The 144179-nt window shown below is 43.3% G+C and overlaps 2 protein-coding genes across 4 annotated transcripts; both read left to right on the top strand.

The window, feature by feature from the left end:
* Positions 1-17082: 17082 nt before the first annotated feature.
* Rnf228 (ring finger protein 228) lies at positions 17083-18123 on the top strand. Its single transcript, XM_085841322.1, has one exon. The coding sequence runs from the start codon at positions 17083-17085 to the stop codon at positions 18121-18123; it is 1041 nt and encodes a 346-aa protein (XP_085697448.1).
* Positions 18124-25482: 7359 nt separating this feature from the next.
* Positions 25483-132658, top strand: Pax3 (paired box 3). 3 transcript variants are annotated; one of them, XM_085841286.1, is made up of 9 exons: positions 25483-25590; positions 39731-39966; positions 41304-41433; positions 42616-42750; positions 102349-102554; positions 112140-112305; positions 113098-113312; positions 131558-131804; positions 132303-132658. In XM_085841286.1, the coding sequence occupies exons 2-9, from the start codon at positions 39829-39831 to the stop codon at positions 132335-132337; spliced, it is 1272 nt and encodes a 423-aa protein (XP_085697412.1). In that variant the 5' UTR covers positions 25483-25590; positions 39731-39828; the 3' UTR covers positions 132338-132658. The 3 variants fall into 3 exon arrangements, with proteins under 3 accessions (XP_085697412.1, XP_021012434.1, XP_021012427.1); XM_021156775.3 differs by lacking the exon at positions 25483-25590 and adding an exon at positions 38462-38546 and having other exon boundaries at positions 41307-41433; XM_021156768.2 differs by lacking the exon at positions 25483-25590 and adding an exon at positions 38462-38546.
* Positions 132659-144179: the final 11521 nt, after the last annotated feature.

Raw genomic sequence — 144179 nt, 5'->3', positions numbered from 1 at the left:
AGACTCAAGTTTACCACACAAGATTCCAGGCCTACAGAACCGGGATTTCTGAACTTCCAGCCAAGAAATGTATATTTTTTAAAAGTTAACATAGATTTACTTAATCCCCAGCCAGATTTGAGAGTCACTGATCCACAAAATGCCAAGTAATTGTTTTATTAGATTTAATAAATTAGCCAGCTGGAACAGACCTGCGCATGCCGCCCACGTGTTGGCACTGTGTTTCCTTAAGTTCAAAATGTAAGTGTGGCCCTTCAGAAAGCAGAACTATATCTAGAGGAAGAAGTCTGAATCTGAACTAAAAGTGGATTTATCCTGAAAGCAATGGCGCTTAAAGGCCCCTTGCTTGAACCTGTACTTGTCTCTGTGGCTATGTATCCTTTGGTTAGAGCAGCAAGATACTGTAACTGCAAATCCTGGAAGGCACTCTCTATTTTCCTGTGAATTGCTCTCTGGCTATATTACCCGTGTGTTGAGTGGCACGGGAACCATGACGTCAACAGTATTTTTGGACCATGACTAAGAAGAGTGATGAGAATGCCTAGAGCTCTGGTTTGGTGGGATAATCATGTGGTTCAGAGGCAATTCGTAGCAGGGTCACTGCTAGCTGCCCTGATATAAAATAGCTTCCAGTTACAATCCAAACACCGTGTGTGCTTGCACACCCAAACTTTGAGAAATGCAAGTGCCAGATTCAACCTTACTTCATATTCTGCCACAGCATCCGGGACAACAAAGAAAAACTGGCCAGCGAGCGCCATGAATGCAGATAGAGTGTTTAAGATCACATCCTGCAATGGGGCTGGAGAGTTGGTTCTGTGGTTAAGAACGCTTGCTGCCCTGTTTTGAGGATTGGAGTTTGGATCCGAGTGTGCAGAACCCCTGTAATTGCAGCTCCAGGGAATCCCATGTTCTCTTCTGGCCTCAGTGGGTACCTGCACTCACACTCACAAGGATAAACACATAGAATAATGGCTGGAGAGATGGCTCAGTAGCGAAGAGAACTTACTTTCAATCCTAGTACTCGGGAGGCAGGGGTAGGTGGGTGTCTGTGGATTCAAGAGCACCTTGTCATGCATAGAGTTCCAGGATAGCTAAGACTATGCAGTGAGACTTTGTCTAATGATAGGCAAAGCAATGACACTAATAAATCCAGTAACATGGAAGGGGGAAAGTTCATAAGGCGTCAACCCTACCCAGAGAACTACAGGTAACTAAGGGATACTGAGACTGGGAGAACAGGTCTTTCTCAGGGAATAACCTCCCAGTCTGCTATCCAACACTTAGTGCTCAGCCCTGAGAACATACATGTACAGGTGATATTACACAGTGTGAGCTGCTTATATTCATGTATTTAGGAATCTACATGTGTGTGTGTGTGTGTGTGTGTGTGTATTGTGTATGTAAAACAATTAAAGAAGAGGAGGTCATGAATTTGAAAGCATAGGGGTACATGGGAGGGGTTGGAGGGAGAAAAAGGAAGGGAAGAAATGATGTAATTATATTATAATTTCTAAAACTCAAAAAGTAGTATTAAAAAAAAAGAGCAAAAACAATAAAATAAAACAAGATGACTCCCTGAAAATTAGCCAAACCCTGAGTGGCCTTGAGATCTGCTAGCTCATCTGTAAAAGACTATTGAGAGCCGTTTCCATAAACATGGTAATGCAACCAGATCATCAGTGAGAGGTGGGTCCGGAAGGAAGCCTTTTGCAGTAGGACTCTAAGAAGCATCTAGGATGCACTAAACCAGAGAGAGCAGTGCTCGCTCCTTCTGGTCTTGGTGTATAAAGAATGACAGAAGAATCATTGTCTTATGGCTGTGTCATCAAATAGTTGGCAGACTCGTAGTTATAATTGTAGAGGATAAGATAACTGGACAGTAAACAGGTTTTTGTTGTTGTTGTTAGTTTGTTTTTCTAGAATTTTAAGGACCTTTTTAAAATTTGCCAGTTTCCAACATTTTCTTGTGGTGGTGATTTATTTTATGATTCTAAGTGAACATTTAGTATTTCTTCTTACTAATTTAAACTATTTTTCTGAAAAAGGGCCTCCAGAATTGTATAAGCTTCAGGGCCATGAGCTCTGGGTTGGCTGAAGTCAGTACCTCACCCCCGCACTCTGATAATAGATATGAAAGACCCTAATGGGTTTGCCCTTTACAGCTGCCTCAGTCTCCTGAAAACCAAATCTGCTTATTATTAAGTCTGCAAATGCACCGTTGATGGATTGTAATGACTCTAAAGGAATCTGTGTGGCCAGAAAGATAAATAATACATTGTTTAAAGGGTTTTGAACTCTTATAATGTTTTGGAAGATGCCATTTGTTAGAAATAAAAGAAATTAGGAGGAAGGCTACATCATGGTCAAAGAGGAAAATGCATAAACAGCTAATTGTGATTAAGCATGCTGGAGGAAAGGGGATTTATTTCTGACTTCTGTCCTAGGGAAATGTTACAAAGTCATCCTCATGTATACAGGCAACTGAGGAGATCCCACGTCACAGAGCCCGGCTGGCATGTTCTCTGTCAGAACCTTTGACTTCTTTCTTACAAGGTCATGGTAACCTTTGAGATAACGCATCATTTTCCAGAGAAGATGCAAAGAGCTTAGAAAAGGAATCATCCAGTCTCTCTTGCTGCCAGTCCATCGTGGTCTCTATGCCTGCCGAATCTCCCTTCCAGCATATCACAGATCCAAAAGGGACCAAAAGGGACAATCTGCTCCCCTCAGATCTGCCTCACTTTGAGTCATCTTGGAACTTTACCATCTAGTCTCTAAACGCTATTTATTTACAATGTTAATACTCTTGGTGTCTTTAGTCATAAGGTTTACTAAAAATAATTGTCGCTGTCTGTAAACGTTTGGTATACACTGGTTTATACAACATTGAACTAATTTTTTACATCTGTGCCACATTGCTTCTCAGAGCCTTTAATAATCAGTCTTTAAGTGCAGGCTATGGACTGGGGTTTGGAATGTTTCCCAGATTGTTAAATCAAAACCCCCTTGTTTTGAGGAATTAATTTTTTGAGGGACTGTAACATTGGGAAATGCTGCTTTGGACCACAGTAACATGAAGTAAGTGGATATAAATGTTTTCTATAACATAAAAAGCAAGCAAGTGGCGTGATATTACGATAGTAACTGCTGTTGTTATTAGCAAGAGCGTGATCGTAAAGCAACTGTTGTCTCATCTTTTCTACTGGGTCCACTGAAGCTATCTGTGTAAATTTCCACTATAATAATTTTATTTTACAACAAAATTGATGAAAAAACATTCTGCAGACTTCTGCTGTAAGCTCTTGTCTGCTGCCTTTGGGAGATTCCATTACATTTTTTTTTTGTGTGAGACTCCACTGCATTTATTAAAAGGTATATACTGTCAAAGCAATCACCATCAAAACCCTAAGGATCTAAATATATTTCTCACAGAAACAGAAAATCTCATCATGAAATCCCAAGAGTCAACAGATAGCCTAAGCAATTTGGGGAAAATACAGATGGAGAGGACTAGTATTCAGGAACTAGTTCTGAATCCAAAAACATATCCCAGAACTAAAGAGATCAAAAGGGTGTGATACTGGGGATAGAGGCATAGCTCAGTGGGAGAATGTGTCTCATGTTAAAAGCTCTCAGTTCAGTCCCCCAAAGGTGGTATTGTTATAAATTAACACAGATTAATAAACCAAGACAGTGCTATGCAGTATCTAAAATTAAACTCCCACATATATATGTAAACAAGTCACCTTTGACAAGGACACCAAGACCCTTAAAGGACAAATGCAATTTCTTCAACAGATACTGTTTGGGAAAAAGTAGACACCCATGTGTAACAGAGTGAAGCGGAAGGGCCGGAGAGATGACTCTGGGGTTTAGGAGCACTGCTTGCTCTGGCAGAAGGACCTGCGTTCAGGTCCCAGTACCTACATAGTCGTTTGCAACCATCCATAACTGCAGTTCCAGGGAATCGAATGCTCTCTGTGACCTCTGAGGGCACTAGACATGCACATGGTACAGAGACATCCATGCATGCAAAATAGTCAGACGCAGAAAATAAAATAAACACAGCTAAAATGTTTTAAAGAGTGGGGCTGTCCTCATACATGTCATTGATCTTGGCAATGATTTCTGAGATATGGCAGTAAAACCAGTGACAAAGTGAATTTAAATTTTATGTGACTCATAGGGAATCAAAGGAAGACAAGCTGTCCATAGCTTTAAATAGTCTGAATTTGAAATTTGCTTTCCTGTTGTGTTTTGCAGCTGGTGATCATATGCACACATGAAGGACTTGCGTGGCTATAATAACCTGTGGAGGCTTTTGCTACTTCGATCTTTGGAAAATAGCTTGACTCTCCCACAGTCCATGAAGACCTGCAGAATCTCTCTGTTTAGTCAAAGGCATGGCTCAGCATCTGTGCGCACAGCCTGGAAACCCCTTTAACTTTTACTCACCGCAGACTCTCAGTCTATCCCTAGTGTCAAGTTGGGAACTTCACTGTCCTTAGTGGTTCTTAGAAGTCAGGCAACTATCACATCTTATTTATTTATATTTCATTTTTTCAATTTTATTTTATATGTATGATTTTTTGTATGCATGTATATATGTATGTGCATCACATGCACTCCTGGTCACTATGGAAGTCAGAAAATGTCATTGAGTCTCCTGGAACTGGAGTTACAGATGATTGTGCACCATCATGTAGAGACTGGGAGCCAAATCCAGATCCTCTACAAGATCAGCAAATGCTCTTAAGCACTGAAGAATCTCTTCAGGACCTATTTATCTCCATGACTTTGTTTGTTTGCTTGTTTCATTTTTTTCCAGAAAGGGTTTCTCTGTGTATCCCTGGCTGTCCTGGAACTCACTCTATAGACCAGGCTTAACTCAAACTCAGAGATCCATCTGCCTCTGCTTCCTCAGTGCTGGGACTAATGGGGTGCACCAACAGGCCCAACCCTGTTTATCTATATTTGAAATAAGGTTTGATATGTAGCCCAGGCTGGCTTTGAATTTCAATCTTCCTGTCTCAACTTCCTCAGAGCTGAGATTGCAGGCAGGCTACAATGTCCGGTTCTTAGATAGCCTATGCCACCATGCCAGGGTCTTAGAAAGCCTATGCCACCATACCCAGATGGTCCTTAGATTTGGAGACACATCACCACATTAGAAACATCAGAACAAATAGAAGCAAGAAAACCAACAGGATCACATCCAAGAGTCTGCCTTTCTTTTAACTAAAAGTTTGTGCCTCGCTTAAATTGTTCAAAGAAAAGCTTCATCTTAGTCAAAATCACAAAGTAACCTTGTAATTTTAGCATCTCTGCCTAGTCATTTTCTAGAGAGGTTCTGAAAACAGTGGAGATTTGAAGAAAAGATCCCAGGATGCAGAAAGAACATCCCAAGAAAGGTACAGCCCTCATCCAACTGAGCTTGCCTTTGTCACACAAAGCATCCTAGTTCCTGCTGGAGGAAGAGGTGCTACCCAATTAGGCCAGGAGCTCATTAGTGTTTAAACCCTTACGTCTTGAATGACTCATAGACAATTTGGTAGGACAATTGTCATCCATCAATGACAATTGATGAAATGGACAACTCCTGCATGTTTGGCCTCTCTACATTTTTGGAAAGATCTGGGTAGTAAAAAGCTTCGCAGACCACTCTGAGAAAAAGAAACGGATATTTAAAGCCACTGCACACTGAGCTCCGGTCTTCCCCTTCTTTTGTACAGCATTGATAGTCTCCTGTTTCCTCTTCACTTTCCTTGAGGCCCTCATTCCTGGATGGAGGGCAGTGACCATCTGAGCATTCAAGGCAGAGCTCTGACTCAGGCTGGGCAGTGCCTGGGAGAGAAAGGGCAAGAAGGAAGGAATCCTCGGACTTTCTGAAAGCCCAGAACTTCCTCCATGTTTTCATGGGGACAGATGGGCCCCATGAGTCAACTGTTTCCTGATTTCTTAAAGGAGGCAGAGAAGTAAATAAGCAAAGTCAGGGAAGCTAGCAGACCGTGGTGGCGCATGCGCATATTCCAAGCACTCAGGAGGCAGAGGAAAGTGAATCCCTGTGAGTTTGAGGCCAGCCTGAACTACATAGTGATACCCTGGTCTTAAAACCAACACAAACAAAAACACAAGAAAGTTAGTTCAGCATTATTCTCTCCCATTCTTCTAAAATTCTTAGTGAGGGTTTTATAAATGAAAGCATTACCAGTGCTATTTTTGTAAGAATGATGCCAATTCTGAGTCTTGTTTGAGGGTGGATGGATAAACGTTTTCAAAAATTATTTTAAAAAAGCCCAGAATAATGAACACCTACCTGCTTTCCTGTCACCCCAACTGTATCATTTTCCTGCACTATGACAGCTGGATTTCTTTTATCCCCTCTCTACTTTTAAATATATTGCTCTCAACTTCTGTTATTGTATCTGGAAGGAAATTCAAGATTTGCCACAGTTCTTTTCCTGAAATACTTCAGCACTTATAGAAGATAAGGCTTTTTTTTCCTCCTTAATCATATTTTTATTGCTAGAACAACAAAGCTGGGACCATTCAAACCAACTGCCATTCTTTTACATTGTACAATGAGATTTGAGGTTTTAACTTATCTGTCAGGGTTCTTCACTCAGATCCTTCCTTCATGCGGCCAGCTTCTCCTGCCCTCCCCAAAGCACAAAGTGGCTTTCACTGTTTTCCCTTCTTAGAGCTGTCAGAACAGAGTAATGTAAGGGAATGTGATGTTCACTATGTGTGCACGTGTGTATAGACTGAGCAAACCAACTTAGTTTGGTTTATTGTGCTTGTACATTGCATATTTTCTAATAATCTTATTCCCTAGGGTTCCTTCCATGGTCCCAACATGAATGAACCACATATCAAACAGACAGTAAGAAATAAAATACAGGTGTGATATTTTACGTTCAGTCTTTTTTTTTTTTTTAAATCAACTCCCCATTTCTCTTCATGTAGCAAAAATACAAACTTAATCCTGCTGACAGCTCAGTCATTTCTCTTTCAGCTTAGGTATGACCTTCTTGAGGCAACTGCATGGTCAGCTCGGGACATGTCTTTCTCCTTCCCTTTCCCTCTGGATGGCATCTGGGATTCAGGGATGCACCGATGGAGATAACGCTCCTTCTGGCCTCAGCTCAGCTGATCCTCATCCCACTTGTCTCATGCAGTCCTGATGCAGCTCTCCATGGCTTCTGGCTCTTGGGTCCATCTGTTTCCTCTCTCACCTCTGACACTTCTGCTTTTCATTTGGGTGCTCAAGATGGTTGATACGGCCTGCTAGCATGCTTCATAAAACCAGGAGCCTGGACCCTCAGTCATGGACTGTGCTGTGTCTCACTCCTTTTACCCAGACCTTCCTGGCCTCTGTGGGCTCTCTTTGTTCTTAGAATTTCTGAAATGCAGCATCTCTGAAGAGGATGCAATCTTCCCAGGGTACACTCAGTGAGCTTGCAGCCTCCTGCTGGACCTGGAGTCTAACAATATGTTACTATTAAACCTACCTCTGCCCTGGTTTTCACACTGAGTTCAACCAAGAAAGCTCATGCACAATGGCTCTGGACCTTGTTTCATGCTCTTTTCCTTTAGAACATTGGTTCTCAACCTTCCTAATGCTGCAACCCTTTTATAATAGTTCCTCATGTTGTGGTGACCCCCAGCTATAAAATTATTTTCATTGCTATTTCATAACCATAATTTTGCTAGTTATGAATCATAATGCAATTTTTTTGGAGATAAAGGGTTGCCAAAGGGGTCATGATCCATGGGTCAAGAACCATTGCTTTAGAAGCTGTTAAGAGGCAAGAGATGGATGCTTCTCTCAAACCTCCAGGAGGAAGGCAGCCACAGAGGTCAGCTTCAATCACCCTCTGGTCCTGGGTGAAGGATTGAGTCCTTTGTGTTCTGTGTGCATCCCCTGCACAGAAAATGGGACTGTATAGGGATTACCAAACACTGTTCCAAAGAGTGCTAGTTTAGAGGGTAGAAAACCCCTTTCTTATGTAGACCAGAGTTTTTGTTAGTTTTGTTTTGTTGAGGCAGCGTCTTTCTATGAAGCTCTGGCTGTCCTGGAACCTATGTAGAACAGACTGGCCGTGAATTCGGAGATCCTCCTGTCTCTGCCTCCTTAGTGCTTGGATAAAAGGGCGTGCCAGCATGCCCGATTTAGAGCAGCCTTAAACACAAGAGTCTCTGGTGCTTCTTACCCAGTTTTTCATCTGTTTCTGAATGGTTCCATTTAACTTATGTATGATATTTAATGACTCTTGGTGACTGCCACCTGACACAGACACCAGCCACAGAACCAAACAATCTGTTGGTGGTACAAGCTCCAGGCTCTAAGCACCTCATAGATTTGTGTAAAAAAATGACAAGATACAGGGTTACCAGTCACTGGCACTCTTCTTTTAGGGGATGCCTTTTAATAATTACCCTGACCAATAATTGAAAGTGTGAAAATACAACTTCCTATCATCTCTGGGCAGCACAGTAAACATTTTTAAAGTTTTCTTTACCAAACATTGCTTAAAACCCCAGCCTCATAAACTGGAGGTCACATTCCCACATTGAATGTTGGAGTTGGAAAAAAAGCCAGTGCTGAAAGGGTTCAGGACAGGCAGAAAGAAATATTCAGATCAAGTATGATGAAGTGGAAGTAACTCATGCTACATCAGTGGCTTAGGCTCAGAACATACAACATGAGCATTTTGAATTGCACATGCTGCCCACACAATGCAACACAATAAACAGGGCCTGAAACACCTCAACGGATGCATGGCCATCCGATATTGTGAGTTTTGTCTCTACTGTGCATACCAGGTTATCTGCTTATGAGACACATGATGATTTAATTATGGAAAAGAAAGGCTTAATATTTTCCTACCACCATTCCTTAGCATGTAAGCATTGAATTAATGTATTGATGTTAGTGAGAGGGGAGAGTTGGGAGTCAACACAGGCCAATCTGATGGAGACAATTATTCAAATGAGCATCCCTTTTCCCAGGTGACTCTAGGTTGTGTCAACTTGACAGCAAAAGTAACGGATAAGGCTTGTAACATCAGGACCAGGTGTTTTTAGCTTGTTGAGAGAGCATCCCACTTTGTAGCCATTTCAAACTCATGAAAATCCTGGCTTGGTTTCCTGGGAGCTGAATTTACAGATGTGGGCCACTACACCCAGAGCAGTGGTCCCTTTAAAATCTAAAGGAGATTCTGAACTTCACAAACAGAGCCTTCCATGTTTCTATTTCATACTAATTTAGACTGAGGAAAAGTATAAAAATGGCTTATTAATCCCCACATTCCTGTTCCAACACCTGTGTGACTCTCCTAGATCACTCTGTTCAGCTGATGGCCCCTTTGCTGTGTCTAAAGCAAGGAGAGAGCACGCCACCTCAGGACCTTTGCATGAGCTCTTCATTGCGATCAGGACCTTCCTCTCTCAGAGTCACATGGATCTGTCCCTTGCTTTCTTAAGGACTCACACACCTTATTAGATGGGATTTCCTGACCACCTAAGATGAATAAATCAACTCCTTAAAACAGACAATTTTGTCACACCTTCCCGTACTTTAAAAAAAATAATCTTTGACAATTCATATATATATACCATGGAAGAATGTTTCTTACCAGCTCACTCACTAGCTTGTTCAGCTAGCTTTCTAAAAAAAATCCGGACTCACTTGCCTATTGTCTTAAATAGGGTTCTTATTGCTGGGGGGAAACACCGTGGCCAAAAAGTAAGTTGGGGATAAAAGGATTTATTTGGCTTATATTTTCATATTACTGTTCATTATTAAAGGACTTCAGTACAGGAGCTCAAACAGGAGACAGATGTATTAGCTAGAGACAGGAGCCAATACAGATGACATGGAGATGTGCTGCTTACTGGCTTGCTTCCTATGGCTTGTTCAGCTTTCTTATAGAACTCAGGATCACCAGCCCAAGGGTGGCACCACCACAATGGACTGGGCCCTCCTCCATTGATCACTGAGAAAATGCCCTACAGCTGGATCTCATGGACGCATTTCCTCAACTAAGGCTACTTCCTCTCTGATGGTGCTAGCTTATGTCAAGTTGACACATAAAACCAGCCAGTATAATATATGTATATGTGTGTATATGTATGTATATATAATATATTTAATACACACATACACACATATATGTATGCATATATGTAATATATACATATATGCTTATATAGATATATATTATCTTGACCATATCCATTCCAAACTCTACTCTCCCACTCCCCCAGACACCTCTGTCCTTCCCTCTCTCACTTTCAAGCTTGATCCAGGCCCCCATCCATTGAGTGTGATTAGCGATGCCCATTGGAATATTGACTGGTCTTACTGTCTTGATCCTGTGCAGGTAACCATAGCTTCAGTTAGCTCCTGTGCTCAATGGCCAAGTCATGTTCGGAGGGCAGCATTTCCAGCACTGCTCCCTGTCCTCTGGCTCTTGCTTTCTTTCTGCCCTTTCTTCTGTGATGTTTCCTGAGTGGAGCAGACAGGGCTGTTGATGCAGATGCCCCATTTAAGGCTGAGCACTTAGCAGTCTCTTATTCTCAGTCCTTGGACCAGCTATGAATCTCGGCATAACTGCACCCACTGCAGAGAGAGGCTTCTCTGGCCAAATCTGAGGACAACCCACTGAACTCTTCTAGACAGCACTTCCACTCCCAGCTGCACCCACAGCCCCATTTGTTCATTATCTGTCCATTATATGTGCTAGAAGCTCTAACAGGACAAACTCGGAGTCATTGTGGTTCGCTGTATTCATGTATGCCCAACCCTAGCATACTGTCTGGCAGACCACAGACACTATAAATAGTATTTTTATGAATAAAACTAATTAGACTGAAGGAAAGTACGTCTGTTATTATAATAACCATGTAAAAACCCACACCTGTGAAAATAAATTTCACAGTGGCAATGGCATGCTGAGTGAGGGACATGGGGGATTTACATTTTTCTTTCTGACGACTCTGAATTCTGCTCATTGGTAGAGAAACTTACACGTACGTGTGAAGACCCAGGCTTATCCCTCAGTACTGCAAAAGGAAGATGGTATTCTTTCCTGAACATCTTTAAGGTAGTTGTCTAACTTCTATACATATTTGGAAAATAATATTTTTCCATCTTATAGCAAGCCATGTGATGTCCAAATGTAATACATTCTAAAGGAAATCTGTTGGAAAGTTTTCAGGTTTGCCTGCTGGGTTTTCTTTGAAGTGGTAGTACAAACATAACTGAGAAGCTGTTTCCATATGATATACACACTCCCTCTCCCTCTCTCATGTGTATGGGTGAGATGCTCTCTCTCTCTCTCTCTCTCTCTCTCTCTCTCTCTCTCTCTCATGTGTATGGGTGATTTGCCTCCATGTACGTCTGTGCACCATGTGCTTTCTTGGTACCTATGGAAGCAGGAAGTCAGCACATCAGATCCCCTGGAACTGGACTTATAGATGGTTGCTGGCTGCCTGATGTGGAGGCTGGGAACCAAACCTAGGTCCTCTGCAAGAACAACAAATGCTCTTAACCAATAAGCTATCTCCCCAGCTTCTGTCTGACATTCTTAAGAGGTTCATTGGCTTGTGCTTGTACAAATATTTCATATTCTAAAAAATAAACTTTATGGAACACTGCCTTATACCCCTCCTATGTCTAGATAAACGTCTCCCCAACAGCCCGTGTGTCAGAACCCTTTTAGAAAGTAGTCTCTTGTGAGGCTATGCTGGGGCCTAGCAAACACAGAAGTGGATGCTCACAGTCAGCTATTGGATGGATCACAGGGCCCCCAATGGAGGAGCTAGAGAAAGTACTCAAGGAGCTAAAGGGATCTGCAACCCTATAGGTGGAACAACAATATGAACTAACCAGTACCCCCAGAGCTCGTGTCTCTAGCTGCATATGTATCAGAAGATGGCCTAGTCGGCCATCAGTGGAAAGAGAGGCCCATTGGTCTTGCAAACTTTATATGCCCCAGTACAGGGGAACACCAGGGCCAAAAAGTGGGAGTGGGTGGGTAGGGGAGTGGGGGGGAGGGTATGGGGGACTTTTGGGATAGGACTGGAAATGTAAATGAAGAAAATACCTAATTTAAAAAGGGGGGGTGGAAAAGAAGGTGCTGTGACCTTTAGGACGTGGGATCTAGTAGTCCAGTTAAGTCATGGGAGCAGGTTTGTGAGGATGAACACTGGGCTTCAGCCCAGCCTCTTCCCTTTTGCTTCCTGAGTACGGTGAGGTGAAGAGTTCGTGAGTCACAATATATTGCTCAACACAGGTTCAAAAGCAACGGGGCCAAATGACTCAAACTTTCCTACACTGAAACCAAGACAAACCTTTCTCCTCTATAATTTGATTATCTCAGGAGTTTTGTTACAGTCATGCAAAGCTAACAAACACAATTCCAGAAATATATATGATGAAAATTAAATTTATATTTTAGAATAGTTTTAGATTTACAGAAACTTGCAAAGATTCCCAGTGTTCTCAAAATCACCACATCTAGTTTCCTGTGTTATTCATACCTTGCTTAATATTACATTAATATTCTCCATTGGTTATAGCAAAGGACCCAGTGTTGATACATTTATGCTCACTAAAGTTGACACTTTGTTCAAATTTCCTTAGTTTGTCCCCAGTGCTCTTTCTCCATCTCGTGTCTCCTCTAAGATATGCACAGCACAGTTGGCTATCCAGTTTCCTCGGTCTCTTCCATTGAATTCTTGGTTCCTAGAGGCCAGGCGTTCTCACCAGTTCCAACGTCTTCTGAAACAGGACCTCGGTAAATGTTGAATTTAATCGACCCAGTTTCTATTTTAAAATGTCAACTATTTGATGGAATGATTTAATACTTGCTTCTGAGTAGCGTTATCTGCCTGGACATCTATCCCTCCAAGATGAGCAGTGAGATTTCACTTGGCCCTGGGGTTTAATGAAGGGCTTCATTTATTACAGTTGGCAGATCTGTGGTACAAACCTAACTCTATAGGAAAACCCTGTCCTGCAGCTCCAATGCCTACCACCTGTGTCTCAGCTTTGATTGTCGGAAGAACTGGGTGAAAGTCGCCCTATTGCTTTTGACTGTTCCACCGTGGGCTACACCCCAAGGCCTCTCTCACAGGCATCTGTGGGGATCCCCAGGTGAGCCACAGGAACCCCCAACATAAACCATAATGAATGCTACCAGTGAGTTCTAACAGTGGCTGGGGCCTATTGTTTTACATCACATATACAACATACCCAAATTCTTACAGTGCGCAAGACTATGCAGTAAATAAGTTTGTCCCAATTTTAGTTTTGAAAACCAAAGCACAGAAACGGTAGCCTGCAAATATGCAAAGGGTGAGGAATAGACCTAGAATCTGGATTCAGAACCGCCAAAGCACGTGCTCTATGAATGTACATCCCCTAAGTCGTTGGTTCTCAACCTTCCTGACGCTGCGGCCCTTTAGTTCAGTTCCTTATATACTGTTGTGGTGACCCCGACTATAAAATTAGTTCCTTGCTACTTCATAACCGTAATTCTGCTACTGTTAGGTACCCAAATGTAAATATCTGATATGCAAGGTATCTGATATGTGACACCCCCAAAGGGATTTTGACCCACAGGTTGAGAACAGCTTCCCTAAATACTTTGTCAAGACAGAGGCTTGTGAAACCAGAATATTCATTATGGGGTCAAGGAAGAGACCATGGACAAGAGATTTTTGAGACCATGGTTGTTTCCCATCTACTTGGTTCCTCAAAAATTAAATAATCCAGCAAATAATAGTATTTGATATGTTCAAGATATGAACAGGATTCTGGTAAACCCAATTCAAAAGCTGGCATGCATATTGAGCTATTTGGTGATGACTTAAGATCCAGTTCAGCAGTTTTTTTCCCAGGAAAATTCCAGGTCCCAGCATGACCATACTTTTATGTTTACTCTTGCAGACAATATGGCTGGCACTGGGCTTCATAGTTCCTTAGGTGAGGTGCCTGTGGTCTACCAAACACTTTCTGGATGTTACAGACCTTCCTCATTGACCCAAGGAAGTCCTTACACAACACCTTTATGAGTCCTAAGGATGAACATCTCTTCTGAAGATATAAAATAATTGGGATGCTGTGTTCCCATCAAAATGGTATCAAAAGGGGGGCGGTAGTTTGTGCCTGGGATTCTAATACTTGGGAGGCTGAAACAGGATGATTGCTGTGTTTGGCACTAGTGAGTTCCAGGCCAGCCTGAGTTATAGTTTGGGATACCTGCCCAAAACAAAACAAACCCCCAAAGCCTATCCAAACATAGTAAATTCTGTCATTGTTAACCAAAGTCCTGTAATTGTTCACAGAAAGTATGGGTCAGTCTTATACCAGTGTCTTTCAAAGATTGTTCCATACTTTGGAACCTAAGTCATCATGAGCTACACAGGAAACATGGTCACAGTCAGATAAATGCCTTGGCAATGCCGTTTGCTTACATTGGATAAGAGCTGGAAGATCTGGTTCAGAGCTCAAGCAAAGCAAATCTGTGGTCTTTGTATAGGTCCCAAGGTCTACAGCCAGGGATGCTTTTTTCCTGGTGGTGGAGGGGAATAGTGGTGGTCACAGCTGGAATGCTTCACTATTGACTTCAAATGAGTAATGGCCAAAGACACCACTTCACATTGCTCATCATTGCAATAAAAACTTATCCAGCTCAAAATGTCAGCAGCGCTGGTGTGAGAAAGCCTGGTACAAGGTGAAAATCACGACAGGCTATAGCTGCAAATCTTATGTGCTTTGCCCAAACACATCCTATGTCCCCAACACACAGGTCTTCGGGGCTCTTACGCAAAGGATTGTGCACCTTTGGCATGATGCTGGCTGGGTGAAAAGGGCTGTACAGATGCACATTAGCCCTCTTGCTTCTGTGCACCTCCCTGAGACACTCTTTGAAGGTCTGACCAGCGTTGTAAGCATAGCACACACCTACTCAGAGCTTAAAGATCCCAGTTTGAAACTGTGTGAGACACACATGCTAAAAGTAGACACATGAGGAGCAGAAAGATTTTTAAAGCTCCAGTTAGTTTTGAGTCAGTCTGCAACCTTTCAAAGCCAGGGGATAATCTTTTTGTCCCCTGGTCCTGACCTCTCATTACTGTCCCCATCACAGATATCTAAAAGCAATATTGCCCCCAAATAATAATTAGAAAACTGGAAACTAGAAAGTTAACATTTTAAAACAAATTTAACTCAAGACCTTACATTTAAGACATAGTACATTCACTATTCACATAGAGTAAAAATATACTTATTTTCAAATGCCCCAGAAATGTCATAGTTGTTTAGAATCCCCCCAGAAACTTATTTTCTTTTGTTTTATGTTTGGAGACATTCTCAAACTTCAGATGTAACTGATGATGCTTTGAATCTCTAATCTCCTGCCTCCACCTCCCAAATGCTTGAATTACAGGCTTCTGCCACTGTGCCTGATCTCCCAACTGCTGGGGATGCCATTGGGGTTGTGTGCCAGCACTCTCCCAAATGACCAATCAAGCTGTATCCCCCAGCCTTTTCATCTGGCTCCTGTTGACTCTTCCAGGGTTTCTTTCTGTCCTCTCCCTTTACTGTGCTTCCCAGTCATCAGGATTTGATTTTTTTGTTTCAGCTATTTCCCACGGAAACTTGTGATCTTCAGAGACAGGGTAGAAGGTGTAGTGTTCCTAAGGTCAGGAAGAAGGAAGAGGGAAGAGAAGAGAAAAAAATTTTACAAAGCCATCTTTCTCCCCCTTCTTTATCGACTGGGGAGATGAGTGGCCATTTTCCTCCTCACAGGGCAGAGGAGGGGGCACCTGGAGAGACTGGGAAAGGAGAAGTTAAGAATATCTAAATATCACCAAGGCAGACTGTACCCAAAGCCTTCTGTACCTTACTATACTGAGCTACATCTTGTTGACTTGTCCCTGTGGACTTCTATTCCCTAAACCTTGGCGTTTTCATTAGGCGGAGAGTTTTGTGCTCTCTGCATCCTGATGATTAAAGTTAAAGTGGGCATGTGAAGGAGGAGGTGGGCGAGGCTAACAGCTGGGTTGAAACTGGGCTTTTCTTTCAGTGTGTGAATTTCCTTGCCAACTACTTTCTCTCCCTCTCTCTGTAACCGCCTGGTACTAGAAACAGCTGCATCTACAGTGGTCATCGCCAGGAAAACAGCTGGACTCTGCTCCCAATCTGTCTTCTCTCCTTAAACTCAGGAAGCAACATTTCCAAGGAAGAAAGGGGAATTATCCAGTTCCCAAATTTCCTCCAAAGAAGGGGGGGGGGGATGCCCTTCTCTGCTTCCACTCTGAGATGAGCCCTGCACCGCCGCCTGGGCCCTGCTAATAAAAGTGCAAAGCGTAAATGGCTTGGGGATTATTGGCTTTCGCCCTTGGACTGAGACATGAGATCACGATTTTCAGTCGGGGAAGGAACCGCCTCTGCCAGGCTGCCGAGGCTGCCGCTTCCCCTCCCTGCGCGGGTCCTGCATTACATCACGGTGAGCACTTGCTGGTAGGGGGGAGAGGAGACTTCTCCTGGGACCTAGCCCCAGACAAGGAAGGAGAAATCAGATAAAAAGGAGGGGTGGGAGGAGTGATGTTGAGGAAGTGGAAAAAGGAAAAAGCAGGTCCCAGTCCACACCATCTTTAGAGGCTGTGTGTACAGGCAAAACGGAGCAGCCTAAAGCAGCCGCACCCCCTAATACGTTCCTGCAACACTTCCAAGCCCACCTGAACCCCAATTTTTAAGTCCAACATAAACTGATACAAAAAGCTGTCAGGATACCTAGGTAGAGAGGATTAAGGGTGCCTCAGTCAGGCCCCCTGGACTTGGAAGGACTAAGAGCATCCGCACTGGGGTGGGGTGGGGTGGGGTGGGGTGGGGTGGGTGGACCAGAGGGCCGGGCGGGGGCGCAGCAGCCAGCGGTTACCTCCCCTGCCAGGCGACAGCAGTCAGAGGGGGGAGGCAGAAGCGCCTCCTCCCCGCCCTGAGCCCGGGCGGCAGCTTAGGGGGAGGTCGGTGCCTCACCTAGCCCCCGATGAGGGGCGTATCATGCCATGGCAGCGCCTGCAAACGATAGCGGCGGCAGCACCCAGAGCAGGAGCAGCAGTCCCGGGAGCCGAGACGGAGTTGGGGGTACTGCGGCTGGAGCTCGCGACGACGGGGACACGGGAGTCCGGGACGCTGCGGCGAGCGTCTCCACCCTCCCTCCGCTCGAGGACTACGAGTGCAAAATCTGCTATAACTACTTCGACGCGGACCGGCGCGCCCCCAAGCTGCTGGCATGCCTGCACACCTTCTGCCAGGAGTGCTTGAGCCAGCTGCAGCTCCGCGCTGCCGCCGCCTCCAGCGCGGTCCCTGAGCGCGCGCCGCGCCCGCCACCCTGGCACGGCCCGCCCGGCGCCATCGCGTGCCCGGTGTGCCGCCACCGCACGCCGCTGCCGGACAGCCGCGTGCACGGCCTGCCCAACAACACCAAGCTCGCTGAGGCCTTCCCGCTGGCTCTGCGCGCCGCACAAGATCCGCTGCCCCAGGACCGCCTTCCGCCGCTGGCCTCCCGCCGTCCCGCGCCCACCGCCGCCCCGCCGCCAGTCCCCGCCCCGCAGCCGGCGCAGCCGGCGCCACCACCCGCTGAGGACGCCGCCCCGGGATCTCGGGGCCGCCCTGGTCTCCGCGCCCCGGGCGCCTATGAGAGCTGTCAGAACTGCAAGCGGGCGGCGCTCACGGCCGGCTGCGTGTGCGTGGTCTTCTCATTCCTCTCCATGGTGGTGCTGCTGTTCACCGGTCTCATCTTCGTTAACCACTACGGCGGTGGCGGCGGCGGCAGCGGCGGCGGCGGGGGTGGGGGATCCCCGAGCAGCGATTCGTCCCCCGGCCCCGCCCCAGCTACCGGATCGCCCTCGCCCTCGCCCGTGGGACCCATCTGCTTGTCCGTGGCTAGCATCTTAGCGCTCTTCTCCGTGGTGGTCACCTGGATCATCTGCTGGCTCAAGTACCGGCCCGAGGGGGCGGCCTCGGGCTCCGCTGGAAGCGGCGGCAGTGGCTCGAGGGCGCGGGCAGCCGCAGCTCTGGGCAGCGCCCGGAGGAGCGATACGTAGGGGAAAGTCACACCCGGCTCCTGGTGCATCGCCTACCCTCAGCGTCCCCATAGGACCCAGTTTTGGACTCAGTGAGCTGAGGTTTCTCCCCACTTCGTCTGTGACCGCGGACCACTGAATCACTGCGGAGCCTCAGTTTCCCATCTCTTGGTCTTTCTGTTCCCTATTTCCTTTACCTTCGGTGAGAGGGAAACAGAAGAGAAAAGGATTCTGGTGTGGGGGGGATCCCGTTTACCCAAACCTCTGCTTTATGCGTCACTCCCACGCTGGCCAAAGTGTGTGACTGTCCCTGACCCATAGCCTGAGGATGTGCAGAAAGCGGATTCCTGGAGCCTAGGACGTGGGCGCTCATTTAGGAGTACCGCGCGCGCGCTTGTCCGCAACAGTTGTGAATGGACTTGAGTCCTCTAAAGGAAAAATGAATAAGATGTAAACTCAAATCTCAGAGATCCCGGGAGGACAGAGACTGATGAACAGTCCGTATCCACGCGCCTAGAGTTGAGCGTCAGGCTAGACCTTGCCCCAGCCGGCGTCTGCGCGGAGCTGGGCAGGTGCTCAGCGCGCGTGCGCGTCCAGGGCCGTCTCAGGTCTCCCTCCGGCGCGCATTCGCTGGTGATCCGCTGCTTTCCGCCTGGTGGCTGGAGCCAAGCCCAGAAGTCCCATCTCCTGGAGGCTTGCGGTTGATTTATTCACAGTGTTACTGCCAGGCAATCATTTTCATCTTCTGTAACCGGACTCGACTCAGGGAGCTTAAAGAGCCTGACCTCCCTTCTCTCAAAACTGACTGACTGTTGCCCCCACCTGGAAGACACTGAAAGCTATTTATTCAGAGTATAAACTATAAGCTTCCCCCTTTCCCGTGACACTCCCCCCCCCAATTTCACTAAAAAATAATTTATTTTTGAATATATGAATCTGGAAGTTTTGCACATTAAGGTCTCCAGAAGTTGTTTTGAGCGGTGTCATTTCTCTCTTACCTCTGACCCAAACACATTGCAAAACAGTAAGCAGAAAATCAAGGTGTGTTAGTAATTCAAGATTTTATACTGTGAAACAATAACTTTCAACTACATGAAAACACATATAATAACGCCCAAAGATAAACGGAAAGTGTTGCTGCCTCTGGTTATCAAGATAATGTACATTTAGAATATTTTGAGTTTAACTTTCTGTTGCCACGGAATCACTGGAATATCCACACTAAATGGGGAAAAAAATACATGTTGACCTGATTTTGAGACTAAAGGAATGATTTGTGAGTGTGTACAGCACATGGTAGGATTGCCTTTTTAAAAGAAAAAAAAAACATGGATCTAAAATGTATTTTGTGTGAAAACAAATGCCTCATTCCACCTTTTGGAAATTGGGAAAAGATGGTTTTCATGCTCTGAAAAGAAAAGTCACTGATGCCCCTGGGGGTGTGCTGTTCTTCCTCGTGTATTATGAAGCCTGCATGATGCCTCTGTGTTAACTGATCTCCAGTGAAGCATTTATATGTATCACATGAGTGGGGTAATTTATTGGTTATCAAAAGTAGCATGGCTGCGATTTAGGAACCACAATATGGTGTGTTATATGTCTATGCTGTCTTAATAAAAACAGGAAGTGTTTATAGAAAATAAGATACCCTGGATTTTGGTACATTTTTATCTCCTGATGAAGCTCTTTGCAGAGTCTTCCTATTCCTTGGGAACATGTTTCCATCCAAGTCCTGACTGCAGATTTTGATTGAGAATCTGAGAGAAAAATCACTCACAAATGTGAGTGTAGCTGGTTATGATGGGCATTTTTTGTATTTCTGAGCTTTTTTTAAAAAGACATTTTCTTTTCTTTTCTTTTTTCTTTTTTTATCTGTAGGGGTGAGTGTATGTATGTGCAGTGTGTGTTTTCCTGGTGCCTGTGGAGGCCAGAAGGAGGCCTTGGATCCCCTGGAACTGGAGTTATAGACCAAGTGTGAGAAAGCATGGGGGCCATGATGGTTTACTGGGACTCTAAACCCTGGTCCTCCAATGCGTTTAACCATCGAGACACATATCTAGCTTCTGAGCTTTAATAAGACCCCCTGATCTCTCCTGAACTCCACCCCAACTGTTGTAATATTCTGGAGAGAGAAGAGTTTAGTCCCCTTTAACAGGCACAAAACCGAGACTCTGATGTCACACTGCTGTTGGTTTCTGTGACTCTAGTCTTGTCCCAAATAAGAGTCATATTTCGGAGGTGAGTTGTGACTTAAGTACTCCAAACATCTCGTGCTGCTTTCATATTTACTCTTATGTTTTATTCACCCTTTTCTTACCTCCTGTGTAGACATTCTGTCTACAATCCCTGTGATCAAAATGCATCCACACACGTACGTGTGTGTGTGTGTGTGTGTGTGTGTGTGTGTATGTACATACATGACACATGCACACTGGTAACAGACCTTGGCTTTGTGGGTGTGGCCATTTGTACACAAACATGTGTTTGTCATTTCATTCCCCTCAACTGGCAGCCTACATGTCTGCCTAGAGTTACTTGGAGACCAGCTGGTTTCTTACTTATAGTTCACTTATGATCCACAGAAGCGAACCAGCGATGTGGGCTGAACGGTTTCTCATACAGGAGAAGTGCATCTTGGGAGTTGCCTACTTCACAATAAGAGCCACATTTTGCTCCCCCACCCCCCACCCCCCACCCCCCACCCCCGCATTGCACATGTAAATTTAGAATTGCTGAAAATCAAATAAATGCCATTTGTAGCTCAGCCCAAAGAGAGATTTTTTTTTTTCCACCTTGGCTGACCTTGCTTTGGTTGCTAATTTTTAACTTTCTTACCAGAAACAGAGGGTTTGTAAAATGAGATGATAAAAACAAAAAACAAGCCAGGCCATGGTGGCACATGCCTTTAATTCCAGCACTTGTGAGACAGAGGCAGGCAGATTTCTGAGTTCGAGGCCAGCCTAGTCTACAAAGTGAGTTCCAGGACAGTCGGGGCTACAGAGAAACCCTGTCTTGAACCCCACCCCCAAAAAAACCAAAACCAACCAAACAAAAAAACAAAAACAAAAACAAAACCCAAAAATACATTTGTCTGTTCCTCCTGCATTGAGGTGTGTGAGCCCTCTTCTTCCATTTTGCAGATTTGATTAAACCATTCACTCAGAATCCTTTGTTACTTTTATACTCATACATATCTTTTATCGACCCTTTCCTTACCTTCACTACAGAGATTGTAATTAGTATAGCAAGAATTCATCTCCACTGTGCAAACCAATATGTATGCCTTTTGTGTTGTTTATTTTGTTGTTGTGTTTTTTGAGATAGGGTTTCTTTGTCTAGAAGCCCTGGCTGTCCTAGACCTTGCCTCTAACTCACAGAAATCCACCTGCCTCTGCTTCCTGAGTGCTGGAATCAAAGGTGTGTGCCATCATGCCTGTATTAGATCTTAAACATCTACACTACTAACAGAACTTAGCTTCCACTTATGGAAAAGCCTTGCATAACAACACCTTAGACAAAGCAGGGGTTTGGAAATATCTTCATTGTCTAGAGGGCTTCTGGGATGGCAGGAAGTACCTTGCCATGGCAATTCTCTCCTCAGCATCTTAGAGGAGACTGAGTCAGTCTTGGATTGGGTACAGCTCCATCGGCAGAGTAGGAAGGTCCAGTAAAACTAAATCTAGTCTGTCTTGCACAGCCTTTTGGAAACTTGAAGACCTCCTGACTCCAGAGTTCAAGGGCTGCAGGTTAGTCTAAATTTCAAGTGAAAGTGTGCTTGGCCCCTGAATGCTGCCTCCTATGAAAACACATGATCTCCTGCGGCCAGATGATAGGTACTGAAAGACCTTGGGATATCATCTGACCTCTTTGGACCTCAGGCTCTTCAACAGTAAAATTTGAGGAGAAGTTAAACAGTCACCCACCCCTGCCTCAAGAGGTTGGCAGGAGGGTTTGTACTCAGAGAAGCACCAGCTAAAATGCCCTGGATATGAAAGATTAAAGTACCTGTGTTGTTGCTTTCATTAAAGATTCTACTCTCACTCTTACAGAGAGTTCTGCTCTGTCTACTACCTGTTCCCAGATACTGGACCACTATCCATCCTTCCTGGTGTTTAAAATTGTCCACAGAAGTCTTGTTTATTTGTGGTGTGTGGGGGAGGGTACCATTATTTGTACCTGATTGTGCCATATGTAAAGTCAAGGACAGGAACCTTGTTTTTCTGGTCCTCCCACAAAGCACTGGCGAGTTCTCAGTACAAAGTAAGTGCCTACGTACACAGTTAAGTTGGCAGAAGGAAAACTCTGGAATAAATGTTAAACTTCCAGACTCACTCTGCCAGTCAGAACTCCTGGGGTCTGAGGGCTATGGAGTGGGTGGGGAGATGTTTCTTTTCCTGGATCGTAGGGATATTTTTTTTAAGATTTATTTATTTATTATTATATGTAAGTACACTGTAGCTGTCTTCAGACACTCCAGAAGAGGGAGTCAGATCTCATTAAGGATGGTTGTGAGCCATCATGTGGTTGCTGGGATTTGAACTCCAGACCTTCGGAAGAGCAGTCGGGTGAGCCATCCGACTCACCAGCCATCTCACCAGCCCCAGGATATTTTTTTAAGAGTGAAAAAACTAAGGGCTAGGACTAGCACAGTTGGTGCAAGGAAGGCATATCTCTGATGCTCAGTATGCCTAAAACTCATCATGGTGGTAGATGGTACACTGGAATGCCAGCTCTAGGGAGGTTGAGGCAGGAGGATCCAGAGTTCAAGTCATCCCCCACTCTATGTGTAGCCTGAGCTACTCGAGACCCTGGGAAAGACAAAGCAAATGCATGAGAAATGTATTTATTTACAAAAAGCACTTTGAGTCCCCGAGTAAAAAAAACTGGAACCCTTCGGGGAAAGTCACACTGCATATTCGTCCAGTTTTTGTTTCTAAGAATCTCTGCACTGTGGCATTTAGGATATGCTGGCGAGTGTGTTTGTACTGGGCTTCCAGTAATCAGCTCTGTTACATTTCCCATTACTCCTTGTTTTATTAACCCATCAAGCCTGGTCACTAACCTGCTAATTTTATGGATATCAGCAGCTCCACCATCTGATTAATTCTGCAACCTAACTGGCATTCTCTCTCTCTCTCTCTCTCTCTCTCTCTCTCTCTCTCTCTCTCTCTCTCTCTCTCTCTCTCCCTCCCTCCCTCCCTCCCTCCCTCCCTCCCTCCCTCCCTCCCTCCCTCCTTCCCTCTCAACTTAATTCCTAGTTGTTAATATCTGCTGTATTTTACATTTCTGCTTTCACACAAAGATGAGTAAATTCAAATCGTGGGCATGCATTCTCGTTGAGTATATACCTCTCTCTCTCTTCCTTTGAAGTCGTGTTTCATTGTGGATGTTAAGAGTGTGGCTTAAAAGACTAGCTATTATTTGAGCAGTCACTGTCTCAAAGATGAGTGTTAAAAACAGCTGCAGTCGACCTGAGTTTGAAGTTCCGTGGCTGAATCAAGTGCAGGGGAGATTTTCTCTGTCTTTCGCTAGGTCTCTTGATTGTCTGTGTACGGTAAGCTTTATAAGCTTAGCCCATCACGATTTCCTTCCATCAATTTTGATTCTGAGGTCTCTGTTCTCTTAAACAGATCTAAATTGTGCCAAAGAGAAGCGATTTTGTTTCTGTGATAAATTTGCAACCATTTCTGATCATAAGACATTTGGGGAAGTGAGTGTTTATAATCCAATCACCAAGAATATTCCTAGGAGCCTCGGAAGAATGAGCGCATTTCCTTTACAAAAACAGTTGTCTTTGCATGTAAAATTGGATTATCTTTGGTTTAGAAATGCCAATTTCCAGGGGGTCCAGTGGGGGGGAGGGGCTGGAATGAGAAGGGGTGGAGAAGTCTTCCTAACCTATAAAATTTCAAAACAGGTCCCCGCATAAACATGAAAAAGTGTCTAATCTTTGCGGAAAGACACGTATTTCTACAGCTATTTCAGAAAATACTGGCGATGTGGTCCCCTCTGTCCTCCAATAGTCTTCATCACATATAAATGAATATTTCTATTGTGTGTTCGTTGACAGAACAATTTTTCAGTTGAACGGTTTTGGGGAGGAATTATAACTCCTAGTGAGAATTAGAAACTTTTTTGTCTGAGGGGAAAAACTCGGAGGAGCAACTTCGTCAAGGAAAATGATTTGTCTTCAGAGGCCTATTTCTTACTAAATACACAGAGCAAATTTATCTTGATGGGAGCCTTTGCGCAGCTACCGCACGCAGGTCCAGAGATACCTGGCCGGCCGGGACAAGTCTGCAGAAGCTCTGGCCCTCAGAGGCCTCAGTTGATTGGCCAGGGCGGGGAGGAGGCGGCGCGGTGGCTTTTCTAAAGGCGCCCCAGGTGATTTTCTAAGCTGCTAAAATTGGGAGCCCTATATTTCACACCTTAATGAAACGCCACTGTCTCCCTAATCTCACTTTAATGAACTCGACCCTGCCTGTTTTTTGTTTTTTTTGTTTGTTTGGTTGGTTGGTTGGTTTTTTTTTTTTTTTTTTTTTTTTTTTTTTTTTTTTTTTTTTGATTTTTAGAAATTCCTTGAAGGAGCGGACAGTCCTTGGATTTCGGAAGTGGGTATTCTTAACTTTGGAACTAAAGGAGAACTCTTTATTTTTAACTACTGCCTTAGCTCCCCAACAAGCGCGCCCGCGCGCGTGTCCTGTGCTGTGATTATTGTGACCTAGGTGCACTGCTTTCTAAATTGAGACTTTTCTGTGAACTTTTCCACCCCTGCTAAAGTTTCTGTGATCTCAGCTACTCATGAAACCGAGGCAGAAGTTGGCGACTAGCCTGAACAACATAGTGAGATCTAATCTATAAACAAACAAACAAAGATTCCCGAATAACCAGGAGTCTTGTGGCTAAGTGAGCAGACTATCTCTAAGGACAGTGGCCAGCGGCAGCTCCTAGCTCCTCTCGTGCTGGGGAGAGATGCGAATATTGGCTCCAGTTTTGTGTCAGAGCTAGCTCACGTCTTGAAAAAAAATACTGGGAGAGCTACCAGGTTTCCTTATAAAGTTCCTCATGCCTATTAATTTCATACCCTTGGAACCAGGTGTAAATAGATTTGCCCAGACAGAGACTCACCTTCAGTCCTGTGAAGCCGGGCTAGTTAGCCTTGATTTTTTTTTTTTTTTTCCCCACCTAGAGCTTGAATGTAGTTATCTGAGGTCCTCTGTGCTTTTGGGAGAACAGGTAGAGGCCCTCTCCGGGATCCACAGGGTGCTTTTGCTACTACTGGAAAACCTGGGGCAACCGTTGCCAGGAGAGTGCCCGCCGGGGTGGGGTTGGGTGCTTCCCCTTAGAGACAGCGGGGGTGGGGGAGGGAGAATCCGTCATCCTGGGGAAGAGTCGTCTCTATCACTCCACCCGCCTTTTAATCAGGAAGAATCCATGACGAACTAGGAGCACAGCCTCGCATCTGCCATGTCCTTACTCCTAGGCCAGGTAAATATGCGCTTGAGATCCTGAAAGAGGGGACCAGGACAACTCCAAGGCTCAAAGGCATTGTCCAGGCTGGTTTTCTTATACTACTGTTGAGATTACAGTAGTAATCTCACCGGCCTACACACCAGGGTTTTTTTGTTTGTTTGTTTGTTTGTTTGTTTTTTTACAGTACTGAAGGTCGAAACTAAGCCTTCACACCTGCCAAGTAATTAAGCCACCGACCAGGCCCTACTGTCCCTGTCACCTAGACCACTGTTTACTTAGGCGGTTGGTTTTGCCTCTCCCTGCCTCCACTGTTGTAACCCAGGCCTCCTGCCTGCTAAACAAGACCCCTCCCACAGACACACAAACACACACACACACACACACACACACACACACACACACCCCGGACACCCTTTGAGTAAACGTGGGTTTCAGCCTCAGGTGTCTTTGGTGATATTTCCCGACTTCAGGGTCTTTAGGGTATTTTTACTACAAATGGTCAGATCGATTTTTTTTTTGTTTGCTTGTTTTTTGTTTTTGTTTTTTGAGACAGGGTTTCTCTGTATAGCTCTGGCTGTCCTGGAACTCACTCTGTAGACCAGGCTGGCCTTGAACTCAGAAATCTGCCTGCCTCTGCCTCCCAAATGCTGGGATTAAAGGCATGCCCACCACTGCCCAGCTCAGATCGAATTTTTAACAGCCCTGAGTTCACACCAGTCCCTCCTACAGCTTGCTAGAAAGTTCACAGCTATTAGAAATAGCAGGAATACTTAAAGCAGGAGCGCGGTGGCAGGGAGTTGCTCTTAGGGTTCTCCTGCTTGGCAGGAAAGCAGGCTTGTGGAATCGCTGCCACCTGTGGCTGGGAAACCAGCAGCCCCTGGTGAATGCCTGCCACCTGATAACTAATCTTGAAAGAAACGACTTGTGGTGCACGTTGGTGAGTTCAGCTGGTAAGAAGGCAGGAGGATGGATGCAGGTTGGAGGCTAGGCTTGCCTACAAGTACACAAGATGGAGAGAGTGTTCTTACCGAGGTTTCATATTTGTCACCAGGGCAGTGGAGTATAAGGGTGTTTGTAAATCCCTCTTCCATGCTCAAAGGCGCCTGAGGACCATGGTCCTCTAAGCCCCTCAGTCCTAATGTGGCACTTTACAGGACAGAGATGTTGACGAAGTTGGAGAGGTGGCTGTTGAAAGGCAATAGGAACTCAGCGCCAATGTGGACCTAAGGATGCCCCAAAGGCGCCGCCTTCTAACCCCAGTGCCCTTTGCTGCGGGGTGGGGGTGGGGGCAGAAGACGCCTTTGAAGGATTTATGAAAATTGATTTGTGCCTAATGTGTGTCTTGCTTGCATACTATTTTTCTTGCTAGAATTCGAAGCCTCGTTGTTGTCTCAAGTTGGTCTTGGGTAAAACTGAGTCCCTGAGAAAAGTAGAAAAGCTTGTTTAAAATAAAGAAAAAGGTTTTAGTGACTTTACACTAGGAGATGTATCTTCAAAGGTCACCAAGGTGGGGCAAATTTCTGATTTTTTTTTCAATCGAGATTTCCTGAACCATCAAAGGCAACTTTGACTGAGAGCAATGTCCTACAGTTGGTATCCTAGTAGTAGAAAGGTTGAGGCAGGAGGATGGTGGATTCTAGGCTAGGTTGAACAACAAAGTGAGTCCCTATCTCCAAAAACCAAACAACCAACCAAACAACCAACCAAACAAACAACCAAACAAACAAATAAATGTTTTGAAAATTATTTACAGCCATGCCAAGGCAAAAACAAGGACACTGAAGAATTTCATCTTAGCTCTTATGGACTTGATTTGGTTGAAAATTGGGGATTTCTGGATGCAGAGATCAGCGAGTAGAGTATCCATGTTCTGAGTTCAAACTAGCACCAGAGCTTCCTAGCTGTGTTTCTTTGGAAAGGTTAATTAGCTTCTCTGTGCTTGAGCTATAAGTGAATTGAGAACACTGCTGGTATAAAGGATGCACTCACTGACCATATTACAATTATAATTTGAGTAATGTCAGTACATATGGGTTTCCCCAACTCTACTGAGATGAGATGGTTAATTTGCTAGATGAGAGGACCTAAGCAGCTGGACCAGGGAATTCCAGGCTGTCTGAGCTCTTAGGCTGCCAATGCCAGGACTCGGGACATGTTCTTTGAGTCTTAAAAAATAAGTCGGGGGTTGGTGAGATGGCTCAGCGGTTAAGAGCATCGACTGCTCTTCCAAAGGTCCTGAGTTCAAATCCCAGCAACCACATGGTGGCTCACAAACATCCGTAACAAAAATCTGATGCCCTCTTCTGGAGTGTCTGAAGACAGCTACAGTGTACACACATATAATAAATAAATAAATAAAAATATTTTTAAAAACATAAGTCAGAGGCTGAAACTGGGTAACAGAGAAGGTCAAAGAGGTGGCTTGTCAGGTTGTGGTATTGGAAAGAGGGTGGAGACCCTTCTGGAGTCCCCACTCTGACACTTCCATAATGTCCACTCTGTTGTTTTATTTCTTATGACTCTTGACTTTTGTTGTTAGTGTTGTTGAGACAGGGTTCCACATAGCCCAGGTTAGCCTCAAACTCAATATAAAGCCTAGTTTAACCTTGAGCTCTTGATCCTACTGGCTCTGCCTCCCCAGTGTATATCCCACCAGGCTAGGGCTCCAGAACTTCTCCAAGAAGAGATGTTGTTCATATGTCCTTCACATGCTATTCACATACACTCATTATTCCCAAGAGACTGTATTTCATGATTTAACATGGCAACATCCAACTTCTATCTTTTGTTGTTGTTGTTGGAGACAGGGTTTCACAGTGTAGCCCATGTAATCCTGGAACTCTCTTGTGTAGGCCAAACTGTCCTGGAATTCAGAGATCTGCCTGCCTCTTCCTCCTGAGTGGTGGGATTAAAGGCATGCAGCACCTTGCCCTCACTGTCTGGCTCTGTCCCCCCCCCCCCCACACACACACACCTTTTTTAAACAAAGGAACTTCTCAATCTTGAGAGTGAAGCAACTTGAATTATCAAGCTAATGCTAAGTGAAAGATTTATGGGCACAGTAATGTGGTTGTCATATTTTCTTTCTAGATGGTTCTTTCATTTTAGGGTACTTGTTATCCCCAGCTGTGCATCCCTTGAGTGTGCAGGAGTGGCTCCAGGAATCACTTCCTATCTCCAGATACTCATGAGTTCTTCCAGACACAAAGAGTCAGTCATTCTGCACTGCTGAGTGTGAGCCCATTGGGCTCTCCTTGTTCAGTTAGGAATAAGGTTTTTGTGTGTGTGTGTGTGTGTGTGTGTGTGTGTGTGTGTGTGTGTGTGTATGTGTGTGTAACTTTGAGCCTAGGAAGATTCTGACTTCCCCCTTCTCACACTCTGCTCCTGAAAGCCTCTGGATCTGGCTCCTGTCTTCCTGGGTCCCCTAATGAAACCTCACAGTTGGCTCTACTCTTCTGAAGTTTGGATCTTTAAGCTCTAGCCCCTAATGTGATTTTGTTGGGTATCACAGGTGATAAATGTCACAACCAGGTGACATTTCTGTGCCTATTAAGACATCTCCATCTCTAGGGATATCACAACGATTCCCTTTCCACGTGGGACAGCTTCAGTTTTCTGTTCTTCCTGCAGATAGTGTGACATTTGCTTTATCAATAGTTTGAGACAGAGAATGCCTCTCTTTAGGTGAGCCTTTCAGCCTCTACTCCCTCCTTGTTGGCTCCAAACTCCCGAGTTTCTCTTCTTAAGATGCTATAATTCCAAAGCTGTTCTGCTCAATGTGCTGTGTTCTTCCATCCACAGTTCTTCTCTGCTTATCTCAGAAACCCAGAAGCCAGGAAACCGAGGGCTGGTTTATAAGGATGTCCATCTCCTCCAGTTTGTTCCTGCAGTTTAAGGAATGAGAGGAACAGGTCCAGGGGAGCGAGGGCCTGAACACTGTTTTAATTTCTGTCAGAGGAAGACTCCATTTACAGACAGTATTGGTCATGATGAGAGATGAAGATAGAAGATACCCATATTTTGTGACTGTTCAGGAGGTTACCTGTTTTTTGTTTGTTTTTTTGGGGGGGGGTTGTTTTTGTTTGTTTGGTTTTTCGAGACAGAGTTCTCTGTGTAGCCCTGGCTGTCCTGGAACTCACTTTGTAGACCAGGCTGGCCTCAAACTCAGAAATCCCCCTGCCTCTGCCTCCTGAGTGCTGGGATTAAAGGTATGTGCCACCACCACCCGGCCAGGAGGTTACCTGTTAACAAACAGGACCCATCCTTAAGAACCTTCTAGGAAGGTAAAGGAAGGCACAGTAGCCTAACTATGATCTGATCAGTGACATTCATGGTGGTGGAAGGGATTCCTGGTGTGACCAAACCGAGGGGGGTGGTGATGGCTCTGGTGACTGCTCCCACCCTGCCCTGGCCTTCTTCTTTCCCAGCCTTTTCAGCCAGTGGCTGCTCAAAGCAGGCCACAGGGTATGTTTCTTCACCAGACATAGGTACCCCAGACTGTGGGCCAGGATGGAGCAACTCCTCGAATCCCCTTTAAAGAGAGGCTAGACATCTCTACCATCAGGTCAAAAAAAAAAAAAAAAAAGTGCACAAAGAATGGCCAGCTAAGCAATCCTGGGATAGACTGGGAGCTGAACTTCCAAAGCTGGGCTCCATATAGTGTTTATAACTGGGTTGCAAAGCCGGAACTGTCAACTAGGAACAGATGAAGTGTCCCTTAGGATACAGGAAGAAAGATTCTCAGGTCACAATCACCCACTGTGCCTTTGGAGGTCATTATTGTGGGTTTGGGTCCTGATACACACTCCCTTTAATTCTTATGGAAGTGAGGAAATTTCAGTCTCTACAGTTTAAACTCAAGACACCAGGAGGGCATGACTTGCCAGGGTGGTGTTGGACAGATGGAGTTCAAATGGGGGTGACCTCAAGTGTTTTAGAGGTCAATTCTAGGGAAGTTGGGAAGAAAGATCACACCAGAGCATCACTTGCAGGGCATCTGTCCATAAGCACCCAAAGTCTCTGCCTTCTCAAGAACTGAGCACCATAGGGCTGCAGAGACTGAAATGACCCCCACCCTACCCTTACCCCTGCAGCATCTTCAGCCAGCTTTTCACTGGCTACCTGGAGACAGAGACCTTTCTGTCTGCTAAGAACCGGAGTGCCTTGGTCTCAGTACAGGCACTTGGCCCACCACACTGTATCCCTAGGGGACCAGAAATCGTTGAATGCTTGAACATCTTCTAAAATCCCACTACCTCACTATTTAGGGCAGATCTTACAGGTGTCATGGGGAGATAGAAGGGACTGGGCATTCACTTTCTCTTCCTACCAGGAGAGTTTGGGGATAATCTGAATCTTCCAGGATCTAGCTCTGCCAGAATTCTGGCCTTGGAAGAATCGACCTTTATCAGTTTTTGTTTGTTTGTTTTTCCCCACAATAGAAACTGGGAGACAGCCGGGAGTTGCAGGAGTGAAGAGAGGACAGGGATGGAGGGTATGGGCCATGAACGTTCCCGAACTAGTTGTGCGTGCAAACAAGCGCACAGCCAAGTAAGGCATGTTCTTGAGTAGAGGAGGCTTTTTCCGAGCGGGGTGAGGTGGGGTTGAGGTGGGGGAGCCTTGGGGCAAAGAGGACCTGGGTGTGTAGGAAAGGCCTTCAAGCTCGGTCGCTGGAGCTGCGTCTCTTTGGCGGAGATGGCTCAGAAAGCAGTGGTGATTGGTCGCCTCCTCCAAACTTGCTCTGGGAAAGGATCTGGCGTGAGCGGTACTTTCGCTTTGGGCGTGATTGATGCGAGTCGCGCTCTGAGGGCTGAGTAATTAATAAAGATTACACTCGTTTTGTCGGAACGTCTCTCTTAATTAATGGAGAAGGGGGGAGCCGAGGGTGATTTATTTGCATTGGGAATATTCTCTAGGCAGTACGAGCTCGGGTGGTGGAGGAGGCCAATAACACTCAAGACTAATTGGCAATCAGTGGGTGGAAGAGCTCTCATAGGGATCGGTGTACCTTCATTCTTTCGCCCCGCTATCTAGGAGGTCCCACTCTCCGGAGCTCGCCTCTCCTCCAGGCTCTTTGCTCTAGATGGGGCCCCCCCCCTTTCTTCGGAAGACTTAGCTTGGCTGGGGGAGGGGGCATTCGCCAGCTCCATGCAAACCACACTGAGCCTTTAGAGCTGTCCCTCACCCATCCAGGGGGCACAACATGGATCCCCACTACCACCCTGGAACACCCACTCCCGGCTTTCCCCAGGTCTTTAGTAGGTGTTCCTGGGGCCAGGACCGAAGTGTACAAGCACTGGCTCCCTGTTTCTAAGGCTAAGGTTTACACAGAAACCCATTCACTGCATGTTAGCCTGTCTGTGTTTCTAGGTACGACGGTGTAGTAAGTTCAGCTAAAATACCACCCTCGGTCATTACAGTCCATTTCCACCAGCCAGGAGAAAACAGTGTCCTCTCCCTCCAATCCCCCAAAGCCCGGCTGCAAAAAATCCACTCTCGATCTAACGTCGACTGCCCCACTCCCTCTACAGTGGGATAAGCCCATACTTCAAGCTCAGCAAAAGAGGGGGGGGGTGACAGCGTGGCCCGGAGAAGCAGGGTAGAGCCAGGAAGCAGCTTCAAAGGTTTCGGTAACGACTCTTCGGCCTTTATTTATGTCCCTATTAATACAGTATCCATCATATGCAGATATCGATCTTTATCCTTTAAACTGATACGCTGAGAATCAATTAGCCATGCAGATTACATTTCCTACGTATCCCAATGTTAATCTTTCAGACTCAGAGCCGGTGATATATATTTTTGCAGCCAGATAGTATTAGATTTCGTTTGGAAAAGAAAAGAGGAAAGAAGAAAGGCTCTCTGAAGCGTATTCCTCGTGGGGCTACTTGTCTTGACTTTTGGCTCTCTTCTGGGAGTTGGAATTCTGCTCGCGGAGCGTTTCCTCCCCCCCCCCCCCGCCGCCCCCCCCCCCCCCCCCAGGAGAAGAGGCAAGCCTTCGACAGTGACTTTAGTGAGTTGCCACCACGGGGACCTAGGACAGCTATCTGCAAGATGACTCTCTGGGAAGGCCTTGCCTGCGGCATCTGCACCGCAGTTGCACGCGCTAAATTCTGGCGCCTCTCTGGCTGCTTCTTCGTTCCATTGTCCAAGATGGTCAGTTTTCATCTGTTCAGAGTTACCCTCGTGGTTCTTCTGGCCCCAAGCTTATGATTCAAATAATTCTGCTCTCACTCTCTCCTAGAGAAAAATAAATTATATATATTTTAAGGGGAGTGGTCATTTTCCTAGGACGGTGACGGGAGGGGAGCGGGAATGGTGGTCGTGAGGCTGTGGAGGAAAAAGCTAGGGACGGAGAAATGGTTTAGAGTCTAGGAAGAAACTTAAGACTTAAGTCCAGTGATTCTACCACAGCCGGGTGATTCTTGTTCGATTTTTCTCAGTCCGTGCGTTTCCCTACTCCCATCGCTCCATCTTTTCTTTCCTCCACTCTTTCTTCCTTTTTCTAGGTATCCAGCCCGCCTTTATTTTCTTCCCTCCCCTCCTTTATACTATTCTATCCACCCTCCCCGCTTAAAAAAAGCCTTGGGATCCTGAAAACAGCAGTCCTTCCCCGCCCAGAGAGTCGCCTAAATCTAGAGGCCTCCGGAGCAGTCTCCAGCTGTGAGTCTCTTCTAGGCAGGTGTACAGGGCAGCTTCCGGTCACCTCCTGTTAGCTCCGGCCCTGCTCCCCGCAGCTCTTTGGCCAGATCGAGCCCAGCTTGGAGGCTGAGAACCCTGCCTCCTCCACCTGTTGTGTGTGAAACCTTGGCTCAGTGGTCTGCGGCATCTCCCGCTTCAGTCTTGCTTAAATTTTCAAACCCGAGAGACCCGGGAGCTGGGCACACCCTCGGCCCGCGGCCTCCAGCTGCCTTGACTCCCCGGTGACAAGCGGCCAGGTTTGGCGGGGACATCCTGCGCTTGAACTTTGTCTTTTCAGTTTCCTCCCTTTGATCAATTCATCATCATCACTCCAGTTGAAATCACCTGGCTCACAATCTCCTGAGAGTTGAAAGGATTGGAGGCAGAGGGGTGGTGTCACCCCAGTGCCCTGAAGCCGGCGGGCACCGAAATGAGTCAGAGACAGGTCTGTACTCATCTCAGCAATAGGCCTAGCCCGCCACCTCACTGGGTGCCTTTTTACTCCACCACCCTGCCAGCCTCTGCAGGGTGATGTACAGTCGGTCACCCTGGGACGGGAATTCCTGAGAGGGTCATTTGCCTACCTTTTTGTTCCAATCAACAGTCCTCCTTAGAAAAATTTGTAAACCTCGCTTCTCCGACTCACTCCTCCTGGTTCTGCTCTTGGCCGTTGTCAGCCCCTCCGCCTGCCTCCGCACAAAGGCGGTGCAGCCTGCTGCGGGTACCAGTCAGACCTCAGGCTAAGGAAAACCCTTTCCCCTTACTCACCCCCCGCCCCCGCCCCCAACTACATATACACCAGAGCCAGACCTACAGGTAGAGAGCAGTCACCAAACTGACTCTTTTAGAGATCAAATCCTCCTCCTCCTTACTCTCACCAACATATACAGAGAATATTAAATTATTCTTATTATTAATTTGCAAGACGCCCCGGATGTGGTAGATCGCCATCCGTGTTTACAATAAGTTTTGCAAATGAACTTCTGCAAATCTAGAAAGATTTAGTTTCTGATTTACTCCGTTGATTTTTTTCAAATTTAAGATTTTCTTCTCTTCCTCGCCTCTTTTTCTTTCCTTTCCCCTTTTCCTTTACTCTTTCTTTCCCACAAACCATATGTTCTTTATATGCGAACCCTCTCACAGTTCCCCAAGGCCCCCTCGCTACAGGGGCACGGCAGGGACAAATCCGCTGTGGCTGGCCCACACATTTCAATGCGGCGCCCAGATCCGCATTTCGCTCCTAAACCCGAGCTCACTCTGCTAGATTTTTTTTTTTTTTTAAATGGGGGAGAAGCGCGGCGCCAAGGCTTTTGAGAAATAACTGCGGAGGTGTGGTGCCAAATGACCATGGTTGGTGTGGTGGTAGTATTGCTATTCCATCGGTTTAACCCACACATTCACCAGCAGGTAACCATGCATCTGTTCAGGAAGCTCACGACGTGAAATCTGGAGTTTAATTTACTCCTCAGGAGTGATCAGCAGCCTTTTTGTAAGAGTGAGGGTTTCTCCGCAGCTGTTCCACTGTTTCCTGCCGCCCGGCGGCGCAGTCAAGCAACCTCTACCCCAGCCCACTCCATTGCGTGCGCCCATTCCTGTCTCAGCGATTCTCCCAACAGACCCAGAAAGGACGCAGTAGCTTTGGCAACCAGCTTACTTTCAACGTTATCTCTCAACACTATTGTATAGACTACAATTCCCGGTTCAATCCTCCTGAAAGAAAGGTGATCTCTGAGCGGCCTAGATAACTTCATGCTCGGAATCGATCCCCAAGTAAGATGAAAACATCAAGAACCATGTTGCCATGTCAGGGCAGAAGCCACCCACCTGGGAACTAAGAATTAAGTATAGTCTTCAGGCTTGGATTGTCAGTCTAGTCTTTGTTACTTGAAACACTTCTAAAGTGTGTGTGTGTGTGTGTGTGTGTGTGTGTGTTTGTGTGTCAGAAAGAGAGTGGGGGAATACAGGAGTCAACCACAATGACCCCTTCTTCATCCCTACTTGTTGCAGGGGTTAAATCATACGACTTTTTGGCCCTCAAGACTCAAAATTCATTTTTTTTAATATGTAGGTGACAGGGATGGATACAAGAATTCTTCACAAGACTGTTGCAGGGACTTCCCTGGACACATGTGTGGTCTGCTCTGAGCCTGAACACTGCTGACCAAACCTGGGTTCACCCTCCCACACCTACTGCCTGCGCTCATTTGTCCAATTAGTGGCTGTACTATGGTTAGATTCAGCACCTGGACTTGGACTTGGTAGCCCAGTGGGGCAAGTGGTATGAATGGAGACTCCTACTTTAGGCAGTTGGCATAGGGTGGTTTCAGCTTCAGACATATGGAAGGGGGTTGGGGGTAGGAGGAAGGCCCGGTTTTGTTTGGCAGGTTGGGTGCTCCTGTGGCTCGGAGAACCTCAGCAAGTATCACTGCCTTGGCTGTCACCATGAAATTTTAGAAATGGCTCAGCCAGCCGTTGTGGCTGTGTCCACTCAGTGCCCGCAGAAGCCCTGGGATCTTGTATGTGGAGGTGAGTTGTCTTTTATCCTTTGGTTGAACTGGAGACTGCTAGGTAAGGGGAGAAGGAAAACTCAGTCACAGTTCTTGCCCTCGACCCATCCTGGCTGCCTCTGAGTAGACATTTTTCCTAGCAGGTGGTAAGTAGTCTATGAATGCGCTTCTCAGCTGGCATCCATGAGCTGTTCAACAGGCAGTACTGCGGAGGAAGTGTCCTAGAGAAGTTTCTGAACCCGGAAAGGTATCTGCAGCAGCCCATTATAAACAAGTTACCCTTGTCCAGTAAGAGCCGCCTTCTGAAGAGCTGGGGTCATGCCACTGAAGTCTTGGGCAAAAAAAAAAAAAAAAAAAAAAAAAAAAAAAAAAAAAAAAAAAGAGATGACTCATCTCCCCAGGGTTCTAACCCTCAGGAGGGGACCCTTTTCACTGAGTGTGCAGCCTGAATTTAACCACTTGAAATACACCTCTGGTCCCTAGTCCTCTAACTGATTAAAGCTGACCAGACAAAGTGCTAAACCTGGCTCTGCTCAACTTCAAGAGGGCAAAAATCTTGGAAAAGCCTGGTTCCTCATATGGCAAGGGTGTATGGTGCTTTCGAAAACAAGTACCCAGACTTTGAAGGACTCCAGACCAGGGGTAGGGGGAAAGGAAGTGAGAAAGTTTCCCGCCTTGACAAATTGAATTATTTTATATAAAACTTGGTTAAGCAGCTCTGCGGGCCAACAGCTTCTGGGCTCTCTCTCCGCTGTGAACTCTAAGGCTCCTCCCCAAATGTGGGTGGGTGGGGGTGGGGTGTCCAGACATTTTCTGGAGTCTCCAGAGGCCTGTCTCGCCTGCTCCCAGGGTCAATAAGCCCTTTTGACTTCAGGGGGAGCAAAGAGCTACCCAGCTTTCTCCACTGGGAGTGAACTCTTAAAGGGCCAGCTCAGGGGCTTTGAACAACTACATGCACGTCCCCCTCCCTTGAGTTTGCCTTAATTAGGGGGTGGGCAAGTAGGATTGGGGGCCTGAGTTCACATCAAAACTGTCAGAGGAGAAGGGGGGGTGAAGGACATGGAGAGAGGGGTGGAGGATTCAGGGGCAGGAAAAATTCAAATATCATAAAAAGAAAAGGGAACTTGAAGCCCAGAAGTCATTGTTTCCTTTATTTCAAAGGGAAAAAACCTGCCTGATTCTCATCCTTTTGATTGATTAAGGCCCTGAATACCTCTCGGCCCCAGAGTGACAGTCCCTGAATAGACTTGAGGGAATAAAGAGCAGTGCAGAACGTGGGGCTGGCACGGGAGGGGGGTGTAAAGGAGGAGCGTTCGCTGGCACTTACCAAGTTATAAATAAAAGGCTAGGCACAATGGTACCTTCTCTAAGGACAGACAGTCTTTACAACACTCCTGGCGTCATATCCTGCTGGGGACACTTCAGCTCCTAGCCAAGACTTTGCTTCTTTTATTTTTCCAGCAGTTTAGTCTGAATGCCATAATAAATTCCTGAGAACAAACGCTGCACCCGGACAAAACCTCAACATATAGATGCAAGTGCATCGGGGATCAATGTGTACGTGGAGATTTAAAGTCCCCGCTTCTCAGAAGGGTTTTTAAACCAAGAAAAGGATCTGGCTTCCCCATTTCAGCTTGCAACTTGGAGCCCAGGGGAGGCCTAACCTCCCCAGTCTCTGTCATGGCTATGCCACCTGTCTTTCATTCCCAGCCTAAGGAAGACAAAAGGACCTTCTGGGCACATCTTGGACTCTTCCTGAGAGATGCCTTTCTGGGAGGCTCACATAGGGAGCTCGGGCCCAGAGGCAGACCAGAGAAAGGAAAAGGAAACACATCCGGAATTCTCTGTGCCCCTTTCCAAATTTGCTCCACTTCCATCTCCGTATTAGTAATCCCGAAGCGAAATCCACAGGTGAAAAGCAGGGGCAGACAGAGGAAATAAGGGGCGGATATAGCAGGTTTTCCAGGGAAAGGCAGAAAGAGATTAGGACAGAGTAATAGAAAACCAAGAAGATCAGACTGAATCTCATGTAGAGGGACAGAGACACCACGAGCCCTTTTCCATCCTCACTGGCTCTTGCCACCCAAGCTGCCTCTCCTAGTTTCAACCTGTCCACCCTTCTCTCTCGGGAAAGGGACACAGAGCTAGTCCCCCTCTGGGTCGGCGGAGGCCTGGGCACCGTCAGGGATGGGAAGAGAAAGTAGCCTCTGTCGCCCAATCAGCGCGTGTCTTCGCCACCCGGGACGGTCTCCTCCTCGGCCAATCGCAGCTCAGGGCTCCTGATCAAGCTTTGGGTGAAAGAACTAATAAATGCTCCCTAGTCCGGATCCCTGCACTCGGTGTCACGACGGGAGGAGACTTGGGACGTGTTCCTGCCTCGTCACCACCCTCCCTCACCGGATCTTCGTGGTGTAGTGAGCACCTTTGCCAGTAGCCCCAGCTGAGGGGCCGATCTGCTAGACTCGCACCAAACTTGTCCGCCCTGGGCTTGGGATCCTGCACTCAAGGGACTCCTCTGGAGCTTGTGGACTTGGATCTATTAGCGCCCCCCTCCCCGCGCCCCGCCTCCCTCTCCTGCCTTTTTTGGGGGAGGAGCTCTCCGAGATCCGGAGAGTTCCCGAGGGTCACCCGCCGCACTGAGCTCGCTTTTTCGTCTCGCCTTCACCTGGATATAATTTGCGAGCGAAGCTGCCCCCAGGATGACCACGCTGGCCGGCGCTGTGCCCAGGATGATGCGGCCCGGCCCGGGGCAGAATTACCCACGCAGCGGCTTCCCGCTGGAAGGTATGTTAGGGCCTCAGCTCATCCGGATCCCCGGGCCTGGGATTGGCTGCCGCACCCCAATCCTGGTCTCCAGGGCCTCCACTCGTGCCTTACTGGGAGCCTCTTCCCTTGGTACTTCTCAACCCAAGAAGCAAAAGTGGGGAGGGGGTTCTCGTGGAGAGCGGGAGAAGCCCCATTTCACGTTCTGGCTGCAAACGGAGCGCTAAGCTCACTACAAGCTCTCGGAGCTTGCCTGGCCTGCTCCTGCGGGCTCCACTTTGCCCTGTTGTTTCGGAGTTGCTGCGGTGAGAAAGGTGAACAAGCTTCGCAGCGCCGGAAGCAAGTTCTCTTTCTGTTCACCTAAAGGTGCTACGAAATTGTGCGGGCTGCGTTCACCTTTGAATAACTACTATTAGTTCGGCAAGAATTTTCCTGCTGTGAAAAATGCTGGTGGCCCTTCCTAGTTGAAAAGTTTTAGCATTGATTAGCAAATTCCATTCAACTCAAGTGGCATCTCGAAGTTTCTAAAATGTTTGGCAATGCCTTTCCGTTTGCTTGAAGGTGCTGGGAAATTTCGGGGAGGTAGAAATTACTGCAAACCTGAACCCGGCCAAATAATTTGGGAAGTAAAAGCAGGAGGCTGGAGTTCTAGAGGATCCCTTCGACCTCGATCCAGAGTAAAACGTGACGTGCAAGGGCGGTCATTTCGGTGGTGGTGTCCACAACTAGGCTCGCTGCTAGTTTTATTTCTTAAGTGTAACAGGTGATACTTGCTGTCACCTGTGTCACCTGAGCCTCCCCAACTCTTGCTTACTATACCCTTATCGGGAAACACTAAAGCCTTCTCAGGACTTTGAGGCAGTTATCGCAAGACATTTTAGACATCAGTCCTAGGTCTCCCTCCAATTTGCAGCACAGCCCCCTCCTCCGCTCCCCCCCCCCAAAAGAGAAAATACAGTTTCTCTACAGCCAGTTACCTTGTTCCGATCGCTCAATTTCCAAAAGATTATATAACCTTGCATTGGGTAATTATTTAAATAAATAGAACCTTAAGGGTCCGGGACTGGGAGCCCAAAGCTTGGTGGTTTGTGTTTAACTGTCACAGGCAAATTGGCCAGAAGGCTGCAGGATTAGGTTCTTTTTGCTGCTTTCTATTCTTCCTAAATGACTTTCTCGGGCTCTCTCTTTACGCCGTCTCTTCCCAGTGTCCACCCCCCTTGGCCAGGGCCGAGTCAACCAGCTCGGAGGAGTATTTATCAACGGCAGGCCTCTGCCCAACCACATCCGCCACAAGATAGTGGAGATGGCCCACCATGGCATTCGGCCTTGCGTCATTTCTCGCCAGCTTCGCGTGTCCCACGGTTGCGTCTCTAAGATCCTGTGCAGGTACCAGGAGACAGGCTCCATCCGACCTGGTGCCATTGGCGGCAGCAAACCCAAGGTGAGCCCGGGGCCTGGTTTCGTGGACTTAGGGCCTGTGATCCAGCGGGTGCAGAGTGGGCGCGTTCTAAAGAGAGCAAGGGACTTTCAAAGGGCGCTCGTTTTCAAATCTAGGAAGGAGTGTGTGTGTGTGTGTGTGTGTGTGTGTGTGTGTGTGTAGAACTCAGTTGTTATGGTTGTTGTTGGTCCTTCTACACTGAAAAAGGCTGGCACTTTTTAGCAAAGGAAGATTAACTTTAGTTTTTAATGCCTGGGAGCATTAGAACCCCCATCAAGTTATTTCCCCGATTTCCGACTTCCCACAGAGTCTTCGCACTCACTGCACTGACTTCCTAGAATGAAGTTAAACACCTCGGTTTAATTCTTGGATAGTTTCTTTCCCAGCTTTGAATCTCCCTCCCTTGCAAATTGTTCTCAAGAAGTCAAAAGTCAGGGCTGTTAAGATGTGTGTGTGTGTGTGTGTGTGTGTGTGTTTTAATAATAAGCCTCTTGACTCCATTAAACAAATCAATTTAGTGAGATCCTCCATTTATTTTAGTTTTCTTTGAAAAAGCAAGAAAGTTCTGCTGGCTAGGGAGTGTGAAGAGATCATACAGGGTCTGCCTTCTCTTTGGATTATGCAGAGAGGCCGGTATAATTTTTTTTTCTAGTTGTGGCGGGGGCAGGTGTGTGTGTGTGTGTGTGTGTGTAAAATCAAATGGGCTATATGGCATACTGAAGACTCCCAAACACAGTCCCTCTCCCTCCCTATTTTCTCTCCTAATCTGAGAATCTTAGGACACAGTTTTTATTTAAGTGGGTGGAAGAGTCATCCTTTCAAATTATCCATGTTTGTCTAATTGAAAACAGCAGCAACGACAATAACAACACAAGAACCTGGATACACGTCCTTTTAAATCTCACCCAAATCTGCCCTTAGCTTAGATCTGATCTCCATGGAACTTATCTAATTTATTTATTTATTTATTTATTTATTTATTTATTTATTGCTGCTCTTTCAAACATTCTCCTTTTAGTTTCGTTTTTGTGCAGATTCCGAGAGGGTTTTCTAGGTACCAGAAAGTACAATCCTCCCTCACCTCCAAGCTGTTAGATTTTTTTTCCCCTTAATTTAATTTGGTTCCCGAGCCTCTCTGGGCAGGTGGAGGGTCTCCAGGCTGCACCGAGTGGGATAATTTCCTGTCATCTCCTTTCTAAACGGAATTAAAGTCCTTTGGCTAAGCAGAGGGACATTCTCAGAAAATACAAGAAAGAGCATCAGAAAAGTCACGAGGTTGAGGCACCGTGTCTGACCCAGGATATTGGGTACCAATGCACTATCCTCCTATTCTCTTAAAGCAGGTGACAACGCCTGACGTGGAGAAGAAAATTGAGGAATACAAAAGAGAGAACCCGGGCATGTTTAGCTGGGAAATCAGAGACAAATTACTCAAGGACGCTGTCTGTGATCGGAACACTGTGCCCTCAGGTATTGGGTCCATTAACTTCTCCCGGAGGCGCGACCGTCAGGCTCATACTCCAAAGGGTCGTGCCAGCCATAAAATCACCCCAATTATCCATCTTGGCTATTGGGAGGCTGACCTGAAATATTTACAAGCCAGACATTCTTAGTGTTTTATGGAGCAGTGGGTGAACTGCTGGTCCCCAGGGTGGCGGGTGGCGTCTTGGGAGATGACCTCTGAGGTCCCCCCACACCCCCCAAGACAGATTTCTGCTAAGAAGGCTGGAAGGAAATGCGGGGCGCAGACCAAATGATTATTAATATTGATGTTCCCTTCTAAAGAGAAACAAATGTTTTGGTAACTTTCACTGAAGGGAGATCCAAGCGGTACCAGTGGAGAGTTGGCTGAGGAGCTAAAAGGGTGAAAAATTCGGGCCGGGCATGATTTTCCCAAGAGTTCCTGGGTCCGACCAGCACCGTGGCAGCTTGGGAGAGGTCCAGGGGAAGGGAGGACCAGCGCTGGGCCTGCGCGCGGGAAGAGTTTGTTTTTAATTAAAAGGAAACTCCCTTTTTTCCCCCTCTGTAAGAACGATATATTTCAGAGCATGGATTTGTTTACCAGACTGGAATCTGGAAAAAATAAATCGGGAGAATGCATTTTTCTTTTGATTTTTACAATAGGGAGTGATTCTGCAGTTGAAACTTAAACCCTTTCTATCCTCAAAACAAGTTGATTTGCAGGCGACAGGCCCTCTGTGGTTCTTCTTCCCAGACCTTTGCGGGGGACCAGTGTCTTCAGGTGGGGAGGGGGGACGGTGAAGGGTGAAGCTGGCGGAAGAAGTCTCTTTAGAGTGTTCAGAGACAAGTAGCCAACGGATCGAGAGCGAGCGGGACAGGAGAAACCTTCCTCGGTTGTTCTGAATTGGAGGTGCGAGATCTTCAGGTTTCATCTCCAGTCTAAGTAATTAAAACCCCACGAAAGTGTGAGGGTTTTAAAGTACGATGGAGACAGAGAAAAGCAATTTAAGACCGAGAGAAGGCAGAAGCCCGGGATGCTGCTCACAGATGCAGAACATAGCACTGAGCCCTGCTCAAGGGTAGGGAGAGGGATGAGTACCTTAGCTGGGCCTTTGAGGTGTCTTTTGGGATCTTTCCCCCTCCTCCCATGCTTCTCAATCGTGTGCGCTCCCTTCCTCCTCTTTTCTCCAGTGAGTTCTATCAGCCGCATCCTGAGGAGTAAATTTGGAAAAGGAGAAGAGGAGGAGGCGGATCTAGAAAGGAAGGAAGCAGAAGAAAGCGAAAAAAAGGCTAAACACAGCATCGATGGCATCCTGAGTGAGCGAGGTAAGGGGGCCCAGTGGGAATGAGCGCGCTGAGATTTGTGGTCTGCGCAACCGCAGACCAGCAGTGGCTCATCTCAGAGCTCACCTCCGGCTTCGGTTACAGCCATCGCTATCGGGAAGGACATTCAAGTGAAAGGCCAGAGAGGTACTTGGCGTTAAAAAAATCTTCTCTATTCTAATTTTTATTTTAATTTCCTGGCGAGCAAATCCAGCGTTTCCTATATGATCGGCTGAGTGCTGTACCTCTGAGCCACATCCCAACAATGCTAAGTCCAATTTATTGTGAGTTTTATTCTCCACCATTTTTAGTTCCTTAGAGTTGGGAAGTCTGAAATGAGTTGCAGGTGGACACTTTCAAGATGGAAACTAAAATTCTCTGAAAAATTACATGGGCCGAGAATGTGGGGGTAACTAATTAAGTCTGAGAACTTGAAGTAGCTTTTACACTCTGGGAAAACTGCATGTGGGAGGGAATTAATGAGAATATGGTTCTTTGGGGCAGTGGGAGCATAAAGATGCCTTATCCCTGATGATTATAAATATGTGTGTGCATGTGTGTATATAAGCTGGCCACTTTTCATTTGTTTTCAAGAGGGATGAGGTTTAACCTGTATGTGTCTGGCAATCTCCTGTACCCAAGTGGTGGGTTATATCTTTAAAGGATCTGTGTACTTGAGCCCCTAGTGAAGTTAGACCCTTTGTCCCCCAGGGGTACAGACCACCCAGTCCTTGTTGGCTGTGACCTGTCAGCACCAAGAGAAAAAAATCTCCCTTTAGGGGATCAAGAATTATATAGGCTGTTTCCCTATTATATGTTTGGAGTCATCTCCGAACATAAAAATTTGTAAAAAGAAAGAACCCTTTTTTCCACCAGGGACTTTCTGAAATGGAAGAGGAGGAAGATAAGTGTCTTCATAGATCTAGTACCACAGACTGGATGTTTCTATTCCTCTACCTTGGGACAATTCTGGCCTTCCAGGAAAGCTGCTTTCCAACCAATACAAATATGCTGCTTCTTCACTATCTAGAGTTGGATGTTATTGACCAAATGCCGGAGCTTTTGATAGAGGGAAGCCCAGATGCTCTGGGACACACATATGATCAAGAAAAGGCACCCCAAATGAAAGGCGGTTAAGCAGAGAAATAGCACACGCTGTCGCTCCTCTGTCCTTACTGCAGCGGGTGGGGATGTGGGAGCTAGCACACGCTGTCGCTTACTGCGGGGGGGGGGGGGGGGGGGGGGAGCTTCTGTGAACTCGTTGTGAGCCAGGAGAACGTTCCTGGTCACCTTTGTTTTTATTCCAGCCCTAGCTGCAGTTTAGAGGTGCTAGGATAATAGAAGGCAGGGGCCGAGGACCCAGACTTCTAGGCCGGATGGGCTCCCAACGCAGAGGCTAGAAGGGCCTTTAGTTATGGGAGAGGCCTTGCTGGGATCCATGGCTTAGCTACTTGTTGCTAGAAGTGGCAGGCAGGCAGACCAGCCGCTTGCCCACAGCGGCAACAACCGAGGCCCAGGAGACAAAACGTCCCAAATGAGCTGGTCAAACATTTGTACAACTTTTCCAGCGTTTACAAAGAAGGCCTTCTCTACACAATCTACACTTGGAGATGAACTTGGGAGACAAAGCCTGGAGAGTCCATTGAAACTCACACTTTAGCTTGGCCCAGACAAAGCTGCAGCTCAGAGCAGCGTGATGGGAACAAAGGAAGGCAACCTTTTTATAATTCAAGGAGAAAAGAAGAGAAAACAGCTCCACAAAGGGCCCAGAATAGACATTATGGGCTTGCAATGAGGGATGAATTATTCAATGAGCCCCAGTAGCTGCCGAGCCAGGAAGTTTTATGGACTCTCCAGCGTGGAAAAAGTGGCCATTTCACCTACAAAATGTTTCTAGTCTTTTGGGTCGTCTAGCTAGGCCGGTTGCCATTCAAGGGCAATTGCTACCATTTTTAAAATCAGAGTGTTTCCCTCAGTGGGGGCTGTGTCCTTGAAAACACACACACACACACACACACACACACACCCTCAGAAGCTGAAGTCTAATTTAATTTGGGGTTGTCAAGGAAGACGCAGCCTGGGTCCCTTTAGTGCCTCCAGCTTCCTTTCCGGATGAACCCTAGAGGGCAAGAGGGGCCCAGAGAAAGGAAAAGAGTAAGATGCAGTTTGAAGTCTAGAAACCTCAAATATCCCCCTCCCTCTGTTGTTTGGGCATCAAAAGTCTCTCGCGGTCTCACTTGTAAAATAGAATGGATGTTGAGAAAAGGGCTCTCTGATTCCTGGCAAAGGGGAGGGAAAAGCTGGTGGAGGAGGGACTTTCGTGTGTCCCCACCACTGCTGTGTGCTTTTGCCAGATGGGCCTGGTACCTGCTGCTGAGACTGGCTATCCTGGACACAAATTTGGCCTGGGGTCTGCTTGGCAGACGCTTGGATGCAGGGAGAAAAGCACCCAGAAAGAGGTCAGAGGCGCCCTCTTCTTTTCACGATCTTGTCCCTTTTTCTAAACGGTCCCCTCTGTCTTTCCCAATTTTCCTTTCCTCTTGTCCAATCCAAGAACTGCGCAGCCGCACAGGCAGCGTGTGCATCCTGCCGGGCGCTCAAAAGCGACCCAAAGCTCTATGCACCCCTGCCGACCTTCTTGCTTTAGCACCCTGGTGAGAAAAGGAGTGCGCGTCCGGGGACCTTCCACCCCTGCCCCTGGAGCAGAAGCGCGGACGTAGCAGGCGCAGCCAGACCAGGGAAGTCCGAGCTTAGGCACCCCAGGCTGTGGCAACTCAATGGGCGCCTCTGTTCCTCCCCCGGCGCGGCAGAGCGGGCCTGCGGGCGCCGCCACAATAGCTCGGGCCCCCGCTGCTGCGCCCTGCGCCAAAGCGCCGCGACGCCCCTCCCCGCGCTCCGGCCGGCCCGCAGCTTAGCTCGCCCGGCTGCAGCCGACTCAATTGCCTCCTTTATGTCCCTCTCACTTTCATCTAGACACAGCCCGCCTCCCCCTTCTTCTCCTCTCTCTCTCTCTCTCTCTCTCTCTCTCTCTCTCTCTCTCTCTCTCTCTCTCTCTCTCTCTCTCTCTCTCTCTCTCCTTTTTTTTTCTACCCTCCCTAGCCCGAGGCTCACATTAGTGAAATTTCTGCAACCTCCCCCATTTTTTTTCTTATTTTAAAGAAAGCCTTTAACACAAAAGCGGTGACTAATCGATAGAAACTGCTCCTTCATCATCCTTTCCTTCTCCTCCTCCTCCCCTCCTTCTTTCCCCCTTCCCTCCGCCTCTTCCTCCTCTTCCTCCTCTTCCCAACCCCCTCCCTCTCTCTCAGCAGGGTGACGCTTTTCCTGTTTGTGAGTTTTGGGCAACATTTTTGCTTTGTGCGGTAATGGAATTACCGGACAGACGGGGACTGTAGATGGACACGCGACGGCAAGACTCTCGCTTAAATATTTAGATGCAACGTTACAATTACGGACTTGTTGGCTTGGCTTTGAAGTGGCCGTGCGGGAGCGCAAGGGGAAAGAGGCCAGATTGCCAAATTGATGTTTTGATTGGGACTGGAGACACACTTTCACAGGACTCTTCCCTCTTTACGGGGGGGGGGGGGGGGGCGCAAAAAAGCGTGGGAGGTTTGTAACGATTGTGAGAGTGAAGCAGAGAATTCGGACACAGGATCACTGGGAGCCGATATTCCCCCTCAAATTTCTTCAATTTGTGGGGGAAAAGGAGGTTCTTTTTTTTTTTAATTTTCAAAAAATGAAAGTGTTAAAAAATTCTTCTCGAGACCGTTTTGTGTGTAAACTCATGCTCTTTTCTAAAATCACTAACAAATGGCATCAGATTTTAAAATGTATATTTATTAAAATCAAAAAAGAAAAAAAAGGTAGTTTCGTAGACTATTTCATTTCCAGTACTGTAAGCACGCTCGAATGAAGGGAGTCCTGTGAAAAGCAAAGCCATTTTGCTTCCTCCAAGTTGGTAGGGAAGGGAGTTGTTGGTGTCAGGTTGGTGTGGTCTGGAAGCACAGGGTGAACTTTCCCACAGATTAAAATAATGGGACATAGCATCACAGATATTTGAACCCAGATCTTTTATTGCTAGTCACTTCCTGACCATTCTTCAAGTTCATTTACCTGGACCTGGAGTCTGCTATCAGCATCATATCTGGACTTGAAGCTAATTTTAAAATTTTGAAGCCTTTGCTCTCAAAGAAAGCCTCCCTCTCCCCCCAGTTAAAAAAAAAGTCTTGGTGATGACAGTTCTTGAATTGGGTCACCATACTGCAATAACATACTAGTCTAAACAATGGGAAGGTGCGTGTGTGTGTGTGTGTGTGTGTGTGTGTGTGTGTGTGTGTATAGGGGGGAGTCTGCCCTTAGCATTTTTATTTTAATTTCTTGGACTGGGGTGACTGCTGTATGCTTACTTTTTAGCCTTATTGAAAACATGCAGATTTTCTAATTAATGCTTGAAATCATATGTTTATTTTGGGGGTTTGATGTGATTGTTGATAGCACCGGAACAGGAGGTAGGGGCTTCCAGTGTGTAATAATTACTGAAGGGTCATTTAAGAGTCCCCAGGGCTAAGTCATAAAACCCACCCGGGCAGTGAGGCGGAACCAGAAAGCGTGCCTTGGTTCAGGCAAGTGGAATATACAGAAATCAATCAAGTGAACAGGAGCATTGCACCAAACCCTAGCGGCTCCAACATCCACGAATGTTCTGAGGACAAAACAAACCAAAACAGAACCTTCTTAATCATGAGATTAGATGTTCAAAATATATACTAATGCATGGCCAGAAAAATGAAAAGCCCAGTGACAAGTTTGGCCTGGCCTGGGACCCAGAAAGTTTCAGTTCAGTGGGACCCTATGACAGGTAACTTATTTATGCACTCCAGTAAATGAAGAGTGAGGGACTATTAAGGACAAGAGCGTACTGTACCGTGTAACTCTCCAGCCACTAAAGGGCAATTAAGCAGTCAGCTTCGTGTCTTATCTCACTGGCTGCTCTAGGGTAGTTTTACAACTAGGAATTAAAATCTGAAAGGGGCGTTTTCTGCAGCTCTGGCCAAATATTGATTAAGTAGCTGTTTGTTAATACCACTGTCATCCATTAAAAGGCAGGCAGCTCAGCCCCCTCAGTAGCCACCTTCTTTTGTCAAGGCTTCTTACCACACAGATCAAAGCAGGATCATTTCAATTTATCTGTTCTGGAAAATCCTCCTTCTCCTCTGAAATCTCTAAGGAGGAACTGACCACGCTCTCCTTGAAGAAATGGGAACCGAAACCAGTTCCGTGTTGTCTTAGAGAGAAGGCTCAAAGGGTGGTTTTTCAATTATCCTGTGGCGATTTTGTGTTCAGAACTGAGTCTGAGACTGAGACCTGAGACGGTAATTTAAAAAAAAAATTTTTTTTTAAAGAAGCTGATTCTCCTTTAGGGAGGGGGAAGGGGAGCTACTGTCTTGTGGCAAATTCTCTAAATATGAATTTGTTGATGTCATTGCCATCCAGGAAGGAATGGTGTGTAGAAAAGATACCAGATTTTTTTAATGTAAAATTAGATGGAGAGTAAATTGTACAGAGGATTGTGAGGTGTAGTGGCTACATCCTTCTGTGTGCGACAGCTCCATAATTTTGTGTTTACAGATGGTGAGACAATTCTCTTGTATATTTTAAAATCCCTGTAATATGGGAGCAGATATGTATTTGTGTATTCAACGTCTGTCATTGGTGTTTATTGATCACTAAGAATTAAGCAATTAAGAATTGGACTTTATAAAGGCATATTTATCCTGCAAGCTATTATGCTTGAGCCAGCAGAGTTTGAGGTAACAGCACAGAACTTAGTGCATTCCCACATGTTGACTGCTGGGAAAAAAACACCTGAATTCCATCATGACTTCTGTAATTGTTGATTTTTAGGTCAACTATTAGGTTTTTGTTTGTTCAAGAATTTAATATGTTTGCATTGGTTTTTCCTTTTTTATGATGGCAAAAAAAATCTTTCAAGGGCTCCTTTGGAAATATACCATTTCTGTGCTTAATTTGCAAATTCCAACAAATTACTCTGAGGTTCTACAATTTATGCCAGAGTCAGGCTTTGGATATTTCCCTCTATGTCAAGTATGTGCCACCATATGACACTCTATGAACTCCTTTGCAGTGAGCATTTTGCTTCTAAATAATGGTTTTATAAGGGTTTACACTTTTTATTATTTACCTTTTCATTCTTAAACAAGGTGCGTCTTGGCATGTAAATACTGCATATATTTATATTATAAATGCTTTAAAATTATTTTATGTCAGAATCACCTATGTTAACTCACAATTAATTTATTCATTAACGATCCACCTATGTTTAAATACTCACTAGCATAACTAATCAATCATTTCAATGTGGCATAGCTGCCTGGAACTGATAGAGCAGTAAATCAGAGTCAACTAGAATATGTGATGGGTTGCCTTTCTTGGGTCGGGTACAGCATTATTGTCTTTTATGTGTACATGTCTTTTATATACATACAGAGTTAAGCAACTTTCTCCTCTTGAATGTTAGACTGTGTGCTCAAACATTGCCAGGGAGACTGTAGATCCCAGATCTCCAGTTGGGCCTGATCTTAGTGCCAAGACATGACTACAGATTGAATAACAGATTGGCTCCATCATGGAAGCTATGACTTTGCTGAGGTTCTTTCTTCCATTTTGTCTCATTTAAAATCCTGCAGCAAAATTTAAAACACCATAAACTTCGTTATGTGTCATGTGCAGAGAGAGAAAGTGAAAGAGAACTTTGACCTTGTTATTCCATCTGCAGATGAACATCAACATGGGGCTGCCCCATGTCCTCCTGCAGTGGCTCTCAACCTTCTTAATGGTGCGGCCCTTCAATGTAGTTCGTCATGTATGGTGACCCCCCAACCATAAGATTATTATTTTTTTAAAGATTTATTTATTGTATCTGAGTATACTGTCGCTGTTTCAGACACACTAGAAGAGGGCATTGGATCTAATTACAGATGGTTATAAGCCACCAAGTGGTTTCTGGGAATTGAACTCAGGACCTCTGGAAGAGCAGTCAGTGCTCTTAACTGCTGAGCCATCTCTCCAGCCGCCATAAGATTATTTTTGTTGTTACTTCATAACTGTATATTTGCTACTGTTACGAATCGTGATGTAAATATCCGATATGTAGGACATCTGATATATAACCCCTGTGAAAGGGCTGGTTGATGCCACTAAAGGAGTCGTGACCCCCCAGGTTGAGAACAACTGTCTTGCTAGGAAAGCTAGCACTCCCCCCACCCCTCCCATTCCACCCCTGTTTACTGCAGTCTTCAGTAAATCAGCCATTCTCCTCTTTTTCTACCACCATTGCAGTGGGCAGTTTTTGCTGTCAATAGAATATTACCCCTCTAGTAAGCCCCCCTCCAGCGGTGTCTGCTGGGATTAAAAACTGAAACAGTGAGACATTTCCAGTTGCCATTATGACATTAGCAGTCATCACCCACTGTCTAGTTGGCTGAGATACATTACAGTGCTTCTCAACCTTCCTAACCTTGAGACCCTTTAACACAGTTTCTTCCCCTGTGGTGACACTCCCCCACCCCCACCCCCAACCATCATTGCTACTTTATAACTGTAAAGTTGTTACTGTTGTGAATTGTAATGAAATTATCTGAGTTTTCTGATCTTGGGAGGCAACCTCTGTGAGAGTCCTTTGACCCTGAGAGGGTCTTGACCCACAGGTTGAGAACCACTACCTTAGAAAGTTTCCCTTGATCACTTCCCTGCTTTTTGGCTAAGATCAAGTGTAGAAAGTTGCCCTTGTCAAAAGGGAGACTTGAAAATGTAGCTGAGGATAATCACACAGGTTTTATAAATTCTTACCTTGGTTTTCTGGCTTTCCTTTTTTCCTGATAAAAAGGAACAGATATTTCTGCTGTATAAATGACCACTTCTCTTAAAAAAAAAAAAAGAAAGAAATTGTATTTCAATAAGGAGCACCTGGGTAAAATTTAAAACTTGATTTGATACACTTTTCTCCCAAAAGGGAAATGGTTGAGAAGACAAATTAGTTTACATGGCAAATAGCAAAAAGTTTACAGCATTTAAAATTCCGCTGCAGGACTTTTAGTAAAGCAAAAGAGAAGAACACACATTCCCCATTGGGCCAAGGCAAGTCACTCTAAGTCACCTGACATTTTATGTTCTTGTACTGCAGAGACGAATGATCTTTCCCATGGAGGCTAGACTTCCTGTCAGAAACCAACCAATAAAACAAAACAAAACCAAAACAAAACCCCCAACCTACTGTATGTCTGTGTCCTTAGACCCATTCAGTAATTCCCTGGGTAAATTTTCTTATGGGCTTCTAGCTGTTCAGTTTTATTGCATCTATAATCACATATTAATACCAGAATTCGAGGGGCCGATTCTGCTTGTTCTGGATCCAACTCAACAGTTTCCATTCAGAAATAGTTGATGAAAATGCTTTGCAATGAGCAAGGGAGTCTCTTCAGCACTGACCAACAAGGCTGAGGAAGTGGGTTACAGCTCTATTCTTAGCATGTAATGATTCATAAGATCACAGTAAAAATTCAAAAAGTAAATTTATAGAAACTTAAATGTAGCTCTTAAAAATAAAACTACTAAGTATGGCTCTAGAAATAACCGTAGCACTAAATGCCCTTGGTCTTAAACCATTGGATGGATATCACAAGTCAAATAGGATACAGTAGCTAAGAGAGTTAATTACTTTGTAGTTTGGATTATAGCATGGAATTGGTTCCATTTATTTTTGTGTTTATTTATTATAGTCAATGCAGATTTGGTCACTTGTTTGTATTTTAGAAGAAAGCCAGCACTTTCATTTTGTGATTTTTTTTAAAAGATTAACATAGATATATTAAAAAGCCAGCAGTCATATATCCCCTCTTATTTCTTAGCATGAAGTTCTAGAATAAATCTGGAGTTTGTTTATTTAATTTCTCTGGTGCTATGAATTGAACCCAGGGATCAACAGTTCCAGGATGCATTTTATTACTCCCCCCTCCCCTCAAGTCTCAACCGCGTGTCCTAAAGTTTAATATTCAAATGTATCATTATCATTAAAAAAAAATAGTGTCTGAAGGGTGTGTTTGTTTCTCTCAATTATCATAGCTGAGTTTAATTTGAACTAAAGAAAATTAATTGGTGTAGTTTATATTATTGTAAAGAAAATGGTAGCCTTCATTTTTCTGAAGCCTACACTGGACCGTCTCCTGGTTGAAAGTCACTGGTGCATGAAGTGTTTTTTGTCCTGTTTGATTTAGTATTTTTCTATATGTTTTTTGTGCTCTAAAAGAACACATTGCCCAGAGTAAAAGTGGCTGGCCGGGGTTTGCCTTACCAATGAGTCTCTGGAATTGAGACCAAGCAGTTCAGACTATGCAGGTGTGACTTCCTCAGCTTCATTTTTGGTACTCGTGAGATGAAGTGGGTCATGCCAGTTTCCAAAGGTCAAGTCAGAAGACGGTTGTGTGCAAATCACACCTATCCTAGCAAAGCTCTAAGTCCTGGTGTGGTAGAGGACACAAAACTCTAAACATGCTGAGAGAAAGTGACCAGCCCACAGACTAGCAGATGGGCTCTGCCCAAGGGCAGATAAAAGCTTCATTCAAGGCTTAGCAACAAAGAAGAACACACACACACACACTTACTCCACACACCACTCTTTCTCCACACCAGCAACTTGAGTTCACAGGTAGCTATTTAGAAGGAAAGCTTCATTGATTTCAGAGCTCTGAAAACTGACAACATTCTAAATATTTCGCTGAGTGTCAACGGATATTTAACTCCTTTCTCGTGCCAGGCTATTGCTTTTCTCTCTTTTGCTTATTTGTTTGTTTATTTTGCCTGCTCAAAGACAGGCAAACTGCTTTGGGAAAGTTGATCTCAACGTAGTAGTTTTTGCTCCTGAAATTTGGAAAGCTGATTAATTGGAGGTTTTCCCCACTGTTTCCCATTATTGCCCCTTCCAGCCTACCCATTCTTAAATGTTCTCGGAAGTTCTGCACGTGAGATTACCTGGTGCATCCTCAGTTCTTTGTGTGTAATCCCTCTTAAAACTGGAGTTTAGACTTGAGGAAGTTTTCTAAAACAGCCATCTTAAGGTGGAGGCTAAATTACAACGGCCTTTAAATTTCATTTCCTTCTATCAATCCCCACACGCACCCAAAAGTGGTGGTGATGCTGTGTGTGTGTGTGTGTGTGTGTGTCTGTCTGTCTGTCTGTCTGTCTGTCTGTCTTCCATTGCTGGTATGCATTGTGTATGAAACGAAAGTAGCTTAGTCATGAGGCTGGGGGACCCAGAGCTCCTGCCCCTGTCTCTGGCTGGAGCCTCCTGACAGTGCAGGCCCTGGCTGCATGGACGGTTGTTTTCTTATGTCTCCCCCACCCCCCATGCACTGCTCTGAACTGTCTCAGAAATAGGTCAAGCTGGGGCACGGCCGGTTTACGCAGCTGTTGCGGCTTAGGCAGCACAGCAGGCAGTCACTGCTCCTTGGCTGGCCCGGGCCCCAGTAAACTGATAAAAACTTATTGGAGAGCATGCACCTTTTTTCTGCATGCCCTCTATCCCCCCTGAAGGCTTTCAGATGGGAGGATACTTCTCGGTCTGTGAGCCAGTTCTCAGCTCCGTGGACAGGCTTCCTCTCTTGAGATCATCTCCCAACAAGCCAACACTCAGATGCCACAGGCTTCCAGTCAATTTATCGTTTCAAACCACCATGTTTATTTTGGGGGTAGATAAAACTCTTGTTTGTACAAAATTCAAAAGCTATACAAAAACTCAGGGTAACATTTTTTTCCTCCGCCTACTAGATATCAATCAATACCTTGTTTTTCTGGAACCTATGAGCAAACATTTCATTAACTCCTACCTCCATCTGTCTCTCATGGGTGTATACATTTTTTAAAACCTTTTACAGAAATGGCAATTTTCTGTGTCAACGGAACTCTACCTCTTTTAAAAACAAACAAACAAACAAACAAACAAAAATCTATGTTACGTCTCAGCAATTACTCTTCTCAAGGGCTTTCTCAGCCCTGTTTGTATAGCTGCATAGTATTCCATTATATTGGCAGAGATTGATTTATTTTATAGTCAGACTGTTTCCAATGTGACAGCGCCAGTTGGCACAGATGTGAGTTTATTTATAAAATAAGGGGACGGTGTTTGTGATTTTTGAGAGCTTTGCTGGAACTTAGGTTATGCATGGAGAACAGATGGTGGGGAAGCTGACCATTTGAAAGGTGGGAGAGTGTTTGCCCTGTGGGAGGGACCCTGTGCTAGGCAGGCAAGACATTTTCCCTCAGTCGCAGTCTGTGGGTGGAAGGTTTGAAATTACTACTAAATTACTACTAAATTACTACTAAATGACTGCTTGTTCCACCAGCAGTGAATGCCTTCTAGAAACATCTCCAATATTCCTAAGCAATCTTTTTCTTCTACTTATTGGGTCCTTTTAAAATTCTTTTTTGTTTACAACTTATTTCATTTCACTTCTATTTAAAATAGGTATTAAGCTTTTTTTTTCTTTTGTACTAGAGTCATTATGGGCAGTTTATAAAATTTAGAAGCAAGTTATTCTAACCATTAAACTATAAAAGAGAAATTGTCTTCCAAGTATCTTCAAGCTGGCTTTGAACTATAGTATTCTGATACGTTGCTGTATCTACCTTTGAGAAGTGCTGACTTGGGGTTTTTGCATTTGGTAATGGCTGACTTTTAATGTTGCACATTTTAAGGGAGTATGTATTCGTTCCCTTCTTACACACAAAATACTTTTTATATTTTACCACATACCTTACCTCCCTCAAATCATTTTGGCCTATTTCCCTTTAAATCTGATGCTTGGGAACTCAGTTGCTCAGACTTCCCTAAATTTGGAGTTAGTCTGAGTCAAGCCAGAAAGAGCTGTGCTCCAACTATCAGGAAAGACAAGCCATCCCCCAACACCCAGAGATGGGGAGGCAGGTGATAGCAGTAGATATTATGAACCAACTCTCTCTAGCCACTCCTCCTTAGGAACAGACCATCTAGCAGCAGGACAAATATAAAGGGTCAGGGAAATAAAAGTCTCCTAAAATTAAAGTCTTAACTGGCTAAATAAAAAACCAGAAAAGAAAACCAAGACTTCTCTTGATTACTCCTGTGGCCATCCCAAGATGCTCGGCATGTCATGTTAGCATGAGGCAGAAAGGCACACTCTCTGCAGGCTGAGAGAGACACCACTAGCTTCTCGATCCCCTCTGCCTTGCCTGTGAGATCTGAAGTGGTCAGTTAGGCAGTGTAAACCGACTTGGTGTTAAGGACAGCTGCAGAGATCCGGGAAGAGTCAGAAGTGGCCTTTTACCTCTTCCAGCCAGCACCCGTGTGTGCTGCGTGATTTGAATTGAGTCAGGCCCATCTTTTGTGGCTGCATCTCATTGCTACCTGTAAGAGTATCCGGCCCCCTATGTAGGAGGGAAGATGCACGGGTGGCTAATCCCTACAGGAAGATCCTTACATGTGGTTGCAATGTTGCATTTAGACCATATAGAATGAACTGTCTCAGGGCCACCATGTGCAGAGTGATGAAACTTCGGATATATGTCCCAGCCTTGAAATGCTTTTATTTGTAGGTAAAGAGAGATGATAAACCGAGTCAGTTCCTAGGGGATTAGCTTCATCGCCCTGAGCAGATGTCTTTCGGGAGAGTCAATTATTATTTTTTAAAGGTTCTATTATTATTTTATGTACATGAATGTTTTGCCTGTGTGCATGTATGTGCACAGCATTTGTGCCTGATGCCTACAGAAAAGGGATCCCGGAGATCTGGGACTGGAGTTGGGTAGAGTTGTGAGCCAACGTGTGGGTGTGGGGAACCAAAGCCATGCTCTTTGCAAGAACAAGTATGTTTAATCTCTGAGCTGTCTCTCAAACCCTAGGAGAGACTCTCTCTCTCTCTCTCTCTCTCTCTCTCTCTCTCTCTCTCTCTCTCTGTGTGTGTGTGTGTGTGTATTTGTGTGTGGGTGTGGGTGTGTGGTACCTGTTGCATATATGTAAGTGTTTAGTAAATGCTGTGTGGAAGCCAGAGCAGGCAGGGCATGCGCGTGTCTTCTCTTATGGTTTATCTTTTTCCTTGAGACAGGTTTTCCCATGTAACCAGATATCATTTAGGCTTGCCAAAAAGCTCTTGGGGTTTACCTGTTTCTAACCCCCAGGGCTGGGGTTGTAGGCATGCACAGCCATTCTTGCATGCATATATATATATCCTGGGGATTCAAACTCAGGTCTCATGTTTACAAAGCGAGAACTCTTACCCACTTGAGCCATCTCCTCATGCCTATTCTCAGAAATTCTTAAGAATAAGAAGGGATTCATGAGTCCATTTCAGAGAGGGTGAGCTTCCATTTTCCATTTTATAATTCCCAAGTAGGTGAGCGCTGAGGGTCTGGAATGCTTAGGGCCTTCTGACATCCTATCAGACTGTTTCTAAAAGGCCTGGGAATCCATTCTAAGAAGGAGAACAGATAAAGTGGCAGGATCCTCACAATGCTAGGGGTAGACTGGTAATCTTCCAAAGCAAAAATAAGACTTGGGAGCTCATCAGGGTGGATGCCTTCCAGGTGGGGACCGCCTGCTGTTATGCAGTCACATCCATGGCATGTGTCTGCATGCAACACACATTCATGACAAAGCAGTAGAAGGTCAATGTCTATAGTTTCTTAATGGAAGCCAATGTCTGTTTGTGGTCACTGGTCCTGCCAAGCTCTGAATACTTGCTGAGTGCTTGTCTGGGAGAAGAGGGCAAAGGGATGACTTGGGATAAAATGTCAGGCCAGAAATCCCAAAGAACAAGACTCCAGTGTGCTTAGGTGGGAGGGATGCCCTGGTATTGGGAAAGCTGTTTTTAGATGGGAGCATGGCTCTAGTGGAAGGTCAGAGTGGCAACTCCAGCCCTCACCCATCTGGGGATCAGTTTTGAGGCTTCTTTCAGCTTGTTCAATGAGTGGTGGCTTCTACATGTTTTCCTCTTGTCTGTGCTATGCCTTTTGGGCTTCCATGAAGACAATGCCTGTGGACACTTGGGATGTAGGAACTGTCATAAGTGGCCAGTAGAGTAAGGGGATGTAGTTCTTGCATGGGTCAGAAGCCAGGCTTAATTTGTATTGGAGAGCCAGCATTTACCTTGGTCATATAGACGAGAAATCATTTCATTGTTAGAAATACTACGCAGAACTGAATTTTGTTCGTGTCTTTGTTGGCTAACTTTCATCCTTTTATTCAATGACTATAATTTAGTGTCATTGTTTTAATGACTCCCCCCCCCCACCACAAATGAATCCTTTCTACTTTTTAAAAGGAAAAAGCCACATTAAAACCGTGAGGAGAGACAATGCCTATCTTTCATACTGACATTTCTGTACATGGGAAATACTTTTGGAAGAACGTTAGGAAGTATAAAATGAACTGTCACTCAGATAGTTCTTTATAGGACATCATGGCCCCTAAACAAGCTCAGCTTTTCCACAGGTATGCTTGAGAATCTCCCGGTCCTCTAACCTCCTCTCCTAAGATATTTCAAAATGCTTCCCTTCATCCCTTGGCATGTGGGTAGGGGGAGAGGTCAGTTTCTGGACTGGTCCCTTCTCTTTTATCTTGTCTTGCTTCCACCTGCCTCTTCCCATGATACCCTACCACACACACACATCATTTCCATTCAGCTTGCCCTTGTTCATATGGAAACTCAACAGCTTCATCTGTCAGAGGCGTCATCACTTTGCAAAGGGATCTTGGTACTGGCCAATTTAATATAGAGGAAAGGTGAGATTAGAGGCATCCACGGAGGTAAGCCTCTGGAGGAGGAAAGGACTAGGTTTCCAGTGCCCCTCCTCCCAGCACATCCTGTCTCAATATGTGCACTGCACAATATGTGCAGACAGGATCAGATTAGCCAAGAGCGCTCTCCTTGCTGTTAGGGAGGACCCAGAAGGTAGTGTTTCACTGAGTTGACCAAGAAGTGCTGGAGTTAAGCTGACCCCAAAGAATTCTCCACTCTGATGCTCCCATATCTTCTGTGTCAGGGAAGGACCTTGGCTTTGGTGTTTTGGTCTTCTGGTCTTCTTGGCAATTATTGAGCCAGGGACAAGCATGGCAGGCCTTTCAGGTTCAGAGCCATAGATCAGGAATGCATAGCGTGGGGCTCATCTTGTCTCCCATCCGAAAGCTTTTCCTATGTGGTCAAACTGATCTGAGCTCTCTCAATTTCAATGGTTCCGGGACACTTGTCAGAGGTCTGAGGACATGCCTCTGTCCTCCTTCAGAGGACCTGAGAAAGACGTGAGGGATATTCTTTCTGGATGCAGCAGCCTAGAGAGGTCATATTCCCAGAGCTGCTAGAATCCAGAGTCCAGATGCTGGGTCATGTGATGCTAGGGATTGTTGAACATGGGGCTTCATGTGTGCTAAATAGGCATTCCTATCAACTGAGCCACATGCTTGGGTTCCAGAAACACACCACTGTAGAGGACACAAGCCACGAAGCTCTGGATTAAGAGCAGGGGTTTATTTTCTCTGTTCTTAGTTTATGTACTATTCAATTTATCATAGGCTCCTATTGGATCTTAGCTTCGGGAGTTAGAGTCTGTTGATATTCTGTGAATATTGAGTCTGTGGATTTAAGACTCTAACAAAAGACCACCTCTGTTAGGAGGGACACTTGTCAGAAGTGGGTTTTCTTCCTACTGTTTGTTTTTGAGACATAGTTTTATGTAGCTTAGGTTAGCCTCCAGTTTGCTGTGTAGCCAAAAATGACCATAAGCACTCCATTCTCCTGCCTGTATCTCCAGAGTGCTGGGAATACAGGGGTGTCCCACCTGATTTATGGTTGCTGAGGATTCACGCATGCCAGGCAGGCGTTCTACTAATCGAGCCCCATCCTCAGCCTCCAGAGGTAGATTCTCCGCAGAGCTAATGTGCTCACGGAGCTAGCTACACCTGGGCAAACCCTTTTGTGGCTCTGACAGGGATCCCAGCAATGCCTTAACTTCCCTGGATCTTTGCAAATGATGTGAGAACTAAGATGTGATGGGTTTCCTTTTCAAGATGGGTGCATCTAAGTCTCAACTGCTGCAGCATCTGCTGTCCTCTGTCTTCAGCAGAGGTGGGGTGAGGTAGCAAGCACCTGTATGGGGTATGGGAACACAGTCCAGTCATGTGTGAGAATAGATTCATCTCAGGACTGATGCTCTGGTCCTCTCCATGCGTGGACTGTTGAGCTTCCAGCATGGCTCTTTCTAATATGTGCCTTGTATTGTTAACTCAGGGAGCTTAACTGTGAGTCAGGCAGTTTATCTATATGTCTTTCCTTGGCGCCCACAGAAACCCCCACAGAGATACCTGAGACTGACACCTTACACACAGATGAGGAGTCCTCACTCACTAGAGAACAGGCAGGCAGAATCCTAATTTGTCAGGGCCTTAGTTCCCTTAGTGGTCAAGGAGGCACGAAACCCTGTGCAGATCCTCTGCAAGTATTTGCAGTTTCAGCAAATATTTCTATGGCTAGATTGCTGTGACTCTCTGGTCCTTCTTCTCTTATTCGTTGGAACATACAAATACAAGGCAAAGTGAAAGCTGAAGCCTTCAACTCCGGCAGGCAGTGGTGGCTGTGGTGATGTCGCACCACCACCAATCCTGGTAGTCCTAGGCAGCTGCTTTAGTGGGGTATCCTGGTGTTCAGGACCAGGGCGAACAGGCCATAACTCAATGTCCCAGTCAAGTGGCTATCCTGCCTTGTCTTGTCTTTGGGTGGGGCCAGGAAGGCTTTAGGAACCCGAGGGTGGCAGGTAGGTTCAGAAACTGAGAAGGCACAGGCACAGCTCTCTCTGTGTGTTCCTACATGTGATCAGATCTCTGCCTTGTCCACACAAGGGATGCATGCTTCCTTGTTCTTGCTCACAAAACTTGTCTTATAGAAGAGGCTGGGCAAGCATGAGGCCTTGTTTTGAGGCTGTTAAAATTCTGTATCTATACAGAAATGGTGTTGCCTTCTGAAGTATGACGTGATTTCTTTCTGTTTCCAGGGATACAAAGATTCTGGTTGACCAAGTCAGTATTTGAAATGATTTTGAAAGAGAGGGAGGGAGGGAGCGAGGGAGGGAGGGAGGGAGGGAGGGAGGGGGTGGGGAGGAGAGTATTAGACAAGAGTGCCTGCCCTTCACTTACCCTGACTGATTCTACACCACTTTATCTTAAGTCTATGTTAGGTGAGTGAACTAAACTGTTGTCAGAAACAGAACTGGGAAAAGAAACAGTTTCATTTTTCTCTATTTTTCTTTTCTTATTGTGCCTTGAGTCAAGACACAAAGATACATCCAAAAAAATCTTTTGTAAATGTTATTTGTGACAATGAATGTCTTCTATGCAAAACAATTTGGGAAAAAATTGTAAAGAAGAAATCACTTAAAATCTAAAACTTTTCTTTTTTCTTTCTTTCTTTCTTCTTTTTTTTTTTTTTTTTGAGACTTGCTGTGAGCATTATAGAAACTTTGAAAGAATGTAAGACCTTTTCTTTTTGGACTGAAAACAACACAAGGCACAATGTCATGGTCTATCAAGAGGAGATTTTATTAAGTTTTTTCCCCCCTCTACCTTTTTATCGTTTTGTTTTTATGGAAATTTATTTCAACAGTCGACACTTAACATATGGACTTTTAAGCTGTATATTTTGAAAATGGACAGGAATTCATTCATGTATTTCAATCCTTCACTGCAGAGACTGAATGATAAAAACTAACACACGGTGCATTCTGAAATTTTAATATTTACACATATAACTTTTTAATGTATCAAATATCTCTGGTTCAAATTTTATTGTATATTTCATCTTAAGTAGGTTTGTGGAAACACATGTAAGCAAATGTTGCTGTATTTACTAATCTTTTGAAATCAAGGCTGAACGCTATAAAATGAGACTATTAGGAGAAAATATACCCCTTGTTCAACCAGAATAATAACCACTACCGTTTACCATATGAAAGAGTTTATTTCTATTTTTCTTACTGATTATCCAGTACTGAGATCAAATATATTGCAATTTTGAGCTCTGAATTGCAAATTAAAATTTTTTTATTTGATAAGAGTGAAAGGCAGAGCTCGACCTTTAGATTAAAGAGGAAATCTGATCTCAGCCACTTCTAGCCAATGCTTGACTCTTTTCTTTCTTTTTTTTTTTTTAAGTAACTCCATACAAATCAAAACAATCAAATGTATTGAACTCCCCCTCTTTTGAACTATAAGCAAGCCTCTGCTTCACACTGATACAGGGACTAGCTTCCAACAGGTTGTTGGAAGTCACATTTGTGAGAGTTAGGGCATAAATTTGCTTAATATAGTTTGAACAGCAAGATAACCGTATAACTTTTAAAACGGCAGCATTCATAACGCTGTGCCAAGTCTGGGGTGGCGCACGGTACTTGATCTGAGTATTTGATTTCCTTGAGTTATTTTTCTCTCGCTCATGTTTTCTTAGGGAAGGGCTAGTTGAGGTCCGAAGGAGAGTTGTTATTCTGTTTAACTATATAAAAACATTAAAACATTTTAGGGAATGCAAAAATACATGTGTTTCAAGTTAAAATATTGAGACATCTTGGATATTTTAATAACATTTCCACTCTAAAGTAGCAAAAGCAGGTCTTTTCTTTCTTTTCATTTTCTTCTTCTTCCCCTTTCCTTTAGACAGGAATTATATTCTGATTAAAGTCATCTGAGCACTTGAGGAGAGCACTTAACTGGACTACTATTTTCTTTGCTGTTAAAGGACTTCTTTCTTTCTTTCTTTCTTTCTTTCTTTCTTTCTTTCTTTCTTTCTTTCTTTCTTCCTTTCTTCCTTCCTTCCTTCCTTCCTTTCTTTCTTTTTTACTTAATAAGGAAGATGTACTATGAAAGATAATTTTGCAATCAATTATAAATACAAATATAAGTTTTTATCAACTAAAGTGAGAAAATCCTAAAGGGAGACTGACATGCTCTGGAATATATATATATATATATATATATATATATATATATATATATATTCACCAAGGACATTCAGATTAAGTGTAAAGATTTTGTTCAACAATTCATCTTGAGTATTAGAAACCTAGAGGAAATGGACTTGTAGAGTAGAACCAAGATAGCCAACACTTAATTCTAAATGTTCTCCAAACATCAAGGGTTCTGTATATTTTATCTCATGAGCCTTTTTGTGAAATAGATTTCTCACATCAGATTTTAAAGGCCCTCTCCACAGGAACCAAATAAACACCAGACTCTGAATTCACTTGAGGGGCAGTGAATTCTGGCAGTCTGGATTGGCTTATGTTAGAACGATGGGCACTGCTTAGCCTGGGAAGTAAATCGAGGAGCGACTTTTAAAACATCCTGGCATCTGCTTTGTTTTGTTGAAGTTGCATTTTTTTTTCTGCTGTAGTCCCAAGAAATACTAAACTATCTAAAAGGGACAATATGTTTCTTAAGAGACCCCCCAAGAGACAAACAAACAAGGAAAGAAAAAGACGCCATAACAGAAGCGTTGGGACCATCCAGCAGTAGTCTTTGCTAGGCTTTGCATCCTTGTAACTACAACGGAATATTCCTTTAGGAGACTTAAAAGCAAGGATGGATCAGGGGCTGAAGTTTGGCATTCCTTCATTTCTTCCCCCTCATTCTTTTGTTTACTTGACACCCAGCTTTGCAGACACCTCTGATGTGACCAGTGGACACTTTCGGGGAGGGAAGTGTTTCTCTAACCAGCAGCCAAAGTTTTAATTAAATAGTGTCCATCTTGCCTACCTCAATCCAGCAGCTGAAGAAATAGCTGTTGGCATTAAGGTCCCGGTGAACTTACTTTCTCTGGTGTTAATGGGGCAAGGGACGTTCCTGGCAATTAAAGAAGACAGAAAAAGATAAGCTCTACTCCCTGCCCCCAGCACGCCAATGTCATGTGGTCATTATTATTGTTTGAAATAAAAAGGGGAATCATAGCGTAACAGTTGTGTGCCATTCGCCTCGTGTGAGAGGACGTGCAGGTTGGAAAACTTATTTTGTTTATTAATTCTGCTTCCACGTCCCACCAGGCTGGCTTGAGAGAAAGGAAAGAGAGCTGTAGCTTTAAGCACACCCTGATTTGTTCTTATTACATAACAAAGGTCCATTTCTTTATCATGTTATCATTCCGTTAATAAAAATTAGCTACAATAACAGCATCAACTTTAAAACCCCTCCAAGTCCAGGGGATTTTCTTTCACAATGAACATGAATACTGTTCAGAAATACAAACAGTCAGAGGATAACTTTAGGTCTGAAAGAGAAACCTGGCGAGGGTAATTGAATAAGCCTGGGTCCCCTGACCATGTCATGGTGAAGGCAGTCAACATGTCATAATTAGGTTTATTGAGGGCCATTCCAACAATCTGCTTCTATTCTTCCTTCCTTATTGTCCACAGCTAGGCAAATAGCCAAGGGACAAAGGAATCAAGTGCTGACAAAACATGAAAGAGGAAAAAGATTTAGCTGCTTTTATCAAAGAAACTGAGAAGGACTTTGTGTAAATAAAATAAGTGGCTGGCCATCCTGCATTTAGGCAATGCCGTTTTCATTAGAATTAATTCTTGACATATTGGAATAGTTCCAAGGAAGGATTTCTACTTCTGACAAGTTTAATTTGTAAATTAAAAACAGTTGGTTAAACATGAGCCTCCATCAACAAAAGTTAACCAAAGCCATACACGGTAGAGGCCTGAGCAGGTGAAAGACAGAATGGCTTTGAAAACAAAGTCTTCCCCAAAATTATGCAAATTTTTACTATTTCATAACAAATGTTGTCCATTGAAGCCTACAGCAGGATGCCTGCTCCCGGAGCTTCGGAGAGACTTGCAGTTTTCTGCCCCTTTAAGCGTCTTTCGTTGACATAACACTTAATCCCGGCTGGGACAACCCATCTAGTGCTTGGATGAAGTGATGGTAAGGTTTGAGGAGGAAGCCTTACATTTAAAAAGGAGCAAGGCAGTACAATATCTGTGAGTGTTCAAATTCCAGGGTAATTCTGTTGTTGTTTGCAATGGAATTGGGGAGATTGTTCAGAGTGTGTCTCGGAATCCTAACTAGAACGAACCCTGGGCAGTCAGCATGCAGGAGATCTCAACCAACTATCTCATCAGAACCCAGGTCAGTGTTGTCTGCTAGGGTGCACACACACAAGGTGAGTGGCTTTTGGACTAAGACCCAGGAATGTGGAGAGAGCAAAGTCTGTATTCTGAGAGGTCCAGCGGGTGTCTGGACAAGGCTTACATTGAAGTCTCAGAAAGTCTTTAACTCCTGCAGCTGCTTGTGAAGTCAGAACTGTTCCTGCTGCATGATTGCAGCTTGCAGGCTGAGCCTCGGGGAGAAGTCATTTCCCATGGAGCTTCAGAAGCGCACTTTCAAGTTGGAGGAGATGCAATCTTCACCAGGAATGACTCATCCTCTGGAAGAATAAAGTTTGCTTAGATATCAAATGCCCTTCAATTCTATTGATGGCCATGTCAGAAATAAATGGATTATTCGGGTAGCTTCCCTGAGTGGGCCATTCAGATTTACAAACTTTAAATAGTATTATTTCATCTGACATCAAACCATATTGGCCCGTTCTTCTGCACTTCAAATTAAAGTGAAACTTTTCTCAACTCAAAGAGTCGAAATGACATTAGATACCGGCTGTGGCACTTTTAAGAAATACAGAGCCTAGGGTTGAGGGATGTAGCTCAGTTGGTAAAGTGCCTGCCTAGCCCGTGTGCATGGATTTGGTTTCCAGAACTGAACAAATCAGCTTGGTGGTACATGGCTGATATCCTAGCACTTGGGAGGTGAATGCAGGACGACCATGAGTTCAAGGTCATCCTTACCTACGTTATGAATTTGAAGTCAGCCTGGGCTACATGAGACCCCATCTTAAAAAAAATAAAAATATAAGAACAAGCAAGCACTTAGACAGACAGATGTATGTTCTAATCAGTAGAGCCCAGAATCACCATCATCAATGGCTATTTCATGTATCCATGACTATAGTGTTCTGGGCTTGCATTAAATATGTGGTCCAGATACCTTTTTGTGTGTCTCATTAAGTTGGATTTGCAGTGTTTTTGAATTTGTGCCACTTGTGGATTTTGGTAGAGAAACCACAGAATAGCAGTTTGCCAGCATTTACTTCTGCGTTAGCTGGAACTCTGACTGTAATAGCTGGGCTTAAGACTGGTCTCTAACCTACTTCATGCTCTGACTAACTCTGTGATCAGGGGAAAGTCACTGCCCTTTGTGAGGTGGACTCCCAAAGAGTGGAGATGGATGGCAGTGTTCTCTCCCCTGTCCTTAGACATTACTGTGATGTGTTTGTGACGGCAGACATGTGACAAACTCCGAACAAATAGAGACCTACTATTTACTTGGGATCTGCTGTTTCTTTTGGCCTTTAGGAAACAGGATCTGGTCTCTGATTTCCCTTCATACTTTCTCCAAGTCCAGCTTAACAAGGGTTAAGTAGCTTTTCCCCCTGGTCCGTTCAAAATACACTGAACTAATTCTGTCTCCTGTACAGATGGGACCTTGTAGCTGGGGCTGGCAGTACCCTATTTCAAAGCAGTACACTGGTGTATAGCGGGCAGAACACTGGGATGGGAGAAATAGCTTCTGAGAGTCTAGATTTGGGCAAAATAAGTCTTTTGATTTGTACATTGTTTTGATGCCTGTTGGCTCATGTCAAAAGATTGGAAGACCCAGCAGGGCAGGAAGGAGTTTCTTGGGATAAAGTTGGAGACTTAAGCAGATTGGCTGACTCCCTCACATTTAGTTGCTGTCCTTTCTCTCTCCATTTTGGCAACTCCGAAGCAGATGGACAAGCTCATGGAAAATAGAGCCACTGAGGAAGAAATGTCTTTGATTTCTCCTAAGATAAGGACGTTCTCTCTCTCTCTCTCTCTCTCTCTCTCTCCACTCCTTTAGCATAAAACTGGCAAGTTGGTGTGCCAGAGTTTAAAATTGGCAATATACTTCTGGGACTGGATTGAAGCATCGAAACCAGGTCCTTCCTTGTGTATCATTGAGAGTCACAGAAACTCTTTTTCTAAGATATCCAGGAAAGGGACAAAGGTCCTAGGCCTTGGTCAGTCTCAGTGTTATGTCTACAAGAGGCCAAATTGAGTGTAGCTGGGTTTACAGGATGCTGGTCCAAGCTGTGGCTAAGATGATAATTCCCTGAGACTGGATTCTTTCCTTAATCACCAATGCCTTTAGAAGGAGAATGAGGGAGGGGAAGCCTGGCTTACTATTTCACTCTGTAATCATGATGATTTGAGCTGAATTTTACCTTACATTGACCTCTGGTGCTGTGGGTTTGTGCATACATCGCACAGTTGCAACTACATTGTTACCAGGGGACAAGGACGACAGTGACCACTAACCACTCATTTCTTTGGAAGAAACAGAAAATATGGGCCCCATAGATAGATTAGTTAGATAGATAGGTAGTATAGATAGACAGATAGATGATGGATGGAAATATATTTTAGTATTTTAGGCTCAAATTAATTCTCTGTCTAAAAGAATCAAGTGTGAATAATTTAGCCACAACTGCTCATATCAAAAGTCACTATATCTTGAACTTTAGGATATGTGTTATAAAAAATTATATTTCCTCAAGATTTTTAAAGTCATAATATTTCCTTCTGTGTTATTCTCAGCTTTCAGGCCTGTTTTTTTTTTTTAATGTCTATGTTGATATAAGGGATTAAAAATGGTGGGTGGATTTGCTAATGAATTGTAGCCCCCCTCTTTCTTTCTCATTTTTTGAATGAATCGGTGAGAGGGGATGTGCTGTTTGAGATTTCAGCTTCTTATTTATTTTATGTTGTCTCTGTTTGTAGACTTTTTAAAAATGTGTTTACTCTTGTTTGTTTGAACTAATCACTACTTAAGGAAAAATCCTCTCAGTCAGCCCTTCAGCAAGCCTTTAGCCGTGGAGACCATTCAGGCATAAAAACGTGCTTATCTGCAAGTGAATGGCGGTTCTTTGCTTCATTAAAGCCCCTTTCTCTTTTGGCACTCGCATTGTGACCCTTTGATATTAATTCAAAGGCCAATTAAAGAATGCGGCCCATCTTTGAAGTAAGGCATTCAGGGCAAGGGTAGGGACGGACCTGGGCCTCTGATGGACTGCGCATTCAACAGGCCCTTTTCAAGGCAGTTTGAAGAGAGTCAAAGAAAATGGGCAGGAGAAGGTCAAAGAGAAAAAAGGGGCTAAAGAAACAGTCTGTATTTGTTCGGAGTATTAGCCAAGCAAACTGCAAATAGCAACAAAATGAAACAGTTAATAGAGCAGCCAGACAGAGCCGTGTCAATCACTTAACTTGAACAGCCTTAGGCTTCCGAGCCTCCTTCCACTGCGTTACCTAATTATCTTGGGAAAAGCAGTAGCTGGAAGTAATGGCATTGTGTGTCTTTCTGCTTACTGCCCAGAAGAGGTGATAAATACCCACTGCTCTATAATTATGCAACATATATACATAAAGGAGTGGGAGGGGGTGGGAGGGCGCCGAGGCCGAGGAGGCATTGAAGTCCCTAGTCATAGGTCTGAGGATGGCACATTCAAACGTTAGCAGGCCGGGGGAGAGCTTAACTCATTTCATCTGGAGCTGGCTGAAATGTGCACAGAGTCTGCTAGAACAATCCTTAAAGACAAACACATTTGCCCATCAAGAAAAGTTCTTAAAAAAAAAAAAAAGCAATGTTCCAATTATCAAATGGACTAGGTGAATACATCCATCCTTTCTGCCACTGTGGCAAAGAGATGTGGAGTAAAGTTGGAGACTCAATTCTGAGCTTTGCTCACTGTGCCTGGCTTTGGGGACAGGCAGCTGGAAAGGACTTCTAGCAAGTGAGCAGGTTGCACCCCCTAGAGATGGGGGTGGGGAGGAAGGAGGCTGGGACTCTGACTGAGGTCTGATTGGCTTCTATTAGTAGGGCTAGGGTGAATGTTTTTTGCATTCCACTTTTATTGGTCATTATAACAAACAAAAGAACAGCACACACCCAACACTGCCTTGAAATTGTGAGCCAACAGATTTTCAAAAAAATGATTTCCAGACTCCCCCAGGGGTGTACGTGTAAGACAGAGGCAAAAACTGGAGTGCCCTTACAAATGTCTGCAGATAAGTCGAGTGTGTTTCTATAATTGCAAACTGCAGTGGTTTTTGTTTTGTTTTGTTTTCTAGAGGCCCCTGCAGCCTCTGCAGCCTCGAAGCTTGGCTGTTGGGGTGGCTGTTTGATGTCACATATATGCTTAATGGGTTTTGTATGGAGGGACAGTAACAGAACAGAAGGATCTGTTATGCAGCTTTTCACAGGCTATACCAGAAAGTAGCTATTAATATGAAAGTCCCTGTCTTTGTAAAAAAAAGAAAAAAGTCTGTTACTGAAGTATATATAACCTGATGGTCTGCAGGTTCACCCACCTACCTTATGCAAGAGTTTGAAATGTTCCTCTTTTTTTTTTTTTTTTAAACAAAATATTCCCAATTTTAGGGACATTCAGTGTACCTTGACTACATAATAATGGGAACAAGTCTACACAACTTTTATAGTTCAGCTGCTTGGTAGGACTAGCCAATGGATGATCTTTCTGTGCGCTGTGGAGCACAAACGAGGATCAATACCAGAAAGTGCGGTCATCGTTGTAACACTGAACAGACCTAGAGCTGCGGAACCCACCAGGAATCAACTGTGCAGCACAGAAAAGCTCCCTTCCCTGTCTTGGAAAGAAAAGTAGCACAAAATAGCCCGAGGACTAAGAGATGCTGAACAATAAGGTATAATATAAGGGGAAATTCAGCTGCTAGACACCGGCTAAGCTGGGGTAGCTTCATCGTTACTGGGCATGGAAACCTCCATGCTTAGAAAAATACACTGATTGATTGAGATAGTCAGTATGTAGCCCTGGCTATCTTGGAACTTACTATTGTAGACCAGGCTGGCCTCAACTCACAGAGCTCCACCTGCCTCTGCCTCCTGAGTGCTGGGACTTTAAAGGAGTGTGCCACTACCGTCCTGCCTATTTTTAAGACAGTAATTTAGAACATTTCTTCTATTTGTGTTTTAAAATCACATAACTCAATTTGATGGTCTCTTCTTTTACTTCTCCTACCCTACCTCACCCCCAACCCCCAGCAGTGCCTGAGGGTTAGAGCCAGGGCCGTGAGCATGTCAGGCAAGCACTCTTTTCACTGAGCTACACTTCCAACCCTCCTGTCCTCCTGTGACCCCTTCCTCTCCATTTTAAAGGATAACTGAGGATCACAATATCTGTAAAGATCCTAAGTGCCCAGTACCACAGGATGCCAAAAATACTCATGCACTGTGCATGTTGCAAGCAGCAAAGTGGGAGGCATGGTGTGGCTTCTGGTGTCTCCCTCTGCTCCTCCTGAGTGAATTGCAAACCAATGTCACTGTCAACTATCCTGCCTCGTTTCTTTTCTTACTTATTTCCCTGCACAAACCAACAGTTTTTGTTGTAAGGAGGAAAATCTAAGAACACTCCACTCCTTTCTGTACTCTGTTGTGTCTTAGCCTCCTTCCCCAACTGTTGTCTGAAAGGACCAAGGCTCTTTAGGAGAGACTGAGGCCAAAAAGTGTCTTGCTATTTGTTCTGTCTGTGCTTTGGTGAGTTTGGGAGGAAAATACCTGCATCTGGCTTATAGAGGACACCTATGGTCCCTGCACATGTGTTCATATATCATGTACAGGTTCAACGTCATGTGCTTTCATGGGCTTTAAACAAGGCAAGCCAATTCTCCCATCCTGTTAATGGCTCACCGGAAGTACGTGAGAAAGTTCTGAATTGGTATGTCCCTGGGATTTTATGGTTTTAGCCATTCTCTCAAATCAGAGTGGGAGAGGGTTTTCTCTGTCTCCCATCTCCCTTGGATATATGTTTATTATTAGCTTTGTCTGGGGCCCTGCTAATGCCGAGTAACAACAGTAACAGCACAGGTTCTTGTTCACAGACAAGGAAACGGAAGATGAGACAGGCTGATGGTCAAACCCAGTGAAGGGCTTCGTGAGATGGGATGCAAAAGGCAGATTTGCCTGGTTATAGAATATGTACCACTCACTGTCACATGGTCGAGCTGCCTGGTAGCTCCTGGGAGGACAGTTGGCATTAAGAAAGTCCTTCAAAGGGACTGTTCAAGGGAATATCCTTGAAGCCTCTCCAGCTGGTCTATGAAGTGGTGCGATTACTGGCATTTGCCTGAAAAGTTATGTAGAAGACCCTGAGAAAGCTCACAGGACCATGGAGAACTGCTCAGTAACACCAGGATAACCTTATAGGGAAGGGTGTCAGAGGTGTGTGGATCTCTCAGAAAGCTAATAAAGCTCCAATTTGGGGTCTCTTGAACATGCAAACCCCTAAGAGTGCTGAGAGTGTGCTAGATGTTGTGGAGTCTTCTAGATGGGACGAGAAGGCAGTATGAATTTCAGAGTGAACATCCCTGATAGTTCGTCTGACCGGCACAAGAGCAGCTGAGATAATTTAGTGTGCTTTTTCGCCCATGGTAAACAAATACTCAATTTTCATTCTTTCTCTTTTAGGGATATGGGAGAGAAGGGATGGAGGGAGGGAATGATAGCAGATGAAAGAGAGAGAATTGCAAATATGAATGTGTATGTGTGTGCTGTGTGTATGCGTTGGTGTATATGTGGAGGTCAGAGGACAACTTCCGGCAATCAGTTCTTCCTTTCCACCACGTGAGTTCTTGGGTTTGGTGGCAAGCCCATTTTTCTGCGGTAACGTCTTGCAGGCCCCAAATACTCACTTTTTGAACTTGGTTTGCATTTGTAAATTATATTAATTTTAGAGTCCCCCCAAAAGCTTACCGGCTTCTAGACAAAGGAATAACCCTCGAGTCTCCCGTGAACTGTCCCTCGAGTCTTCCGTGAACTGTCCCTCGAGTCTCCCGTGAACTGTCCCCAGCACTTTGAGGCTGCTCTTGCCTGCCTTACTGAAGCAAGTTCTGATGAGTGACTTGGTTTGTTTGTTGGGTATGTTTTTCTCATAGGCCTTAATGAAAAGTTCTAGTTGCCGTGTTAGATTCTGTGTGTATTCGAGTGGCTCTAATCTTCAGCTCCATTTGGGGGCTATTTGAAGTGTCATTTGCCGAGCATTGTAACATTCAGCATCTTGAAGAAGAGTGTTAGGGGCACACAGCAGGCTAACTTAGAACTGCAGAGACAGCCTAGAACCTAGGGATTCGGGGTTTAGGTTAAAACAATGGTAGTGGAAGTCCTGTGTCAGGGAGAGACGGGGCTCAGATGCCAGCACCCACCGTGTTAATAAAGGTGCAGGAGAGCCGGTGGACCCACTGGAAGTCCTAAAAGCCGGCTCCACATCAGTTACCAGAGAGAATAAGGATGAATGGGCTTAGTGTCCCTTCTATGGCCTGTAGCCCCGAGGGAACGGCAATCACATGAACATCTCATGGCAGCTTCTGTGGTTCAGGACTTTTAGAGCCCGAGGCATCATGGGAGAGCAGGGCAAACTCTCCCTCACCCCCACTCCAATGGAAATGAGATCTCAGACTTCAGCTCAAGAAGAGAATGGTCAGGACTTAGCTAGTCTGAGAGAGTCGAAGGGGGAAAGGCAACACAGGCTGAGGGAGAGCATGGGTCACAGAGCCGTGGACCCCTGGTCTATATGGGAAACACAGAAAACTAAGGACACCCTTGTCCTCAGGTTTCTTAATCTTCCCAGGCAAAATGAGCTCCAAAATCAGTCTGAGAACACCTCTGGACTGTGTTCTGGTCTGTGATGCATTCTATAACACACTTTAAAAAAAGAAACTGGGTCTATAACTTCAAATGTTCGTAATTAAGCAAGTGCTGTTTGAAAAAAACTAAAACTCGTAAGCACCCTCAGGTACAATTTAATTCATAGTTTACACTGCTGGAGATTGAACTCAGGACCCCTCAAGTGTCAGGGAAATGCTCTACCACCCAGCTACATCCCAGTTCCCTATCTAGTCTTACTGTAGCCCAGGCTAGCCTCTAGGATTTTGGTCTCTAAGGTAGCTTGCGTCACAGGACCACACACTTCTAGGCTTATTATTATTTTTTAATCTTTAAAAATTGGGACTGTGGGGAGACTGTGAACTTTTTTGGGGGGTAGGATGCTCCTTAGAATTGTGCAACTTAACTTCCATCCTTGTCTTGTGCTTCGTTCAAGGTGCTAATCTGGTCACGGGTCACAGACTTATTAATTTTTTTTGTTAAGTAACGTTTTCTCATGGTTTTAAATTGACCATCTGAGATGACCATAGTGAAACTGACTTTTTGGATTATATTGTGTTATGATGAAGTTCGTATAACATCAGACATCTGAAAGGGACTAACTGGGGGGTGCAGATAGGGTAGGAGGGGGCTTGTCTGGTATTAACATCGCCCTGGGTTCAGTCTCCAGCTCTGCATAAAATATGAGTGGTGGCATATGCCTGCAAGCTCAGCACTGAAGAGGTGGAGGCAGGGGGATTATGCATTTGAGATCAGGCTGGATCAAAGACTGTGTCTCAAAAATACAAAACAAAACACTAAACAATTTCTAGGCATTTTATTCGTTCGTGGTACTGTATACCATATGTTCTACCTGTCTGAAATATTTTTGTTGCTCTAAAACAAAACCTTACACCATTAAATCAGTTGTTTCTCAGTCGCTTCTGTCTGTGTTTGGTCTTATGAATGTAACTACCCTGATGATCTGACAGAATTAGAACTGACAGTATGTGATCCTCCTGACCATCTCAGGTGATCTTTCAGGCCTCCCCTCATGTGGGGGCTGGATCAGTCCATTATTTTTTACGGCTGAGTGCTACTTCTCCATTGGATGGTATTTGTAGATTCTAAATTGTTCATCCATTCATCTGTTGGTGAATATTTGTGCTATGTCTACTTTTGGATTACTGTGAATGTTGTTGCTATGAACGTGTATGTGTATACACGTATTTTTAAAACCTTAATATATAAGAATTACAGGGGCCACTGTCACAATCAGAACAGCCAGAGGAAAATTCAATTCCATTGCATCCTCCTTCTGTCCTTACCTCTGGGGAATGGTTTCCCATGTTCTCCGATAGAGTCATTTTGTTGTAAGAGTATGGGATGAACTCAGTCATAGCACATAGAACTTTCTGAGACTGACTTCCATTCCTCAGTATCACTGCCTTGAGATTTGTCTGCGTCATTATCTCTTTGAACACACTACTATTCGCATCACTGGCTGGCATGCTGTGCAATGGGGCTGTGCCCCAGCCCGTCTCTTCCTTGACCAGCTAAGGCACATGTGAGTTATCTCCAGTCTGGGGTCATTGTGAGTAAAGTCACCGTGCACAGCTATGTGGAGGTTCTATGTGAATTAATTTCTTAGGAGCAAAAGCCTCGAGTCACATGTTAACTGTTAAAAAGTGTGGCTTTTTTTAAAAAGCTACTTTGGCAATTCCTTTCACTACCAACACCGGAGAGAGCCAGAAGCTCAGAGCGCACCAATGCCTGCTATTCTCAATAGTTTTAATGGTAACCAGTCTGACATGCACATGGTAGTGGATAGCTGTGGTTGTCATTCATGGTTCCAATGAGTCCCAGTACAAAGCATCTCTCATACTGTTCTGCCCTCACCTGCATTTTCTTTGGTGAAGCCTCTGTTCAATGTTTTTGCCTTTTTTTTGTGTTTTGTTTTGCTTTTGTTTTTCTTGTTGAGACACAGTCTCATGATACCTATGCTGGCGTCAAATTCACTATATGACCAAGGCGGACCTTGAACTCCTGACCCTCTAGTCTCTGCCTTTCAAGTGCTGGGGTTACAGCTTTGCCCTGTTGTGGCCAGATCTTTTGTTCATTTAAAAACTGTACTGTTATGGTCTGGGAATTCTTGTGTTCTTGTTACAAGTTCTTCATTAGATATGTGCCCTGTAAATGTTTTCTTTTAGTCTCTACCTTGAGTTTACATTCTTTGAACAGAAAATGAATTCAAAGTCTGGAAAGATGGCCCAGTGGGTAAAGATGCTTGCTGACCTGGCTTTGATCCATATCCTCTGACAATCACACAGGTTTTGTAGCACTCCCCCACCCATTATTGTGCATAGATAATAATAATCATTAAAATTTAGAAAACAAATTCAACTTGCATTTTGATAAAGTCTAACTTGTTGACTTTTGACTTCTGGGCTGTGGTTTTATGTGTCTAAGCATTTTTTTCTGGTCCTGGCTCTAAAGGACACAGACTCCAGGCCTGTGACATACTGCAGTTGACCCCTCTGTGCAGTTAGGCTGCAGGCAGACTCTGGCTATGTGTTTTTGTGTGTAGCTGCCTAACTCTCTCAACACCATGTATAGAAAGTGCTTTTCTGATTTCATAGCTTCATCTTTGCACTTCTGTCCACAGCAGTCAGCCTTGTTTGTGTGAGTTTGCCTCTGAACTCTGGGCTCTGTTTTGTCTGCCTCTGGAAGTATGACTCTTCTAAGTTTAGTTTTGGTTGAAAAGTGTGTGTGTGTGTGTGTGTGTGTGTGTGTGTGTGTGTGTGTGTGTGTGTGAATGAATGCCTGTGGAAGCCAGAGAATCTCTACTATTTTTCCTTAAGAATTATATCCACATTATTATTATCATTATCATTATTATTGCTTTTTTACATGAGTTCTGCAGATGGACTAAGGTCCTCTCATTTGTGCTGCAAATTTTTCCTAACCGAGCCATCTTTCCATCCCTATATTCATCTTTTTCCAAAATGGTTGTTAGCTATTCTAGTGCTTTTCCTTATCCTGTGTGTTTAGAGTTAGTTTATGTTTACAAAAGATCTTTATGCAAATGCTTGCTACTGAGCCCCTGTCCACGGTATATTCATTTTTTTAAACATTTAATTAATTTAGTGCTTTGGGTGGGGGAGGGGCCCGGTCATGCTATAGTACACATGTGGTGGGAGTTCAGAGGACAACTTGCCAGAGTTGGTTGTCTCCTACTATCTGGGATTCCTGGGATCAAACTCATGTCATCAGGCTTGGTGGCAAGCGTCTTTACCTGCTGAACCATCAAACTGGTCCCACAGTTCACTTTTAGAAAGGTGTGTTATTTTGCTGTCAAGGAGTTTGGGAATCTTTGAATTTTGAGTGCTGATAAAATGAATATATTTCTATCATTTACAAAATTAATAAAATTGTCTTTCAAATTGGGAATGTCATTCTATTGCAAATATTTCCCCCACTTAAGTGCTCTCTTTTTTTGTAAGATATTTGACTGTAAATCCCAGAGGCGGAGCAAAGCCGTGATATCTATACCGGAGAGAAACCTCGGATTACCACGCGTGTTTAACCCGCTTTACCCATTTGTCATGCAGTGCTCAAAGTCACTCTCTGAGAACAAGGGAGGCATACACCAAACGTTTAATGTGTATTCATAAAGAACAGGCCAGCTTGCTCATGGCTTTTATACCATTTATTTAATTTATAAACTTTTAAGCACTCGGACCCTCAAAAGCATTTGCAAATGTGCAGTGTTCCGGGGTTTCAGGCCAGCATTCCGACCCAGGACAGAAAAGCTAGCATGTTAAGGACTCACAGAGGGAACGAGAAGGTAGGATGTTTTGGTTTCTTTCTGCTTAAGTTAAGGAAGAAACCCAGCTGCTGCTCTGCCTCCGAGGAGGACAGCTAGAGAGATGGATGGTCCCGTTATCCCAGCTTCTTTTCCTCTGTCTGCAGCATCGTGGACAACGCTCTGTGCAAATGACACATGCGTTAGAAAGAAGTTGTTTTTTTTTCTCTGCCCAGTGAATTTGCTAAACCTGATCAGTTATTAAAACTTAACAAGATAAAGTCAGGGTGCGAGTTAAGAGAAGAAGCTTAGACTATTATCAAGGATTTAATGAGTTAGTCTCGAATTTGACAAAGGCCATTTAAGAAACTTTTGGCCTTTGGAAACAGGGTGTCAGTCAGTTGCTGTGACATATGTTGGCAGGCTACTGGATCCAGGCTGGTCCTGGCAAGATAGTGGCTTGTTGCTATTATATTGGGTACTCCTTTAAAATTGTACATTGAGATGAGCATATAAGGCTAAAATTGATTTGTTATTAATCTAAGAATTCTGGCCTGAAATTGCTTTACATATCCTGTTCTACATTAGAAAGGATTTGATGTGATGCTAAATATATCTGACTAAAACCTAATCTCTTCTTAATTATTTATACAAAGGTTAGATGATTTGTGTGTGTGTGTGTGTGTGTGTGTGTTTGTGATTCAATATTACTTTGCCAGATATAAATATTCCATTCCTCTACTGAGACCTTAGGGTGTTAAGATAAAGGTTCATATACTTGGAAATGAGAAGTGGTTTTGTTTGTTTGTTTATAGACAGGGTTTCTCTGTGTAGTCTTGGCTGTCCTGGAACTTACTTCATAGACCAGGCTGGCCTCAGAGTCAGAAATCTGCCTGCTTCTGTCTCCCTAGTGCTGGGATTAAAAGTGTGCATCATCATGCCTGGCTTATTTGGTTTCTTTATTGAAGGGCATGTAAAAAAAAAAATTACATCCTGCTCCGAGCCAGCACACTTTGCCATCATAAAGCTCTTTTTGTAGTCCTTCGTTTCTGCATAGATGTGCCGCTGGAATGCAGGACGCTGTTCTCCCTACCTTAACCTCAAGAACAAGAGAGATTGGTGACTGGCCCAGGTGAGGTTGGGGGCTGGCAGGACAGGGTACAAGAGACAGTTTCACTCTCTACTCTGAGACAGAGTGTGGCTCTCCAGAAGGGAAGGGAACGGATGGACAGCTTCTATCCGCTGCTCTTCTGATGCTAAAGCAAAACTCAGGGAAGATAGATTGTGTAACTTTACCTCAGGGAAGATAGATTGTGTAACTTTACCTCCATGGAAAATAAGAGGAAAACAGTTTAAACTGCTAACTTCTGTACACTCAGCATTTGAAATGGTCCTAAAAATATAACCACTTGAAATTTTTTCTTCTTTTCTCACTTTAATTTGTGTGTTTGGACTAGCTGTTATAAGCGTTTTATTTTAATGTTCTTAACAGCTGTGGGTTAGTTTAGCACTGTGTTTGGTCTTGGCGGCTGTTAGATCGCCTATCGCCTGCAAAGTGCTTTATTTGCTTTGCATGAACTCTCACTTTTACTTACTTGATCTGGATATAAAACAGGTAGAAACAATGTGATCCCTGCTGCTAGTGAAACACGATTCCAGGGATTAGGAATTTCCACCTCAGAAGGGTATCAGGAAGTAGGGAATTGGCTGAAATGGGGAATGGGCTCATTCAAACAATGATGTTCTGTTACACAAGTTAGGGTCATTGCTCCCAGGTACACTGTGTCCTTGCTTCTCTCTCTCTCTCTCTCTCTCTCTCTCTCTCTCTCTCTCTCTCTCTCTCTCTCTCTCTCTCTCTAACTCTCTCTCTCTCTCTCTCTCTCTCTCTCTCTCTCTGTGTGTGTGTGTGTATCTGAGCATTATTAGGAAGGTGATATTTTTGTAAAGAAGTGAGTTTCAGATTCACAGATTTAGAAAGATGTGCTCAGTGCCCAGTACAGCTCAGATTAAAGAAATTCTTCATCCGCCCCAGCTTTTGTCTCACTACAGACAGTACACAAGGTTGAGGAGGGTAACCGCTTGCTGGCTAGCTAGCCACAGAAGGGGGGTGGGGGTGGGGGTGGAAACACTGAAGCATGTCAGTTTCCTGATTCTGGGGTCAAGCTGTTCTTAAGAGAAACAAGGCTTCTTCAGAAAAAGTGTGATTATCAAACACCAGGGTCAAAGTTTATCTCTAGGTCAATGAAAAGGAGTGTGCATGAAGGGGGTGGGGCGGGATCCCTCCAGCTCTGAATATAAGCTCTGTGTTGAAATAAATTTGCAGCCAAGTATTCAGGTTAGAAAAACCCAAATTCCCCTATCAGGTTTATTAAATATTATTTAATAATATTCAGATAGAAACACAAATTACCTTATGAGGTTTGTTAAATATTATTTAATAATAAAAACAAAAATGTTCTCATGTATAATAATCTAATAAGAGGCAATAAAAATAAAATTTCACATGCATTATATAATTTAACCATCACCACAAGGCTGAAGTAAATAGTATTCCTATTTTGCAGATGAAATTATTCAGACTTGGAAGCATGACTACCTCTTCTAAGGTTTCAGTGAGAAGCAAAAAAAATATACTGGTATATTGTTCTTTCCAACATGATAGTTCCCTCCTAAAACATTCCCTCAAACCAAAAGCTGAGTGGTGTGTTATGAATTAATCCTAACATGGGTTTTATTTAGGCTAGAGCTGTGCTTGACAGTACTCTTGAATACCAAGTCAGGTTTAGGACAGAGGAAGGCTTTCTAGAACATTCCTTGCCTTTCAACAGTTCTTCCTGTCCTCTGTGTTCTGCCCTTCATCTGGGGTCCCCACAGTGGTGGGGTAGAAGTGCTGTGGGTGTCAGTGATGAACCATGGTAGTCTCGGGGACCAACGCAAAGCTCCTGCCAGGCTCAGAATGGCCCATTTCCAGAGCCTTAGCAACCCTCGTCCCAGCCCAGACATCTGATCTCCGTGCTGTTTCCAGAACCAGAGGGCCTTCCAATCCTTGGGTTCTTCTTGTTTTTCTTAGCATTGGTGTTTATTATTTTACTATCAAGGGACATTACTTTAGATTATCCTTCTTTGCCCAGAATGAAAGACAGTTTTGAAGCACTGTCGGGAAAATGGGCGCTTCCTCTGTGAGTGCTGATGAAAATGAAAGTTTCTGGAATGAATATGATAAAAAAAACGTGTTGTGAATTGCTGGGTCCCAAAGTTTTTAGTTCCTGTGGATGCAAAATGATAATAAGAATAATAATAGTAATACTTTTCCTCTCGGTTCTTTTTTGGATAGGATCTCTCTGTGTAGCCCTGGCTGTCCTGGAACTCATACTGTCAAGGCAAAATAATAATAATAATAATAATAATAATAAATAATTTTCTCAGGTTTTTTTTTTTTGGATAGAATCTCTCTATGGAGCTCTTGCTGTCATAGAACTCACTCTGTAGGCCCTTCTGACCTTGTATTCACAGAGATTCACCTGCCTCTGCCTCCCAAGTGCTGAGATTAAAGGTATGCCACTACATCCAGCCAAGGAAAAAAATTATTTTAGTACAGTGCCGCCACGTACAAAGCATTCAGGTGTATTATTAATTGACCATTCATGTCTGGCTCTAGGAACTTGAGGCAAAGGACAAACAGGCTATTTGGTGGGGTGCCGTGGGCATTTCAGTGCCAAGTTTCAAGAGTTTCCTGTGTGCCAAGAGTGAGCTGATCACCTAGAGGTATCTAAGCCAAGTGGAGGCAGTTTAAAAGTATACTAAAGAGAGCTGGGGTGTTGATAGCTCTTGGGAGGCAGAGGCAGGGGATCTCTGTGAGTTCGAGGCCAGCTCAGTCTACAGATCCAGTTCCAATACAGCCAAAGCAACACAGTGAAACCCTGTCTCAAAAATACAAAACAGAATAAACAAATGTATACTGAAGAGAAATTCATACTCCATTTTACTGTGTTCTCCTGCCATAAAAGAACTCATTGTATGTCATGCCTGAGAGAATATTTCCCATTGCATCCTTTGTATTTACAATCTCAAGTTAGTTTTAGCAAACAAAACTATTTTACAACTGCAGGGTGCATTTGAGAGACCCACATGGGCGTGGCTATATGTGTCCTTTGAGGGGTGGACTGAGTTTTGGGACACCCTGTAAATTTTCAAAGCAGGAAGCCATTCTTCAATGACTGCTTGTTTTTCTTAAAACAAGCGGTGTGAGGAAGTATAGCATTTGAGACACCACATTCATTTTCATTTGAAGGTTTTTTTTTTTCCCATTTAGAAAAAAGAAATTTAAAAAACATTGTTAATTTAAAAATCACTGTTAAACAGTATTGAATTCTATATTCATGAGACTTTCAGGCTATTAGCAAAGAAAAGTTAATTCCTAAGTAGCAAAAGCAAAGAGCCTCTGGGATCGAAGGACTTGGTGGTAGTGAGGGGGTGTTTGTGCCTGAGCCATTGTCTCTGTGGGAGTGGGGAGGGAGAAAAGATCAGGAAGGGCCATGCTTGCTCAGTGCAAGCCTGAGCCTGGGGGTGAAGGAAGGGGACTGCAGGGGTCTTCTAGCTCCAGGCTGGAGGCAATCCTGCTTTGCTTTAAGGAAGAATGGCCCAGTGAGCAAGTTTCAGAGTCTTCTCCCTCCCTCCCTCCCCCACTCCCACCCACCTTTCTTCCCTCCCTCCTTATCCCCCCTTCCTTCCTTCCTTCCTTCCTTCCTTCCTTCCTTCCTTCCTTCCTTCCTTCCTTCCTTCCTTTCTTTTTTCTTTCTTTCTCTCTGTCCCTCCCTCCCTCCCTCCCTCCCTCCCTCCCTCTCTTTCTTTTTCAAGACAGGGTTTCTCTGTATATCCCTGGCTGGCCTTGAACTCACAAGAGATGTGCCCGCCTCTGCCTTTGGAGTGCTGGAATTAAAGGCATGTACCACCACAGCCCCAGTCTAGCAAGTACAAGTTTTCTTTTTCTTTTTCTTTTTCTTTTTCTTTTTCTTTTTCTTTTTCTTTTTCTTTTTCTTTTTCTTTTTCTTTTTCTTTTTCTTTTTCTTTTTCTTTTTCTTTTTCTTTTTCTTCTCTTCTCATCTCTTTTCTTTTCTCTTTCTTTTCTCTTTCTTTCTTTCTTTCTTTCTTTCTTTCTTTCTTTCTTTCTTTCTTTCTTTCTTTCAGTTTTTTAAGACAAGGTTTCTCTGTGTAGCCCTGGCTGTCCTGGAACTCACTCTGTAGACCAGGCTGGCCTTGAACTCAGAAATCCACCTGCCTCTGCCTCCCAAGGACTGGGATTAAAGGTGTGTGCCATAAGTGCATGCTGGTGCCCACTGTAAAGTAGCTTAAGCTGACCACAGCCAGACTGCTACAGTTTGACAGATCCAGCCACAGACTAAATTCAAGCATGTTTGGCTAGCCTGTGACAGCTAATGGGACACCCCCAAGCCCTGATCCAGAATTTGGCCCAATATGCAGCTTAATGCAAAGTCTAGATAGGCCAGTGCCTGTCTAGGGACCTAAGAGTTGTACAAGAGACCCAGAGGTTTGTGTGTGTGTGTGTGTGATTGCGCTTGTGCCAGTGTGTAAAATACTCAGAACATCATCTTGGTAGATTCAGGTAAGTGCTAGCGGCAGCATATACTCTTCTCTGAGGTTCTTGTTTAAAAATACTTTTTCTAGGAGTCAGAGGATCACTCAGTGGGTTAAGGTACTTTCTGCTAAACCCAGTGGCCAGAGTTCAATCCCCAGGTTCCACATGGGGGAAAGACACAACTAACTTCTATAAGCTGCTTTTTAACTTCTACATGTATGATTGGTGGAGGTGTGCCCCCACTTACTCCAACATATACAGTAAGTAACCAGTAAATAAACATTCCATCAAAGAAAGAGCGAATTGAACCTCAAATTCACCCTCTAGCCATCCCGGTGAACCACAGTGTTCTCTTGTATCCTGAGTAAAAATGGTGGAGATGTCAATTCAGGGAAAGGTTCAAGATGAGTGAGCATGGGTGACTATGAGAAAGGCAGGTTTGCCAAAAGTCTTCCTGGTCACCCCTGAGATGCTGAGTTCCAGCCACTGAGCTGAAACACTGGACAGTGCTGGTTGCCAGAGAAGCATGTTCAAACACACCAAACCAGTGTAATTGTCCGGTGAGAAAAGAGTGTAACCGAAAGCCCCCCTCCCTCCAAGGCAAACAACATCTACATGATGTGCAAGAAGGGATTAGAAGTCCCAGTACTATCTGGTTCCCCAACTAACAGGGAATTTAAAACTTAAAACTCCCCATTAAGTGGGGGAAACTATTTGCAATGGACATTTCCTGGAAGTTGGCTGCTGGAATTAAGGGGAAATATTTGGTATTAACTAGACTGTGGACTGTATATTGCTCAGCTTTTTAAGCCATTGCCCTGCACAGAGCGGGGCATGAAATGGAAAGGAAGTAAAGAAATTTGGTGAATAGATGAATTTGAATTCAGAGAAAAACTGCACAGTGGAGTCAATGAATAGCTCACCCCTTCCCGGCTCCAGTCTCCTGGGGATGAAAGATCCATACTTTAAGTTGTATCTGATGTATGTTGCTGTGTCCTGTTCCCTGGACTCTCAATATAACGGGAAGAGCTTTTTTCCTTGATGTTTTGGATTGTGTCTCGTCTAGGTTATTCATGTGTGTAGATTCTTGGTCAGTCCAAAGTTGCAGATCCTCAGCCATACCCCAAACTGTCTAGAGGGTGTGGCAAAGTTAAATTACTAATGTCAGTGCAGACTATATGCTGAATACTTCAATTCTATAGTTTCCTTTTATTTTATATCTTTGATACTCTGCATTTTCAAAGGCTATTCCTAACCCAGGAAAGCAATTTCTCACAATTACCAGTGGGTTATTACTTCCTCAGAGCTGGGGAATCTGGGAGCCATGTAGTTTAGGCAACTTGCCCAGCTGAGTGTCTGGGTCAAGAATAGAATCCTGGGAATAGCGTCATAGTTCTTCCTGGCTTGCTTGATTCCTGTAGCTTTCTTGTTTAATGAAGGGTAAGCTTGCTAGCCTGATGGTGGCTGTTTGGTTAGACATGATGGAAATGTACCATATGGAATATCAGGGGACAGGGTTAAGGAGGGAGGTGACAACTCTCGTTTGATATTTCTGGGGATACAGCTTATGATCAGTTAACTGCAAGATAATCCAAGGGTCTAAAATCAAAGCAAAGAAACTAACATAAAGTTGAAGGAATCATAGCATCACAGATTCCCCGCTCCCTTGAGAGGTATTGTTGAGTTGGAGGGCTCCCCATTTGCATCCTGCTTATGAACTGACAGATAGTACCAATCTTGGCTATACTTAAGTCATGAATTAAGTTCCGTACCTGCTTAATTAAAGTGAGTAACACCATAGAGACTTAACCCTTCATGGGAGGAAAAAAAATCTAAACTGAACTCTGTAGTTTCATTTCTGCTAGAACACAGTGGCAGGAGACCCAGGGCCCCATCTATACTCTGTACCTAACTGGAGAAAGTACAGGACCTGCATTGTGCTGTTGATGAGGGAATGTGAGTCCGTATCTTGTCTGCTGTGTGGTGATGGCTGCCGGGATGGACTTCTTCAGGGAATGTAAGTGATTCTGGGATTCATGAATATCTATGGAAGTGAGATTTCATGTCAATTTTTACTTACATTATATAATAATTATATAGCTATATGAATCTTACTGATTACATTCCTAAAATGAGGGTTGGCCATGCTGATGGTTTGAAGGCAAGTCAAAAAGGTGGTGGCATGATTCACGGAGCACAATAAGCTTTCAAAATGTTGCCATCCTATAAACTAAGTAAATGTTTTCCATCAAGGCCTATAGAGCAAATAGTTTTAGACATTCTGGTCTCTGGTGTCTTTGAATTATATGACTCTCTATTGTTGTAGCGCATGGCCATGGAAAATATACATAGAGACAGGTGTGGTTGTCTGTTAGTAGACTTTCTTTATGGGCACTCAGGTTAGTGTTATTCTTTCTTGACAGTTTAAATATGTAAGAGCCGTCCATGAGTGATACGTCATAGCAAGCAGTGGGTCATGGCTGGCTGGCCTATGGAATATACGTTAACCTGTTTAACTTGAAAGTATTATTTGGTTTTCTTGTGGCATATCTATGTTGCGGTAATGGTTGCCAGTGTTCTGTTGGTTTCCTCTGACTTTATATGATATCCTCAGAAAGCCCCCAGGAGCTCATATGGGTGCCCACAACCTTCTTCCTTCCCACCATACTCGCAAAGGGATACTTCAGAGATTGGTAAAAGGGTTGGAGTATGTGGCTGGGTTGTAGCATTCTCAGGGTTTCTATGGTGATGCACTTTCTTCAGAAAGTAACATGTTAGAATTGCTAAGATATGTGAGGATGGGTTCTCTGTCAGCTTAGAAATCTGAGGCATGGAGATGCTGAGCTTGTCAGTAGGGGTCAAGCTGTGTGAAGTGCCTGGCACTTCAGAATCTAAGGAACGAGAATAAAGCCACACCTTTAAATGGAACTCAAGGAGACACCAATGGTTGTATTCAGTAAGTGTAATTCTAAAGCTCTTGTGTCAGAATCAGCCAGCCTTTTAACCAAGAATAATGTTTTTTCTTGTAACTTCCTAATTGCCCCGTTTCCTCTTCATCAGTTTCTAGGGTAACATGTCTGGTCTATGTCTGATGGTATTTCTTCATAATGGCTTCCCAAGTTCCTGTGGTGTAGATATTTCTCGTGCAAGATGGCTGCAAGTATCTGCTCTACCAGTGAGGCATTCTCCAATCATAATTATTTTTAAGCTTAGGGGGACAATAACAGTTCACTTTTGTATATAAAAGAGTTACATGTACTGGCTAACATGTTGAATTTACCCCGTTATTACAAAAGAAATCCATGTTCATTACAAGAATGAACAAACAGTCCCAGAACTTTCCTTGGGTCATTTCAGTTGTATTTTTTTTTGTTGTTTCTTTCATTTCTTTTCCTTCAAAGATATTATACTGCTATGTCACCCATGATAGTGCTGAGTTCCCAAGGTCAAATAATCTTGTTGCCACAGCTTGGTTAGTAGATGTGGCTGTAGGTGGATGCCAGATTGCCTGGTTGAGCTATATTTCCAGGAAGGCCCAAAGAGCACCAAGAAAGTATGCGTGCATGTGTGTGTGTGTGTGTGTGTGTGTGTGTGTGCTCGCACTCGTGTATATGAGCATGTGTGTTATTCTGGGAAAGCATCATTATATCTAAGAGTTTCTTTCGCTGTTCCCAATCCCCACACCTTTTAGTAAGGTTACATAAGGCAGTGTGGATTCCCAGATTTCATTATTTCTATGAACTATCCATGGCTTACGTAGCTTCATTCTTCATAGGCTAAGGTTGTGGCCACCTCCAAGATGTCATTTCAGTAGAACAGGGGAAGCAATATTCCCTAGGAAAGGCTCTAGGACAGCCATGGTCTTGACTATGGGTGATCTACTTGGGTTTGTTCTTTGGTAGTGCAGTTCAGGAGAGCATGGTCGCCATTCCTGTTGCTTAGGGATATTTTACACTGTGTCCATAGCACAGGGAATTGATTTACTTGGGAACTATTTGTCCTCACCAAGGCTCAAGGGGAGAGGTGTAGAATTATTGTGAAGAAAAGGTCAGGGCTCCAGAGATGGCTCAGTGGGTAAGAGCAGTGGGCTACTCTTCAAGAGGACTCTGGATAGCATCCCACAGCTGCTTGGTAGCTCTCAACTGCTGGTAACAGAAGTCCCAGGGAATCTGATGTTCTCTGCTGGTCTCTGTGGGCACCAGTTACGTACACGGTACACAGACATTCATGCAGACAAAATACCCATACGGATAAGTAAATCAACTAGGGAAAAAGGAAAAAGGAAATGTTAGGGACTCTCATGGGCCAAGGTTTCTTCCGGACTCATGCAAAGGCTTTTCACAAAGCGTCACATTGACGTGGACTTTTGGACAGTATGCCAAAAGAACCTAGCTTTGTTTTCTTTTAATTGTTTTGCTATTTATTTAGTGACATGGTTCTACTAGATAATCCAGGTGAGATTGAGCCGGATGTTAGTTTTCACCTCCTTGAAAAGGGATCCACAAATTATAAAAGCTTTAGCACACCCCTCCCAAACAAAAAACAAAACAAAACAAAACAAAACATGGATTTTCTTCTGATAGCAAACTGGAACGTTTTCAATTTGTTTTGAAATAGAAGAAACACATCCTCGTTGACAGATATGTAGGATACTGGAGGTTGGTGCAAAAAAAGTGCTTAAGTTGTAAAACTGGAGACAAGGGACAGTTTACTTCCTTGAGGGTAAGGTGCTTCTGCTGGTATCTTCCCTCATTCAAAGAAAGAAACTAGAAGTCTGTGACAAACATAGGCAACTCTCTGAAATCAGAACTCTGGGGATTTTTTGTTTTTTAAATGGGGTCTCTTAGCCTGGGCTGGCCTCAAACTTGTTAGGTAGCCTAGGGTGATCTTGAAATCCTAACCTTTCTGTTTCTGCCTCCCTACTTCTGAGATTACACTGCCACATTTGTCTCTTGTGTTCTGTCCAGTATAAGGGCTCACATACCTACCTCCTCTTTAGTTTAAGGAAAGAACGGTGGTGGTGAGGGGAAGCATCTTTTGTGACCCTTCTAGAAACACCCTCACACTTCCCCCTTCCTGACAACTGCTGAAATAGAGAAGAGCAGAAGAGCATCTGTACCTGTAATCTGGGTTGCCTCTAAAATTACCTGCAGTCCTCTGAAAGATTAGAATAGAGCACACCCCTTTTCTGATGTCATATGATACCATCAAGCCCGTCCCTCTTCTGAGAACTCTCTGGCAGTGTACAGTCAAAACAGTCAGCGAGCTCTGATATGCAAAGCCATTTCTCTTAGAATGACCTTGGATCATTGTAATAGTTTGCAAAATTATTCAACTGCCAATGCTAGGAGACAAGTTCCCTCCAAACCTGATAGCAGGGAGCAGAGCCCCGCGGTTGGATTTTGGGTTTTTTTTTCCCCCTCCTCTAAGCTTCCTAGTTGCTTTGACTGTTTGACTCTTGAAAATGAAACAAGTACCCCTGGGGACACAGAGCCAAAACCTTGTACAAATTCAAGGAAGTGGCCAATCAGAGAAATGAACCTGGTCGCATCAAGAGTTGACATGTAAGTTTTAGTCACAGTTCAATGAGGAAGGAAAGTTGGCAGACACATGGGAAATACAAATGCTCTTGGCAGTGCAAGGAAGGGAGACAGGGAGGGAGGGAGCGAGCAGGAAGGAGAGAGGGAAGGAGAGGAGGGAGGTCTTTAGTGGCTGGTCAGTCCAGGTAAGACGATGGAATTAGGTTTTTCGGGCTATACATGACACTGTGATAAAGACAGGCAGAAAGAAATTCTGGGCTAGGGACACAGTAGGGCAGGCTAGGAGCCAAGATGTGACTAAGCCTTGGTCTTTTGGACAGTCACACAAAGGTTTCTGGAAGTCAGTTTGTTCTAGTCCACTGATAAATTAAAAGCATACCAAAAGTTTTGTCTACATGTTCAGTTTTATGGTGATCATTAGCCCTCTATATTTTAAAGCTAATAATACTCAAATATTAATTTTATTTCTTGTAAAATTGATTACTAATGATCATTATTTGACCGTAGGTAGGATTTGAATGAAAAGACAAAATCTGTGATTGATACAAAGGAATAGAGGACCGCATATAATTTCTGGCTGTGTTTGAGTGAAGATGGCTTATTTTTGTAACTCTATTATCTAGCTGACTTGCTGAAATTTTGAGCAAGTCTTTTTAAATACACCAAGTATCAGCTCATTTAAAAAAAAAAAAAACCAAGATGGGAACCTCTAACCCACCAGGCTATATGAAGAGCTAAGGGGAAATGAAATTTTAGATAGAAATAAAAAATAACCTTATTATAAAGGTTAGTTCTTAAAATGATTGATACAGTGTGTGTGTTGTGTGTGTGTGTGTGTATATGTGTGTGTGGTTGTGTGGTGTGTGTGTGTGTGCATGATTTTTTTTTCTGGAGCTCAGTCGAGTGCAATACACTTCGATTTATTTCCTTAAGTTCTGAGCTGGACTTCTTTGGTGGAAGGAGGTACTTGCTACTGATTGAAGAATAGAAGTCAATGAACCATCCAGTCCAAGCCAATTACTGATTTGACTGTGAGGTAAAGTGGAGACAGATAGAGATTAGAATCGGAAGGTCTAGGTAGGGAATTTGAGGAGGCGTGAGGAATCTTTCAGTTCACCAAACATTCATGTTGTGGTTCGATGTATACTTTCAGAAGAGTCCCTGACAATCCTTGAGGTGATTTTTAAAGTTTTAGGACAAGCAGCCTTGTTAGGATAAAACAAGAGTGCCTTGAGAGAGCCATAGAAAGCAATTTTAAATTGTGGTCAGTCCCTGGTTTTCTTCTTGCCATTTAATTATGTTGCTAATTATTGGGGCTGTTGTCTTCCTTCACCAGCCCCTGGGCCCAGGCTTACACAGGTCATTCACACACTCTTCCTGTTCTGGCTTCTTCTATTCTGAAGAAGAAGGCGACTGGAGAGCACTCCTCCCACGTAATTGCAACCCTGCTAGAAATGGGGGATAGGGAGGGATGGCCGTAATTAACTGTCACCTCTGATGACTCAGGCCTTAAAGCTGTGGCCTATGTGTAGGGAGGCTAGGAGAGGTGAATGAGCATGCTCATTTGGGCAGGTTCCATACCCGCACTATAGAAGCATCTTTCTTGTTGCCCTCCAACAGAGGTGAGCACCTATCCCATTAACTGCACATTAACTACAGCTGTAGGTGTTGGGGAAATAGGGGAGAGGTGCTCCACAGCCTCAAAATGCAAACACCCGCGTGAACATCTCCGGTTACTCCTAAAATAACAAAAGTCAATTCTTTTGTGGGTTGCTGGAAGACTTTCATTTGTTTTATAGCATGCCCCTTGTCAAGAAAGCTTTAAAAAACCTTACATGTTATTAACAATATACACAAAACCAAAGAGCAGATAAAAACACAGTGCTATAGTCTGACCCTATGTTGTGTGGCTCTGTCATCCATTTATATGATTTAATCATCTAGTTTAAAATCATACTGGTTGTTCTTCGTGCTGCTGCTGCTGTTGTTTCTGATTTTCAGACACCACCTGGATTTTCTTTTATAATGCTTTTTTTAATTGATAATATGGGAACAGAAATAGTGAAATATCATAATTTATAACTTTGCTCATGACACTTTGGGAGATGAACAATGAGACTAGACTGTAAACTGCACCATGCAGTGGCATCTTTGAATTCTGGCTTCTGTCCTGATAGATCCCTGAGTGACTATAGTCAGGTCACTGGAGGCTACGGGTGGGGCCATTTTTTTTGGACCAGGACACATCAGGCTCTCAAATTTCTAATCCTAGTTCTTTGGAACAGACATGCTATGCTAACCCCAAAACAGTTGTTCTCAGAAACTGATGGAGGAAAAAAAATATGGCTCTGGTCAGTCTACTGACTCTGAAACCACTTATTGCCTTATTATTAATTATTTTCTAGAAACAAAAAGACTCTAATCGTCTCCCCTCCTCTCTGCTCCTCTTCCACTTTCTCTCCCCCTTCTCTTTTTCCTCTTCCTCTCTCCATCCCTCCTTCCTTCACTCCCTCCTTCCCTCTCTCCTTTCTCTCCTCTTTCCTTCCCTCTATTCCTCCCTCCTTTCTTCCCTCCCTTTCTCCTTCTCCCTCCTTTCTTGCTTGCTGCTTCTGTACCTCCTTTTGCCCTCTTCCACATATCCACTTCCTTCTGGTTCTACAAGATGTGTCCTAAAAAGACAACGCAGATAGAAATGACCTTGCCAGCGTCATTCATAAATAGACAGTGACTTACAAAGTCTTCACTCCACCTCACCTTCTGGAGTTGAGTAGCTGACCCCATTCACAGTGGCCGTGGTGGCTAATCAGAATGACCCAATAGAAATTGTTCAAAACTGTGCTCCATTTTATCTCCTGTTGCTCTGTTTCAATAGACATAAGATAAAAACTTGTCTCAAACAAAATAAAACAAAACCCACTTAAAACTAAAAACAACAGCCACCTGCTCAAGATAAAAAAAAATTGTATATAACTACCCCCAAAACCTAAAGTTGCTCCCCATGAACACCAAAACAAATATCAACATAAAAGGAACTTTGTTTTAGGCTGCTTGCTTTCTTTCCACTGAGTTTGGGTTTCTTGTCCTGAGTACTTGGGCAGTGGGACTTACTCCTTTCCTGTCTTCTTTAATGTGGACCCTGAAGCACAGAGGTCTGGCCCAGGCCAGGTGGATATGAGAAAGCTTGGCCTCCGTTTTGGATCTGTGAATGGATTAGGTCTGGCTATCTATGGTCAAGTCTTCAAAAGAGGGAACGGCATAGGATCGGACAATAAGGTGATTCCACAAACCTGGGAGCTCGGACACATGCTATCAACGTTCTGTGTTTATTTGTCTTTCAGTGTTGGGATTTAGGGATGGTCTTTCTTCATGTTGTTTTTCTGCCCCTGGTAAGGGAGGGCAAGGGGATTGGCTGAGGATTCCCCACATGGAGAAACTATTGTTTACGTGTATTTTTTTGTTCGGATTTCCATAAACTATTCTTGATAGCTAGCCTTTGAAACTGGCGTTTGAAATCCTTTCTTACTGATAAGAAAACTCGTTCAGAAGGCTAAGAAGCTACCCCTATGTCAGACCAGAGAAGGGTCTGTGTGTATTTGAACTACCCTTGTCTGTGTCCTGAGTGCTAAGTTTGTCATCATAACATGCAGCCTTCCTTACTCTAAGCTTTGACATCACTGTGCCTGTTGCCTGGAGACAAAGAAAAGACAACATTTCAAAGTGGCCATTCCCACTTTGAATAAAGTTCTTCACTTTATCCATTTAGTAGTTTGACTGGTTTGCCTGGTCTTCTACAAAGCCCTTTGGTAGGCTGTGACACCAGTCTGAAAGCCCACCTCCCAACTAGAATGGGACAGTTTCTGGAGATGCACACAGGGACCATGGGTCTCTTTTGATGCATTATCCCTCCCTCCCTGGCCCTCTGGATGTTTCCCTCTCGGTGCAGATCCAGGCATGATTTTGGATGATGACGTTGATGTTGTTACTAATCCCTCTGCCACTGAAAATTAAGCCAAGCCTTCTCTGTTTCCTCCAGGAAGAAAGTTTCCTTTTTCGTTTATGTTCGGTTATTACCTCTTGCTATCTTCCGACAAGCAATAATTGACCCAGATAAGGTTTGGAGTTTCAAAACAAGCTCCCTGTGCATAAACTACCCTTTCTTCTTTACAGAACCCAAGAGAAAAATGGAAAGCAAAGAGCCAATCTTAAAACGCCATATGGGATGTGTCAGCTACAGCAAGGGCACATTATTTTTGATCTCTATATTAAAGATCTTAGGCTCACAAAATCTAAAGCTCTGTTATTTAATAAACAATGTATCTATCTAGGTTTTTTCAGCCTTGAGAGGACTGTTTCATGTCTCTGCTGCCCCAGGGCACTGCTCTGTTCTCTCTTCTATGTGCTCTTTCTTTGGCCCTGAGGAAGGATGCTAGGAAAGGTATTTCACTTTTTTGAGTTTAGAGTCCATAAATTATTCATATTTACATCCCTGGGAGTAAGGATATCAGCCACATCATAAACATCCAGTAAGTGTTTGTTGAGTGATATGTGATTTGGGGGTGACCCTCTTTGCTCCTCAGAAGGATATGGCCTCAGGGCTTCTTAGTAATGTTTCTGCAGTTTTGTCAAAGATGCACGCTGTGCACTTCAGTTCACTCTGTTTTTCTCTTCTTTGCACCCCCCCCCCCCCCCCCCCCGCCCCACAAAGCTGGAGTCGTATTTAACTTTCTTCTTAAGTCTGTCTTTCTTCTAGTTTCCAAACATCTTGTGTCATGCTAATCCTGGCCAAGCTTACGTGTGGATCAGGCTGTGGGGTTTTGTGTGCCTTTGGGTAGTCTTGTCTTAATAAGGGTTGGCCAAAGCATTCTTTTGTTTTCTACCCCCTGAAAGGTTCTCTGTGTAACTTGTTACCTAGTCTATATCTTATTGAGCCTTTGTTTACTTGTTGGCTTTGAAGCAGTTTATGTACACAACGGCAAAAGCATTTGATAGTGGAAAATATGAATGGAGGCCAGGCTCTTGTTTGCCCTTGGCCTTATTGAATGCACTGTGTCTTATTTTAAGTTCTATAAACATAACTTAGGCTTAATTTTCATAGTCAGAGTCCTTTCTTAGTAACTGCACTTAGCACAGTATACACACACACACACACACACACACACACACCCCAACCCCCACGAAGCTCACCCCTCACCTTTCCTGTCTATGTTTTCACAATTGATTTTTAAGGTTGACTAATTTTGGAGTCAAGACCAGGAAGGGAGAGAAATGGCAACCTTGGCCACAGTCTTCTCTGTAATCCTTCCGGGCTCAAATAATAGGGCGAAGAGGGTCTTCTGTTAGGGTAGCCTTGGTTTTTCCCTCTGGACCTCCTTGTTTTCTCATCTGTAGCTTGGTGATGACAGAAAGATGCACGCAGAGGAGCTGGCTGTGAGTCTGGCAGGAGAGGACCAGATACCAACAAGCCAGTTTGCCCGACTTGGTGAAGAAACAATCCCAGAAAGGGTTTTGAGATCTGTTCTCTGCCTCTAGTTCACCAGTTAACGGTGGCCTATGGCTTCTGAGGTAACTTGTCTTACGTGGCAAGGAATGAGCCCGCTTGGTCCAGAAAAAAGAATGTGGTTTCAATTCAGCCACAGTAACAAAAACAACCGCTAAATCCCCTTTGAAACTGGTCTTTTGCAACATGGCTTTTTTTCTTCCCCCAACTATGAGGGAAAAAAAAAATTCTTTTCTCCAAAGGAATAAAGTACATTTGGGAAATTGATATATCTAGAAGGGAACGTTTATTTTTTCTCCTATCATCAGTGAAATTAACGGTTAACACTACAGGATGAGAACATGTCTAATATCTAGCAGTTTTGAAAAAAGAAGAAGAGGGCAGAAGTGGATTCCAGATGCATTATAACTGGATGGAGCATGGTTTTATATTCCATGTCAGAGAGTTTAGTGGTTCATTTGTGACACCTTAGAAACTTCTATTTATTTGTAAGATTAAAATGTCTGTTGTCCCCCTCGTTCCCAAATACATTCTATTGCATATCTATGGGTTGTCACATTTTAGTCAGCAGTGACTGTATCAAGCTGTGCTGACAAAATGTCCAGACATAATTGTTAATAAGCATTATCATTTTAAGCATGGAGCAGTTTAGCTAATGATTTATCTCTTACAACACAGTACTCAGGGCAGCTGTACAGAGTCGTCTCTTTAGCAAATCAAGTAATTTCTTTAACAAAATGTTAAGCACAGATGGGCCATAAGCTGTCAGTTAACTATTCTTGGGCCTGCATCTGCCGGCTTTCAATGCACTGTTTTACGCATCTAGCCAGTCACTTAGCCGAGGCTCAGTGAAAAGCTGAACCTACTCTGATTGGCAAATAAAATGTTCATTTGTCTCTTCTTCCTATTGTTTTGTTTTGGTAACACATGTCAGCAGCTCAATTACCCAGTTCATTAACAGCTCCCAAAGGACACGATGGCCAGCCTGTGATAAGAGGGCAATTGTGGCCCATATGGCCAATAATGGCCTCTTTCTTGGCAATTGTAAACAGAAGTCACTTGGCCCTTTGCCTTTCAGAAGTACCGTTTTCCTGTTCCCCGTCAGCGTGCAAATTACCTTTCTTAGCTAGAATGAGCTAGCGGCTCTTAGGGAGCCTGATACCCGTTGTAGCCCCAGCTCTCAATTTTAATTATGACTGACTTTTAAGCTCTTGAGGGGAAAGTTCTTATCATGGGAGAGTATTCTTAGAAAGCTGTTAGCCGATTAATTAGTTAACTAATCAGTTTTCCTAATTGAATAGCGACACATTTTCTTGGGGGATTTAGTCTCGTTTTTCTCTTTGAGGGGCTCTAGTGGCAGTTTCTATGGACTTTTATACGTTATTATTATTTTTAAAAAACATATAAAAGTCATTTGTGGGTGTATGTGGCGGGAGTAGTGATATTCTGCGGGGAGATAGTTGGATTCATGTTGCTAATGGAATTCTTCACACACACACACACACACACACACACACACACACACACACACACACACTACCCCATCCTCCAAGACAAAGGATTTGAAGGAGTTAAAAAACCACCGGACTAATTGGGTCAGTGTCAGTATCTCCTAAAGCAATAAAGATTTTTTTCTTTGCTTTGAACCCTTGAAAGGAAGTGCTTAAAAAGCAGGGGTGGGCCAATTGCTGCTTCCTTCAGTGAAGTGTTACCTGGAGAGCATTTCCAATGCTCAAAATGAACTATCAGCAGAGACCCGCATACACATGAAGGAATGGACATAGCTCTTTCTGTCCAGCAACGTTGTAACAGAGGAAGCCATTGGAGAGGCCAACGGACAGGTGCTACCTGATGGCAGAGACTGCCACCTAGAGAAAGGTGTCTCTTTGTCAGGAAACTTTAGGACACAGGTGTGTTTGGAGCTGTGGAGCTCAGAACCTCTGGAGCGCGTGGCCATCCTGCTAGTCTGTTTGCTAACCCTTATCTTAAATAAACACCCAAGGGCTCAAGTTGTGCACTTGAAATCTCTCTCTGGGAGAGGAGCAGGGGCCCTCCTGGACCCATGTGCATCAGGCCATATTCATAACCAATCTGTACTCTCCTCCCAGGACGGCAGGCACTGAGGGAGTTGTTGAGTGTCAGGGTCTATTTGTGTTATTTTGATTAGCCCCAACCTGGCAGGAGCTTATTTTCCTTCTAATGACCTCATGCTGAGAGGCGACAGCTTCGAAGGGAAGTGCCTGGGTCTGAGAGGAAGGGCATCCAGGAACATTTAAACAAGCCCACAGACCAGGGGTTGGGCAGGACCTGGGTAGGTAACAGACTGCAGAGGCTTAATTAAATTTAGTGTTCTTGAAAGTATATTTCCTTGAGAAAGCCTTGCGTAGCCTTTTCATAAACTACTCACAAACACACACACACGCACACACACGCGCGCGCGCGCGCGGGTAAAAATTTGCTAAGAGTCCTTTTTTAAAATCACATTTGGGATGGAAATGATATATGAAATAAAAAACAAAGTAACCATTGCTCACCACATCGAAACCCATTGATTAGATTTTTAAACTATCTCTCTTTGTCTATCAGCTGAGAAATGGGGGAGGGGAGGTTAAGCTTGGAAGAGGACAGAAGTTATCAGAAACGGAAGGGAGGGCCAAATAAGGGGATGGGGACTGAATATATTCAAAATATATTATTAGGTGTGGAAATATAGTGAAACCCATTTTTATGTATAATTAATATAAGCTAAGAAAAACTTTGAAAAGTCCGTTGTTTGAATCCCAGTCTGGGATAAGAACTCTGGAAAGAATAATTTATTGCTTGGTGTTAAATCATATACCGGTTCTTGCTCTTATGTATTTTTTACTCTTTTCAAATCTTTGACTTGTTCCTTTCATAAGTATGATTCCTTTATTTTCTTGACATACATACAGTTTAAAAACGTTTAAAACATTGTCCTGGTTTACTTTGTAGCTTGTGAATTAATGTGGAAGAGCAGCACGCAGGTGCCGACATCTCTGAACTGGCTTGGATTAACCCCTACTGTGCATCCATTTCAAACTCCCCCTCCTCCCTTCTCTAGGAAAAAAAAAAAAAAGAAAGAAAGAAAGAAAGAAAGAAAAAAAGAAAAACACCCAACCTCCCCTTTCTCATCCACTCTGGCTTTCTTTGTGTCTCCTGCACCCTGCTAGGCAGGTGTCAGAACCCTGAATGAGGGTAAATGCCCTGTTGATGGATTCCACAGATGGAGCGTGGAAATCGCTAGAATAGGACTCAGCCACAGGCCATTTCTCGGGATCCAACAAAAGCCTCCAAATAAGTCAACAAAAATCTCAAAGATCACAAAGGGAAAATGTCATTTGTCATTTACTCTGGGTCCGCGGAGGGAGTATCAGTCTTGCTTCGTTCCTGACTTTCACCCGAGTAAACACGGGAGAGGTCGTTCATGTCTTTCTCAGTGTAAAGGGGCGACTTCAGATCTGAAAATTGCTTACTGGTCCACAGAACGGTAAAAGTCACAGGCCTGGGAGAATCCTGCAATCAGGCAAGGGGTGTAGCCAGTCTGCTAAAGATTTTCCAGAATATACTGTAGTTACCCTCAGATCCCTGTGAACCGAGTCAGGGAGCTCTTGGAAGTATTCTTGTTTTTATCTTGTCCTTTTATCAATGGGCTAAAAAGGGGACAAGATTAGTCCAGACAGATAGAAGCCGAGGGAAAGCCTGCGCGCGCGCGCGCGGGGGGGGGGGGTCTGGTCTGGGGCCATCTTAGGGAAATGAAGGATGACTATGAAGTTGGGCCTCCAGAGATGCCTCCACCTTCTTCCTTGTCTATAAATCCCATTGTATTATATCTAGGGCAAACCTGGAGTTTAAATGGCCTTCATGATTTGAATCTTTAATTATTCAAATAAAAGGGCTTGCTGAGGAGACAGACAGTAGAGCATGCCAAATGCATGCTTGTGAATCACTCTGTTTCTTTTTTCCCTTTTCTTCTTTGCCTGACTCCCATCTCTGAATTATATTTGTCTAGAAACCAATAATTACAGAATTCCATGTGACTAAATCCCTATAAAATTGAGGCAAGATTTCATGTATAATAGTGTTAACTAGGATGAAATATTTCCCGAGGCTACAGAAGAGGTCACCAGGGGCTAAGGGACAAAGACACACTCTCTAATTCTCTAATTCCATCTTTAATTAAACTTCATGGTTAGGCCCCTGGTGGTGGTACTTTTGCCTTCTCTTCCCAGTTCAATTTATTTTCTGAGGGAAGAATTTGTCTTCCAGTGGGGTGTGACAGTTGTCTTATTCCTTTATTCTCTTTAGTGATGACGTTCATTTCCCCAAGTTCCATCTTCAGAGTTAATGGGAAATCAACATGATAACTGAAAATTCACCTCTGAAAATGCAAAATTAGCTGGAGGTAGTAGACAAAGACACAGTGGATTTATAAAAATGCTGAGTTAGACACTCACTTACCCAGAAAGGGGACTATACTTTCCAAAGGTCCTGGTGCATGTATGTATGTATGTATGTATGCATGTATGTATGTATGTATTTAGATTAAATAACTAATGGATGTTCCTATATGTTTCAAGTTCTTTATTCTTTCTCTCCTTTTATTTGAAAGAGTGTCCAGCTCCTGATAGCCTTTTATAAAACACTTTGCAATAACAACAACAATTTTCCAAGGAAGACTTTAATAAAGAGATAAATGAACAATCCCTTCAGCTGTTTGTTGCTAGCACTGGGTTCCAAGCTGCTCTGGAGTTAGGCCCAGGAAATGGTTTGTGAGGCCACTTGAAACGGGAAGGTGAAACTGTTTTCTTCTTACATCTATCTAATATCTTAGCAAAATGGGTTCACTTTTTAGGAATTTTTATAAAAAACAAACAACTAGACCTTGAACTTTTAAAGAACCTAGTGAAGTTTACTGGACCTGAATTCCATCAGGAAAGTCTTGCATTTGGTGTGGAGTATCAGCGCAAGTGGGCTACTCCTGACAATTTTTATTTGTTTCAGGAAGTGTTTGAAAATTTGAGGGAAATGGTAGCAAAAGTGACTGACAGCGAGATGACTGGCATCTGAATTCCTATTTTGGTTCATTTCTGCCATGCCTCTTCAAAAGGATAGTGTGTTTTGTGTGTGTGTGTGTGTGTGTGTGTGTGTGTTTGTGCATGTGTGTATGTTTTTGTATATGTGTGCATATATGTATGTGTATGAGTGTGTATGCTACTTAGGGTATACCAAGTGACACGCGAAGCCTGTCTTCTGAAGTCACACAGGCCTGGGACAAATGTTTAACTGCATGAGCCGAGTAACCCTGAGGTTCTCCATTTCTTTTGCTATGCCCAAGGTGATGAGTCTTTCTTTGCTTTACCAAGAGAGAGAAAGGGAGGGAGAGAGAGAGAGAGAGATCTTCCATCATCTTAAAACATTTGATCCATGGCATCTTGAGAAATGGCACTAAAGTGGTGTGGAAGTCAGAGACTGCACTGTGGAGGGAATTTGAAAACAGAGTCAAAACAAACAAGACAAAACATTCACAGTGAAGGGACCTTCAGGGTTGGGATTTAAAAGAATCTGTGAGTGTGTTACAGTTCAAAGCGATAGCATTTGCATTTTAGACCTTGCTTACAGTGCAATGCATACAGGTGTGTATTTTTTTTTTTTAAAATGAGAGCTATTCTGAAATTTGAACTTTGAAAACAATCTCTCTAATGAGTTATAGCACAACACATTTTGCATAGGAAGATGTCAGTGAGAGCACATAGGACTAGTTTATAGAGCCTAGCAATTCATTGCTGAGACATCTCCCTGTCTAGGTCCCACGTCACAGCATCAGGATTTTTATGGAGGAGGAGGAGGATGAAGAGGAGGAGGAGGAAGAGGAGGATGATGAAGATGAGGAGGAAGAGGAGGAGGAGGAAGAGGAGGAGGAGAAAACCGTTTATTTCTTTAGATCAGGCTGCCTTTAAAAGGCTTGTTTTTCTTTCTATACTGTGTGTCAGATCTACTATCTAATTTTTTTCTACTAGCTTGATAATGCAGAATGTGACTAAGAGATTAACTACAAGAAAATAGTCTCTATGTGCTATAAAATTGGGACTTAAATTGAGATTTGCTCCTCGTGAAAACTGGATGATTCAAATTCACTTACTTATTGTGAATTAGGCTGGTTCTGTACAAATGTTAAGTTTTCCTTCTATTGAGTAATAGAAGAAATAGTAGTATTTCCATCTTAGAAAGAGCTAGATTTTCCTAGCTGGTCAATTAACCTTGGATTGCTGACTTTACATATTTTAAAGCCCACATCCTTTTGGGGTTTACAGATGGGGAGAAGTTACAATTAGCTTGTAAAATTGTGGCTTTGTATTGCCAAAAATGATCAGTTGGTTTAAATAATTCTCCAGTCGAGAAATCAAGAAAATCATTTCCTTTCTGTCTTCTGAAATGCTGGTGTTGAGCACTTTTTACTTTGGCTTAGAAGCAAAAGGAGGGATTTGTTAGCTCGTTAGAGAATTTTATTTGTGGTAGAAAAGGTTGTCCTGTTGAGTTAAGAAATTCTGAATCTTTTTAATTGTTAACTTGAGGTAGGTCCTTAACACACACACACACACACACACACACACACAATTTTTTGAAAAAAATTAATAATCATTTTCAAGACACATAGATCTATACAAATGCTTAGAAAACTTTGAAAATAATTTTTAAGAATTCATAGACCCACATACCTCTAAATAGATGTTGGGAGGGTAACAGACAATAGTCTCTATCTTACAGAGAAGTCAGAGTTAGAGGAAATTTGAAAATCTGCCATGTACTTTTTAAAAATTCATTCAACTTGCAATTATTAAGCACCTACTGTGTGCCAAGCCCAGCAGGAGTAAGTCAGGGAGAGGACCTTGAACTCACAGAATTTATTTTCTGGGGATATTGATTGTTAAGTAAAACATGGTGGTCTTGACCTGCAGGATTAATTCTTGGTGGTGCTTATAAATCCAAGCAGCCTTTTCTCTTCAGAAACCAGAGATGATTTTGATTAATTGACCTGACAGTGCATGGCACATCATATTTACTTGGAAGAATTTAATAACCCCAGAGAGTCCCCAAGGAAACATGAAAATTTCCACATACCTTTATCCTAATGGGATCAGAGTAACAGAATGTGGACGCGAAGATTTAGGGTTCTCACGGGCAGGAGAAGCTTCTGGGAGGACTTTTAACTCTGTTGAGCCTTTCACCTACACTCACTGTGAAAGAGAAATCAGAACAACATCGATCTGGAATGGGGAAGAAAGGAAAACAGCCTGTGGGAATGAATTGCTTTCTTGGGAAATAGACAATTTGCTTCTCCAGGAGGGTCACGCTCACAGTTTAAACATGCGTATGAAAACGTGCTGGTTGTGGGTAAAATGTGGCAGGAAGCATTTAATATGCTTGAGAATTTTGAGATGTAAAATCACTAACGTGGACTATTTGCTAGAAGTTGTTCTTCAAGTGTCATCCAACACCTGTCTCCTTAGCCCCTGAGCTCCTGGTGATTTTATATTAGTTTAGGCGAGTGACAAAGCAGGCCCTGTGCTGCAAGCACACTAAATGTGTCATAGATGAACATGTTGCTTTTATGTGCAGTGCACTGGCTTCCAACTGTATCTTCTTTAATTAGTGACGAATTCACTGCTTCCTCCTTTCAAAGTCCTTAGCTGTGCCTCAAATATGGAAGTATTAAAATATTAGAAAATGTAAAACCAGGCCTAGGGACTCATTTCACCTTTTGGGAAGTTTATAACTCGTCCTACAATACATGAAGTTTGAATTTCAGTAGGACAGAATTACATTTGGTCTTAATAAACTAGAAATACTGGGTCCAGAGAGAAGGCTCCATGGCCTGACAACCCAAGTCTGGTCTACAGGAGCCACAGAGCAGAAGGAGAGAACTGAGTCCCAGAAGCTGTCCTCTGACCTCCTTGTGTGTGCTGGTCCTCCAGTGCCCCCATTCCTCATCCTCAGAGATGTAAATAATAAAACTTAAAGAAGAACTTGGATCCACAGCTTGGCATGGTGACATACACTTGTGATCCCGGCTGTCGGGAGGCCGAGGCAGGAAGATAGGAGTTTGACGTCAGTCTTGACGACACATGGAGTTTGAAGCTGGTTTTGGCAAAGCAGTGGGACCCTGCCTCAAAAGGACAAGGAACTATAAATATGGAAGTCATTGTGTTTTCTCAGTACTTGTCCGATCCTACCATCCTGAGTTGTAAATATGGTGTGGTGTGGCGTAGTTTGTGTGTGTGTGTGTGTGTGTGTGCACTTACATGTCAGGTGCATACCTGGAAGTCAGGGGGACAGCTGTGTAGAGTCTCCTTTCATGTTTACACGATTCCTGGTGATCAGACTGTCAGGCTTATGTGGCAAGGGCCTTTAACCACTTGGCCATCTTGACACCACTACCTTGATGCTGACTTGAGGACTCTGCGGTTTTCTTCCTGGTGTGTCCATTGCCACAGGACATCTCAATCCCTTCTCTGGAAGGCGGATCCCTGTCCCCAGTTCTTTGGGGGAGGTTTTAGGGTACATTTGAATGTGCTCAGGAGCAAAGCCACTGTGGCTCCTGCTCGTGTCTCAGACTCTATCCCTGATAGCTCTGGACAGTTCTCCATCTTTTGCCCCCATGTCTGGTAAGGACAGCTCTCCTGTGCAGTGCCCTCGGTTTGAATGTCTTCTAATCACAGAAACTTCTCCTTATAGGTCAACAGGTACTTGGTTATAGGAATGGATTTGTGGTGAATTCACTAACACTCTCTTGGCATCTACAAGTAGGACTATGTACTACCTCTTCCCCATCAAATGGTGGCCTAGGAATGGCACCAAGCTTTTCAAGTTCCTCTTATAGCTTCTTCCTTGAAGAAATCAGATCTTGCTCAGGGGTGGTAGTGGAATGGGCAGTGGTTGTGGTGGTGGTGTAGTTGGTAGTGGTCCAAGCCTTTAGTCCTAGAACTCAGGAGGCAGAGGTAGGTAGAGCTCTGTGAGTTCAAGACCAGTCTGGTCTACAGAGTGAGTTCTGGGACAGCCAAGGCTATACAGAGAAACCCTGTCTCAAAAATCTTAAAAACAAACAAACAAACAAAAACAAAAACAAGCAAAAACCCAAACAAATCCCAGCCACCCCCCCCCCCCAAAAAAAAAAGAAGTAGGCTGTTCATGACATTTCTATCTCATTCTCTGGACCCCACTTCTTTTTCTGGTCACTTGCATACTAAATTATAAAGCTAACCCCCTGGCATTAATATAGAAAAAAAATATAGGCTGCTTTGGGAGAAGCCACAGTAGGGTTCAGCTTCAGGGTCTTTGGTCCTGTGCAGTCATGCAGGGTACCGAGAGGGGTCTTAGCACTGATTAATGCTCTCTTGAAATTTGTGATAACTTTTGAACAGGGGGCCTACCGTTCCCTTTTTGCCCTGGGCTCCTGCAGTCAGGCAGCTAATCCAGGCTGCTACTCTGCCTCAGCAGAGACTCCGACTTTGAACTTCACTTTAGAGATGGCTCACCAGACAGTGTCTCCCTTTTGGATTAGTTCTTGAGATTACCATTAATAAAACAGAAATTCTCCTTAAAGTATTTCCCAGTTTCTAGTGACGTGATACTGGTTTTTAAAGATAGTATTGGAGCCTATAGTATGTGGGAATCCTTAATAGTTTACTGTTATTCATTATTTTTAGGCACTAAGTCAATTTTAAAATATTTTAAATCACAATTACTTAAAAGATAATAAATTTTAATTTTTAAATTAAAATTTAGAGTTAGCATACAAAATAATTGGTTTCCTCATGGCATTTTCATACATACATGTCATTATACTTAACTCTCATTTGTTCGCCTCCATCATTACTAGAAATTTATCAGAAAATGAATTAAAAGCCAGGTATGGTGGCACACACCTGAAATCCCAGCACTTGGAAAAATTAAGCAGGAGGATTTTGAGGTCAAGACCAGCCTGGGCTATGTAGGGAGACCTGTTTCATTTATTACACGGATGAGTGCTAAATGCAGGCTTGTGAAAACGGAGTAAGACCGGGCATTTCCTAAGATCTCAGAATAACGGATACTCATGGCAAATATTTCAAGGGGGATTTGCTGCAGAGAGACAGAATAGGAGAAGATACTGAAAGCCATTTAATAGCCCGATAGTGTGATACAAAGAGGGTTGGTGTCTTCTCAGGGAGTAAGTACTTCAGATTTCTAGTCACTGTGGCTGGGAAGACTTGCTTTTGGATTCAACTTAACCTTTTTTTTTTTTTTCTCTTCCTGTGCTTTTAGCCTCTGCACCTCAGTCAGATGAAGGCTCCGACATTGACTCTGAACCTGATTTACCGCTGAAGAGGAAGCAGCGCAGGAGCAGAACTACCTTCACAGCAGAGCAGCTGGAGGAACTGGAGCGGGCTTTCGAGAGAACCCACTACCCAGACATTTACACCAGGGAGGAGTTGGCCCAGAGGGCAAAGCTTACCGAGGCCCGAGTGCAGGTACTGATGCCCGGATGTGGGATGTCGGGGACTTCCTCCCTTCCAGGGAGGAACCTCCAGGGTCTCCTCATGGGAAACTTTTTCGTTGTTTGTTTGATCTTACTAAGTAGCCCGGGCTGGTACGGATTCAAAGGCCTCCTAAACGCTGACCTTACAACATACAGCCAAGAAGTGTTTGAAGCCAAGAAAACCATATTAGCAACAGTGAACAGTGCTTAGAGTGAACGAGTATCTGTTGGCTCTGGTTGCTGTTGGAGGCCATGTTTATAGCACACAGAAGTTCATTCTATTCCTGTGCACTCAACAGTAGGATCCAGATAGTGTACCAGAAACTATATGGCTCTTGAGGGTGGTTCCCAGGTAATAGCAAACATATTTGGAGTGGTTATTTCTGCTCGAGGCACAATTTTAAGTCTTATATTTCACACAATTAACTCATGAATCATCACCAAAGCCCTTAGTTGACATAGTTCCCACCCCCAATCTGTGGATGAGGAAATAGAAACTTCAGCTAGTTAAATAATTGCCTAAGCTAACATTGCTGCCTGCTCATATAGAAACCACGGGCTCCCACGTGTTCCATCTGTGACCTTACCGTGAGGAAAATGTGCAAAAATACAACCTCCCTCTTCTTTTACAGATTGCATAGTTTGGAAGCAATTATATTATTTTTAAGATTGTTGTGATGCCCGAGTTTGGTTGTCAACTTGACACAAGTAGGAAGAGGATGTCTGCCAGGGCCATCTTCTTGATTGCTAATTGATGCAGGAGGGTCTAGCCACTGTGTGTGGTGCCATTCCTAGGCAAGTGGTCCAGGTTGAGCATGAGCCCGAGGAATCAAGCCAGTGAGCAGTGCTCCTCCAAGGTTTCTGATTCTGCTCCTGTCTCCAGGTTCATGTCTCGGCTTCTTCAAATGGATGAGGGACCGTAAAGCATAAGATGAAATGAATCCTTTCCTCCCCAAGTGGCTTTTGGTTGAGTTTATCACAGCAACAGAAAGAAAACTAGGATGATCATGTTTAATTAATTTTTATTATTTTACATTAATTAATTTCTTTGTATGTGTATTATATCTGGAGGTCAGAGGACAACGTGTGGGAGTTAGTTTATCCTTCCTCCATATGGGTTCTGGGGATTAAACTCATATAATTAAGTTTGATTTCAGACACCTTTAACCAGCTGGGCCACTTCTCCAACATTATGTTCTGAAGTCTTTGGGAGGGCTTCTAGAAAAGGCTATTTTAGTTGGCACGTCTAACTCGAGTGTACACTAGTGCTTTCATAACCAGCAGCGAACTATCTCTTCAGATTTTTTGGTATATTACACAAGACTAAGGGATTTCCAGAACTCTTGGTCATTCTATATGTTTAGTTTTTCTATCTGGAAATACCAGGCAGCATACCCAGCATTTCATGGTCAAAGTTAGGCTTTTGGACAGTGAGCTAGTCAGCCGTTGACACGGTCCCTAGATTTATGAACACATTACCATGACCACTGCATTGCATTCTCTAATGAAGCAGCCTCTTTGAACAGCAGAGTCTAGGGAGAGGGATTGCTTTAATCAGTCTCCTGTATGATCTAAGTTGTATCAGAAGAGTTAAGGGAAGAAGACATGGACTAGTAGTTCTGTTCAGGAGCTGCAGTCTAATAAGGAAGTCAGCATACAAATGACCACAAACAAACAAACAAAAACAGATGTTTCAAGTGCCAATAGTAATGCATCATGTGGATGGAGAGAAGGAAAGATGAAGTCTTGGAGAAAAAAAAATGTACTTGTGCTTCGACACGTACATGAACATGATGCATGACCTTATCCATGTGAAATTAGAGAGAGAGAGAGAGAGAGAGAGAGAGAGAGAGAGAGAGAGAGGAAGGAAGGAAGGAAGGAAGGAAGGAAGGAAGGAAGGAAGGAAGGAAGGAAGGAAGGGAAGAAAAAAATTGCAACAAGTTGAGTTCTTTCACCCACTTCCCTGGGACCGAGCACTCTTCTCTTGCACAAGAGAAACCATCTTCTCTAGCCATGGACCAGGATGCATTTACTTTGTATCCTAGTGAGATGAAATAGTTCTCTTATGTTGCAATACTATAACCATGGATATAACATACATTAGAAAAGTCATATCCCATGTATTTGGCTCCTAATAGAGTCCTGTGATTGCCCAGTTTAAGTGTGTGATGAGGCTCAGAGATTCCCCATGGAATGTCCACTCAATGTCAGGATTTAGCTCTTGTGCTTCATGGCTGAGCAAGCCAGCCTGCTGGTGGGTTCTAAAGACTGATCTATAAATATCTTTGAATGCAGCATGAATAAAAATTAAACTTCTCAATGATGAGACAAAAGAAGGATGAAAATCTGAAGTGTGTTCATCCCTGCTCTATCTCGTTTTTTGCCTTTGTCAAAAATGAAGAAGGAAACAGAATCAGTTTCAAGCCCGCATAGCTTGTTTAGTTCTCAAATTCTCATCTGGCTCAGTGAAGGCCAGAGCATTATAATAATAGCCTATTAACTTTCAGAGGACACGGGATCAAACCAATAAAGAGTGGTTCATATTTTTCTATATGGTGGCCTCCCCTCTAAAGCAGGGCCCTCATTAATGTAACAGCTGTCTTAATGTGGCTTTAACCCGGTGACTCTTTACATTCCTTATGGCTTCTTTAGTTCCCTTGAGACACATCATGTCTTGCACCAGGCTATGATCTACAGCCTAACAAATTCCCTAGAACAACCAGCATATGGATCTTTTACTTAACCCAGCAGGAAAAAGAAGGGAGCAGTTAATCACTGATGAAAACGCCAGCAGAAAATGCTGGAGCGCTCAGGAAGGTCTGGGAAAGCAGTAGCTAAATCAACCCCGTTTGAATGATAGCCAGAAAGTGTGAGTTATGTTAATTTGGGGCACCTGGGAAAACCAAACCTCAAACCCTCAAACCCCAAACCATGTCTACATTCCATGTTCTACCCTTTTGAGGAAAAATAGTTCCAGTCTCTTCTGAATAGAGATGAAACTAAAGCTATAATAACTTAGGCCTTTGTCAGTGTTTCAGAGCAATTCATTTGGACAGTCGTGGGTTTTTGTTTTGTTTTGTTTTGTTTTGTTTTGTTTTGTTTTGTTTTGTTTTGTTTTACTGCCAAATCTAAGCACACAACAACCTACGATCCTCTGTTGGGCAGCAAAGGCTCTGCCTAGAAATAATGTCGGAAGAAGAGGAAGAGAAGAAGGGAAAACCATCAAACAAAGACAAAGACAGACTAATAGTTGACTTCTTTGAGCAAATAATGGGAACATGAAAGTTTACATTAGACAGAATTTCTTGCAAATATTTATGGCATGCAAACAGTTTAGTAAGCATTTCATCCCAGGATGAACTAGGCCAGTTTCTTACTGTCAAGAAGAGAGAAGACATGAAGGGCAGCTACCTGTGGAAACAGCATTTGACCAGGAGCTAGAAGGGGTGGCTTTTTGGTCCCAGTTTGCCAAGAACGTTTTGTTGAGTTTGGACTTGAGTTTCTTCTTTCTTTCTTTCTTTCTTTCTTTCTTTCTTTCTTTCTTTCTTTCTTTCTTTCTTTCTTTCTTTCTTTCTTCCTTCCTTCCTTCCTTCCTTCCTTCCTTCCTTCCTTCCTTCCTTCCTTCCTTCTTTCTTTCTTTCTTTCTTTCTTTCTTTCTTTCTTTCTTTCAAGTAAAGGGTAAATTATATCAGGTGATCTCAGTATGGGTTCAAGGACCACCAGGGTAAATGTGGATGGATTTCTGGAGAGCTGGGTAACATGAGATTATTTCATGTGTGTGTGTGTGTGTGGTCTGTTTACATAAGTGTTGCCTAGGGATTTTATATATAATTTCAAATATCATCTTTCCCTTATCCCTAAACTGAAAGCTACTAAGAGGGGCTGGAGAGACAGATCAGTGAATATGAACATGTGGTGACCTTGTAGAAGACCCTGGTTCAATTCTCAACACCTACACAGCAGCTCATAACCATCTGTAACTTCAGTTCTAGGCGATCCAATGACCTCTTCTGACTTCCTTGGACATCCAGCATGCATGTGCATGGACATACATGTACAGACATGGATATACATGAAAACAAAATACTTATAGAATAAAATAAAATAAGAAAAATGGGGGAAACATTATTAGGGAGCATGAGTTCTCAGGATCTTCTGCACTACAAGTTTGGGGTTCTTAGGAAAGCCCCCAAAAGTTCTAAACTCACCTAACATTCCTCTATAGTTTAGAAGGTAGAGTAGGTACAGAAAACCCTGAGCTCCATAATGGAATGAAACGATAGTCACCCACCACTCTCCACAGAACATTGCCATGACTGGGTGTATATGTGTCTGTGGACCCGTGATGACATGGCAGTCCTCCTCTGCCTGCTCTCCCTCTACACAGGCTGGGTGGCAGCAATAATGGGAGCGAGGGCGGGGAAGAGCAGAACATTGGAAGAAGAAGGACATAGGAGTGAATGAGAGGTTCCGGGGAACCAGCCATATGTCCTGAAGTTACCTACTTGGCATGGATTCTCCTTGGCCTGGTAGCAGTGCACAAGACAGAAGCTGGTGTTTAATGAAGCATTTTACAGTCCTGTGGAATTCTCTTTCAAAGGATGGAGTATTATGGTTTCCTTCCCATTTTTCCAAATTGCATTTGAAATAACCCATCTGGAATAATGTAGGTTAGACTGCCTTGGAGGAGGAACCAAAAAATGGGAACAAGTCATTTATTGATGGGTAAAATTAGGCTCACACCATGGAACAATTAGCACTAATCCATGAAACTTGGAAGCAAATTTGACCTAAGCCACCATTCAAGTCAAACTGGCTCCCAATTATTTGAGGTGTTCTATGGGCACTTCCCTGTTTACTAGTTGGCACCAAAGGCCTTGACTGTTGAACACAGAGTAAAAAACACTAAGCCAGGCCTGAATTTACTTGGAATTCTCAGAAGTGTCCGTGTGAGATTTTAATAGTGAGTATTTATTGAACACTTGTAGCTCCTAAATGTTCTTTTAAGTGCCTTACTACATTGACCTCTTAAATGATTACAACTGTGTCTTGAAGTAGGTATATTTCTCATTTAGCAAATGAGAGAACAAAACTCCACAGACACTAAGCAAAACATTAAAGGTCAAAGCTGTGGCAAGAAAGGGAGCTGGGGTTTGACTTCTGATTGGTCTGCATGGTGCCTCTCGACTAAAAAGCATCCCTCCATTTTCGCTGTGGAAGTACTAATCCTCCCCACCCCAACTTACAGGGTTGAGTCTGAACAAGTCAGATACCTAATCATGAAGGGAAATTTTTATGAAACGTGTACTCTTGGTTTTAAATACATTGTTTTTTCCCTGATAGTTATCATGGTACTATAGAGAAATTTTGAATGGTTTGAATTTTACCTCATATGACCATCAGATATTATAAGGTAGAAATTCACTTGAAGATCATTTTTAAAAGAAGTGTGACTCACCTTATTGATAGACTCAATGGCAAGGTAAAAAACACTTTGAAAGGTAACAATGAGCCAGGCTGATATTTATTAATTGAAATAAAAAGTTGATTTGGGGTTATATTTAATATATTTGAGATTATACAGACAATTACAGGCAATTAACTGTGTATGATAGTAGGCTATCAATCAACCAATGCGTGCCTCCTACCCTCATCTGCTTGGCATGCCAGCAGCAATGGGAAGCCAGAAGAGAGGATGTAGAGAGAATAAAATTACATTGACTTATAGGTCAAAGAATTACACTTAACAGCTATGTAGCTGACTTTGTAAACCTTGGTCTCTCTGCCTTACAGCCAAAGACGCTCTTAGAACATCAACGATAAGTTTGTTTCTGTTGCTATGGTTACTCTTTTCAAAATATCAAGGAATTTCTTTAAAAACGTTTCTTTGCATGTTTGTGAGCGTTTTGCTCTCCTTTATGTCTGTGCACCACGTGAGTGCCTGTGCAGGAGGAAAGAGGTTTGGATTCCCTACAACTGGAGTTACAGACGGTTGTGAGTTATCACGTGGGTGCTCAGAATCAAACCTGAGTCCTCTGGAGGAGCAGCCAGTGCTCTTAATTGTTGAACTATATTTTCAGCCCCTGATAAAGAGACATTTTTAATAATTGTAACTAAGTCATAGTTTCTCTTTCCCTGTTGGGGATGGAACCATTGTCCGTATTGTGCATTCACACGATACAATGGATTTTATGTTGATTCCTATTAGAAACATATGATTCTATGCTGAGCTATAGGAGGCTTCTGAGTATAATGGTGATTCTATGCTGAGTTACAGCAGCGTTCCTTCTTCAGATAGGTATAGGGTGATGGCACCATTCCAGTATACCATGCTCAGTCAATATATGTCTTTACAAAAAAAGGTCATTTTAAGGACAGTTTTCATTTTTTTCCACAGGAAATGGAAGATGTTTACTGAGTTTCAAAACACAAGGCAAAGATCGAACACTGTCCTTGCCATCAGTATGTTTTTCCTCTAGTGATGTGTCTAGCAGGCATGGGTGGTTCTAGAAATACTGAGGTTGGCATTGGCTAGGTCATTAAAATTCTCTGGTTAAATGGCTGGAAACAAGGAGGCTGGGTTTCTCTGGGCCTGCTTCTTTCTAGAACAGAGCTTTGGATAGAGGGAGCTTCAGTTTAAATAGTAGGACTCTTTCCTTTGGGAACCCAAAACTTACTGTTAAGTTTGTTTTTCAATAAAAATTTGGTCCTCAACTATTTTTCTTGGTATATTTTTCTTTATTGTAATGCTTGAGTTTGAATCTGAGGCCTCTTATATGGCAAATTCTTTACCATTGAGCTATATCACCTAGCTCCTTCTAGTCTGTTTTTTTTTTTTTTACACAATACTTTTATTGATTATCTGTGAATTACATATCATGAACCCCAATCACATTCACTTCTCAGTCCTCCCATGTATGGCTCCCCATCCTTGTGACCCAACCCTCAAAATAGGAGAAAAAGTTTTTTTTTCAATTGTAGCTATAACAGGTACTATATACCATAAATGTTTAAAAGTAAACCCCTCATGGGTTTATGCTATGTCTCCACTAAATATTAGAATCAATTTTGGTCGGGGGGAAATGAGCACAAACTTCAAATCCCCAGCAACCTAGTTTGTTTGGATTCCATCTTTTGAAGGTCCTTGTGGAAAGTGGTGATATTTCATCATTACTACTTGAGCAAAGCCAACATCTACTTCTCGGCCTTGGACTATGGCATTGGTAGAATGCACTTTGAAGCAGTGATATGTTGAGCTTTGTGGGGGAACTCAGGCATAGCCAATCCTGGCCAATCCAACTGGACTTGTTTATCTAAAGGTTATAGATGGTAGTGAGTGGGTAGAAAGCCGAGCAACATGCTTCCACAATATCCAAGTGTGGGTTTCTGAGTTCTTCATGGAGGGGTGTGTTGGAATTCAGGATGGTGACTACATTAATGATGTCACCTTAGGGCATCTAGCAGTTCACTTCTCTCAGGATAGCACAGAAATCTGGAACACAGCGTTTCCTGATCAGAAGATCTTTTAACCTTTGCAGCTTTATCATGTAAAGTTGGACTACAGTGGGTGGTAGGGTAAGTACTTTCAGGTATGAATTCTCATCCCTAGACTCTTCTTCCATTAAGATGGATTGTGCCAAGCTCTTCCTTGGAAATGGCTTTCTTCCCATGATGCCCTGGGAGTCATAATAGTTTCGTCTTGTAGGGAGAAAATACAACCAAATGCAGGCTTGAGACTGAGTGTTCCTAGTTCCGCTGTACTTGGTGGGAGTTTATTAAGCCAAGGGAAGCTCTAATTCAATTATTCATCAGCCTGGGGAAATACTAGATTACCTTCTTTCCCCCTTGGAAACATAAGGATTATTAAAAGTTAATATTTGGGACTGGTGAGATGGCTCAGTGAGTAAAGGCACTTGCCACCAAGTCTGATGTCCCGAGTTCAACCCCTGGAACTGGCATGGTAAAAGGGGAGAATGGGCTCTTGCAAGTTACCTCCCACATGTATTGTAGGCAAGGCTTTTCTCTGTTAAATTCTCTTTTCTTGGCCAGGCTGGTCAAGTCTTTCTGCCCTGCATTGTGACCTCTATCTAGAGAGATACTCTTTATGACAATCATGACTGTCTTTTAAAATGAGTGGAAACTTTGTCCCCACTTTGAAGTTTGCTTGATTCCTTGACTTCCTAATATAGAGCTTCTGTGTCTTGTGAGCCATTCTTTTGGGTTTTGTGGAGGAGGCTGCCTGAATCCCAAGCTCTCATCCCCTCCCCTCCCCTCCTAACCATTCATCTTCGTGTGCTATGTTTTCTCCCATGTCAAATCTCAGTGAACTTTGGCGTGAAAGCACTAATACTTTTAATTGATAGGTACCTTCTCCTGTGGTATGGTAAAAATACTATGTGTGCGCCCTGAAAATTTTACTTCAAGTTTTGTTTTACATTTTAATTATTCAGGTTTAAACCATAATCAGGCAAGATCTCAAGGCATATTAAAAACCTATATAGTATCATTCGACATGTTAGACATTCAGTTATATTTTTGGTTGGTATCTTTTTCTCTCTTCCTTTGACACAAGAAAGACCTGGGCTTTGAATTACTGGAAGAAAAATTATTTTCCAACAGATTTTTCTGAACATAGGGTGATTAGTATAGGGTTCAACACAAAGCATAACAGTATACAACACAGGTACCAAAAGGAATAATAAACTATTTTCATGGCAAAAATCTTTCCTTTTGTTTGAAGCGCTTCATCAGCATCTATTCTGATTGAGATCAGTGCGGTGTGTCACATTTTTGAAAGAGGTGGGAAAATGTCTCTCCTTGTATGAACTTTTGTTCAATTCATATAACTATCTAGGACAGTGTTTCTCAATCTGTGGGTCATGTCCCCTTGGATTGGGGGTTGAGTGGCCTTTTCACAGGGGTCACCTAAGACCATCAGAAAATACAGATATTTACATGATGATTCGTAACAGTAGCAGAATTACAGTTATGAAGTAGCAATGTAAATAGATTTATGGTTGAGGGTCACCATAAGATGAGGAACTGTATTAAAGGGTTGTAACTTCAGGAAGGTTGAAAACTACTGATCTAGAACCTATACTTAACACTGATTATAGACCTACAGAAATAGACTGATAGGCATATATAGCCCAAGACTTGGTGTATGTAATTGGCCAAGTCAAATTTAGGACATGTGCTATATGTGTGAATGTCAGTGTGTGGGGTTGTCCAAGTGCCTCATGGACTTCCCGGCAGGCTGTGGTATGAGGGTGAAGGGCACTGATAACAGCAGTAAAGAACACTTCCTGGTTGGAACCCTGCTTAACTGTCCCTGCCCACTGTCCTCACCAGCTTTGCTAGAGCTGATGCAAAGCCATTATAGGGTCCATACAGCCCCTTTCCTGACCCCTGACATTTAACTCCCCTTTCACCCCAACATATCACAGAAGACAGAGGGCTCTTGCCTGTATTTCCCCTGTCAGTAAGGGGCCTTTAATCTGTTTTACCATGAAAAATTCATTAAGAATGTACTATTATTTCATCAGTGAAATCCTCAAATTTTAAATTAAATCCATAGGTCTGGTTTAGCAACCGCCGTGCAAGATGGAGGAAACAAGCTGGAGCCAATCAACTGATGGCTTTCAACCATCTCATTCCGGGGGGATTCCCTCCCACCGCCATGCCGACCCTGCCAACATACCAGCTGTCGGAGACCTCTTACCAGCCCACGTCTATTCCACAAGGTATCTAGGAAGAGAAATGAGGGAATGAAAGTGTAACTCCTAGCTGCTTTCCTCTGGCTGTTCAACACGGTGAATTTTGTCTGTGATGCTGACTGACATTGATACTGTTGGTGTGCCAATCATGTGACATCAGCTTTCACTATACATACCTGCCATGTCTCAGAAATAGTTTGTGCTACACTTGAAGTGATGTAGCATCATTTCATTGGTCTAAAACCAATGCAATGCAATGTAACATGGGACTTTTTTTCTCTCCTAGTTGCAATCAACTGAAGTTCTAGGTCTGTAACTAGTTGCAATAGTGATTCAGGGAAGGTAAGCTTTGGTAAAGTCGTCATTCATCAGGACAAGAGAGAAATGGGACAATGTTTAAATTGTAAGACTATTATTTCAGGGTTGTGAAAGATAGTGTTTTCTACACTTGAAACTCTGATGTTCTGGTCATATGTTAGTAGTGCCTCAAAAGTACATTTGATGAGAACTTTGTTACCTATAGTGATTACATTGTGTTCACTACCCAAACTGGCTTGCTAGTATTGCCAACATGGTATCTATGTTTATATTCGAGGTGATGTACCACAGGCATTCGCATACATTGTTATGTGATTTCAGACAAGCGAAGATAGATGCACCTGTATTTGTTGTGTGATTTTACATAGGCACAATTGGAAATGCACATGGAAGTTCACGTACTAGCTGATGGGTAACCATTAGTGGGAACTTTTGCATTGAACTTGCTCTGCTGATCTATCTACCAGAGACCATCATGGTTGCTCATCTTCTTCGTTTCAGCCGTGTCAGATCCCAGTAGCACCGTCCACAGACCTCAGCCGCTTCCTCCGAGCACTGTACACCAAAGCACTATTCCTTCGAATGCAGACAGCAGCTCTGCCTACTGCCTCCCCAGCACCAGGCATGGATTTTCAAGCTATACAGACAGCTTTGTGCCTCCATCGGGGCCCTCCAACCCCATGAACCCCGCCATCGGCAATGGCCTTTCACCTCAGGTCAGTCCCGTGTTTCTAGACAGATGATTTGCCGTTACCAGAACCAAATAGTCAATTCCCCGAGGCAGCGGTATAATGAATTGCCAAATGTAAACCATAATGTATTCCTTATACGAGCCACATGATTTCAGTTTTCAAGTTTCCTTTCTCCTTCCCTTTCTACTGGAGGCATTAAAAGTTGTAGCTTAGACTTGAAATTCAAGTGACTTCTAACGCAATCATGGAGACTGTGTTTATGCTCAGTTGTCAAGGCATTTGTCTTGTGTCTTTCCTGTCCCTAGCTTGGAGCTTTGGCTGAAAACCTTACAAACCTGCTGGAGTTTCCTTTCTTTTGAGTTTTTTTGTTTGTTTGTCTGTTTCAAGTGGCATTTGGTCATCTGGCAGAATTTTGAGTAAAAAAATCCTCATCAGAAAACACTGAAGCTCAGACGGAACAGTTGGAGAGGAAGCAGAAAAGCTGTCTATAGAGAGAAGGGAGAAGAGAGAGGGGGAAAGGGGAAGGGAAAAGGGGAGGGAGAGAGAGAGGAAGAGAGAGAGACCCAGCTGAGGACTACGATGAATGAGTTATAAGAGCACAAATTAAGAGAATTGCTAGTCTTTGGGACTATGTAAATATTTGGACATTGTAATTGTTTTTCTAATTTGCATTGAACTATGAGGTTTTTCGTGGGGGATTGCATTAATAAATTGCCCTGATAATTGCATGTCAGAGGGATGGTTAAATTTCCTACATGTGGCATCTGTCTGAACTTGACATTATTAGCAGTTGTTTGAATACAGATAGCTTGATTTTATTAGAGAGCAGTTGGCCCAGGTGGCAAGGAGAGCCACCCACTAAATTTGGATAAATGTCACAAAGGCATTTCAATCTATAATTGCAATCGTGGAACTCTTTGGGGCCGAGAGTGAGAGTTTTAACAGCTTTATCTTTTCTCTACTTCTTTTTTTCCTCTCCGTGGTTAGAAAAACAGAGAGAAGCTCAGGATGACACAAATGAAAAGCGAAAAGACAATTATTCTCAATTACACACTAATCACGGACTATCACCGCTGCCTAAGCACCGAGAGGGTGTTCTAATAGGCAGAAAATGAGATTTTAATGGCACAAAGGGTGGCCAAAATAACGACTCGTATATCTTTGCCTTCCCCGGGTTCTTCAACTTGTGGTGTGCATCTTCGGAGCAGAGCTCTTGGGCTCTGTGCAATGGTGATAACTCTGAGCAGCTGAGAAGTTCAAAGCCACAGGAGTTGAAAAGACTGGATGGCAAAGGCAATGAAATAAACATTTCCGCCTCAAGGCAAAAGTTCATAAATCCTTTTTTGTAACAGTAAATGTAATTAAGTTTTATAGATTCCTATAGCACATCCTGGGCTTAGGGAAAGGGGGAAAAAAAAAGCAAGAGGTGGCTTTAAACCTCAGCGGGGGAAATAACAACAGGAAAACAATGGAAGGACTTTTAGCTCCTTTGATTTCCAAGTGCTGGCATTTGGGGATGCGATTTTACATGACAATGACAGGCTTCCTCTCAAACAGCCAGCTTTTTAACGCTCAGAGTCTCGCGTAGAAACTTCTTCCAGAGTTTACAGGCAGCATGGAAAGTTTTAACATCAGTCACTTGGAGGCCAGAGAACAACTCGCTTGCTTTCTTTCTTTCTTTCTTTCTTTCTTTCTTTCTTTCTTTCTTTCTTTCTTTCTTTCTTTCTTTCTTTCTTTCTTTCTTTCTCTCTCTCTCTCTCTCTCTCTCTCTCTCTCTCTCTCTCTCTCTCTCTCTCTCTTTCACTTATTTTTATGTGCATTGATATTTTTCCTGCCTATGGCAGATTCTCTAGAATTCCAGTTAGAGCAGCTGTGAGTTGCCATGTAGGTGCTGGAAATTGAATCCAGGGCCTCTGGAAAAGCAGCCAGCGCTGAGGCACATCTCCAGCTTCATAGAGAACAGCTTTTTGTTTGTTTGTTTGTTTGTTTGTTTTGGTTTTTTGAGACAGGGTTTCTCTGTATAGCCTTGGCTGTCCTGGAACTCACTTTGTAGACCAGGCTGGCCTCGAACTCAGAAATCCGCCTGCTTCTGCCTCACGAGTGCTGGGATTAAAGGTGTGTGGCACCACACCAGGCGAGAACAGCTTTTTAATGGATTAATTTGGTTGAAATTTTTCATGAGAGGAAACTGTGATGGGAGCTGTTCTGTGAGAGGCAGGATCCCATCAGAATGTCTTAGAACTTTATTTTCTTCGTTTGTAATGAAAATAGCATGACCTTGAACTCTGTATATGACATGGTTAGTTTCTTGCATGCAATAGTCAGGGAATGTGGCTGTAGAAATATTACCTAAGCAGATGCATTAAAAATTGATCTTCCAGCCATTAATGCTCATCTTCAAGAAAACTGTCAATGACTTCAGAGTTGGTGGCAGGGTGGGGTCATTTCATATCTAGCACTGAAAAAAAATCTCATAGGCAACTTTCCCTGTGTTTATTTTCTCTTACATACCATGTCAGTTCTGATTCGTGAATAACTAGCGTTTCTTGTGTTTCTACTGTAGATACCTTAGGGTTCTATGCTATCTTAGTTCTTACAGTGTTCCCACCATATCAGAAAAATGAGAACAGTGTTCTTAGGCAAAGCTGAGGACAAGACAGGGACTGAGTGACTCAGTACCATCCGAACATATATGAAAAATAACAGAAGAGAAAAATTGGAGTTAGAACTCAGATTTCTACAGCTCTTTGGACTGAATGTTTTGCCTCAATGCCCCTATTGAGGTAAAAGATGCCTACAGTGGTCTTGGTTGTCTCGCTTCATCAGAAAATTAGCATAAGGAAAGTTATGAGTTATGACGAACCCCAGTCTAATGACTTGCTTCACCTACTAAGTGAAGAGACAGTCAAAACAGCGTGGTGGTCCTCTAGTTCCTGCTTTACAGAGAATCCATTGTTGACACGTGGATTGGATCATATGATTCTGAGGACAGAACTGGTGACTGTCACTTCTCTAGTCTCCACTTGCCCTTCTGCATCCTCCACCCCTGCCTTGTCACCTAGTGAACTGACAAATTCAATGGTGGGACTAATTCACCATTAGTGTAAGGGGGGTGGAAATTAGAATCTAGGGTTCTTGGTTGTTGGTTTAGAATCTAGTCTTTTGTTGAGTGGACAAGAGGCACACTTCAAAACAAAGCAGAGACAGAATTTTAGTCACATTTGAAAAACACTAGTAGAGACTAGTTTTCTAAGCTGGCCTGTTGTTTTTTTATTTTTGTTAGTGCTAGGGGTTTAATTTAGTTTTCGGCTTTAGATTTATTCATTTTATTTTATGTGTATGAGTGATTCGTCTGTATGGATGTACATGTCCCACATGTATCTCTGGTGTTCACAGAGGTGAGAAGAGGGTATTGGATCCCCTGGAGTAAGGGTCACCATGTGGATGTTGGAAATTGAACCCAGTTCCTCTGCAAGAGCAGTCAGTGCTCATAACTGCTGAGCTCTTTTTCCAGCCCCCGAATTTAGGTTTTTAAGTTTAGGTTAATTTAGAATTGTTTTTGATAAGCCTGACTGGTTTTCATTTATCTTTTAATTTCTACCAGTAATAAAAACATTTTGTGCTGACTGTATTGCCAAGAACCAGTCTCAGCTTGGAGAGGGGTTCTGTGAGAAGGCATGTCTGGGAGGGGTGAAGTAAATAATTCGAAGTCAAATTGTGAGTCCAAACCGACCTATGTTCTGTTGGAAATGACGTTCCACACTGCTTGTGCTCTCTCTCTCTCTCTCTCTCTCTCTCTCTCTCTCTCTCTCTCTCTCTCTCTCTCTGTGTTCTGCTCGGGACCGCTTTTCAGATTGCTCTCTGTGTTTTGCTGTCTCAAGGTAGCTTTCTTTTGAAACTCTAAAAACTCTGGATAGCTCATTTCTTGCAGACCAAAAGCCCACTTTTATTTATTTATTTATTTATTTATTTATTTATTTATTTATTTATTTATTACATATTAATTCAGTCATTACCCCAGGTTCCTTTTTGATTACCCCATGATTCAGCATCCTACAACCCTAGCCCCTTGATTCTTAGAAAGGAATAGCAAGCACACACAATAAGGTAGTTGGATGGGACCCTACTTGGAAATTACCATTCTGACCACACCTGGACCTAAATTAGCTCTGTCCCAGGATGATCTTGAAATCAGGAATCATCTGCCTTTGTAATTGTAAACAAACAAACAGCTGAGCTGGGCAGGATCTGGCCTTGAGATCACTACTCCCTAAATCTCTTTATCTCTTCCTTTAGTTACTTTCTGACAAGCTGTCTCACAGTACAGCTGCCTCGGTTCCTTTAGATCTGTGAAGCTCCATATACAATTCATAGTGCATCGTTATATTTTGCATCATTGGGAAATTATATATTTTCAAACTCATGTTTTCAGCATTCTTTCCCACAGCCGTGAGGGCTGTCCTGAAGGTCACAGCACTCTACTATTTTGCTGAGACATAGGCATACCCTTGTCTCCTGGACTCATGCTGTCTCTGATTATCATGGAGTCATTAACCTTGGTAGAGGGAGGGATGTGAAAGTATGTACATTATATTAGAAACAAGCCTTATGCCCACAGCAACAACCAATCTTCGTGGAGGCCCACGCCCTGCTGGCTCTATTCTGGGGCAGGAAACTATGTAATAATGTCCCTTACATGGCCAAGCCAGACTCAGCACTGTATAGAACTTTTTCCAGGACAACCACTGGTGATATTTTTTTTATACATTGACAATGGGTTCTTTTTATATTGTAAGTCTTTCTAAAAATTAAGATAGATGGTAGTGTACAGATTTTCCATCTGAAGTGTTTTTTGAATGATTGTGGCCAATTCATTGTAGCTATCTTTGATTGAGTCTATTTGGCATATTTAAAATATTTGTGGGTTTTTTTTTGATATTTTCCCCACTATCACAAATGGTGGTACATTGTTGACTATTTAAACTAGCAGGGAATAGAATGTATGCATGGGAACCAATGTGTCGAGGTATTTTCTTGTATTTTGTTTGTTTGTTTTCTATTTCTTTGCTTTTTATTTTTCTTGGCACAAGATCTCACTCTACACCAGGTGGGTCTAAGACTTCTAACAATCTTTTTACCTCAGACTCCCAATGCTGGAATTACAGGTGTGAGCCACCATAATCAGTTGACATCTAGTTTTTAAATAAGGAATAATAGACACATCACTTGCCATATGGTACCCACCCTTTCTCTATCTGCCTTTTCCTAGTTATTCTTCTGTGCACATGAGTCACACATTTCTGTTACTAGTCTCTGTCAAGGGAAGCATTATGTTGTAAGAAGTTTTCAATGGGCTTAGCCACTGCCTTTGACCTGCTTGTCCTGTGAGCATGGCCAAATGGTTTCACAAATGGAGGGCTGGCCTCCCATTTGCTAGCAAAGGCTGGATCTGTCCGGAGACTTGAGGCAGGATTCTCAGAGACAGACAGGGGCAGCGCAGGTTAAAACCTCAATATTTTTTACCTTCTGAATAGTCGTCTGATATATTTAACCTTTCTAGGAGACAGGGCTCAGAATGAGGCTCCAGTCCACTATACCCCCACCCCAAGAAGACCACCCAACTCTCCCTCATGAGGTCTTTTCCTGGTAACAGTAATTTTCTTTTGAAAGGTTATATTCCCTTGCTGCAAGGACAATACAGAACCCATACACACAGATTATTGATTTCCCTTTCCATAAACACTGTTCTCAAAATCTCACTACATATGTGGGAGATACAGAGGACACTGACTTAGAAATTGGATTGCAAGGAAATAGTACCACAAGCTCAAGACATGAGGCTCATTAACATGTGACCCATGTTCTTTTAATTAGCTTTCCTTTGCATGAAACACTACCTCCAGTGCTCCCCCATCCCCAAAGCACACATAGCCCACACTCTCAACATGGGCAATTAGACTAAGAAACTTTATAAATTCATGTCCTGCCTCTATCGACTTCTATAAACTTTGTAGGATTTGTCGACAGCTTCCAACAAGTCCTTGAATGAAACACACTATCACTTGGTTACAGGGGGTCTAGGGAAATTCTCTATTGTTCTGTCATCTATGAAAATAGGCCAACTTGGCAGCATTTAGGGTTCATCAACAATTACAAGTGATTCTTCAAATGTTTTGGGTTTGGTAAAACCTAAAACACATTTTTGCCAAGTACTTTTTCTCCTTAATTTTTCAAACTGTGTATTTTAGGGAACATTTGATCCATATGGTTTTGATTCATTTACTCTCATATCACTGGTTTTTTTCTTTTCTTTTTCCTATGGAGCTATTTGATATACAAGAGGCTTTCCTACATTCAGTATAAAGCTCTCTCCTTCATAGAAGGAGGAAGTGCTGTCTGCAGCCTCAGAGGCCATAAATCCCAAGACCCACTGCAGCAACACTTAAAACTACATTTGATATAAGTCTGGGTCATTCTGCGCACACATTATGTTTAGAGCTGATGGGCAGAGTTTCATTCTGGCTTATGAGTGAAACCAGTGACAAAATAAGCAAATAGGCTTAAATTACAAAAAAAAAAAAAAGGTTTTGTTTTAGAGAACATTTAACTGTTATTAACAGACCCCTGAGGTCAGAACTTTGCACAGAGGCCGCCTTTCAAATTTTGCCCAGGTCTTGGGTAAGATGTAATCGAATAACCCATACACCTGTCCTGTGTCATGGCTAATGTCCTGAGGGGGCAGAAATTCTCATAAAGATTTGTGTACCAGCTTGAAAGTCTGCTCAGGACTCAGCACCTCCGGAAGAAAGAGTTGGTCTGCGGATCTCATCAGCTTTGTTGACCATCCATCTAAGTCTGGTTGAACTGTCTCATGCTTGCAGCCTTGAGATCACAGGCCTGACACACAACCAGAAAGAGTGACTGAATCTCCACACTAACAAGGTGGTGACTGAGGGCACAAGAAGCCAGGCTCCACTTCTGTTCTTATTCACATTTCACAAATGAAAGCCTTTACATCAAATTCCCGTCCAGTTGCTTTTAAAGAATAATGTTAAAATTGCAATTATTAGTGTGTAATGTATGTAAATTGCATATTTGGTGTCAGCCATGCTTATTAGGCAGTTTGGCCGTTTCATGCATATATGTATTAGACTATCGTGTTCCCATTTCAAATTAGATTTCAATCGCTCAATACAGTTTCTTTGGACAAACATTTGTTAATGCTGAGACTGATTAGGGAGAAGCAGCTAAGTGTTAATATGTACACATTAAAGTCAGGACTGCTTTTGATTCTGCTTGTGTTTTCCTTTTGACCACAGAGTTGAGCATGCACTCACACGTTTTCGCGGCAAAGGCAGAATGATGCTGGCTTGTCCATTAAGATACAAAGAAAAACTTGCCACAGATGAGCCTATTATATGGGTGGACTTTGGCTGTTAAAGCTAAGCTATTAAGAATAGTTACGATGGGTGCTTTCCTGCTTCATCTGTTTTAGGGAAAATCTTTGCTGTCAGAAAATTTCTGCCCTCCCCCCCCTTTGTGCCCTTTCTCCAGGTAAATACAGCAAGGTTTCAACTATTGGTACAGCCAGCTCTCATCTCAAGAGAACTGTTTCTTTCTGGACGTTTTAGATACACGTTCAGAGGCTGTTTGAGGCTAGTATTATTGATAAGCCATTTGACACACAGATTGCTGATCCAATCAATCCTGTGCCCTCCTCTCTCTTTCTTTTTACTGCTCTGAAAAACCAGCCAAGCAGGTGGTCTGCCACAGCAACCCAGTTCCCAAAGGAGCCCCTTCCTTCCTCCACACTTTCCAGAAACTCGTGTGTGGAAGAAAGAGGAGGCGATTTTGATTAAGGAGATTTGTTGGGTGTCAAACAAAGCTGGAATGGAGACATGTTCCGTTGGAAAGCGGCTGCTCTCCAAAGCCTCCATACCTTTCTGGTTCTTTTCTAAAGCGACCCATGAGCTCATTCCCAGGGCTTGAGAGACCCCACATGTTTACAATGACTTCAGACTGTTTACGATCATAAATGAACCCATTTCAGCTATACCAGAAGAGCTCTGGGACATTTGTGTATTTCCAGCCGTCCACATCCTGCTGGGAGGATGGGGACTTCTGCTCCCTGGTGCATATTGCTGCTGTTAATTCCTTTGTTGAATCGATAGGAGCTGTCACTGACTGACCTGGTGCCTTGAATTTTGCTCTACAGGTTGAGGTCCCTATCCTTAAAAATATGAGGAGTGTCCTGGCTTGCAGTGACTCTAGGTGTGGCTTTCTGGCTTACTTATATGTGGACAGTTGTGAGAGTAGCAATGGGTTAGATCAAATCTCCTTCTTTATCGATGGAGGGCCCACAGGAGCCAACGGCAGCAATAGAATCACAATCCCTAAGAGAGCCACAGGCAAACCTTTTCTGTTGTTTGCTTTTGTGTGTATGTCTACTGAGTTGATATAAACAGCCATTCTCTCAGCTCTGTCTGTCCGTCTGTGTGTTAAACAAATTAGACAGTGGTCCAGGTCCTTTTTTTTAAGGCTCATTTGAATTCCTCTAGCCACTGAAGAGGACAAGAAAAATTGAGTGTGATCGCTTAGTTTCTAACGAAGCTACTAGAATAAAAAGTTTGTCCTCGTAGTTTGCAGTATGCAGACGAGCCATGCTAGGTTCCCGAGCAAGGCCTATGGTCTGAATCAACCCTTTATATGTGGTTGGAATGCGATGTAAAGCTTTTAATTTATTACTGCATTTGCAAAATGGCAATATCTAGAGAAATCTGAATACTTGCATATTTATTCAATTACGGGCTGAATGTATGCTCTGTGTCACAAACACAGAAGACTCGATTCAGTCATTAGTTGTGTACTGTTTTTTGTTTTTTTGTTTTTTTTTCCCCCTCCCCTAGAGAATCTGTCTGGGTTTCATCAAAGGTGTATATTTTTCAGTGTATAGGGCACTATTTAAAAATGGCTCTTGGCGTTCAGATTGAGGTTGGTACACTGGAATTTCTGAGACTAGTGACTGTGATGTCCCAATGACCAGTCCAAGGGGTAGGCAGCTGGGAGGCCTTTTGAGGGGGCGCCATTGGAAAAATACACTTTTCTTTATGAGGTACTGTGTGATCCTTCTACACATGTAGACAATGTGTAGTGTTCAGATCAGTGTAACTGCTTTTCTACCACTCTGACATAGTGGGAACATCTGGCTTTGAAATACCCAGTTATTTGTTGACAATCATAATTAGAATATTTTGTTACTTTTTTATATCAAATTTGACCTATAGACCCATGATCCATCTCTTTGTGCCCCTGCCCATTCTCCCACACCTTTCTGAAAATGCTAGACTGGGGTTTTACTGTTGTTTCTCCTGCTCTTCCTTCCCCTCCTCCCCCTCCATCTCCTCTTTTGCTTTGTAGATGCGTTTTTTGAGCTTCCCCATGTAAGTGAGGACATGAGGAGTTGGGCTTATTTCACTTGACATATGAGACTGTGAAGTGTGGGGATGGATGGACGAACAGACGGCTCAGTTGGTAAAGCGCTTGCTGTATAATCATTTGGACCTGACTTCTTATACCCAGCACCTACGTTAAAAACTGGACACTAGGGTGTATACCATAGCTCCAATGCTGGAGAAATGGAGACTGAAGGATCACTGGGGCTTCAGGCCATCCAGCTAACTTACTGGACTCTGTGAGCTTCGGATTCCAGGAGAGACTATGTCTCAAAAATCAGATGGAAAGTGATGGACACTCAAAATTAATGTCTGCTTTCTAAACGTATGAGAATACCCATGTACCCACATACATATGGACACATGCATTCGTAGACCGTGTGCTTTGTGGAATCACAAGGTAGTGTTTTTAGGTTGAAGGGAATGTTTTTTTTTTGTTGTTGTTGTTGTTGTTGTGAGACACTGTGCAGCCAATCCATAGTGCTGAATTAACAGAAGTGTCTTTTTAAAGAAACAACGGTCCTTTTTCTCACACAAAATACTCACGTGTCCCTGAAGCAACTTGCTCTTAAAAAGTTCTAGTTAACCTATTATAATCTGTTCTGAGGCTCATACATGGCCCCCATGGAGCTGATCCCCTGCCTGTGTTCCTCTGTGGGAAAACCCTGCTCAGACTCAACCTGCCTCTGTGGATGTCACACGACTATATTTATAACGTGTTGAATGCCAAACTATCAACATTTAAAGGAACATTTCCCAGGAAGTAATGAACAATTGATAACACAGGTGGAGACCCAACTCATGGCCCATTCATCTTTAAAACAGTTCACTCTTGCACAGGTGAACCTGTTTTTAATTAATGTCAGATATGCCCTCTGCCTCCACACATTCTCTGGCCTCTATGTAAGGCTACAAGAGGATGACCAACTTTAAAGAAAAGGCTACAAACTGACTGACTACTAATGCTTAGGTAGGGCAGATAAAGGGGCAAATGAAAGAAAAAGATCCGTGTTAGTCACTTGACTGCAGTTTGGGTGCAATTCTCTGATCTAAACAGAACCCCAAGATCAAAACTACTAGGTTTCAAGCCATCCTCCATCTTGTCTAAGCTCTGGGTGGAGGGAAGAGTTTTAGGGAGAAGGGAATGTACACTCGGTCTCCTACTTCCTTTCCTCAAGGAGGTGGAGTTGAACTCATTGCAGGCAGGCAATGTGGGTTTCTAATTTGTTGGAAGCTATTTATGGGTCTTAGGTTGAGCTATGTACCAAGTTTGGTGAAGAGAAGGGTAGATGCTTATCAGGGTGGATCCGCTCTGCATTTCCTTAAATGCAGGTTTAGTTTATAGGAAATTAGAGAGAAATTCCAAACTGCCATCTCATCAAAGCCCCGAAGGATGCCCAAGCATAGAGATTTTCCTTTCTATAGTTAGAAGTCCCAAAGGGTCAATTAGCATTTAGCAAACATATCCTGAAGCAATCACGGACCAAAGCTGATCTTCCACAGTTGAGTTCTCAGACAGGTTGCTTAAGTAGTTGTGGGTTTGAGAGCACACTCTTTAGAGGTCTACTGTGATTGTGAGAAAGTCCCTGCAATGAGAAGGGTTAACAGCAGGTAATGCTATTCCTCCATGGAAAGAAAGAGTTGGAGACTCTGTGCTAAGTGATGAATGAGGGTGTCTGACCCACATCTGTTTTGCATTAGAATGGAACATTGCCCTGACATCCCCAGGAACATTTGTCAAGATTCCCCGGACAGAGCTTCTGTAAATTACATGCTGCGAATGTGTCAGGGTCAGATAAGAGGATATCATTAACTTCCCAAGTTTACGAAGGGCTCTGTCAGTCCATGGGAATACGCTATGGGCCAACAATTTTTCCTTGAGCTATTTTCTTATATTTTTCATTCATAGAAGGAAAAATATATGTGCCTTATCCTCCAATATTGAAGTGTTCCTTTCTCATAAATCATATTAATTATAGACATGGTCCCAAAGCATATTAAATGCAGGCATGCGTAAATGAATTAAAACATATGAGAAGTTTATTATGTCCATGGTGGGTCCAACATAGTCTAGTATCTATTGTGTTTAACAAGCAGACTTTTTTTGTCTAGGTAGACTGAATCTTTTCTTAATAGAATTCTTTTTTTTTTTTTTTTGATGATGATGATAGGTAGAAATGGCGTGACTGTTCATCATTGGCTAGAAGTAAACTAGGTACACACATATGCACGCATGTATATGTATCCATTGAGAGCCATTTCTATTTGCTTGACTGAGGATGTAGCTTAGTGGCTGAGTGCTTGCCTACCATGTATGGAGCTCTAGGCTTGGTCCCCATCACTTCAAAAAACAAAAAGAAAACAAGGAGAATAGTAATGAAAATACTAAACAGTGCATGGCTATCAACATCACTTAGCCTACTGAGAAACAGGTACTGGAAGGAATTCAGAAACTGAATGTGATTTCTGTGGTTGCTCTCTAGACAGAAGAAGACTTCAATCGGAACATTTTCCTACCATGCGCTTTGCAAATGAAACTTGGAAGTCCTCATGGCATGGGGGCCACATGTGTCTGGTACTCATTGTCTTTTTTACCCCTCATTAGACACTGCTACTTGTGTGTAATATATGAGCTAAGGATAATAATAATAATAATAATAATAATAAGCAGCATATCCTTAGCTAAGCAGGTTCCATGCTTCTCTATCTAGTTAGATAGAAGTCCTCCTGTCCCTTTGCCTGACTCTCACGATGGGTGAGAGGTCACCCTGCAGACCTCAAGAGAGACCCCTGCCTTTAGGCAACTTCCCTCTTTCTTACAGCTTTCAAACGGACAGGACCCCAAATCTAATTATTTAGATGCTAATCAATTGCAGAATAATTCCTAAGGCATTTAAATCTGAAGATGTTTTCTGAGCTGCATGCATCGTTTAAAATTGAGGTTTTGCAGCCTCAAGAGTACACTTGCTAAGATTTAACCATTAATGGACTCCAGGGATACCTGTGTTGGCAAAAGGCATTCAATAGACTTTGTTTGTTTGTTTGTTTGTTTGACTTTAGAGATAAATCACATCTTTAAAAAATGTGTCCTCAGTAGAGTTTTGGAGGGAAGGGTAAAAGGATCAACAATGAACAACTGTGTGCATCACACACTGAAGCTTTTTAGAAATAATTAACTAAATGGGTGTTGTTAAATTGTAAATCAGAAGAACGTCTGATTACTTGAGAGCAAGAAGAATAAAGTCCGGAGTATGAATTCCTCCTGAGGCTAAAAGAAGCACCTATGCACACCCCGTAATTTGCTTTGTCATTTTAGATCTCTGATAAGTTCTGAGCATTTCTGAGGGAGGGACGGCAGCAAAGTCGCAATGTCTGTGCCAAGACAAATATTTTCCAGACACATCGTTTTAAATGTAAATCTTAATTTGGCCCATAGGGTTTTTTTTTGTTTTTTTGTTTTTTATCTTTTATATTTAATCTTACAATAGGGAAATTAATTCAAGAGAAATGCGGCATGAAGCAGTTGTAAAGAGTTGCTCTCTCCTGAACCATGTAATCTCCCAATCAAGATGTAAACAACCTATTCAGAATCCTGAAACTTGAGAACAAGCTGCAAGCGATCTTCAGAAAAAAAAAAAAAAAAAAAAAAGTCTCTAATAAAATGGGTGATGGGGGAGCGGGAGGAAGGAGAAGTGTGGACCCAAAACTGAAAGGTTTTTGGATTTGTTTTTAAAGGTCACCTGGGAAACAGGTCAGAGGTAGTGCCTGGGTGACACTGCAGGAGCCATTCAGAAATGTGGTTAGTAGAGTGTCTTAATTCAGATGCCTTGATTAGAGGCATGTTATAACTGGGTGTAAAAATCAAGAGTCGCAGGAGAGTAAGAGGGATTGTTGCTTGCTGAGGCTGATGACCTGAATCCCATCGCCAGGATGGGCATGGTGGAAGGAGAGGACCAACTCCTGCAAGTTGTCCTCTGACCTCCATAGTCATGCGGTGACACACTCCCATCACCCTATACCACACACACGCCTCTTCTTGCATGCACATTGTGCACAGACAGAAATGCAGATGCACATACTGCTGAACAGTCAAAGCGACCCTCCTCTTTCCCCCCTAGGATAGACCCTTGATGTAAGGAAGCCTCTCTTCCTCTAGTTCATCTCCATCACTTACCTGGCATTTCCTAGAAATATGGTCAGCATCTGGGAGGCAGAATAGAGCAGTTTTGAAATTGTTTTCTTCAAAACTATTTTTGGAAACAAAGCAATTGTGTTTCCCCCTATACTCAAAAAAAAAAAAAAAAGCCACCCTTGTAGTAGACATAGATTATTAATGATATAAGGGAGGGGTTAGGGACTTATTTTTACAACAAATGAGGATCTTATTTTAGCCTTTGAGCCACCAGTTGCTGTAGGAAAAACATACATGGAAGACATACTAGAGATGCTCTTTGAGAGGTGAGGGCCTCGTGGCATTCCATGGGCGTATTGGGGGGAGAACCAAGAAACTTATTTACTAACTTCTTATGCATAAAAGAAGTTTCTGTAGTTTCCCTTAAAGCACATGAAGCATAAAATAGCTTTTAAGGAACCATACATAAAAGTGTAACGGGACCCTTCCATAGAGAGTTGAGGTTTTGAACCCTGTCAAGGGAAAGTGGGGCCATTCCAATTCATATGTTCACCTCCCCCATAGATCTCTACTTTAATTTTAAAATGACAGGTTATTAAAATGGTGGCTGCCTCGAGGTTTAGCAATATAAATCACTGAGAAAAACAATAATAATTATTTACTAGTCTTTTTCTCTTCCTACTCCCTGTCTCTTCTTCCTCCTCCTCTTCCTCCCCCTTCCTCCTCCTCCCCTTCCTCCTCCTCTTCTTCCTCCCCCTCTTCCCTCCTCCCTCCTCCCCCCTCCCCCTCCCCTTCCTCCCCCCCCTCCTCCTCGTGTTCTCCTTCTTCTCTTTTGAGACTGAGTTTCTCTGGGTAGCTCAGGGTAATCTTAATTTTGAAGTCTGTGCTTCAGCCTCCTGAGAGCTGGCATTTTAGGACCTTGGTGTCTCCAATCCCAATTTTTGGTCCTTAAGTTGTAAGGATCACAGTGAAAGTAAATATTCATGTCACAATGCCTCTCTGTTGGGCTACCTCAGTCAGGGATAGGGACCAAGGGCAACTGGTTTCAAGTTCTTTATCTTCCTTCACTTTAGTCATTGAGCTGTGAAGCTAAGGGTATTCCTAAGCCAGAAGCAGTTATTTAGGTCTCTGTTTGTTTGTTTAAGATAAGATGTCATTACGTAGCTTTGGCCGGTCTGAAATGCTATGTAGAGCAGACCTGTTGGTCTGAACTCATAGATCCTCCTACCTCTGCCTCCAGAGTACTGGGATTAAAGGTGTGTACCACTCCACCCTGCAAATTCTTTAGAGTCTTAAAGGCAGTCCTAGAACCTGGTGTCTTTTCTCTATCTTCCAATAGCTAACCCAAGCTCTTAAAGAGAGATTTTGTTCTAATTTTTTTTTCCCCCAACACAAATGCTGCAAAAAGTTGAAGCACGAGCAGGACCAGACAGTGTTGTATCGTTGTTTTTCTCATGGGAAGAGCTGTTTAAGACTCTGGATAGTCATGGTGGTGCACACCTTTAATCCTAGCATGTGGGAGGTAGAGGCAGGTGGATCTCCCTGAGTTCAAGACCAGCCTGATCTACATAGTGAGTTTCAGGACAGCCAGGGCTACATAGAGAGATTCTATCTCAACAAACAAAAATCCTTCCCATTTTGTTTCCTCCTACTTGGAGAAAAAAAAATGTTACCTTTTCCTCCAAAGTTCTGCAACTAGAAATGTGTGGCAGGGGACTTTTAAAGTTTGTCACACGGATGTACATGTTTAGATCTTGCATGTGCTTTTTGAATTTTGCCCCAAGTTCCTTAGCTCTTAAACTCTGACTGTACCTATATATTCCACCTCTCACTTAAAGTCACATACGGTGAACTGAGTTTTTTTTAAAAAATCTTCCTGAAGATCACCATTCATTTAAAATTGAATTTCTGGGCTGGTGAGATGGCTCAGTGGGTAAGAGCACCCGACTGCTCTTCCGAAGGTCCAGAGTTCAAATCCCAGCAACCACATGGTGGCTCACAACCATCCGTAACGAGATCTGGCGCCCTCTTCTGGAGTGTCTGAAGACAGCTACAGTGTACTTACATATAATAAATAAATAAATCTTTAAAATTGAATTTCTTTTGACCCAATACCACTGTATATTTTCTTTGCAGGATGGATAGAGTCAAAATGGTCTTTCCTAAAGGCTTATTTAACATAGTTAATTCCAGCGCACGCCCCCTTCAAATGAAGAAAACAACTCTTACATAGTTGTATAAGCATTATCAACTTATAAAACAACTTATAAGCTTATAAACATGGGCATGATCTTACTAGAAGCTGTAGTCTGGAGCAGTGTTTCTTAACCTGTGGGTCACGACCCTTCTGGGGTCAAATGACCCTTTCACAGGGACATCATATCAGCTATCCTGCATATCAGATATTCACATTACAATTAATAACAATAGCAAAACTACAGCTATCAAGTAGCAGCAAAATGATTTTATGGTTAAGGGTCACCCCAATATGAGGAACAATATTAAAGGGTCACAAAGTGAAGGCTGAGGACCTGTTCTGGTGCCTGTCTTCCTGGAGCTGTGAGCCTCTGGATTTGCACCCTATTCTGTTAAGGTCATTTGCTTGGAACCCCCAATAAAACTATGCTTAGCTTTTCCACAGATTTTGCCACAGATTTTGCCAACAAATCTCGATCCCTGGGATGGTTTTCAGAATTTGAATTTACAGTGTTCTGCTCTTACCTGCCTTCCTACCAGTGATTGGAAGACGAGGCAGAGGGAAGAGTGACCTTTCGGATGGCAAAAGGTAGTAAGCACCTCTCTGGGATGCTTATCTTGTGGCCCATTAAAGGTGGATCAATTTAAAACTTTATTAAGATTTTGCTTACTTCCAAGGTTACACAAACTTTCCCCAAAGGAGGTTATGGGATCTTGTTTTCCAATCCAAGTAAGAAAGCTTTAATGGGGGTGTAGGAGTAGCTTCAAACCGCACTGTGATAGAGCCCTTGGATCTAGGAGGATGTTGCCTGAATTGCCTGTGTATAAATGCAGCTTTGTGCTTAGCACAGAGGATCGTGGTCTGTTTTAATTTTAAACTGCAGGATCATGCTGGACTGTTGTGCAGCTCAGGGGTACCTCCCTAGTAGGACTGTTTGTTTTTGAGAAGAGGGTTCTCTACCCGCTAATAGGTTGCTTCTGCAGTTGCTTTCTGGGGAAAGTCACTTTCTTTTTTTTGTTTGTTTGTTTTTCGAGACAGGGTTTCTCTGTGTAGCCTTGGCTGTCCTGGAACTCACTTTGTAGACCAGGCTGGCCTCGAACTCAGAAATCCGCCTGCCTCTGCCTCTCGAGTGCTGGGATTAAAGGCGTGCGCCACCACGCCCAGCGGAAAGTCACTTTCTTGTGTGGATATTTTCTACTTTTGAATGAATTTCCCTCTGAGATTCCATGATGAAAGGGTTGGGAGGGCCATTGAATATGAGCTTGAGAAAAGCTTTGTGGTGCTGATCAGAGAGCTTTTGTTGTAGTGTTTTTTAAGGTGGCATATTTCTTTGGGGTCATTTTTTCACCTTAAAAAACTTCTATGTGTGTCATGCGAGTCTAAGAAGAAAGGAATCGCCTGGCAGTAGCAGCATGTGCTAGGAAGATCTTTTGATTTGCTTTGGCTTTTGAGATGAGGTCTTATGTTATAGCACAGGTTAGCCTCCATCTCAGGGCAATCCTTTTGCCTCAGCCTTCTGAAGGCTTGGGTTGTAGACCTTCACCAGCCTGCCCGCCTGCCCAGAAACTCTGTGACCATTTGTTTGGCACCATTAGCTTCCAAGCAGTGCTAGGGTAGGAAGGTAGTGAGTGTCACCTCTCTCTGCTCTCACAGATCAAAGTGGCAAAGTGAAATCACATAGTAGGCTTAATGAGAGAAGCACAGGGGACACTGTGGAGGAGAAGGATCTCTAGTTGCTCACCCAGGGTCCAAAGAGAAGCTGCTTTGAGAGAGAGCTTGGTGAAAAGAGACATAGAGGTCTTAGGATACATACACAAAAGCTTGACTTAAATTTATTTTTTAATTTTTTGCAGTGCTGGGGGGTGTTAAACACATACATGTGTACATACATACACACATATATGTACACACATATAAGCACTCACAAATATATATGTATATATACATGCACAAACACACATATGTGCATGCATACACACACACATACATGCAAGTGACTTTTTAATTGCATGGTTGGGATGTAGCTGTGTGGGACTTGCTCAGCATGTATAATCCTTGAGTCCAATTCCCAGAAACACACACATACACACACACACACAATCACTTGGGTGTCCAGATGTACTATATTAGATGGTTTTCTCTCTAGACGTATATAACATCTCCCTCTGTCGCTTCTTTGCTTTTCTTTTGAAATTCCAGTCTGATGTTATCACAGCAGACATGGTGTAATCTCTCCTCCTCCTGTCTTCTTCCTCTCCTTCCTTCTTTTCCTTCTCCCTCCCCTTCCTTTTGCTGAAACTGCCGTCAGATGTTATCTTGGGTGAGGTCATGTGGCTGCCACTTTGAATCGGGGTCAAAGCCTTCAGAAAAGCTCCTCCATGGCTTTCTAGAGACATAAAAGTTGGCCTTTCAAGATCTTGCGCTGGTTCGGGGCTGCCATCTGTTTCTGCCCACATTTTAACTTCTGCTCTGCCCGTCGTCATTGCAGGTAATGGGACTTCTGACCAACCACGGTGGGGTACCGCACCAGCCTCAGACCGACTATGCTCTCTCCCCTCTCACTGGGGGCCTGGAACCCACGACCACGGTGTCAGCCAGCTGCAGTCAGAGACTGGAACATATGAAGAATGTGGACAGTCTGCCCACATCTCAGCCCTATTGTCCCCCCACCTATAGCACCGCAGGCTACAGTATGGACCCTGTCACAGGCTACCAGTATGGGCAGTATGGACAAAGTAAGCCTTGGACGTTCTAGGGGGTAGTTCCTCCTGGAAGGGAGAGAGATCACCTCTTGTTTGAGAACGGGGAACTGGAGGCATGTTTAAGCCTTTCATCCCAGTATCATTTTTTTTTTTTTGTGGCAAAGCCAGCTGATTGCTACAGCACAGGCTCCCTTGTGTAATTATTTGCTTAACTGATGTCAATAACATCTTGCAGTTATTAATTGCTGGGACGGAAAACCGGATTGTCAGTAGGTAAAACACGGAGGTTGGCCAAAATGAAATAACCTCTAGCATTAGAAACACATGTTCTTAATGAGGTCAGCGCCAGGATCATATGGGGATAAGCCCAGGACACAGAGTTGTGTCAAACTTGTCTCAGGAATAAAAATATTAGTCTCGATCCTTTGATACCGTGGTATTAAATATGACATTGTCAGCCTGTAGCTGATCTTGCCCCTAACTGTGAATTGTCCCAGCATGACCTAAAAAGCTGCGTGTGTTTCCTTACAGGTGCCTTTCATTATCTCAAGCCAGATATTGCATAAGTGAACTGTCCACTTGGAGCCCTGTTTCCGGCCTCCACAGACTAGACATGAAGAATCTTCTCAGAAACAAAACAATAAAAAAAAAATAAAAACAAACAAAAAATAAATGAAAAAAAAATTCAGCTTTTGGGGGAGGTGGAGACAAAAGAGATTGATTTTCTTTCTCCAGTAGTTGCTTTCAGATTCTTTGAATATATTGGACAAAAAGCAGGAGAGACAAGGAAGACCCAGAGCTATAAAATGCACCATTTTAAGACAGTGATGTAACTGGCTACATATCAAAATGTCCCCAAATCTTTGTTGCAGATCAAAGAAGCTAAAACATTCCGTGTGTGTGTGTGTGTGTGTGTGTGTGAGAGAGAGAGAGAGAGAGAGAGAAAGAGATTGATTGATTTTCACGGGGTGCTTTGAGTAAGCAGAATGTTCCCATATATTGTAGTTGAATTCCTGAAAGTTAACAGGTTTGATGTCTAAGGCTGACCAAGTTTATGACATTCACACTGCTTATGTAGTGAATTGGGAATGGAGAAATCCTTGATTTTGACACACTGGAAACCGATATGAAAACCAACACCACCATTTGATAGGGCTCTAGACTAGATGTGAAGGATCTCCCCAGTAAATTATTACCATACCTTCATTTGTAACCTAGTTATCAACCGATGTCCCTGACATGTCTTGTAAAAAGATGTGGGATAATGAGAAAAAGTGTGTTATCTGCTGTGGGGATAGATGGATGTCATTTACTTCCCAAGTCACATTGATTTGGAGGCCAGTTGGTGGGGGGAAGGGTATGATGTAGAGGAAGTGACACCCATCACATATCTGCTTCTCAGCGTGCAATACTGTGTACCTCACAGATGCTTTGGCAGTGGCCAAGGTGATAGAAATGAAATCAGAACTATATTTTTGCAGGTGTTTTTATTTTTGCAGCCCATAACTCATCGTAGTAGAGTGCAGTGATGTTTGCTCGTTGCCAAACAACTCACATCCTGCTTCTTCCTTTTGTTTAGAGACCTTGTCTGAGAATCAAGCTCTCCACAGCAATGGCGTTTACATTCGTCTCTTTTCTACAAAAGGCAGGGCTAGAGCAAAAATGTCCACATGGCTCTCATGTACTTTTAAATTATACAATGATACCCAATATTAAAGGATGATAGGGAACAGGTTTACATACATTCATGTGGTGACATTTAGGATGTCAATAAATCTGTGTTTTGAAATGTTAAGAGGAAGATGAAGGTGGGCGGTGCTGTTATTTATTTCTTTCTGTTCTTGGAACCATGAATGAGGTAGGCACAAATACATTCCCTTTAGATTTAAGAACAATGAGGTAGTGTGTTAGCAGGACTAGACATAGAACTGAGTTATTTTATACGTTGGGCAGGGTGATGGAACAGGAGACATAGTATCTTTGTGTTGCAGCCTCAACCAACAATGATGTGTTGTAAAAATGTCTTTCATGTAAAAAGTGCAGTAAATATTTACTATTTATAATGAATAAACAGTTAATGAAAATGTGCCCAACACTGCTTTTTGTGTGTGTGTGTGTGTGTGTGTTGGGGGGGGGGCTGAGGATGGAATGCAGAGTGAATGAGAAAGGTGGCTAAGCTGGGCACTGTGGACCCATCCTCCTGCTGGTCCCTGGTACATGAGATTGTGACATGGACAAGAGTTACATATAAACCCAAGACGCTGGCTTAAACACACTCCGCAGGACTGAGTTTACAATGTCAGGGATAGGGAATCTAGAAGTGTGCCCTCCCTCTCCATCTACCCTCTTTGGTTTCTTTGGTTCTTTCGGAGATATCAATTCCTTTCAACCTCATTTATAAATATGCGTCTCAGGACACCAGGATCTAACTTCATCTCCCAAAGTTCTCCACGTTGAAAATTTTATTTTAAAGACTTTTGTTTTAGCAACTCATTTCAGCCTTGGAAGGAAATCGTCTACTTCTGTCAGAGTTTTCCTTTCCTTCTCTTCTTCCCCTAGTCCTTCCCACACTTATTTCATGAGAGTCTAGATGTGCCAGGCATAACACTAGACACCGGCATTGTGACGGCACAATGTGCTGAGTCAGGGGGTTGAACTTCTGTTTCAACACATTTGGATGGTTACTTATTATAAGGCGATTAATCAACACCTGCTAAACTCTTGTATTCCCTTACTCCTCTTAATGTCTTATGTGACGTCATTTCAACTGTGTGACAATCATCTGTAGCGAGAAATTGCTGTGTTGGGTAGCATTGATGCAGAACATTCTAGAACATTGTGGTAGGGAGTTCTGTTGGTCAGCTGATCTAAAACACATGGGATTTTAACTATCCAAAGGAAATGATATATAGTAGGTAGAAGTTTCCAAATTTTAAAAATGCCTATACTCTTTTCATTTTCCACTTGCCCTTCTGATCCACCATTGTTGCTCTTTTTCTGACAATTATCTTTTTTTTTTTAATTTAAATAATACAGTTGTAGAAAAGGAAGATAATTGTCACCAAACACTTGCTTTTTGTCAGTTCTCACAGGACTCCTGTGAGGTGAGTGTCTTTTGCTCTGTTTTACAGCCAAGTGGACCCAGGTCCAGAGTTGTTAGGTTAGGCTGGGCTCATACCGCACGTAGGAGCAGCAGAAGCAAAACTCAATTTCTACCAAACGTTGGAGTAAGGGCTGCATAATTTTACCTCTCCAAAAGCTGCTTCAGATACTCGTTGCATTATGTCAACCGAGTCTTGTGCCAAACCCAAGTTGAAAACAGGCATTTAAAAAAGTAATTCCTTCTCGGTGCATGAGAGACATGCTGCCAGGACTCGGATTTCACAACAGAAGCTGGTCTTCCCAGGGCCCTCTCCTGCCTTCCTCCTGACCCCAGGACCTGCCATGTGGGGCCCAGCTCTCCTTCTGATATATGTCTTTATGCCCTTCTCTTATTTCTGGATGTCTTCGAAACTATTGCTCTGTTGGCAGTTCTCATGTTCAAAGTCTCCATAGATCTTTCTTGCTCTGATTTTTCTTTTCGTCTAATCAATCTCCAAGAAATCGAACGCCTGACCTCCCCTGGGCTGGAGTCCCGGCTCTCATCTTTTGGGACAAGCCACACTAAGGGCTCTGAACCCTTGACATTTAACTAAGCTTGATCCTGTTTATATGTAAAGTTCCCTCCTTGATCATATCACCATTCACGTGCATTTTGAAAGGCTAAAAGTAAAAAGTACAACCAGAATTAAAGATTGTCAGATTGTGGCCATCCTATGGTCAGCTTGAAGAGTTATTCCTTTGCAGTTTCACTAGCAATAGGTATCATATTTCACAAATATTTTATTCCTGTAACTCAGTCTGGTGATGTATTTACACACACACACACACACACACACACACACACACACAGATAGATACACATAGACACACACATACAAATATTCAAGCATAGGTGAAAGGGATGTTTAAATGGACAAGGCTTCTTGTTCATGGTTGTGAGTTTAGAAATGGAGGAGAGAATGGGTAAACACATGATCTGTGTGGATAATGGACCAAAGAATCTGTTCTCACACTGTATCAGTTTGAGTTAAAATTAGCACACAGGACCAGAGCCAGGGTCTCTATAGAGGCAAACTTACTCTGGGAATAAAGAATTGGGTCTTGGGCTGGAGAGATGGCTCATTGGGTAAGAGCACTGACTGCTCTTCCAAAGGTCCTGAGTTCACTTCCCAGCAACCACATGGTGGCTCACAACCATCTTTAATGAGATCTGATGCCGTCTTCTGGTGTGTCTGAAGACAGCTACAGTGTACTCATATAAATAAACTAAATCTTAAAAAAAAAAAAAGGAATTGGGTCTTAGTTATTGTTAGCGAACATTTTTGGTGTTCAAGAATTCATAGTTAAATAGAGCTAATATCAAACAAGAAAGCACCAGTGTCGAGAGACAGGATGCATGACAGACCCTAGGTGTAGACAAGCACCGACAGACCTGGAGGTTAGCTTTGGATGAGATGTATGAAGGAGATGGGAGAGAGTGTGTGTCTGGGGCTTCTCGCTAGAACAGCTGTGATCTAAGCCACATTTGCCTTTTCCAGAGTCTTCTCAGTATTGCTGAGCTTATCCCAGGAGCTCAGAACCAAGTCTCACCCACAATAGACACCACAAACCCACCTGTGGAATGAATCAATGAAGAACTAATGAAGAGCGACTCTTCTCTTGACCTCTAGACAAGGGGAAATTTGATTCGTGCACGACCAAAGGCTGAGGTTGGATTGGTACAAAGACTAAGGGAAACAGTGGGAGACAAGGGGTCTAATAAGCCAGTATATCCCCTATTATAGTGTTTCTGATGGACATTGAGTGTCCAACAGGAAATTTGTTGAGTTTAACACATACACACACACACACACACACACACACACACACAGAGTGGTGGGGGAATTGGTTTTAGGTCCATCTTTGACCACAGTGGAGCCTTGAAGCTTCATCCACATATCACCAAGTACATTTACCTTGTCACACTTGAGAAGTCACTTTGAATGAATGAAATATGGGGACACACAAGTCTAGCCTTCCCCATTGGGTCCTTGCCTTCATTTCTCCTCTTAAATCAGAGAGCAGGGTGTGGTGATTCAGATGATCCAGTGATGGTGTGTGAGATGTGTGGTACAGTTGGATGGTCAAGGGAGTTGTTTTCACACCATGGCCTCTTCAGCAAGAGGCTGTCAAAGCATATTATCCATTCATTAGATACCAGTCCTGCTTGGCTTCTTCCTCAAGAAGTGTAGGGACATTTTGCTTTCCAGGTTCTTGTGACCTTGTGTCATTCTGGAGAGCCCTGAGCACACTATTGCCCTGTTCATCTGGCTTCCCCACTCCATGTAGGTCAGAACTCATACAATACCTGAGCCTCAGGAAGGATTCCTGCCTGTGATGGATCGTTTTATTATTTGAATGTTGCAGGAGACAGGATGTGATTTCTTTCTTTCCATTACTTATGAATATATTGCATATTTACTGAGCTCCTAGTTCATGCTAGGAGGTAGGGCTTCAATACAAACAAGACAGTTCCTACTTTCAGAAGACTACAGGATGGAATGAGCCCAGTCAGCAAGGAGGGCTCAGACACAAAGTAAAGTGTAAGCAGCACCTTGTATAGGACCCAGGGAGAGACTAAAACTGCAGTAAACACAGGAATGCTTCTGAGAGAAACCCTTCTGGAGGCTGGATGTCTAAGGGTAAATCAGAAATGACTTGGGCAGATATAGTGGCGAAGGGCAGGTTCTGTTTTTATGTCAGGTTGGCTTCTGCATTTCCAGACAAAAGAAGTCAGGGAGATCAGACTGGGGCTGAGCCTTCCACATTGGCTAGTAAGGAGAGTTTACAGCCAGACCGCTATGAAAACCGAATAGTGACTTGGACTCCAAGGATCTCAGATGCGGTAAAGTCTTTTCTAAAGACTTATTGAACACTTTGATCTTGAGGGCAGACGTTAAAACATAAGGAAGGGACATATATGTGCTGTGATGATCACTTTCTTATGCTGACCCCAAAAGCTATGGGAGATGTGACACTGGCTCACTGTGGGCCCGCTGCACTTACATTGAAGAAGGGCTCTGCTGGAGGTCTCCAAGCTACACCATGCTAGCCCTGTCATGAGCTTGCAACACTGCAATGTCCTTCCACACCTCCGCTTCATGTTCCAGGTTGGCCAGCGCAAGCCACTCTTAGACCAGTTACCCAGTTGTGAAGACTTGCCTGTCAATCTTTATACTTAACCTTGCTGACTTAAGGGAAAGTTTGTCTATTTTCTTTCTTTCTTTTTTTTTTTTTTTGAGGTCTGACTTTACATTCTTCTTTGGGACAAGTTGCAAATGTCCTCACTGCATGCATATGCAAACTGTCTCTAGGTTGTAAAATGGGAAGGAAAAGCCAAGGGCTCGGAGTTGTACATATAGATGATGAAAATGCAGTTTTGGATATCAAAGGCTTTCCTTCTTCCTTAGGTGTTTTATAGTGCAGATTATATTCACTTTGAAGAAGTCAATCCCCTCCTTAGGGGCTCAGAAGACTAGACTGCTCTCAGAGCCTAACCCATTTCTAGAAACACAGGTGTAAGCTGAGTGCCCCTTCAGAAGTATTTGAGTCTGGAAACTATGACTTTAATCAGAGTCCCATTTAAAACAACAACAACAACCACAACAAAACCCCACAGATTTGGGCAAAACAAAACAAAAACAACAACAACAACAACAAAAACAACAAAAAACACCCACCACCCCCCAAAAAAAACCAAAACAAAAAACTTGAATTGGGCATCTCAATAAACAGAGATCATTTACAAATTTGAAGGGGTACAAGGTAGAGGGTTGTGTAGCAACCTGGCCACAATAGGAAAGTGACGGTACTTAGGGAGGGTGAACAAGGGAGGGAAAGGGGGGAGGGAGGGAGAAGGGTAGGAGAGTTATCTCTAATGGGGGATGCAGACATCTCAAGGAAACCGCCAGAAGAGGGATCTAGGGGCTGAAGAGAAGGCTTAGCAGTTAAAGGCACTGGCTGTTCTTTCAGAGGTCCTGGGTTCAATTCCCAGCACCTACATGGCAGTGGCTCACGACTGTCTATAACTGTAGGAGATCTGATGCCCTCTTCTCGTGTGTAGGCCTACATGCAGACAAGACATCCATATACATAAAAGAAATAAAACTTTAAGAGATGTTCACAACATTAAAAAGAGGAAGAGGAGGAGGAAGGAGTCTAGGCGGAAGAGATTACCAGTCACAGCTTCCTACCCTCTCTTGCTAGGGTGCTTATTGGCTGAATCTGGTTAGAACTAGAAGGTAGAGGAAACAAACGTTTCACCCTACAGCAATATCCTACTCAGAGAACAGGACAGCGAAAGGGAGGGTCTGGTTTCAGACGGAAGTCTCCTCTGAATGTGTTTGTTTCCCTCTCTCTAAGTCCTTTTCTTTTCAAGTTTATCATGGCAGTTGTCAGATTGTCCAGCTTATTTCTTTAATGGAATAAAGTCATTGCCCTTTCCACTTGGCTCTTGTGCAGCACAGGCAAAATTCTTTAGAAAGTATTGTTCATTTGTTCTTTTGAATTGGCATACAAAATATTAAGTATAGTTTCATTACAGGATTTTCGAACATCATCTGCTTTTGGATGGCCCTTCTCCCCATCTCCCTGTCCCCTCACACCCTTCCACCATGTGGCCTCTGTTTTACTTTCATGTTCTTAGTACATGTTTTTTATTACCACTCCCCCTTTCTCAATAACTCTCTGTTTTCTCATGGTCCCATTTCTATTTTCATGACCTATACAACCACACTCGCACCCACAAACATATATAAACATTAAAAGGCAGGATGTGCCTATGTGAGAGAACACCAGACACACCACCGTAGACCTTCAGCCTAGTAGATGCATTTGTTTTCAGTTGCAATCCATCTAAACACTGAGTTCTATAACTGGGTGCTTTCGTCTTTAAGGCTTTCTGATAGAGTGATATAAATGGTCTCTTAAAATTGAAACAGCACAGAAGGCATTTATTTAGGAATTTGGTTAATTCACTACGTCTGTTTTAGGTCCCAGATGTTGGAGAGGGGAAAAAAATAGATCATAATTCCTATATTCAAGCAGCTCTGATCTATGGATGAATTTATAATATAATTTGTAAAAGCATTTGATGAAAGCTAAATTTTAGTTTACTTTTGTACTAACAATGAAGAAAGGATTCACTAAAAAAAAGAATTACAGTGAAACACGATTATATTGAAAATATGGAGTCTGCTTAATAAAATCAGGTTTGCAACAATCAAATTGCTAATAAATGAAGTTGCATAATAATTATATTTCAGAGGACTCTGTATCTATCTGTTCGTAAGGACTTACAGACATTTCTATTTACTAAAACATCACTAATTGGTATCCTAAATTACTTCATATTTGATAATAACAAGACCTCTTTCTTGCCAAAATCTCTGTCAACTTGATTGTATTCCAATGATAAGAAAATGATCATGTATAAGCACTGCAGTTCTTGCCTTGAATCCAGGAGGAGGAAGAACGAAACAGGACCTGCTGTGTGCTCAGGGCCAGCCTGGCCTACTAGAGTCCCATGTCTCCATAGTGAAGCCCTATCTCAGAAACGTCAAAACTAAACCCAGAACTGAAACATAAACAAAGGCAGTCCTTTTGCTTTGGAGAAAGTGTAACTGTTATTCTACTGGTGTGAGGGACACTGAACTCGTATGTTTTCCTTTCATTCTTTAGCAAAGAATACTTAGGAGCTTTCAGAAGTATGTGTGTGTGTGCATGCTTGTGTGTGTCCATGCTTGTGTGTGTGCATGTTTGTGTGTGTGCATGCTTGTGTTATGCACATGTGTGATTAATGACTTCTTCAGTAACTCTCCACTTTACTCTTCACTGAATCTGGAGCTGACTGCTTGGCTGGAATGAGTGGCCAGCGAGTTCCAGGGATCCACTTGTCTCTGCCTCCCCAGACATACACCACCTCACTTCCGATTTTTAGTGGGTGCTGGGAAGTTGAACCTGGGTCTTTCTGCTTGCACAGTGAGTGAGTGCTTATATACACTGATAACATCTCCCCAACTCACATTTCAAATGTTTTTTTTTTCCTTAGTGAAAAAACATAGAAAGAAACAAGTCTGCTACTTCTGTCAGCTCTCTCATTACAGTGTCTCTGTGCATCTACTTTAAGGTTTTAATACTTTTGGTGACTCTTATGATTTAGCCGAAATTACTAGGCTTTTATGTGCTCTGTTTCTTTTATTTGCTCGAAACTGCTCTGCTTGCAATGTCCAAAACAGGAAATAATAATTTCTTAATCCTCAAACCCCCCTCCCACACAGACACAGACACAGACACAGACACACACACACACACACAGACACAGAAACACACACACTGATTTATGTGTATAAATGTGTGCTTTGTTTAGGCTCCCTTCCCACCCGTTTCTTTCTCTCCTTCCTTGTCCTTTACCCTCACATTTAATGCTAGAAATGAATGATACCCTGTACCATGTATCAATGATTGCAGCACGATGTCTCCATGGGTATTTTTGTGTTGGTAGATGCTTTATAGACCATGCTTCAGTTAGACTATATCTTCAGTGAACATTAAGTATGTGCTTATAAGAGAAACTAGCTTTCTGAGTTTTCGGAGGGATATTGTTACTGCTTTAATAGAACACAGAGGTCAGTTTTTAGGATAGCTTCTGCTAGCTGGATTGCTCTATCTTAATGTTACCTATAGCCCCACCTTAGCTGTAGAAAAGGGTTTGGGGATGTGGGTGGTGATGGAGGTCAGCCACAATGATGGTAGAAAGGGATGTTCAAACTGCACTGGGTTCACTGATAAATTAACATCAGTTTTCCATTTGACACAGTGGTCAAGGTACTCCTATGGAGGATATCACGACTTACCCTTTATAGCAAGGCATTCCTCATCACTGCCTACTGCCTTGCAAGTTCACACACCAATTCCACGTCTGTAATTAGGATGTCATCTTCTTGGAGTTTCAGTATGATTTGATTTCTAATTCAATGTGAGTCTTAAGACTCTATGATACAGTGGCTCAGGAGGGAGCCATTTTGCTTCTCTCTTATTTCAATAAAGAGAGGCAGAATGATGAGCAGCCAAGTAAGATAATATTTAAACGGTAAGCCCCACCTGGAGAATAGGATCCAAAGTGTGGAGGCAGGTTGAGTCTCGGTAGGTAAGAGGTCATAGAAAGTTGCCTGTGCTTTATGAACCACCTTTGGGTAAGATTGCAGAAGGACCAGGCCTGCACACAGTATCTTGTACTGGACCAGGTTGCTATGGTTGGATGATAGATTCATGTTTAGGAAATGACTCCCATCTATTGGTTCAACTGTAACATGCTTCTGATGGGCCCATGCACTTGAACTTTTAGTTCCCAGCTAATGGATATATTTTGGGAGATTATAGAATTACTAAGCAATGGGTTCCAGCTAGAGGAAGGAAGAACTGGGGAGGAGAGGAGACTTATGGATGACAGCCCAGACCCTTTACTTCTTGGTCTGTGGAGATACACGCAGGCCCACACTCCTGCCACAGGAGAGAGAAGTTGCATCCTGGTAATGAGAGTGTGGGAGAGCTGTCAGGCCCTCTCCAAATTCCACTTCATCAATGAACTGTTAGAACTTGTGAAAGGGCTGGTCCTGAAAATCTAAAGCTGCAGGATCTACACGACACAGAGCAACGACAGGTTAACCGGAAGGAGTCCAGGTGAAGATCAGATATCACTAGCATGGCAGAAGCCAAAGGCCTTAAACCAGACCAATGACTCATTGAAATGAATTTGCAAGTACAAATTTATGGACAAAGGGTATAATGTGGGACGTGACATACTACAGCTTCCACAATGAGACTTTTTTTTTTTAATTGTTTTTTATTTTCTTTTGGGGGGCATTTGAAAGGAAGGAGGGAGATGATTTGGGTGCATAATGTGAAATTCACAAAGAATCATAAAAAGTAAAAAAAAAAAGATAGCTAAGCAAGGTGGGAGAAACAAGCCAGTAAGAAGCCTTCTTCGTGGTTACTGCTTCAAGCCCTTGCCCTGAGTTTTCTCCTAGCATCTCTTGATGACACACTGTAACAACTATGTCAAATAAACCCATTCCTCTCCAAAGTCCCTAAATATCACAGCAACAGAAAATCAAATTAGGACACTTTGTAAACTGTGAGCCCAAATCAATACTTCTGTCCTTGAGTTATTTCTTGTCCAGTATTTGGTCACAACAATGTGAAACCAGTATATTCCATAATTATATCATAATGAGCTTTTATAAATAAGAATTTCCCTTTGCTGCTAAAGGGACTATATGTATGATCTACACACCTTCACAGCAGCTCAGACATGTAGTAATAGTGTAGGACCCTAGAGAGAGTTTCAATAACCACCATAAAGCCACATGAAAAGCTTTGTTGGTTCAGGAGATGGAATCTCATGAGTCCTTTCACTTCCCTGCTATGTTAAAGACACATATTCCTAACCTTTGCCCCCTTTCCCTAGTCTTTCATACATTACCATTAAGAAAAAGAACAAATACAAAGTAAAACTCAAAGCACCCAAATGGAGCCACAGGACACAGATGCCTTTAATGTGGAATTGAAATCACTGTGGAGAGTGCAGCTAGTGGGTTTAACAGAAGTCAGAGAGCTAAGGCAAGAAACTATGATAATAGTTTAAGGAAAGATGAGGAGGGCTCACACAAGTACCAAAGGGCAACGAAGAGGACTTGGGAGATGTTTAGAGGCAAACCAATGAGAGGCTGCATTGGCAGATTGCTTGTGGAGTACAAGGGCAAAGAAGAATCTAGAATGGTTTTGAGGGTCTCCTTTGGTAGTGGCCTTGATGGCCTTGACAGTGAACTTACCAATCACATTAGAGAAAACAGAAAGAGAAGACATTGTTCTTTCTGTGACATGGCCTGAGGATGCTGAAGTCCCTCAGCAATGGAGTGATATAAGGGGTGGGTGGGGTAAATACATCTGTAGTTAAGGAGTGATACCTGTCTCAAGAGAATTGTTTGGCTGTCACGTGACTGGAGAAACAAAGCAAGTGTTTACTGACTATTGTGAGATGGCAGCCACTTGCTCATGTTCCTGTGCAGAAGGGGAGAGGTTCATGCATGGATGACGGCTGCGGTTTGAATTGTGTCTTTCAGAAAGATCGGTATAGATCCCTGATACCTGCCACTGTGACTTTACTGGGGCAAGAATCTTTCTAAATGTTGCTAAGTTGTTTTGACACCAGACTTGGGTTTCTGCCTTCTGAAACTGGCAAGGATAATGATGGCTACAAAGGAAGAG

This window comes from Mus caroli, unplaced genomic scaffold, assembly GCF_978045245.1.
Source record: "Mus caroli unplaced genomic scaffold, Mus_caroli_1 scaffold_1, whole genome shotgun sequence".
Lineage (NCBI taxonomy): Eukaryota > Metazoa > Chordata > Mammalia > Rodentia > Muridae > Mus > Mus caroli.
Note: the sequence above shows the minus strand (reverse complement) of the source record. Positions and strands in the feature narration are given on the sequence as shown.

Bases quoted from the DNA above. Each gene is read 5' to 3' on its own strand.
- Rnf228 (XM_085841322.1), top strand. From the start codon at position 17,083: ATGGCAGCGCCTGCAAACGATAGCGGCGGCAGCACCCAGAGCAGGAGC.
- Pax3 (XM_021156768.2), top strand. From the start codon at position 38,462: ATGACCACGCTGGCCGGCGCTGTGCCCAGGATGATGCGGCCCGGCCCG. The intron at 39,967-41,303 runs GTGAGCCCGGGG...ATTCTCTTAAAG, and splicing joins TTGGCGGCAGCAAACCCAAG to CAGGTGACAACGCCTGACGT. The intron at 41,434-42,615 runs GTATTGGGTCCA...TCTTTTCTCCAG, and splicing joins TCGGAACACTGTGCCCTCAG to TGAGTTCTATCAGCCGCATC.